Below are 144,179 nucleotides of genomic sequence, written 5' to 3' on the forward strand. Positions count from 1 at the left end.
TATTTTCAGAGAGAAAGAGAGAGAGAGTGAGCTTAAGTGGAGGAGGGGCAGAGAGGGAGAAATAGAGAAAGAGAATCCCAAGCAGGCTCCATGTTGTCAGCACAGAGTCCCACACAGGGCCCTAAGCCACCAACTGTGAGATCATGACCTGAGCTGAAATCATGAGTCGGACGCTGAACCACCTGAGCCACCCAGGTGCCCCATCCACTATCTATCACCTTAAGATGACAACCAAACTGCTGAGGATGTCTTAGGAGGACCCACAGTGTCTGGCTTACCCCTCGCTGCCCTTGCTCTGTTCTCCAGTCACCCATGGTGCTCCAGCCGTCTTCCAGGTTCCTAGAGCACACCATGTCCTTTCCTTTCTCAAAGCCTTTGTCCCTTGTTTCCTCAGCTCTTCCCCAACATGGCTTAGGTCTCAACCCCAATGTCACCTCTCCAGAGACAACTTCCTCGATCATTCATCCAGACTGGCTTGCCCACATGGCCCTCATATCATATTATCCTGTTTATTTCCTTCACAGTGCTTACTACAGTCTACAATACCTGGGCTTTTATGTAATTGTCTATTTCCTTTACATTTCTCTGTCCTACTAGAATGTAAGATCCGTGACAACAAGGATCCTGTCTGCCTTGTTCACCACTGTCTCCACAGATCAGTGCCTAGTATAAAGTACACACTCAGGAAATATTCAGGCCCTACTTACTCCACCCCCTTGCGCGTGGTAACACTATAAATCCACATGCAATAAGGCAATTGCAAATGAGACATACCTGGTGACAAGCCACAAAACAGCCAGATCCAAGCAAGGGCAAGGTCATCATCCTAAGTGGGGAGTGTTCCCACAGGCTGAGGGTGCCTCGTGGAGACCAGCAAGGTTGGAGCAGCTTGAAGAAGGGCTTGAAAGCAGTGGTAGGAGATGAGGTCGGAGGGGTCAGGAGTGGCAGAGTGGCCCGCTGGAGGAACTGTGGTTTTTACTCTAAGGGAAATGAGGAGTAACTGAAGGGCTACTTGCAGAGTGGTGGGACATGATCTGATCTTATTAAAACGATCTTGGCTGTTGTGTTGAAAGCAAGGCCAGAAGGCAGGAGGGCTGGTGGAGGCTGGTGTCATAATACAGGTGAGACACATGTAAGCACCTAATACATATCTGGAAAGACTTACAGCAAACTCATCATGCTTCCTATAGTTGTGGTAGGTATTGGGTGGGGCAGAGGGTCCTACGAGACTTTTACTTGCCCTGAATTTTTTGAATTGTTTGATGAAACACTATTTACCTGCTATTCAAGGAATTAAAATTTACTGTTATTATTTTTATTATAAATACTAATATTTTTTACCACCCCTTCCACGAAAATTCAGTCTCAAGCCAGTTAAATGTGTCCAAGGAAAGAAGGAATCTGCAAGGGCATGGGGGGAGGTAGCCTGGGGCATGGTGTCAGGGCCCAAGAGAGGTAAGATGGGCCACTCTTAAAGGGATTGGCAATGGTAACAGGTTGGTCACATACCAGGAGGACTTCTCCAATAAAAAAATATTTTGAGGACAGTGGCAGCAGGTTTTTACTGTTGGAGACTTGTACATATGGAAAGGGAGAAAACTAGAATGAGTCCCCAGTGTTGGGTTGGAATTGGAAGCTGTGAACTCTTGGTTCCAAATATATGCTGATATAGATAGATACAGAAATAAATGTGGATGTGTGTGTATGTGAATATATGTGTATATTCTCTAGCTCTGTCTGCTAATAGGGTCCAGGAGCAATAACTTATCAATGGCAACAAATATGCTAGCAGTCTTGTTTAGATTCCTAAATAGCACTAAAAGGAATCAGGATTTCTTAGAGAAATGACCAATTCCAGGTCTGAGGAAGGGAAGAGACTCAAGATGAGCCCGGAATAGTGTTGTACCAGAAAATGAAGATGTCCTCCAAGAATGATGGGAACATGTTAGAAGGACACAGAAGCCAGCTGGATAAAGGTCCTACTGGCCAAGTCTAGAACAATTTAGGTATCAAAATAAATAGTTATAGTAATGAATTATGACCCATTAAATAGGAATCCATGAGTCCAAACTACTATAAGTTAAAAAAACAAATAAATGCGAGGAGATGATGCTTCCCTTATGTTATATTGCCAACTAATAAATGTAAAGTGAATGATGGGATTAGAAACCCACCATTTGGCAACCCTCATAGTAATACTTAATTCAACCCAGAATGATCAATGGATATGAAAACTGAAGAGTGAAAGCTTAATGAGAAATGGGATATTTACAAAGCTTCAAAGTCCCTTGCCACAAAGCATGTTTAATTACTATAGTTAGCTGAATAGTAGCCCCCTAAATAATATGTCCATGTCTTAATCCCTGGAACCTGTGATTGTTACCTTACTGGGAAAAAGGGTCTTTGCAGATGTAATTTAAGTATCTTGAGCTGAGGAGACCACCCTGGCTTATCTAGGTGGGCCTTAACTCCAAAAACCAATGTCCTTTTGAGAGTAAGGTCAAGGGAGATTTGACAGACAGATGAAGAGGCAAGTGACCACGGAGGCAAAAATTAGACTGATGCAGGCAGCTACGTGTCAGGGAATGCCAACAGTCAGCAGAGGAAGAGGTAAAGAATGGATTCACCCCTAGAGCCTCCAGGGGGTGTAGCCCTACTGACACCTTGGTCTCACATTCCTGGCCTCCGGAAACGTGAGAAAATACGTGTCTGCTGGTATAAGCTACCCAGTTTGTGGTAACTTATTACAGCAGCTACAGTAAACTCACCCAATTCCAACGGGGAAAGGGCAATCTTACAGAGGAGAAATCTGGCAAATACTACCTTAATCACATGATCCAAGTGAATGTTACATCATCAGTAATGAGACAAATTGAAATTGTGGGTCACCCACTAGGATGGAATGAGAAGACCCCAGTATCCCTTCTACGACATTCCTGACAGAGATGCATCACCTGAATCTAATCATGAAGAAATGTCACACAAACCCAAAATGAGAGACAGTCTGCAATTGTAATCTTCAACAGGGTCAAGGTAATGGAAGTCTCCTCAGACTGAAGGAGACTAAAGAGACCTCACAACTGAATGCAACAGGTGCTCCAGGACTAGATATTTCTCTTAGAAATGGACACACTGAGTCAACTGGTGTAACTTAAATAGGTTATGAGGATCGGACTGAGATAATCTATGACTGCTAACTTCCCGATCTTGATAGTATTGTGGTTATGAGCAGATGGCCTTGTAGGACTTGCATACTAAGGGGAATGTCATTTCAGGAGGCTTGGGGGAATGTGTTTGGCCACTTACACTCAAGCGCTTTTTAAAACACGGCCTTTGTGTTATACTTGCAACTTTTTTATGAGTCTGACTTTTTTTTCTTAACAAAAGGAAACAAAATTGCAAATGTTGTAATTCTTAATCTAAGTAACAATAGCTAACGTTGATTGAATCAGATCATTTGCTGGATTCTCACAGCAAACCTATGAGCGAGGTACTACTACTGTCTCCAATTTGCAGATGAGGAAGTTGGGGCATTTTGATATTAATCATTTACCAGAGTTCACACAGCTAGGACGTGATAAGCCAGGAATTGAACCCAGATCTATTTGATGTTAGACCCTTTTCTTTTAACCAGTACACCATTCAATTTTATCATATTCAATTATTGAATGTTTTATGTGTATAGATATTAAGAAGGGTTCTGTGGAGAAACAGAACCAAAAGGGTGTGTGTGTGTGTGTGTGTGTGTGTGTGTGTGTGTGTTTATTATAAGGAATTGGTTTACAATAATTTGTTATTATGGAGGCTGGAAAGCCGCAAGATCAGCAGGGTCAGTCTGCAGGCTGGAGACTCAGGAGAGCCAGTAGTTTAATTCCAGTTTGAGTCGGAAGGTCCGTGAGAGCCAATGGTGTAGTTCTAGTCCAAAGGCCGATAGACCTGAGACCCAGGAAAAGTCAGTGTTTCAGCTTGAATCTAAAGGCAGGAACAAAGCCAACAACCCAGTTACAGAGTCATTGGGCAGGAAGAATTTTCTCATACTTGGTGAGGTGAGCAGGAGGGAGGTATTAGCTTTAATTGGTTTATTCAGGCTTTCAAAGGATTGGATAAGACCCCCTCAAATTAGGGAGGGCAGTTTGCTTTAGTCTACTGATTTAAACGTGACTCTCATCCAAAAACACCTCGAATCATGTTTGACTGAGTGGGCACTCTGTAACCCAGAGAAGTTGACATGCAAAATTAACCATCACTGTATATATACATATAATATATGAGAGACAGAGAAAGACAGAAAGAGAGAGAGAGAGGGAGAGAGAGAGAGAGAGAGAGAGAGAAAGACAGACACTAGGCTAAAAAGTGGACTTTGATAGCAAGAATTGATTAGCACCTATCCAGCCCCGCCTGAGGGAGAGAGCAAGGTGTGGTTTCTTGCACACGCTGGAAGACTGTACTCTCACATAGGATGGGATGGTGTTTCTAAACAACATGCACAGTCAGCATGAACTTTCTCTCAGATTACTCATTGGCTCAGGCTCTTGTGTGAGTTTGGTTAGGGTCAATCAGGCCCCTTGTTGTAGTCATTTCTTGTGGTCTCTGATCACTACTCCCCTCACCTCTCTGAATTCTTCATTGCCTGGCCCTGTTGACCCACATTCATGGACAAAGCAATCAGGTTTACACCAGGAGACCCTGCTTTCCAGGCCACAGTTGAGAGGGCACTTGGCCCATGTTAGGTTGTGATTGAGAGATACTGGTTAGTTATCTTAGCAAGTCCTTGGAAATGAGAACACCTTTTTGTGAGCTTTCCTTGAAAAGCTTACAGACAAGAGAAGGTAGTAGAAATGAACACACTGGCTGGGAGCCAGATGTTTTGGGTTCTGATGCTGTTTTGCCAGACTAGCTTTCTACACCTCAACTTTCCCATTTGTAAAATGTCAGGGTTGGAGAGGCCTTCTGAGATCCCGCCCTCTCTAACTTCCTGGGTGCTTATGTAAGACAATCCCAATCATGATGATAATAAAAATAGAAGTCACGTTAAGTGAGTGCTTACAAGTTCTCGGCACCGTGCTACATGTTTGATATTCACCATTTCACTCAAGTCTTGGGGTGGGGGGGGAGTTTACAAACCCCCATTTTATAGGTGAAGCTCTGAGAGTTTAAATCACTAGCCCAAAGCCACACAGGAAGTAGTCGAGTTGGACTTTGAAACCAGGTGGCTACAATCCCGAAATTTTCATCTCTTTTTTGTGTGCATTGCTTCTTTTTAAGGTGGGTCAAGGACGAGCCTTGGGTTCAGGCAGGGAGGTATTTTTGTTATGATTATTAATAACACAGAGTGTGTTGGGTTTTTTGTTTTTTATGCGTACTCTGACCGCTGTGTGTATACACTCAATTCTCCCAGCACCTGTACAAGGTGGTCGGTACTAGTGCCATCCTCACGCGGGCGGGGAAAGTAAGGCTCAGAGAGGCTCTGTAAATTGCTCAATATCACACAGCTAGCAAAAGATAAGGACTCAAATCCTGGGAACTGGCCAGGAGCACCCCGCCGCGACCACTCTAGCTGGAACAGGGGCGCGGCGGGCCATCACCAGGGGAGAGGCGGGGCGGCGGGCGCCTGCCGGGTCTATGGGACAGCCCTGGCGGCCCGCCTCCGCCGCGCACGCGCTCTCGGGCTCGGCTCGGGGCGCGCGGCGGGCGCGAGGACGGCGGCAGGGAGCGTGCGCGCGGTGACGTGCCGGGCGCCATGTTGGAGGGCTGGTGGTAGCGGCTCGGGGAGGTGTTCGCTCTCTCGGTCTCGCTCTCTCGCTCGCTTCCCCCGGCTCCCTTCGGTGCCCCCCCCGGTCGCCTGCGTGCCGGAGTGTGTGCGAGGGAGGGGGAGGGCGTCGGGGGGGTGGGGGGAGGCGTTCCGGTCCCCGGGAGACCCGCGGAGGGAGGCGGAGGCTGCGAGGGACTCCGGGAAGCCATGGACGTCGAGAGGCTGCAGGAGGCGCTGAAAGGTGGGGGTAGCTGCCCCCCTCCCTTCCTCTTTACCCTCCACAGCTCCTTCTCCTGTTTTTCTGGGCTGGGGGCTCCGAGGGGCCGGGCCGGGGGAGGGGGGGTTGCGCTTCCCCGGCTCCCATCCCCCTCCCACTTCCCCAGGGGCGGGGAGCCCTGTGGGCAGCTCCCTCCCACCCCGCTCTGGGCTTTGTGTCGGCCGCCGGCGTCTGGGCTGGGGGAGGGGAGCCGGGGAAGCTCTGGTAGGGGCCCCAGCCTCTCGCCGACCCCTCTGGGGTGAGGTCGTGGGCCCGCAGCCCCGTTCCAGGCAGGCTCCGTTCTCTGTCAGGCCCCCGTTCGCCAGGCGTCGGGCTAAGAGAAAAAGTAGAAGGTTTGGGGGGGGGGGGGGGTGGCGGGGAGAGGGCGGTAGAGCAACTTTAAAGAGTCTCAGGAAGTCTTTTTCAGAGCTTCTGAAGTCATTCCTCCACGCGCCCTGATTCTAAGGTGGTCTCCTTCCACGCAACAGGCTTGAGAACCGTGGTTCTCAAACTTCGAATACCGTGTGATTTCAGCATTTTCGGAATTATGAATTGACATCCAAAATCATTTGGGAACGGCTACGTTAGGTAGTTGCAGTTTCTTAAGACGCAGGTTTATGAACTTAACGTAGATAAACAGCTTGTGGAAGTTGGGGCCTGGGATTTGTATTTTAACTGGTTTCCCAGATAAATGTGATGTTGGTGTTCCTCCGGACCACACTTTGAGAAACACCACATTAAGGCTTTGTGGAGAGGTTGAGTGCCCCCTTTAGGGGGATTCTTGTTACGTGTGAGGAGACAAATGTTGGAACTAGAACTTTGGGAGTCAGAGGTAGCTAGTTGGTTGAGAGGCTGATTTTTTTTTTTTTTTTTAAATAATTCTTAATATTTGAGGAAGGACTGGGAGGAAAGTTTGTTTTTGTAGTGCTTTGGAAATGGTTGATGGCCTTTGAGAAACACTGATAACTTTTCTTTTTTCCCTTATCTAGATTTTGAGAAGAGGGGAAAAAAGGAAGTTTGTCCTGTCCTGGATCAGTTTCTTTGTCATGTAGCCAAGACTGGAGAAACAATGTGAGTTGAAAACACGTATTAGTTGTTATGGTCCTGTGTATCATTCAGAATTGCTTAGGAAAGGGAAAAAACGGTATTTCAGAAGAAGTGAATAATACGTGTGTCCAAACTGTACAAGCTGCAGTTTATTAAAGCATTTGCTAAATGCATATACTTTAGTTGCTTTATGTATACTCTGTAATGAGTTTTAAAAATATGTTAAAATTTTCTTTCTATCTATGCTTTTGTACATTTAGAATTTATTAGTCTGAAGAGCTAGAGAAAAGAATGCCTATCCCGTCTGTTATGACCTTTTTGGCTATAACAAACAGACTTATTTCCAAAATTTTGTGGCTTTGATTCTGTCTCAAATTTTTTTGTTGGTGGTGGTATTTTCCAATATTGTCCTGTATCCAACCTTTTGTTGTCATATTTATATATTTGAGTGTTTGAAGTGTCATTTCTATTTATTCTCTTGAGGACTTCTGGTGATTATCTGACAATTTCCAGATGCTACAGTTTTGACTGTCCTGTAAACTTTCTAGGATAGCTAACTTGTTACATATGCTCAGCATTTTATTAGGCTTGTTTCCAAATGTTGTGAATCTGAAACTTAAACTATGAAGTTTATTTTCAAAAGGATCCTTCCATCTCATTGTGTGTGTAGTTTATGTTGCAGGAGTTGTTTTCACCATCACCAAGTTAATTTGTAGAAAGTAGTGCAGATTTGTGACTTCCTTGTACTCTTCTCTTTGGGTAAGGGGTGGGGAGCAGGAAGGAGAGAGATTTCTTTGGGTGCAGTGTTAATAAGTGAGCGTTCTTTTGGCTCCCTTATGTCCTTTTTGTACAGTTTCTTTTGAGGCCTACTATAAGAGTGTAAGGTTTAGCAAGTGATAACTGCTTTCTTTGGCTTTATTAGCCAGTGTTCATTTCTCACAAGATTGGCTTGTGGCTCTAGTGTGTGTAGCCTTCTAATAACTAGCCTAATTTAGAAAGGAAAAAGATACTCTGATTGAGTGGTCATGTAGACAAACTGAATCTCTGTAGTGCTTTATTAAAATTATCATCAGCTTAAGAATCTGATGTATTCAATCTTACATTTTTATTTATTCCACTTAAAAAATGGAATCCTTTAGGGGAAAAATCATTTTTGCCTCTGAATTACTCTTAGAGCATCTTTTAAAAATTGATGGAACATAACTCACTGGTATTTATGTAGATAAGCTTAAAAATGACTAGATGCCAGGTCTCAAAAAGAAATTAATCCCTAAATGGTAAATACTCTGATTGCCACTGTCTTTTGAATTGTTAGTTGGTCCAAACTTATCTCTGTACAATATCAGGAGGAAAAGCTTTTTACTTTCAGAGTTTTGATACACAAGATTGTATCAAACTATTGGGAGATAAATACTTAAAACCTCTTCTCCTTATCAGGTCTGTACAAACTGTCTTCTCTTTTGATAACTTTCATTGGCTGTAAATGTGTAAATAGTTGAAAACTTCTGAAAGAAATGTTTTTTAATATCCTGTTTGGATCACCAGGTGGGTAGGAAAATTTAACCTGATTTTTGTGGATAACTATTTTGTCTTGATAGAGGTCTTAAGGTCCACCACCTTACTCCCTCTCCCCCCTCCAACCTTTTTACATTTACTAATAGTATTTTGTATTAAAATGGTGGTGTTAGATTTTTTATAGCATTTGGAAAATATTTTTAGAGTTACTAAAGCAGCTGGTGTTTACAAAGTTTTAGCCTTTGTTGCTTATCATGAGCATGCCTTAATTTTTTTTTTTTTTAATGTTTATTTTTGAGAGAGGGACAGACAGTGTGAGTGGGGGAAGGGCAGAGAGAGAGAGAGACACGGAATCTGAAGCAGGCTCCAGGCTCTGAGCTGTCAGCACAGAGCCGGATACTGGGTTCTAACAGGATCGGCAACGGCAAGATCGTGACCTGAGCTGAAGTCCGATGACACTTAACCCACTGAGCCACTCAGGTGCCTCTTAACTTTTGATTCTGAAGTTTGCAAAGTTTCTGTCATTCATTTATTGTTAAATTGAGCTTTATGTAACTTCTAAGATTTTAACAAGAAAATGTAAAGAACAGCAGATCAGGTCTCTTTAGTGTTTTAGGATAGATAGGTTGCTTAAGATAAAAATTCCATAGTTCTGTTTTTATCTTCATTGATACGTTATAGTAACAAATTATTAACAAAAAAAATATTTGAACTTTGTTTATGGATGAAAATTAGTGACAACTTAGGCTTTTTATTTTTCATACAAAAAGAAAACAATTGATTTGTTTTCTAAACAATTTGATTTCTAAACAATTTAGAATTCGAAGTATAGGTTTTTACTGAGCAGGAGGATGTAGGAAAATTAGAGAGCCCTGGAACAATTTTGCTTTCTGGTCTATTAAAAATTACCTATAAACATCTAATATAGGAAGTTGGGAAAGATGCCAAGACATGGTGTACTAAACTGTTATGAATACAGAGATTATCTAAAACAATCACCAAATTTGTTGGTTTTGGCTACTTGAAAAAATTGTATTTATGTTGAAAATGGGACATTACCTTGAACAAAACTTTTCTGAAGGTAACAGTTTGTAACTTAATGCCAAGTATATATTATGTGTTGGATAAACAAACATGTGGTGGGTTTCAATCATGAATTTAAACATTTGATGGGTTTCAGTTGTAGATTTAAACTTATTTGATAAACTTAGTTGCAGTTACTCTTTTTGGTGGGCATATTGTCCCATGTTCATCCTATGGGAGCTTCTTTAATTTGATTCCAGAGTCCTTTGACTTAATAGTATCCATAACTCCCTGGTATGATCTGAGCTCATTCCTGCCCAGACCTGGAATCAGCCATTTCTCAAGAAGCCATGCCTTCTTTTAGTGGGAAATGGTCTTTAAAGAGTACAAACTGGAGAGGAGAGCTGCTTATTATTACTGAGTTGGTCATTGTTTCAAGCCTCTTCAGTGGATAGAAGCTAATGAAATACTTAATGATTCATACTGATGGTTCCAATTCAAAATCAGGACTACAGTGTTTTATTTCTTCCACAGTTTTGGTTCCAAGGACACAGGGGAAAAGTCTAATAATAATATCACCAATGTAATTATTGAGGACATTAAAAATATTTCATATCTCTTCCAGTTTGTAGCCCCCATTTAAGAAATTAGTTGTATCTACATTATCTGAACATGTAACAATTACAGAAGTCTCTCTTAACCATCACTTAATCTTTTATAGTGGCTCTATTTCAGATGCTCACCCTAGTCCTTAGGTCAATATCTTTAGTCAGTTTGGTTGTCTGGGGTTCGTTCTGTACTAGATTCTTTAGGCAGAGCTCATGGGAGCATTCCTGAGTTCTTGTATATTTTTAAGAGTTTGTGCCCTTTGTTCTTGAAGGTCAGTTGGGTTGGAAATAAAATCATTGGTAGCGTAAATGTGTTAATTCCATTTTCCTGCAACTCAAAATTACTATCAAAAATCTGATGATAATCTAATTTTCTTTACCTTGTAAGTCATCTACACTTTTTGCCTAGATTCCCAAAGAATTTTTTTTCTGTTAGGTGCAGTAATTTTTTTGGACTTTGTTTTAGTATTGGGCATTTTTGGGTCCGTAAACTCAGGTATGTGGTGTGCTCCTTCAATCTGTATTTTCAGATTTTTCATATCTTTTTTTTTTAATTTCAGGAAATCAAATTATGTCCTTTGGTTTTTGTTGTCCTCCCCGCCCCCCCTTGTATTCTTATTTGTCAAATCATCTTGCATGTCTTCAGTATTTTGTCATTTTGTTGAATTCTTTTTCCTTATTCCTGTTTTTAAAAAAAACAGTTTTATTAAGGTATAATTTATATGCAGTAAACTTCATTTGTTGAAAATATGTAGTTTGCTAAATTTTGATACCCACATTCAAACAGTGACCACACTCAACATTGTGAACATATCCATTCATTACTCCTAGAAGTTGCCTCATGCCCCATTGTAATCTTTCTTCCCTGTGTATGCCTCCCCTGCCCTCAGGCAAGTAATGATTTACTTTCCATCACTTAAGATTAGTTTGCTTGTTCTAAATTGTATCTAAATGGAATCATACAGTTTGTATCCTTTGCCTTCTTTTACTCAACCGAGATCCAGGTTCGGATATTAGCAGCTCATTCCTTTTTGAGTAGTATTCATTATATTGATGCCCTACAGTTTTTTTTAATACAATCATTTGTGATGGACATTTGGATTATTTTCAGTTTTTTCTGTTACAAAAGCTGCTATGAACATTTGTGTACAAATCTGTATGTGGACATATGTGTTCTTTTGGATAAAAACCTAGGTGTGGAATGGCTGGATCATGTGGTGGATGTATGTTTAACTTCTTGAGAAATTGCCAAACTGTTTTCCAGAGTGATTGCACCAGTTTGTGTTCCCAGCAGTACTTTGGGAGTTGAGTTCCAGTTCTCCACGTCCTTTCCAACATTTAGTATGGCCATTCTTTTTTGTGTTAGTCATTCTAATAGGCACATATTGCATAGTGGTTTTAATTTGTACTTCCCTAATGACTAATGATGTTGCATATCTTTTCATGTGTTTGCTGTATGTATATCATCTTTGGTAAATTGGTTCTTCAAATCTTGCCCATTTAAAAATTGAGTTGTTTTCTTACTGGTTTTTGAGAGTTCTTTATATGTTACAGATAAAAGACCTTTATCTGATATGATATGCAAATACTTGCTATAACAGTGTGGCTTTTCATTCTCTTGATAGTGTTTTTCAAAGTGAAATTTCTAATTTTTTTTGTTTTAAAGAATGAACTTTATTTTTATTATTATTTTGAGAGAGCCAGAGTGTGTAAGGGAGGGTCAAGGGAGGAGCAGATAACAGGGAGGAGGAGGGAGAGAGAGAGAGAGAGAGAGAGAGAGAGAGACAGACAGACAGACAGACAGACACAGACAGACGGACTGACAAGCAGGCTGCAGGTTCAGCATGAAGCCTGATGTGAGGCTTGATCCCACAAACGTGAGATCATGACCTGAGCTGAAATCAAGAGTCGGATGCTTAACTGAATGAGCCACCCAAGTGCTCCTGAAATTTCTAATTTAATTCTATTTCGATTTTTAAAAATACCTTCCTTTGAAGAACTCTTACTGCGTTACTACCTCTTAGGTTCTTTTGTTCTCATGTACTTTCTAGTTTATTTCCTGAAGTAATTTTTAAGTTTCTACCTAATTGGTTTCCGAATTCTATTGCTTCATTTTCTGAGTTTCTCTAATTCTGACTTATATCATTTTGTAAGTGTCTTTAGCTCATTTATAAATATTATACAGAATTTGTTTGTTTTTGTATGAGTCTTTGTGGATTCCTCTCATTGTCTGTAGGGACGTTTGTTCTCCTTACTCTCTTTTTTTTTCCTTATAATCACCTTGTACAGGATTTAACCTTGATATTTTTCTCTTGTACTCTTTTACGTGAAATAAGTTTTCCTGACCCTTGAGAACGAGATAGGGCTCAGTAGCATTCCTAACTTGGAGCTCTCTTGTTGTTTGTAGTGTTTAAGAACATGGAGCTTGCTTTCTGAAATTTCCAGCTTCCCTTTTCCAATTTCTGCTTTATTTGGATCCTGTCTTTCCTTCATCTTTATTGTCGTCTTCTTATACTGGGGTCATCTCTGAATGGGAGCTCTGGTTGGTCATTTTTAAGAGCACATGGGAGCAAGACTGCTGCTGTCCTTCAGCTCTCATTGTGGGTCCCTTCCGTTTTCTCTGCGGTGGAGTGGGCAAAACCCTTTTCAGTTTCAGCTGCTGTTCTCAGATTGGCGTATCATGATTTCTAGTGAATGCTTGTTGGCTGTTTTGTGGTTCTGTTCCTAGGCCCTTCAGGTACACCATGACTTGTTTCTGCTTTCTCTTCCTCGGAACCTGATACGGTCATGTGACTGTCATTTTTCTCACCTGTTTTACTCTTTGGGGTTTGAGAAATTGACTACTTGGTCAGCTAGGTTTTTTTTGTTTTCCAGCTAGTTTTATTATAAGTTCATTTTTGTAACTTTATTTTTGTTAATTGGCTTTTCGCTTTGTGTCTAGTTAAGTCTGATAGAGTTTTGGAGACATGGAAAACTGTAGCAGCACTGTTACCCTCTCATAATTACACTTCCTCTGAAAACTGTTACTAGTATTGTCAAGTATAAAATGGGAATAATAGTAGCATCTCCTAGTATAAGTAGTTAATACAGGGAAAACTTAGCACACTGTGTGACTAAATGCTCAATAAATAGTCGTCATTCCTGTGTTGACACTGCTTATGTTGAGTCTGCTTTGTCCCCCTACCCCCTCCCTGAAATTTCAAGTTCTCTGTGTTGAGCGATTTTGACATATGATTAGGAAAATAAAAGTTAAGTTGCTTAAAAGTAGTTATCAACAACTAATTATTGAAAACAATTGAATTATAAAATCTTACATTGAAAATAAAATCTGCATTATTGAAAATCTCCTTATGAATGAGGCTGTTAGATCTTTCTTCTGTGAGTTTCTTAAAGGAGGAGATTTTGTTTTGTCAGCATAGTTTCTAAAATGTCATTCTCCTATACTGCCGCCTTGATTTTTGCCACATCTTTCTAACTTCTGTATAATTAACACTCTTCTCTATGTTGGCTTGCTTTTTTTCAGATTTAAGTTTTATTAAGTAATCATGACCCCAAGATCAAGAGTTGCATGTTCTTCCAAATGAGCCAGCCAGGCGCCTCTTTTCAGATTTTTTTGAAAATAGAAAAATATTACAGAAGTTAAGCACTCATTTTGCCCTTCCCCATAAATATATCACTATGTTAATTTTATTCCCCTTGTAAGAAACAAGATCTGAAACCACTGGTTTGTTGCATTAGTTCTGTCTTTTAAAGTTTCTTTAAAATCTGTAAGTACTAAAATACATACCTAATATGAGTTTTCCATGTGCCACCTAAAGTCCTCATGTACCACCGTCACAGTGGTACACAGGAGGCACAGTAGATTTTCAATAAATATTAGTTAAGTGAATGCTCTTTTTGTTTCAAATATTACAATAACTGCAGTGATTAAGGTATGAACATGAATAAAATTATAGTCATTTTCATTTCTTTCATCACATCATGCTGTAATCTGGATGTGTCTTCTACACTGCACAAAATTTATTGATTGGTGCATTGGAAGATAGACCTGTCACCTTTGTTTTTTGAGTAAAGTTAACTTCAAATCTTCAATCTCTTTGGTGTGCAAGTGAGCTCATATTTTCCATGTTAAGATTTTTATTAGTAGTTGGCCAGTCCCATAATTTCATGAGAGTTAGCATGTGGTAATATCATTCTTGGAAGAAACATGGCTTGAGTTCTGAATTCAGCTTGGCGATTTCTCTGTGTGAATTTGGGCACATTATTTGTGAGCTTGTTCCTCATTTGAAGAATGGAGCTTATACTCTATAGTTGTCTCAGCTCTTGTGAGGACTCAAATAAATGAAAGTATGTAGCTATAAATACTAACATTTGGGAGTAAAAATTAGAATTGTCTGTATGTTGGGCATAAATTCAATGATTTGGGCTTAAGAAACAAGCCTGAGGTACTTTATCCCGTGGAAGGAGCTCTGGTTTGAGTCAGGAGAACACCCAACACCTGGGTTTGAATTCCTGCCTCTACCCGTTAGTCTGTGGCTCAGGCTGACTTCTCTGTGCCCTAATTTCCTCATCTGTAAAATATGAGTAATAAAATCTATCTCAAGGTGTGTTGTGGGGATTCAGTGGCTTTATACATCTAAAGTTTTTGATACAATGACTGGCACACAATGACAGCCCCCTCCCACCGCCATCCTTTAAATGGAAGCTGCTGTAACTATTTTACTTACCATTATTTAAATCATCTAAGTTACTAAGGGACACAATTTGCTCTGATACAGACTGAGGGGCTTGTAATAGATGACCTCCAAGGTTCCTCCCAGCTTGAAAAGCTTATAGGAGCCTGTTGAGGCAGTAGTTATGTAGTTATCTGGGGGTGGTATTGCAGCAATAATGATTAAGGGTGGAAATAGGGCACAGTGATAGTCGTTGAAGTTAAAAATACCTGCTGATGGTGAAAGATGTTAACTGTTGGGAGTATGTTGCAGAGGTGAATGGTTTCCAGACCAAAAAAAAAAAAATGGAGAATTGGTTTTGTATACTTAGATGAGAAACATCAGTCATTGTTACCACTTAATTTATTAGAGCCACAAAGAGGTTCGTTCACAGAATGCCATTCATAGTGTACCCTGTATACATGTGTGGTTTTTATCTATATCCAGAGATCCTCTCTGCTTGCCAATTAATGCATGAGTTCAAAATGCTGATGGTCTATTACTGGAAGTTTGTGAAAAACTTCATGCTGCTTCAGAACATCTTATTAATAAGAAATTAAGGAATTTATGATCTGGAATTTACTGTGCTTTCCCTCTGTTTTGTGGACTTTAGATCTTTTACCTTAATGATATAGGAGTTTGTCATTGAGGTGAATGAGTGTGTCTGTCTGCCTCCCTCTGCTGTCTTTATCTTTTCTTTCTATACCAAAATCAAGTTTCAGTATCCGTAGCAAAAACAGACAAAAAACCAACCGATACATGTATTCAGTGACTAAAACAGTATAGACAGTTGAGGAGGAGAACGTTGGCTGTTATTTCATTTAATACATATGTGTGTGAAAGAATTTTACTTTAAAAATAACCAATGAGGGGCACCTGGGTGCCTCAGTCTGTTAAGCGTTCAATTTCGGTTCAGGTCATGATCTCACGGTTTGTGAGTTCAAGCCCCACACTGGGGCTCTGCGCTTAGAGTTCAGAGCCTGGTTGGGATTCTCTCTCCCTCTGTCTCTCTGCCCATTCCCCACTTGCGCTCTATCTCAGAATCAGTAAATAAAAATATTTTTTTTAAAAAGTACACTTAAGGGGCGCCTGGGTGGCTCAGTCGGTTGAGCGTCCGACTTCAGCTCAGGTCATGATCTCGCAGTCTGTGGGTTCGGGCCCCGCGTGGGGGCTCTGTGCTGACAGCTCAGAGCCTGGAGCCTGCTTCAAATTCTGTGTCTCCCTCTCTCTCTGCTCCTCCCCTGCTCATGCTCTGTCTGTCTCTCTCTCCCTCAAAAATAAACATTAAAAATTTTTTAATATTCATTTTTGAGGGAGAGAGAAAGAATGTGAGTGGGGGAGGGTGGAGCAGAGAGAGAGAAAGGGAGACAGAATCCTAAGCAGGCTCCAGGCTCTGAGCTGTAAGCATAGAGCCCGGTGTGGGGCTCCAATGAGCCGAAGTTGGATGCTTAACTGACTGAGCTACCCAGGTGCCCCTATTTTTGATCCTTCTAAAGTGTTATTCTCCTTTTGTTACTTGCATGTGGTGCTTCTCAGTACTCCTACATAGAATCTTTGATTTTAAAATCGTGAACCTGAAACTGGGATTTATAAGGGACTAGAATTTTCACTTCTGTTTTGGGTTAAAGTTCTTTTATCTGTTTAAAAGGCAAACTTGTAGTAAACATTTATTTTGTGCCAGACACTGTCAAATATTTCATATGTCTATCTTAATTTGATCTTTACAACTACTGTCTGAAGTAGGTATCTCTGCTTTTTAAAAGATGATACTGGGGTGCTCAGTTGAGCATCCAACTCTTGATTTCAGCTCAGGTCATGATTTTGAGGCCCTGAGATCCAAGGGCTGGGTGTGGAGCCTGCTTGAAATTCTCTCTGCCCCTCCCCTGCTTTCTGTCCTCTCTGTCTTTGGCTGTCTCTAAATAAATAAACATTTTTTGAAAAAAAGGGTACCGAGGGTGCCTGGATGGCTCAGTTGGTTGAGCATCTAAATATTTCAGCTTAGGTCACTATCCCGGGGATCAAGTTGAGCATAGAGCCTGCTTAACATATTTTATCTCTCTCCCTCCCTCCCTGCTCTCGAGAGGCTAGCTTGCTCTATCTCTGCCTCATATAAATTAAAAAATAAAAGAGGATTCTGAGGCTTAGAGAACTTGAAAGTTTTAAGGTTGTGCATCTGGTGAGTGACAGAATTGGAATTTAACTCAGGCATACCATACCGACTTTAGGTTCTCTCATAACTCTTACTTTTTTATACCCCTTGTCCCTTGTGCCTGGATGGCTCAGTTGGTTGAGCGTCTAAATCTTCATTGTTGTCTTCACATCTTTCCTCTTTACTGAAGAAATCTGAGAATCTTTTTAAAATCATTAGAATTTGAAACTATGCTTTTGATAGGAATCTGTTACTAATTATTTCTGACATTTTCTTGCTGCTTATCTAATCCTGATCTGAGGCACCTGTCCTGCTTTCCCTGCATTGTAGCATACTAGAGTGTGATCTTCTAAGCCCTGAGACCATGGATAGTTGCCTGGTAATTGTGGCAAGAATGGTGAGGTTGGGTGTGGTAGTTTGGGACTTAAGAAAATCAAAATCTATGTCAAGAGCGTCAGTAAGGTAAAGAAGTATATATTTGATATACCCTTAACATGTGTAAGTTAGACTATTTCCAGTAACTTCAAAAGTTGAAAACTTGTAGTAATTATAATTTTGCAGAGGTGTAAATTTGAAGCATATAGGTAATGTGATTGATGTATATTTAAATTGGAAGTATGAGCCTAATTTTCTTTTTAATGTATGCATTTTGGATTTGTTATTCTTAGTCAACCAAAAATATTAACCTTGCAGGTTAGGTGGTAATATTTTCATTTACTGGTGATGAAACTGGAAAAAAATATGCTGTAGAAGAATTTGAAATTTGAGAAGTATAAGAGCTGTTACAAGTGCATTTGTAGTGTGCGCTATTGGGTATCTCATAGAAGGAGGGTGAGAGCTTTTTTTTTTAACTGATGAAATATTTCTATTCAGAATTGTATGTTGTAAATTTTATATTTTGGAAGTTGTCTTATTTTGGTCTTATTTTAGGGATATTGTCCACGGTGACTGCAGGGTGACTTTTGAGATTATGGCTGTTCTGTCTCAAAGTGGTTCTTTAAAAAAAAAAAAAAATTATTTTTTAAACATTTATTCATTTTTGAGACATGGAGCATAATTTAGGGAGGGGCAGAGAGAGAAGGAGACAGAGAATCTGAAGCAGGCTCCAGGCTCTGAGCTGTTAGCACAGAGCCTAACATGGGGATTGAACTCACAGACTGCAAAGTCATGACCTGAGCTGAAGTCCAATGCTTACCTGACTGAGTCACCCAGGCGCCCCATCAAAGTGGTTCTTTATCTGGAGACAGGTCCAACTTTTCTAGGGATTTTGAACAATAGGATATTTCTGCAAGGAGTAATCTTAAATGGGGGTAGAATGTGGCCCAGTTTTCTTTTTTCCCCAATTAAGTATTGTTAGTGAATTCAGGGTTTTCCTGGGCATGAGCTGTTGTTGTAAGACAAGTAGTCTTTCTCTTCCTCCTATATAGATATTGATAACTCTCTTGTCTTGCCCTGTTTATATTAGAGGGTTCATGAGGACACCTGTCACTGTATCTGGTTTTTTTGTAAATATTGTCTGTGGTATTTGATTTTGCTTTCTTAGTTGTTAGAGGATATGACAGAAATCAATGCCACAGTCAGGATGTGGCCACTTTAAAAATTATTTTCTGGCAAAATTTAGATGAGTGAATAGGTGGTAAATTTTAAATACTTAAAACTTTCAGTCTTTCATATTTTAAGTATCTTAATATGGAGACTATCATCATGCTGTTCTGTTCCTGTTCCCGTTCCCATTTTAGTTAAGGAGAAAGTGAGAATAACTGCATATTGAGTTGAATGGATCACATGAATTAAATACTTATTGTCTCCATACTGTAAAAAAAAAAGTCAGGTACACAGATTATGGAAATCAGTACTGCTTTAGATAAGCCTGTCTCATTAAAAATTTTTTTATTCAAAGCACTAACAATAAGAAAAAAATCAAACTGTACCTTTAACCCGCTTCTTCTATATTAACAGAATTTTTCTATGTTATATAAATGTATGTGTTGATTCTTTAAAAAAAACCACCTAATATCAAACATCTGCAGTTTGCAGAATACTTGCTGTATTGGCTGTCTTTTCTTATCAAAACACTTAAGTCTACCTTATTGTTTTTATGGGTTGCATACTAGTACTTTGTTTGGGGTATACTGTAATTAATTCAACCTGCCCTTCTTTGATGATTCTTTAGGTTGTTTATATTTACAGACAATTCAAACAGTGTTTAAGTGAGCATATTTATGCTGGCACAGATGCAAGAATGGGATCTATAGGTTGAAGTCTGTATTATTATTTTGACAGGTATTGCCAGTTGGCCTTCCCAAAAATTTTTTCAACCTATGCTTATACCAACAGGGTGTGCAAATTATCTCTCTACCGCAGACAGCACTGAGCATTACTAGGCTTTTAAATATGAAAATCTGATAGATAAAAAATAGTATCTAACTTTAACTTGTTTTATTTTGTGTCTGCATCTTTCCATTTGTTATCATTTATAGTTTCTGTCCTCATTTATGAAGTTATGATTTGGTTTTCAGATTTTTATTGATAAAAATGGTAAGTATCCTGATAAAGTTGATTCTAAATAATGATACTTTTAAAGTTTATGTATTTTGAGAGAGAGAGAGAGAAAGTACACATGCTGGTTGGGGTAGAACAGAGAGAGTCCCAAGCAGGCTGTCTGCTGTCAGTGTGACGCCCAACACGGGGCTAGAACTCACACACTGGAACCACGAGATCATGACCTGAGCTGAAATCAAGAGTCAGATGCTTAACCGACTGAGCCACCCAGGTGACCCTAAATAATTATACATTTTATTGTGTTAGGAATAATTTGAGTTTAAGAGTCTCAAGCAGCAAGTTGTTTTAAAAAGATGGTCATGACTGTATAGCAAAGAATAGTCTTTGTTATGGTTGGTGGATTGAATTGTTATTTCTGGTGTTTGTCTTATTAGTTACACTCTCTAGACAAGTAGTCATATTTATCAGTAACAGTGACTTCAAATATATAGTCTGAGCAGTGTCTTCAATTTAAATGACTGTGTTTGAAATTTTGTCCTTATAAAAGAAATTTTTTTTCACAGTATGGTTCTCGCCTGTTTCTTTGTGAATTGGCCAAAACAAACCACTTAGCTTAAGGGAAAAAAAACTTATATTCTGCTCTTAGGTTGACTGAATACTGAGGGCATTCTGAGATCTCAAATGTCAGTCATACTCAAGCAGAAAGAATGAAATTATTTCTCACAAAAATGGACATGTCTTAAGATTGTTCCTACTACCTTAACTTTAGTTTTGAATGAATACATACTTTTTTTAAATGTAAGTAAAATATTTAATCTTACCTGTGGTGTTTAAGCTTATAGGATTTTGCAATAATTAGAAGTAAAAGTAATTGCAGATGTTTGAGATTTTGAGATGTGGGCTTTTTCTTTGAATTTGCATTTAATTCTATAATATATGTCTTCACTTACCTTTTTAAAAATATACATCAGTTGTTCTTAGCCTACCATGATAATGACTGGAGACATTTTTGGTTGTTACTAGTGGGGGAATGCTACTGGCACGGAATGAGTAGTGGCCAAGGTTGCTGCTGAAGATAACTCCCAACAACAAAGTATTATCAGATCCAAAATGTCAATGATGCTGAGATTGAAAGATTCTGCTTCATAGGAAATAGCATACATCAAACTTTAAAATGTGTCTTAGGGGCACCTGGGTGGCTCAGTCGTTTGAGCGTCCGACTTCAACACAGGTCATGATCTGGTGGTTCATGAGTTCGAGCCTCGCTTCGGGCCCTGTGCTGACAGCTCAGAGCCTGGGGTCTGTTTTGGATCTGTGTTTCCTTCTCTCTCTGCCCTTACCCTGCTCATACTCTGCTGTCTGTCTCTCTCTCAAAACTAAATAAATATTTTTAAAAAATTGTTTTTAATGTGTTTTATAGTTCTTTCACCTGTAAAATAAAAACAATGGTGGGTAGGATCAAGATGTTTAACCAAAGCTTCTAGCTTTACCTTTCAGAATTCTGTTTGAGAAACTTCATAAACTTTAATTTGAGAAGTAGATACTACTTGAGAAAGAGTTATAGTCTAATTATTAAAGTGTTATCTTTTTTGATGTTCAGTAGATGGAAATCTTAAAAGTTATGTCTTTAATCAAATGTTGCCTAGAAAATTCTGTTTCTCTTTTACTCTCAGCCTCAAAACACTTCTGACACTACGTGTGTGGGCTTTCTTCTCCACACCGAGCAATTCTGTGACACCGCGGAGTGTCCTACAATTCAATTCAGTTCAGACTCTCTCTCCCGTTTCAGATGGCAATCAACATTCAGCTTGTTACCCATGCTTCTGAGTAGCAGGCTAAACAGAGGTTTTCATGGCTTGCTCCTTGGGTTCCATTAATGCACTAGAGTGGCTGCTCACAGAATTCAAAAAAACTGTTTACTTAACTAGATGACCAGTTTATTACACTGGGTATTGAAGGATACAAATGAACAGTCAGATGAAGAGATACAGTGGGCGAAGTCCAGCAGGGTCCTGAACATAGAAGCTTCTGTCCCCATGGAGTGTGGGGTGCATCACCCTCCCAGCATGTGGATGCATTCTTGTTCATGATTCTGGAAGCTCTTTGAATCCATAGTTTGTAGGTTTTTATGGAGGCTCCATAATGTAGACCTGATTGATTATTCACTCCACTTCTAGCCCCTTTCCCCTCTCTGGATAATAGGGAGGGGGCGGTGCTGAAAGTTCCCAACTTCTTTTTTTTTTTTGAAAGTTCCCAACTTCTAATCCCAACTTGGTCTTTGTGATGACACACCCCCAACCAGGTGCCCACCAAGATTACCTTAGCTGTTTCAGGCGCCTGGGTGGCTCAGTTGGTTAAGTGTCCAATTTTGGCTCAGACCATGATCGTTAGTTGGTGAGTTCAAGCCCCACACTCAGCTTTATGCTTACTTACAGTTCAGAGCCTGGATCCTGCTTCAGATGCTGTGTCTCCCTCTCTCTTTCTCTGCCCTTCCCCTGCTCATGTTCTCTCTCCCTCAAGAATAAATAAATGTTAAAAATTTTTAACAGAACAAAAACGGTTTCTGTTATTCAGGAAATTCTGAAGATTTTAGGAGCTCTATATTGGGAACTGGGGCAAAAGACTAAATAGTAGAACAAAAGATTGTCCTAATACCCCTATTTTCAAGGGTTTTAGGAGCTCTGTTAGGAATTAGGGGCGGAGACCTATATAAATTTCACAAATACATCCATTAGCTTCATGGGACTCATATACATAGGGGAGAGAGAAGCTTTAATTCCTCACTTCATTAAAAGGGTACCGTACTGGCTTTGTGTGTGTGTGTGGTTTTTTTTTTATTAATTTTTTTTTTTTAATGTTTTTATTTAGTTTTGAGACAGAGAGAGACAGAGCATGAGCGGGGAAGGGGCAGAGAGAGAGGGAGACGAAGAATCTGAAGCAGGCTCCAGCTCTGAGCTGTCAGCACAGAGCCCGATGCGGGGCTCGAACTCACAGACTGTGAGATCGTGTGACCTGAGCTGAAGTCGGACGCTTAACCAACTGAGCCATCCAGGCGCCCCTGGCTTTGTGTGTTAACATTAGCTACTCTGTATATACCTTGAGAGGGTAGGGTTAGGTACATTGAATCAGAAAGGGGTAAGTGAAAGGTAAATTATTTGTCATCTTTCAAATTTAACTGCACATTAAAGTGAGGCCTATGTTCGTTATACATGCATTTCATAAACAAGCTGACAAGATCATAGCAGCAGCTGGAAGTACAAAGTGAAGAGGCCTACTAAACCTGCATATTTTAATGTAATTACTAATACTTCATTAAATACAGTACAAATGGTAAACTGGATGGAACACCGGATGAACAGATGTAGACCAGGACTCTTCTAACTAGGATGTATGGTCATTCTCCATTGTTCCCTTTGAAGTCACCCTTCTTAGCATTACTAGTTAATATCATTCCTTCTTTATCATTCTTTCATTGAGGCAAATCCTGTCTTATTCTTTAAAATTCTTTATTGATTTGGGTTCATCTTACCTTTTCAGTCTTTTGCCACCATTTGTAACTTCTCCAAATTATTTGCATTTCACTGAATATGCAGTGCTCTCTTTTGCCAGTAGTATTAAATTCTAATAGCATCTTTCTGTTGGTTGCCTCTGTTCTTCCTCGTGGCATGACCTCCACTTGTCTTTTAACATTGTTCAGATAGCTCAATTCAAATACATAGCAATCTGCTGAAAAGCTTTTCTCAGATTCCTTTTTCTTAATAGAAACTACCGTATTTCTGACATGCATTGATCACGTTTCTGTTGTAGCTGTTTGCTTACTAATCTGTTTATACTTGTGGTTCCCCAAGTGTTGAGGGGGCTGAAATTCCCTTTCTGAGAATGTGGCACGAAATAGGAGCTGGATTAAATATGTAAATGGAAGAAAAATCAAAATGGTGTCTTCTTCTGTTCAATATTTTAACTTGAGAAAATAATAGAAACTATTGTTTCCAAATCGTAAGGTTTGTGTATGTAAGAGAGAGAAGCTTGCTTTCTCTTTCCTTTTAATTTTCCCTATGTCTAGATTCTATTTATCCTTTGTCACCTTTGCTTGTGTCTAAGCCTTCCCAGGTTTTCAAAAAAGATAGTAACTTTGCTGTTATAAATTCTCCATTTACCATTTTCTGCTGTGTATTACGGATATATTAATACAGATATTATTTCTCCTGGCTAGCTAGGTAGGCTCTTTAGAGATCATAATTTGGTTTTTGATCTTTATATCCTTCTGTGTCATATGTCACTGTGTCTTCAGTAATAGACTTGCTGTCTTATTTTGGGTTACGAGAACAAAATATCATAGATCACATGGCTTCAATAACAAATTATTTTCTCATAGTTATGGAGTCTGGATATCTGAGATCAAGGTGCCAGCATATTTGGGCTTCGGTTGAGGGCTGTCTTCTGGCTTGCAGAAGGCCACCTTCTTGCTTTGTCCTCAGATGCACTGTGGGAAGAGAGGATAAGGGAGGCGTAATAGCTTGCTGTTCCCCCCTCCCGTCCCCTTCCCCATCATTAGGGTCGCATCCTCACGGTTTCATCTATACCTAATTGCCTCCCAAAGACCTTATCTCTAAATACCGTAAGTTTATATGTTAGGGTTTCAACATAAAAATTTTGGGTGAACACATTCAGTCCATAACATTTGCAACTGATTTGTGCAATTAGTGCATCTTTCTGTTTTTATATCTACTGATTGAATTCAGGTGTGGATTGTTTTATAGAGATACATTCTTGAAGTTTTTGAATTTTCTTTCAGTTTTGTGAAGTAAATGTTTTAGGTACATTCTCTTTAAAGGAAAATGGGAAAGAGAAGGGACTGGGATTTATTGAAAACATACTATGTGATAATCCATACTGTGTGACATTCTGTATAAGATATGCTGGTGTGAAATTCACTGAATGCAAAAGTTCTTTTGTTATTTTTTCACCACTTAGTTTTTGTGTAATTTCTGATTGTGCATTTTTTGTTTAGTGTTCCTTCATTCCTTAACATCTCTGTGAGATGTTACTTAAGTCAGCAAATACTCAACATATAATCTGTGCTAGGTACTGTGCTAGTTGCTGGGAATGCATTAGTGAGCAAACAAACCACAGTTGCTTATGTTTATTATTTTGGCAGTAAAGTATTATATTTATATGATACTTTGCTTGTTGCTTTTATCAGCATTCCCGTGTATCAAGTACGTTAACTTCATTTTTAAAGTTAGGACAGGTGGAAACTTTAAATGTAGTTACTTAAGTTAGTAATTTTTGTCATTTGATTCCTGAATTAACCTATGCTATGAGCCTAAGACTAATTAGGTATTGAAGAGGTTAATCCATAATAATTTTTGTCGTACATTTCTGTATTTAAATTTTGGGTAGGGAGGGAAAGGTTTTAGTTTCCAGAGATACTAGCCTCATAATGTATGAGGTGCAGTAGAACTTTGTTAGATTACATGGGAGTAAAATTGAAATTGCTTTAAATTTCTGCTTTTTTCTGCTACGTATATATCAATTCCATATATTTCTCAAAATTTTGACATAATTACAAATTTTATTAAAATAAAGGTTTAACCTTAGATTTTCTTTGCTACCCAAATAAACATTTTAAGAATAAAATTTCAATGAATTTTCTTCATTGATATGTTTTTTTCCATATTTTAATATCTCTGAAATTGAATGCCTTTCAAACACCAGTAGTGGTGTTGAATTCTTAAAATAATGGGGAATCTTACAGTTGATCCTGACTTAGATTTGGTGAATATAGTCCTGTTATTACCTTTTTGAAGTTTTAGGAAAAGCACATATTTAAGTATATTGGATAGCTCGTACAGTTTGGAAGAATCATTCATTCTTGAAAAGCAAAGTTGAGTCTGAGTATTCAGTATAAGATTGATTTAATTATTGGCATATTTCAAGTTATAAAAAGTTACAAGAAACATAAGTTTATATTGCTTTTATATTTAGTTGGTAGTTTTCAAAAGTTCTTTAAGTTATGAGGATTTGTGAATAAAATCATACCCTTATTTGTAAATGTTAAGAGATTTTACTTTCTAAAAATTTATAGTTGAACAGTACAAAACTTTACAGAATCATGTTGATGGGATGAAGTTTTCTAAATGGACTAATTTTTAAAATAACTGATTTTCTTACTGATGTTAGGCATGGAGTGTTAAGAAATGTGGCTGGGTATTTAAAATGTATTGTTTTTATTATAAAAGTAGGATACCCTTTTAAAGCAATTTGAACAGTGCAGTTATTCATAAAAGAAAGAAGTGACAGTTCCTTCCATTTCTGTGCCCCAAGATGTGTTGAATTTTTCTATTCATTTCAGTAAAATGCAAAACGGAAGTGAGAATTTAGTAGTAGCTTTAAAAGAGAAAATTCACCAGGAAAAACTGAAGCATACTTGAACGTAAACCTTTGTTTTCTAAGGAATTAAATTCATATTATTCATGAATAGCCCTTTAAAAATACTGCTAGGATCAACTTTGCTTTCTAATACTCAGTTTGAATATTTTTATTTCTCAGAAAGTTTCAGCTTAATTCAGTTGATAATTTTGTTGACTTTAAGCAATTAACCTTTTTATACTTCCCTTCAAAAGAAAAAAACATCATAGATACGATTGGCTGAAATGTACAACCTTCTTCATACTTAATAAATTCATAAATATGAATTCATTTATGAATTCAGCTATAATTTCTGATCTAGGAGAATCATGTTTTTAGGGCTGATGCAGGAACCTTACGTATTTTGAACACTGGATATTTATATTGGAAAAGATAAAATTCAAACCATAATCAAGGGATAAGGTGCAAATAAAGAAGCAAATAGCAATAAAGTTACTTTATTGGCAGTAATCTGTCATACAGAGGTGGTCAGTGTATATAAAAACATACAGGATCTTTGACATTCTGGAGGGTTACATGCAGAGAACAAAACTAAAACCCAAATTGCTTGAATACCATGGGTAGGCTGCTAGATTGAATGATCAAATGGTTCATTTGGGGACGTCCCCTTAGACTTGAATTAATTTTTTAGTGTCATAGCATTTTAAATATTACACCATAAGAAGTAAACTTTTAAGTTGTAGTTTGAAAATACCGAGGAGACTTTTTTCTCAGCTCAGATTTCTACTTAAAGATAGAGCATTAAGGATGTAGTCCTCAGAAGAAAAATAGCTGTTTGAAAGCATCAGATTCATTTAAAACTATCTTGCTTGCAAGCAGGACCAACTGATTTTGGTTCTCTTAAGCCCAAAATAAAGTGAGAAAGGAAGAGAAAGATTTTTTGGAAAGATACTGAGGTAGCTAGAATTTAGAATCACAGGGAGAGTTAAACTACCAAGCCAAGGATAGGACGATGGGGTACCTTGGGGGCCTCAACCATAGAAGTTGCTGGATCTCTCCTTCGGATTCCTGCCAAACGGGTGATTTAGTCCAATAACTTCCATTGTGTGTTCTCGCCATATTTCACATTTCTGGAGGAAAATGTCCAGTTGGTCTAACCCAGGATTAATCCATTTCTTTTTTAGAGGAGGAGGCAGGTAACATGGACAGGGAAACAGTTGGTTCTTGGAGGCCCATCTTTGTGTATTACATCCCTTTCCTAGAAAGTGGCTGGGGAACCAACTCAATTGGTGTATGCTATAATCAGCATATGTGCATATACAGTATCCCCAGTTCATTATACAGGTAAAGTATTAAAATTATTACCTTAAAACTGGTAGGAGATTATAACTGTGACTTGGGGGAAACAACTCCTGTTCTTTTATTATGAGAAATTCATTGTCCTTACCAGGATCTCTGAATTGTTGAAATGCTTACAATTTGAAGGATAGCTTTTGCTTAAGTTCTTATCAGAATGTTCTCATAACAAAAGACAGTTCCCTCCCCAAAGATAAATTCTCTTGCATGATGCTTAGCTTCTTAGTACCTCTTAAGGGGGAAAAATGGTCTGGGGCAGAACGTAAATAGTTGCTTTAAGGGAGTAATAAAAATGCTTTGAGAGAAGTAGAGTAACAAGTTGATTTCTGAGGATTAGGGAAAACTTTGATACCAGAGGCAGTTAAGCTCAATTCCGCTAGAGGGAACAATAAGCAAAGGGATAGGAAAAAGTGAATGGTTATGAAGGTATATTTGGGACAAATCAGAGTATCTTGCCGATACATAGAATTTTGCATTTAGAGAGACCTTAGAAATTATTGAAGGTTTTTTTTTTTTAGCAGAAGAGAGAGAAAGCAGAGCTTTGCCTTGGGGAAACTAGTGTCTAATTCAGGTGAGTTACTGGACTTTAAGATAGAGGAAACGAGAGCTTGAAATAGGGCAGTGTTAGTGGGAATGGACATGGGAGATTCTCAAACATTGGGTTATGGTTCTGTAGACATTATCCATCATTCTCATCTTGCCTGAGTTTCTGTATAGGCTTTTCTAAATGGTTTCTTAAAATGCAGTTTTGCTTGCCCTGTTTAGTGTCTAATCTATGCTACTAGCCATGGGCGTGCTACAATGTAAATAACATGTTATTTCCCTGCTTAAAATTTTTATGCACCCTCCTCCTTGCTTAAGTTAAAATTTAAGATCTTTATTATGTTTTAAGATGCATATGATTGTGTCTCTGCTTAGCGTGATATTCCCCAATTTGCTCCCTTTGTTTTTTTCTGCTTTGCTAAACTACTTACAGTTCTCTGGTGGATCATGCTGTCTCATCTCAGTGACTTTGCTTACTATTGCCTCTCCCTGGAACAGTCTCTTTTCCTTTGTGCTCATCTTTTTAAGATCTGTACTAAGTCTGGAAAACTTTACTCCAGGTAGATAAGTCTTTAGCCCACTTCCAGTACTTTGTGATTGCTTCCATCATTATTGCATGTAGATTTTGTTTTGCTGTCTTTTTTACACTTGATCTTAGCCAAAAGGCCGAGAAGCGATGTTTTGCTGTCTTTTTTGCTTAGATTGTGAATTCTATGAGGCATCTAGACTTTCTTTTTTGTATCTTTTCCTACTGCACAGTAGCATACAGGTGCATATTTGCATTGCCTTTCTTACGTTCTTTCTTTTCTTCTCTTTTTTCTTTTTTTCTTCTTTGCCTGTAACTAGATGTCCTGACTTTCTAGGAGTATGGATTTTGAAGCCAAATGCCTAGGTTAAAATCCTGGCTCTGTCACTTACTAGTTGTGCAACCATGGGCCGGTTATTAAACGTCTTTGTTTCTTAGTTGCCTGCTGATGATAAGATTGATGAAATAATACTGCCTAACTCATAGGGTGGTTGTAAGGATTGAATTAATATGTCCAAAGTGCTTAGACCAGTGTCTGACATTGGTGGTTGTGTGTTTTTATTATATATTGCAGTTCACATATGAATATGTACTCCTTTTGAAAAACAGTTGCACATATAGTGCTTCCAAATCTGTTTGGAAAGTGGTATTTTCCTGATTTTTTCCATACTGTAGTTGGGTTGCATTATTCCCACCAAAGCATGCTTCAGGATATTCACCAAATAATTACTGAGCACTGAACTATTTGTCAAACATATTTCTGGTAGTTGTGATATATATTTAGGTGAAGAAATATGTGGGCACATAGTACATGTAGTAAATTGCATGTTATGTGATTGTAAGGGCAATGGAAGAATAAGAAGAGTAAGGGAAATGAGGGTTAAGGGTCAAGAGGTACTTGTAATTTTATTTATTTTTTTAACGTTTATTTATTTTTGAGAGTAAGAGGCAGTGTGAGGGGGAGAGAGACAGACACAGAATTGGAAGCAGGCTCCAGGCTCTTGAGCTGTCAGCACAGAGCCTGATGTGGGGCTTGAACTCATAAAACAGTGAGATCATGACCTGAGCTGAAGTCGGACACTCAACCAACTGAGCCACCCAGGCGCCCCAAGAGGTACTTGTAATTTTAAATGCAGTGGTCAAAATAAGCCTCATAGAAGAAGAGCATTCCAGGGAGAGGAATCTTCCAGTGCACAAGTCCTTAAGAGTGTGTCCTGCCTTTTCACAGACTAATAAGGAGGCTACTGGAGTAGACTGACCAGAGAGAGGAGGTCAGAGACGTAAAGGGGATTGGAGTTAGCTTATGTAAGGCAGTGTGGACCATTGTAAGGACTTCGGCCATTACTGTGACTGAAATTGGAAGACATTGTGTAGTTTTGAACAGAGAAGTGACATTACCAGACTTAAGTGTTAGGATTGTTTTACAAACGGCTGTGCTGAAAATGCACTTTATGTAAAATAAGCTAGAAGCACAGGTTATTGAAGATTGATAGTAGCTTGGGTAGCAGGAGGTGGTGAGGATTAGTCACCTTCATTATATATATATCTGGAAGGTTTAACTGACAAGATTCCTTGTAGATAGGCTGTGGTGTATGAGAGAAAGAATGGAGTCAAGAATGACTCAAGGGTTTCCCCTAAGCATAGAAGATGGAATTTCGTTACACCTGAAATGGAAAAGGCTGTGGCAGGGGCAATATTTGGGAAAGATAAGCATGTTCAGTTTTGGACATGCTGAATGTTATGTTAATGTGGAGCAGGTGCTTGGATGGATGACTGTGGAGATCAGGAGGTATAGTTTTGGCATATAGATGGTATTTAAAATCTCCAGACTGGATCAGATCACCAAATGTAGATAGAAGAGATAGTCTGAGCTTTGGATCACTCCAGAATTAAGCAGTTTGGGAAACTTGCAAAGGAAAATGAGCAGCAAAGACCAGTGAGTTAAAAGAAAACCCAAGAAAATAATTAGGAAACAGTGATCAGCTGTGTGAAATACTCTTTTAGGGCAACTAAAGATGAAGTGTGAGAATTGAACTTCAGATTTAGCAATATGGAAGTCATTGATGACTTTGTTAAGATCAGATTAATTTTAGTGGTGCGGCTGAAAGCTTGATTGGAGTGAATTTGAGAGAGAGAGGGAGACAACTCTTAAGGAATTTTCCTGCCAAGGAAAACAAATAAATGATGTGGGGGATAGGTGGGTCAGTGGAGGAAAGAGGATATTTTTGAGATGGGAGAAATACTGATATATTTCCATGGTATAGTGGAAATTATTAGATATTAAAAAGTAGATATAAATGTAGTTAGGAGAAAGATGGAATTACATGAGTGATGCTTTTAGGTGCACACATGGAGAATCTGGTAAGTTAATAGATGAGAGAATGTATAGTTCATCTGTGATTACAGGAGGGAATTCAAGGTGTGTGTATATGATCCTGATAGTAGGTGGTTAAATGTGGTAGAACTTTGGAAATTTTGTTAACTGCTTCAGTTTTGTAAGTAAAACAGGAAGAGTCTGTGATGATGAAGAACTCGATGGGGATTTGAAGAGAGAAGATATAAAATAGTTATCTATAAGGGTCTGAGAGTGAATAAACTAGGGAAATATATTATCTGTCAGCGTTAATAGTGTACTTGAGTCTAACCAGCATGGTGGTGCATTTTTCTATAACTTTTGTCTTCCTCTTTCTGTGCACCGATGAACGGGCACACATGTGGTGGGGATTACCTTTAATCAGTGGAGTTGATTTTGTGAGTACAGTGAAGGCAAAGAGGAACTAGAGAGTCAACTGTATGTAAGGGGGTGATTATAATGAGTATTATAATTTAATCTGGGTAATGAAGAGAATATCAAAGGGGAGGATATCCAGGGGAGGATATCAAAGTGGTAGGATTGGTGGATTGGAGATCATGGTGGAATCAGAATTTTTGGAGCAAATGTAATATATGAAATATTTTCTAGTTCATCAAGAACTGTAAAAAATATAGCTAAGGTTTGACAATGCTAGGTGACATATAGATTATTTTTTCCTATTCTCTATTCTTATCTGTTAGCTGCAACACTTCATTTATTTAGTTTCTTTAAGGAAATAGTTTTGTTAATGGTGGAGGGAGGAATATTGGTTAAAAAATTTTTCCTGTCTCTGATGAAGGGAATAAAGACATATTCTTAGGCCAGAGAGATTGCCTGAAATTGTTATAATCTATTATGTGGTAGTACATAAGATTTAGCCCAGCCATTTTGTTATAGTCTAACAGAGGTCTTGCTCACTGTTCCAGTTCTTTCTTAGTAAATGCCACCTGGAAAGCTCTCTGCACGGCTCTGCTGTAATTCGCAGGTGCTCTCCCTGTTCAACTTTCTTGAGGAAAAACAATCATTGAGTGTTTCCTAGGTGTGCGTTACTTTGCTAACAAGCACTCTACTTACAGTAATGTTAATCCTTACAGCAGTTCTGTGAAGTAGGTACAGTAATTTCCATTTTACAGATGGGGAAACAAAGGAGGGATTATCTGTCTTAGATGAAGTGAAAAGTCTGAGCTGAAATTTGAACTCAGCCTAGCTTCCAGTTTATTTTCTTGGTTTCATTATATATAGGTTGACATTCTCAAGAAGGGTTGTCTATTTCAGTGTCATGTGTTTGTTTTCCACACGTTGAGACAGTTCTTGGACCAGAGTATACATTGTTCTTGCACTAGATGCTGTGCTTTTAATGATGTTTTTTCTTCCTTTGGGGAGTATGTAGAAAATAGAAAATAGAAAAATGCTAAGTAATTAGATTTTTATTTAATTAGTAATTTTAGAGTAGCACATAACTTTGGGGCATATTTCAAAACATGAGTAAAAATAATCTGTATGTGATACAGCACAAAAAAAGACACATATCAGACAATTAAAAGCCACTATTGCAAATACTGTTTAAGACTGTTTGAGCCTCATCTTCAAACTCAAGATTCTCCCAAGATGAGGGGCGCCTGGGTGGCTCAGTCGGTTAAGTGTCTGACTTCAGCTCAGTTCATGATCTCGCCATTTGTGAGTTTAAGCCCTGTGTCGGGCTCTGTGCTGACACCTCAGAGCCTGGAGCCTGCTTAGGGATTCTGTGTCTCCCTCTCTCTCTGCCCTCCCCTGTTCACGTGCTGTCTCTCTCTTTCAAAAATATATAAACATTAAAAAAATTTTTTAAAAGATTCTCCAAGATGAAACCTGTGTACTAAAATGTACAGTAATCTCCTGCCACCTGTGGATGTGTAACCTCATTTTTATATTTCAATAACAAATTGTAAAGCCTTAATCATTTACTGTATAGAATATATTGCAGTCTTCTTAGAAAAAACCCAAACAATTACTGATTCTTTGTTTTGCAGCACATGAGTTTGTCTCTGAGTCGGGGTAGAAAGATTTGTTGTTGGTTTTTTACCTCTACCTTTCTCAATATGCAGAAGACTACACCTGAGAAAAAAAATTAAGGTCAGATCTTCACAGCACATTTTCCTGTACAGTTGGAAGTGACTCATGAGGTAGATTTTAATGTTAAAGAACATTTTATTCATTTCTTAAATGAATCCTCTGCATTTTAGAAATTGTCTCTGCCATTGAAAAATATATATGCATATTATTTTATTCTTCAAATTTTGTGAGTCTTTGATCTTGCAGTTAACATTTTCCAGCCTTACTAAATTTCAGGAACCAATGTAGTCCTCAAAAAAAGGAATTGTGTATTGCATTAGTACTAAGTGTGTTTGTTGAGGGGGCAGGTCCCCCCCCCGGTTCATTTGGCATTGTCTGGGGACCTTTTTGGTTGTGATCACTCAGGGTGGGAGTGCTACAGGAAGTTCTGTTATAACTTGGAACTGTCTAGCCCAAAATGTCATTAATGGTAAGTTTGAGAAATTTGATCTCATTAAAGTGTCCTCTACTTTTAGGTCCTGTATCTTTCCACTTTGTTTTTCCATACTCCACTCATCCATCCTTCTAAGGTCTAGCTTACAGTCCCACTTTGTCCTGAAGCTTTTCCTAGATAGCTCTAAGCCTACATTTCATGTTTCCTTTCTTTAGATCCTGTTGTACCATCACTAAATCTCTACAACCAGTAGTTTCTGATGTCTTATTTGTTTATTGTCATTGTATCTTGTTTTCTAAAGTCATATTAGTGGAAGATCAGGTTGTATTTTTTCTGGGCTAACTGTTGTTGACTTAGATGTATAGTATGAGTTGGTAGAATGAAAAAAGGGCCCAGGGCCTACCTAGGCTCTGGCAAATGTAGCAGTGGAACAAAGGACCATTTCCTGTGGATGGGAATTTGGAGTTGTTAATTTATGAATTGTGGTGAAAGTGATAGCAATAGTGGTGAAAGTGGAGAGAAGAGTGACCACCCCCTCCTAGAAGGGGCAGAGTAGATCCACCTCAGCCATTAAGCTAGGGCTATTAGAAAACCTCAGTACCCTCTGAGTTCTGAATTGGCTTTCTTCAGCCTGAGCTGTGCTGTTAGAGATGTATTTTTGTTTGATTTAGCTGTTTTTATGGGAGAGTGAAGGGTTCATGTTTGTATAGTAATAAATTTTAGGAAGATTTTCAGTAAGGGGTTAAAGGTTAGCTCAGAGTTAAGCATAAATCAAGTTAATCAGAATACACTGTTTCTTCAGCTTTTTGTTTTAATTGGTAGGGAGAGATGGGTGAGTGGAGGAAAGTAACTTGACTCTTTAGACATGTTAGAATCCTTATCATTGAATGTAAAAGTTGCCAAAGAAGAAACCCAAGTTCATGCTGAGGTATTACCTGAACGTTTGTGTTACCTCTTGAAGCTTGCTTTTCCATCAGATTGGATCCTTGATGTGTACAACTATCATGAGATTTTTTTTTTCTTTTTTCTTTTTTTTTTTTTTAATTTTTTTTTATTTTTTAATATATGAAATTTACTGTCAAATTGGTTTCCATACAACACCCAGTGCTCATCCCAAAAGGTGCCCTCCTCAATACCCATCACCCACCCTGCCCTCCCTCCCACCCTGCCCTCCCTCCCACCCCCCATCAACCCTCAGTTTGTTCTCAGTTTTTAACAGTCTCTAATGCTTTGGCTCTCTCCCACTCTAACCTCTTATCATGAGATTTTTAGTACTCTTTTTTCTTAATGTTTATTTTGAGAGAAAGAGCACGTGCATGTAGGGGAGGGGCAGAGAGAGAGAGAGAGAGAGAGAATCCCAAGCAGGTTCAGCATAGGGCTTGATCTCACCGTGGTGAGATCATGATCAGAGCTGAAATCGAGAGTCAAGTCGGAAGCTTAAACATCTCAGCTGAGCCACCCAGGCGACCTGAGATATTTAGTACTCTTAATTTGAAAGATTCACTTTTCAGTGTTTGTGTTAGAAAGAAATGTATTGCTTTGGAACAGGTACATATCATGCCACCTTCAGATAAGTGTTTGTGCAACAAAATGTGTAACATTTGAAGGGTAATTTCAAAATAGGAACAATTAGATAAATATTTTAGTGTCACTTCAAAATTTATATAAAAACAGTTTTCATTATTTTAAGCAGTCAGTACAGAATGGGAATCTGAAAGTTATGTTCACACTTAGTGTCACATAGTAATTTCCTTTTTCTGTTAGTAAGAAAAATATATTTTAAAGGGATAGGGAGGGACAGTGGTTCTTGATTGGGAACAATTTTTGTCTTCTAGGTAACATTTGGTAATATTTTTAGACGTTTATGGTTGTCACAACTTCTGAGAGTGGGGATTGGGTACTACTGACTTCTAGCGGTAGAGGCCACGGATGCTGCTCAACATCCTATAGTACACAGGACATTCCCCTGTGACCAAGAATGATCAGGCTCACAGTGTCATTGAAGCCAAAGTTGAGAACCCCAGGATGAGAGGATTGCAGAGAACCTGTTCAAACACAAAAGAATGTTTTTGTGAACAGTGAACGTAGGTTAAAATACTCAGGTTTACTAGCAGTGAATGAAGTGCATATTAAAGTGTTTTTCTACTATTAAATTAACAGGAGTTTTGAAAGATTTTAATATTTGAGTGAAATAGGTGTTAATATACTGTTGGCCCTATACAGTAGTACAGCATTTCTGAGAGGCTCTTGAAAGTATGTATCAAAAGTTGCTATTTATATTTTAAAGTTTTGACTCCGTAATTCCACTTATGGTAATCTATCCTAAAGTAATAAAACAGATCCCTCCTTTAGGATGTTAATCACAATTACTTCTCATTGTAATGAGCTGGAAACAAACCTAACTCTTCTTAAAATGGTGGTGATTAAATAAATAATAGTGCAACTATATGTGATACAGATTAAAAATCCTTTCAAAGACTGTTGATCATGTGACAATACCTATATAGTGAATAAGGAGGGAAAGAAGGATATCAAACTAAGGATGCCAAATTTTAATAAATGAGTAGAACAAAGTTTAGTGAAAAATACACTAAAATGTACTTTAATAATGATTAATGAGCAGTTTATGGGCAGTTTTCATTTTATTTTCTATCTGTTTTCTAATTTTTTATGACTGTACCATTGATCAGAAAAAATTGTTTTTACACTCTAGTAAAATTTGATACTAGTCCTATAATTTCTTAGGGTATTTCCTGATTAATCTGTCCTTTCCCATATACCTAGTTTCCTTTTGTGTTGCGTCTATGTCTGGTCTTTCTTCTGTATTTTATTCGCTCAGTTAATTGATGAAGTATAATATATGGTATAATCATGATGAAAAGGGAAGGTTCTCTTGAACTAGTAATTTGTATTTTAAAGTTCTTAAAAATCTTGTCATTTTTTGTAAGCAGTTCACAATGTACTCTTATTTTTGCCATGTGTTTTTGCTCATGTGATTGAATATTCAGATTAAATTTACTTAGTTTTGCTCTCTCCTGTCATGCAAAAATTCTGACACTTTGTCACCTGACTTAAATAGCTGCCTTTTGAAGATTGTTTTAAAATTTTTTTTTCAACGTTTTTTATTTATTTTTGGGACAGAGAGAGACAGAGCATGAACGGGGGAGGGGCAGAGAGAGAGGGAGACACAGAATCAGAAGCAGGCTCCAGGCTCTGAGCCATCAGCCCAGAGCCCGACGCGGGGCTCGAACTCACGGACCGCGAGATCGCGACCTGGCTGAAGTCGGACGCTTAACCGACTGCGCCACCCAGGCGCCCCTGAAGATTGTTTTATAAGCCTGTCACCTTGTGTGATTGATCAGCCTCCTTAATTTTTTTGTTTTTATTCATTCTTCCCATATTCCCTTTTGATATTTCCAAATGGTGTAATATTTGGTATCCCTTGGAGGTAATAGGCCTCTCCTGTGCTGTCTTGTGTTAGCTTCCCACACATTGTGTGGCAACCAGTGAGGCTGAGTAGGAGTGATCTTAATAGAATTTGGAACTGTAAGAGGCAGCAAATTAAAAGATGGTGGTCACTGGTCACTAAAATGTTTTGGAACCAGCTGAGAAAATAAGAGATGGCTTTTCTGCCCTTGAGCCTCTAAAAAATACCTTTAACTCGAGAATTGTGAGGGAAACATGTTTGTTTTGGAATAGACTTGTAAGTTCCTATAGAGAAAAAAAGTGTGTGATGTTTTATTGAGGGATATCTTCATTAGTGATGTGAGTTGTGCCTTTCTAGAAGAGAAACTGCATAAAGAGAAAAATGGAAAGATAAGAAAAGAAAATGAAGGGAGATGAGGTTACTTTATTTTTTTTTTTTTATTTTTTTTTTTTTATTTTTTTTGTTTTTTTTTTGAGGTTACTTTAAAAAGAGTAATAAATTTCAGTAAATTCTTGAGTTAATCTTAGCAAAGTAGATTAAATTGTATTTTATTCTTTGGAAATTTTAATGTGGAGGAATTGATTCTAAAGTTGAAAATGTGTTTGTTTCGTGAGCATCTGTTTAGAACAATTTTATTTTCATTTGAAAAACAAGGTGTTTTTGTTGTTCATTTCTAGTTTCTACTCAACCAGTGAGTACATTCTGAATAAAAAAATTTTTTTTGTTGCCAGATTCTTAATTGATTTGATCATGGCCTGTTTTTTGTGGTCAAATTATATAATAATCAGGGAAGCATTTTCTGTTTTTGTTTTTTTAATTTTTTTTTAACGTTTATTTATTTTTGAGACAGAGACAGAGCATGAACGGGGGAGGGTCAGAGAGAGAGGGAGACACAGAATCTGAAACAGGCTCCAGGCTCTGAGCAGTCAGCACAGAGCCTGACGCGGGGCACGAACCCACATACCGCAAGATCATGACCTGAGCCGAAGTCAGCCGCTTAACCGACTGAGCCACCCAGGCGCCCCGTGTTTTTGTTTTTAATCATGTAGTTGTAGTGAAACAAAAAATTGCATCTTTCAACATTCTGCAGAAGTGGTTTTTCATCTTTATATGGTGTAGTAACTTCTGAATTGCATCTCTTGGATCTAATTCTTAAAATACAGTATTTACAAAATTTAGATTATGGGACTTATTCTTGGCTGGTAAGTTAATATACTTTTTGAAGGTCCCCATAGTTTGCTTGTGTGGGCTGTATCTTTTCCGTTAATGTGTGTGGCTGTTTTTTGGGGTTTGTGTTTGTGGGTTTTTGGGTTTTTTTGTTTTTGTTTTTTAAATCTTGGGTGGATTGACAAGTGGTTAATGGAAAGATGGGGGGAAAAAACTCTTGTGTGTATAGAAATCCTAATTCATAAAGTAGATTATTACTTAGTGGCTTTATTAAAACTATAAAAAAATTTTAATTTAAGAAATAAAAAGCATAAGTGTTCTCTTTCAGTAATCTTCCTTGGTGTGTTTTAGTTGAATGCCTCTGGGGAGCCTAGTGAAATTTAGAGATAAATTGTAGTAACCACTGGCAATTGTATGTTAATCAGAAATTAATATAAGGCCTGTCAAAAATTATAATATGCTGCCTCTGCTCGTTAAACCTTGATTTCCCCTTCCCAAAATAGACCAGGGAATGGAAGAAAGGTGATCGTGCAAATAGCTTTTGTTAATCATCCTCAACAAAATTTTTTAGTATCAATACCATTTATATACCATGTAATTTAACTCATTTAATAGAATGGAATTGTCAGGTCACGTGTTAACTCTGTGTTTAACTTTTTGAGGTACTGCCAAACTATTTTCCCACAGTGGCTATAGCATTTTGCATTCCCTCCAACAATGTATAGATTTCCAATTTCCTTACATCCTCCCCAACACTTGTTACTGTCCATCTGTTTTCATTATACACCCCTTAGTGGATGTGAAATAGTGTCTTGTGGTTTTGATTTGTGTTTCCCTAATGGATAATAATGTTAAACATCTTTTAACATGTTTTTTTGGCCATTTATCTTCTTTGGAGAAATGCCTATTTGGGTCTTTTGTTCATTTTCTAACACTTGGTGTAAAATATACATAAAAATTTTAGTATTTTAAGTGTATAATTTGGTGACTTTAAATACATTCAGAGCTTGTGCCACCATCTTCATTATCCATGTCCAAGCCTTTTTTGTCTTGCCAAACTGACACCCTGTTCCCATGTAACAGTAACACCTCACCCTTCCCTTCCCGAACCAGCTCTTGGCTAATGCCTTTCTGCTCCTTGCCTCTTTGAATTCATTTTAGATCCCTCATATAAGTGAAACCATAAAATTTGTTGTTTTGTGTCTGTCTTATTTCATGTAGCATATTATGTTCAAGATTAATCAAAGTTGTAGCATGTGCCAAAATTTCCTTCTAGTTTAAGTCCTAATAATATGCCATTGTTTGTATATATACCACATTTTGTTTATCCATTCTTCTGTTGACTGATGGTAGTTTCTATCTTTTGGCTATTGTGAGTATTACTGCTTTGTGAGTTGGTGTACAAACATCTTTTGGGTATCTACTCAGAAATGGAATAACTAATCATCCAATAACTCTTTGATTTTTTTTTTTTTTTTTTTTTTGAGAAATCACCGTCCTGTGCCACGGTGGCTGCATCATTTTGCATGCCCACCAGCCAGTGCACAAGGTTTCCAGTTTCTCTACATCTTCAGCAGAGATATTTGTTATTTTCTGTTTTTGTTTTTGTTTTTTTGGAATGCAGTCACCCTAATGGATGTGAAGTTCTGTCTCATGGTTTTGATGTATGTTATCGTAATGATTAGTGATGCTGAGCATCTTTCCATGTGCTTATGGGTCATTGGTATATTTTTGGAGAAATATCTACTCAAATACTTCACCCATTTTTTTCACTGGATTGTGGCCCTTTCCCTGCTGAGTTGTAGGAGTTGTTTTTACCTCCTGGATAGTAATAATACCTCATGGGGGAGATTATTTGCAAGTATTTTCTTCCATGTTGTGGGTTGCATTTTCACTTTTGTTGATAGTGTCCTTTGAGACACAAAAAGGTTTTGATTTTGATGTAGTGTAATTTTTTTTTTTTTTTTTTTTTGCTGTCACATAATATTGTTGACGTCAACAGTGACTGATTTTGAAATGTCTTGGGAACGTATACGAAACCTCAGCTCACACTGAAAAGCATTTTCTAGAATTTTCATTTTTTGTTTTGAAGTTCACATTTTATTGTTGACCACAAATATTTTAGTTCTTTCTCTTCAAGTCATTCATTTTTGAGAAAATGTCCACCACATTCTCTTGTTCTGAAATAGCCTTATTTGTTTGACAGTCCTTTCAAGCAAAAATGGCCTTCTATGATAGCAGCTAGTTCCACTGGCAACAGTATTCAGCTGTTGTTCCTTGACGTGTCTGTAGTATTTTCCTATGCAGCAGCAGTTTTTTTATGTATACTTTTCATTTTGTTACTCAGAATATTAGAAAGATGTGTATTCAAAGGTTGAGAATTAATAAAATGAGTAATTTTTTTGTTTTATTAAACATTAAGTGAAAGGGTTTTTGTTTTACTGTGAATTTGGTGGTGAAGAAGATGATGACTACTAGTAGATACAAGTTTTGTACTGTTACCTTGATTTGTGCTTAAGTATCTTCATTTTCCCACTGCTCTTTTTGCACCACCAAGACAAATATTAACACGGTAAAAACAAAAAAAAGTTTGGCCTCTTCGACTATACTTTGAGAATAGCTGTCCTGGTTTTTAGGATTGTGGATGGAAGGGAAAGGTGATCGCAGATTAGCATCCCCCTTATTTTGCTTAAGATTGATCTGCTGCCACTAATGGTTTTACTTTCTGTGTGGGGAATTGGTTCACATTCCTGATTTTTGGATCTCCTGGAATTTAGACTATTTAGGCAGGTAGCATCCCAATTTTTTTTTTTTTTTTATATTAGTGGGAAAATGTGAGAGGACAGGAATAAAAATATATTTATATTAGTAAATGAATAGATATTAAAAGCACATAAAGAAATTATGTATTTTTACTTTGTAGATACATATTGTATAGAACCTGTGATATATATACTTTGTTAAAAGACATAAGATTCTGAAAATACTAGCTGAAAGTTAAAGGAGAAATTGAAGTTTATTTTGCTGTTTAACATAGATAAAAGACAAGAAGCTTAGAGTGTAGTCATTTTGACTTCTTTATTTAAAATTACAAATGTGTGAGCTTTGCGCAGTGGCAGTATCGTAGCCAATGAGGTTTATCCGAGGCGCGATTATTGCTAATTGAAAAAAAAAAATAAATAAATAAAATTACAAATGTGAACTTGCTCTAATTTCTAATAACCTATTTAAGATGGGACAGTAACACCTCCCTGGTTAGGTTTGTTATGAGCAGTAGAGTCAAAACAAAACTGTTTTAAAATGCTAGTAATGAGACATAGCACACAGTAGCCTTTCAGCCTGAGGTAGTTCTTTTTAAAGCTTTTTATTAGAGATTTGGGTGTCGTTTGGGTCAGGAGTGGGGAGAATTGGACATAAATAGTTTGGAGCTTCTGAGTCAAATTCATCAGATGCAGTCCTGGTATATGTTACTGAAAAAGATACTCTCACTGCTACTTATTCAGATCTTCATTTTGTTACCATTCGTGTCATGATAAATTCTGTGTTTGTGGTTTGTGTTGAAGAGTTATAAAGCTACATGATACTGTTTGTTTTGTTTTTCTTTTTGTTGTTTTTTTTTTTTGCTTATAGGATTCAGTGGTCCCAATTTAAAGGCTATTTTATTTTCAAACTGGAGAAAGTGATGGATGATTTTCGAACTTCAGCTCCTGAACCAAGAGGTCCTCCCAACCCTAATGTCGAATATATTCCCTTTGATGAAATGAAGGAAAGAATACTGAAAATTGTCACTGGATTTAATGGGTATGCACTTAATACTATTTTAAAGGTTTACTTTTTAGCAGAACATTATGGATTTTTATTTACGCTTTGTTCATTGATTATCCATTAAATAAGTTCTGTGTCTTTGGTGACATTTAGTAGTTACTGATTTTTAGCTTACAAGTATTTAAAATAATTACAGCATTTTAATGTATTTAATTTGTTTAACTTGAACTACCTTTATGGGTATCATTGGCATTTGAACTTTAAATGGGTATGACAGTGAAAACATTGAGGAAATATGTTAGTTTTTGCTTTCCGTTTTATATGTGATACTATAAGTCATTAGACTTTATCTAGAACCTGTATATCATTGAGATAAATGACACCTTTTTGAAAATGAAAAATAACAATTTATGTACATATTCCCCTTGGAACTTTTTACTTAAAAAATTTTTTTTGGAGTTCCCCTTTTACTCCCAAGTAACAAATAACTGTTCTTAGCCCTTTGTAAAACATTGCATTGAAAAGATATACTGCACTAAAATAAAACTACTATTTTAAAAAATGTTGCTGCATGTCATATTCTGTGTCATTTTAATATTTTTCTTTTTAGGACTTTGTATTGGGGTTCCTTTTGAAGGGAAGAAGTATTTGTGAAGTTGAATTGTTCAGTATTTACATTGGCAATAGCAGTTTGGAGTGTGGGTTGGCAATACCAAATTTAATGAACTGTGGATATGTTAACTGAATTCATATTTGGGGTAGGGAGTTTGATTTGTAAGTATTTTTAGGTAGCATAAACAGTCTCATTTTTTCCCTTCAGATATTTAAACACATGGATTTGCACCAAGATAGTGTAATTCAGTTAATTCTTTATATGTTATGTTTTTGTGCCTTTGAGTTTTGCTTAAAATAACACATCCTTCGGCTTTGGTTTGAGATAAGTCACTAAAATGCTTCCTTGGGGGTAGAATTTACGGCTGTATGTTTGAACTGCCTTTGTGGGTTTGGGGTGGGAGGGAGACATATTTTGACTTTGTACCCTGTTGTACTTTTGTACCGTACTGAAAATTACTGATCTGTATTCATTAATTTCTTTTTTAATAATAGTATATTTTAAATGCTCATACCAAAGAAAGTCACATCCTATATATTAGAAGTATGTTGCATAAGATTTATTCTTGATCTGAGTTACGGTAAGAATGCTTTTTGGGGATATTTATAAATAGTGTATAGGTAGATAGTATTTACATGTTAGGGTAACTTTTATTTTAGTAAGTTATGGCTACCATTTAAAAATAAGAGTTGTGGGGCGCCTGGGTGGCTCAGTCGGTTAAGCGTCCGACTTCAGCTCAGGTCACGATCTCACGGTCCGTGAGTTCGAGCCCCGCGTCGGGCTCTGGGCTGATGGCTCAGATCCTGGAGCCTGCTTCCGATTCTGTGTCTCCCTCTCTCTCTGCCCCTCCCCCGTTCGTGCTGTCTCTCTCTGTCTCAAAAATAAATAAACGTTAAAAAAAAAAAATTAAAAAAAAAAATAAAAATAAGAGTTGAGGTAAAACAAGTGATACCACATATACTACTGCATTGTTAATGTTAAGCTAACTTACTTTTGATTCTCAGTTAGTAATACCATTTTTATTTCTTTCAAATTAAGATGGACTGGATAGGTAGGTTATTAAATAAATCTAAATATTTATAATCTCTTAGTCTATAAAATAGGTGATTGACTTACTTCTGAAAATGATTTGAGCAATCATTTAAATACCTAAGTATACTTAAGACATAATTGCTTTTAAAACATTTTTCATCCGTGAACTGTAAGTATTTTGAACTTACATTGTTTTTAATTTGATGTTTCAGAATAGTAGTTATGAATCCTTTTCCCTAATCAGGCAGGATCCAAGTCTTATTAATCAGTGGTAAATAATTTTCAGTTTTTACTTAAGCTTTTTTGTCTATATTATCATATATTGGCATATTGAAATGTGTTTATGGTTTTTCTCAATTTTATTTTCATGCTTTGAATACATACAAATGCTGTTTTAAAAATTTTGCTATGAATGGTGGCTAAAATTGCACTTTGGCCTTTTTCAGCCAGATTGAGGATTTGTCCTTTCTAGTATACCTTTTTGCTATTATAATAGGTCATCTTTTAAGTAACAAAAATGATACTTGGTCATGGTTTCAAAAAGATCCTCAGGTGTCATAGGAGTAGTCCATAAAAAAAAAAGTAGGATCATGTCATGCTATTTGTATTTTCCTTTCTAAGAGCTTTGATATCACTGTCTCAGTGCATTTATAGTTGTCTATGTATTTGAAATAACTGCATTATTTTTTATTATACAAGCGAGTTAAAATTCATTTGCCTTATTTCCATTGGTGGTGGGTGTTATTGACTTCTACAGGTAGTGCTTGTAGTGAGCATCTGTATACATACCTTCTTGTGTTGATGAATGTCACACATTGAATGTATATGTAGATTGTTGCTTTTTCTTTTGATTTATAGAAATGGAATTGATAGGTCAGAGTGTATGCATACCTAAATTTTTACTGATCCTGCCAAATTAACCTCACAAAATGTGTTAATTTGTCATTCCATGTGTGAGAAAGTGCAGATACTGTAATTATTCACTAGTTTGTGTGTATATATGCATAGGTTTGTGTGTCTTTGACTGCAAGTGAAATTGAACATTTTATTAAGTGTTTATTGGCTCTTATAAATTGTTGTTTCATACCCTTGTTTTTCTTACTTTGAGGTGGTTTTCTCACTGGTAAGTTTATTGTTTTGGTTTTGCTTTTAATTAGTAAAAGCTCTGTTGTAAATGGTTCATAGTATTTAGCTATATTTTAAAATAGAGTATCCGTTTTCCAAAATTATTTCACTATATTGTCAGCACTTAAATTTCCCCTCTTTGAAGTGGTTGTCGATTGACTTGTTGGCTTGATTTCTTGAACTGTAAGGGGTTACAGACACAGGGTTAAGTGTCTTCCAAACAAGGCCTAGAACAGTCAATGCCTGAACATAGTAGGTTTTCAAACAAGTACTGAATAAATGGATGAGAAGAACAAAAGCATGCTTCTGTATTTATATTTTGTTTCTGGTAGTTCATTCCTATAATAGTACACAGGGACTTCAAGGGGTAGAAAGAATGTAATTTACATTTCTGGTAGTTTTAAAAAAGATAGTTATATGTCCTCTAAATGACTGAAGTGGAAGAATAATGAATACAAATTAACTGTGTGTCTTTGCTTCTCCTTTGTCAATGGTGTTAGATCTAAGGCCTTTCTAAAATAAGCAGTGAGTTTCAGTTAATTGTGGGTAGTTGACTAATATAGTATGGCTATGTATTTATGAGCATGTCTGGAAAAAATACATAACCATTTGATGCCTAAAAAAAATCTTTTAATTGTCCTATCATCTGTAAGGCAGGTACAGTCAGTTACAACGGAGGAGTGCTTTTTAACTTTTGACATGATAGTCTTTCTGAATATTGAATTTGTTCTCTAAAGTTACTTTAACATACATGACTGACCAGATTTTTCTTAGTCCTAAAAACTTCACACTAATTGTTTTACGTGTAGGTTGCATACAAACAGATATCTCTTGTCAGTTTCTGCACTTGAGTGTGTGCCTCTTCATACCTTTTTTAAAGGTCGTATATGAGATTTTTACACTCTTCTATCTGCATCATAGATGTGAAACACACTCCTGTTTTGATTTTGTATTGTTGCTTTACAGTTAGCTTGAGATTACTCAGGGATGAGAACATGGGTTCTAGTCTTTTGTTACTTTGTTCTCTTACTTTGACCTGTTGGTTGCTGAATTTTCTTCTCTAGTTAGGGAAAAAAAGTTTTTGCATTTTTTTTGTGTTGAGCACATTAAATCTTGTAGCTGTGTTTATTTTCTTTGATCTCTTTCACTTAGCATAACTAGTTGAGAATTGAAATTATTTAGTAACCTACCCTCCTTGCTCTACCACCACTTTGTCTTGTCCTTTGGTAATAACGTTTGATTTGATGTCTAATAAAATGTTTTAAATCGAAAGGTAGGATATAGCAGAACTCTTCATTTTTTCTTGACATTTTCTATTTGATGAAAGTACAGTGACAAATCAGCCTGCTGTAGGCACTGTAAAAGATGGTTTAACTTGATTAAAAGTGTTGACAGTTGCTACGGACTTAGTTTGGGATGGGAATGGTGCAGATACTAGTTTAGGATTACTCAGCATTATTTTAAGAGGCTAATTCTTCGTTTTCTTAATTGTTTGTACTTACAATTTTACATTGATGTTTTCAGTATCAGGATTTCTAACGTTGGATTTGAGATAGAAAATATATACCTAAGAATGTTTATGTGTATATTTATACAAATATTAAAGCCTGAGTACAGGTAGAGCATCTTTCTGTAAAAAGGTAATGTCATGTGGTATTTCTGACTTTTGTAGGACCTAAGAGTAAACCAAACAATCCATTTAGCCTTTGATAAATTAAGATATATTTAAGTTAGTTTTTATCTAAATAGTTCAGGTCAGATTTAAGTAATTCTGTTAACTGAATGTAGCCATTAATAGAAAATAAAAGACAGTAAAAACCACATCTTTATGCATAAAATAAAAGCAAGCTGGCTCTTTTAGCATTTTTCATAATAGGGTGTCTGATTTTATGGTTATCGCTTAGTTTTTTTACTTGAATGGCCTGTGTTATATTTTATATTCCTTTATCTTCTTCATGAGGAAAGTTTATTGTATTACAAGAGTAAGATAATAAGTTACCTGATTCTTATCTTAGATCCTGAATAAAATGTGCATTTTCTTTTTCTGAATGCATTCTTTCCAACTGAATACCTTGGTATGCATTCAGAATATTTGTACATCTTAGTGATAAAAACATTTAAACATACTAAGTAAGATAAGTTTTAATCAAACTATAATCTCAGGTTAAAATATAAGGTAGGAAATTCTTCCTTTAGGTGTTGGCTTTATTTAAAATTTCTTTCTTTTAAAACTAACATTGAATTGCTAATTTTCGCTTAGATGTTTTTCTCATGTACAGCCCCTTTCCTGATACTTGAATTCTCACAGCTTTCAGGTCTGTAGGACTTGATACTTTTTTTTTTTTTTTTAATTCAGTGAATGGGAACAGATTGCAGTCAAATTAAGATATACTCTGTAGCTAATATAAAATGTGTGATCCTCTTTAATCAGGGTTAGTTGCTCTCCTTGGAATTAAAAGGAATATTTTTAAAGACAGATAAACTTTTGATTTTGTTCCTCTGTAGTTGGTCTTTGGAGTGTTTGTGCTTTCTAGTCTCTATTAATTATTGAAAGGGATCAGGATGATGATGGAACCTAAGATTTTATGAACACCTTATAAAATATTTCAGGCATTGTTAAGTGGTTTATATACATTATGTTATGTTATATTTTGTGTGTGTGTGTGTGTGTGTGTGTGTGTGTGTGTGTATACACACGCTTGGACATGGTCTCCCAGTGGGCTATCAAATATGCTTTTTTAACTACACTATATAATTTTGTACATCAAAAGTAGACTGGTTGACAATGTTCTCTAGTGTTTCTGAGTATTGCCATTTTGAAAGAACCTGTCACTTTTGCATCTTTAATGTGGTTTTTTAAGTTTTGCTGGATTTTGTAGACACCTTTTTTTTTCTTTTTACAGTGGAAAATGCTAGCTAATCATGTTCTTTTTAAAAGTCCCTCCCCCCCCCCCCCCCCCCCACAGTTCCTTATGTATTCTTTGTTTTTATCTTTGGTGGGCAGATAAGGTAATACATTGCAGAGTAAACTGAATACATTTTTATTTCAAATTTCCCCAAAGATTTTTTTTTTTTTTGAAAAATTTTTAATGTTTATTTTTGAGACAGGCAGAGTGAGCGGGAGAGGGGCAGAGAGAGGGAGGCAGAATCTGAAGTGGGCTCCAGGCTCTGAGCTGTCAGCACAGAGCCCTACGTGGGGCTTGAACTCAGGAACAGTGGGATCATGACCTGAGCTGAAGTCTGATGCCTATCCAGCTGAGCCACCCAGGCACTCCCTGCCTCACAAAGATTTTTCTGCTAAATTTTATATTTTACAGTATATTGTTCCATTGAATATCCTTACCCCATTTCCCCAAATTTAGGGATTCTGGTTTAGGTTTTTCATTGTGTGCATTTTTGCTTTTTTCTTCTTAGCACAGGGGTCTTAAGTTAGTGATTTTTATTGGTATATGTGCTGCCGAAGTGAGCATGTTTAGTGATTTTTATTGGAAAAAAACTTTACTTACAGGAGCTAGAATAAATGGTTTTGTTTGCTATGTCTCAAGAGTAACAGAAGAGGGATGCCAGGGTGGCTTAGTCAGTTAAGCATCTGGCTCTTGATTTCACCTCTGGTCTTGATGTCAGGGTCATGAGTTCAAGTCCCGCACTGGTCTCCATGTTGGGCCTGAACCCTACTTAAGAAAAGAAAACAAGTAACCGAAGGCAAGCTTTTTGTAACAGTTTTTGTAGCAAACATTCATTTTGGATTTGTCTGGTTTATTCTTAGGCCTCTTTTTTAAAGACCTAACTCAGATGAAGTGTTCCCAGGTTCATGCTTGCTTCCTTGGCATTCAGCTTATCCTGATAGCATTGTGTACAAAATTTTATTAGCATTTACTGTAATGACTTATATGCTCTGCTACTGAGTAAATATTTCTAGCTTATATTTACTTAAAAAGTACAACTGTGTGTAAAGAGACCTTCATTGGAGTTATCAAGATTATATTAATGTTTCCAGTGCATACTTTTATTTACAAGTAATATTTATATTTTAGCCTGTTCAGGTAAGGAGTATAGGGGTGTTATATGACATTTTAGTGCCATCTGTTGGACACTTGGTAAAATAACTCTTAAAGCTCCAGAAGGTGCCTAAGAAGTAAACTCATTTTATCACAGGCTATTATTGCAAACATTGCTATGCAGATATAATACACTCCCCCCCCCCCCCCCCCAAAGTAGTATTATTTACCAACATATGCAGTGTTGTTAATTGGCTACACTTTTACTTACCTTCCTAAAGAAAATAGGCAGAACATTTAGGGTAAACATTGTTAACAAACAGCTTAAAGATATTTATGTTTTAAAGCTATTTTTTTATTTTTTTTCCATTTAAAGAAAAAAGTTTATTTATGAGAGAGAGAGTGTGAGTGGGGGAGGGAGAGAGAGAGCATCCCAAGCAGGCTCAGTCTCAGGAATCCGAGATTATGACTTTAGCCAAAATCAAGAGTTGGATGCTTAACCAACTGAGCCACCCAGGTGCCCATAAAGCTATTTTTAATTTAAGAGAATATACTGGTTTTGGTTCTTGAAAGAAATGTAGTCTGAGGAAAAGATAGCTAGATATAACATCTATTTAAGTAGTTGTCAGTTAAGTATTGTTTGTTCTTAACTTTGGGTGCTATTTTGCTTCTTTTTATTTTTTTTATTTTATTTATTTATTTATTTTTTTTAATTTTTTTTTTTCAACGTTTATTTATTTTTGGGACAGAGAGAGACAGAGCATGAACGGGGGAGGGACAGAGAGAGAGGGAGACACAGAATCGGAAACAGGCTCCAGGCTCTGAGCCATCAGCCCAGAGCCTGACGCGGGGCTCGAACTCACGGACCGTGAGATCGTGACCTGGCTGAAGTCGGACGCTTAACCGACTGCGCCACCCAGGCGCCCCTTGCTTCTTTTTAATAACTTACCCACTCAGTTGTAGTGTCACTATTACTTAATTAGGGAATAGCATAGGTGGACTGTGTTCAAGGTTTGGGAAGTAATGAACTTGAAGAGGGGCTGACGTACAGAGATACTATTAATATTCAGAAATCCCTGATGGTAATGCATTTCAGATATATATGTGTACAAATAACTTACATATTGAACCTAATATGTAGGAGGAGATCCTGCCCTTACACTTTCAGTTAAATCTGAGGAAAGACAAATTGTAAATTTATGTTGTTTATTATATATGTAGCTTGGGAGATGTTTTTTTTTTTTTAATTTTTTAAATGTAGTTAACAGTTTTGTGTATTAGCTATATGTAGGTTTTCAGTTGTGTTTTCTTTATAGAAATGAATAAAACACATGTGTAAGCTTACTGTCTTGTTTCTAGTAATGTTGTTGATGTGCCTTTTTTCCTTTTTCCATTTTAAAGATTCTTAATTTGGACTGTATACTCCACTCTGACTGTATTTTCAAAAGGAAGAAATGGTCTTTCTCAGAAATCAAAGGCATTTCCTTTAGCATTCATGATGACATCAGAGAAGTTCTGTAATTTCTAGCTCCTTCTGAGTATTTGCGACATCAGCCACACACATCTTTTAGTTCGTGCTCAGTCTTTTGTTGGCAGAATGATAGCTTTCTCAGTTTTAGGTTTTGATGCTACTTGAGAGAAGATTGAGTCTTGGCTTCTTATATGTAAAATGTTTTCATATGAATAAATGTATATTTTTTCAAAATAGGTTCTAAGTCTTATATTGACTTTTTATAAGAACATAAGGGTAGTATTAATGCTAAAAATAAGAGAACCAAATATAGTTTGTCCATTTAGACAATTAACAAAATTTTAAGTATGTTTGGAATAGTGGAAAGGGAAGACAAGGGATTTCAAGTTAGAGATACTGGGTTTGAGTCCTGGCACTGTTACTCACTCACTGCTTTCCCTTGTTGGGGAGAGTACTGTGTCAAAATGCCTCTACTCAGTAAAGAACTTTGTGAATGTTAAGTCTTAATTCGAGGTTTTGTAATTCTGTTTTTAAGGAGAATAAGTAGGTTTGAATGGCAAATACTGAAGTCTGAAATTTATGTTTGTACTTTTTAGCTGTTTATCCTAATGCTTTTATGTTTGCTGTTCACACTGTAATTCTAAGGAATGCTAATAGTATGTGAGATGAATTTTTTTACATTTATATAATGATACTAGTCCAACGTATATCAGTTTTGTATTTGGTATGATCAAGTGAAAATGTGATTGTGGTTGAAGTATTTGGTAAAGTTAATAGGGCACTTATCAAAATAATGATGGTATTTGTATTTTATGTCTGATGAAACACAAATTGTATATAAAACTGTAATTATGGAGCGGGACCTTATTTATAATACTTTTTTATTGAATCGTTTGCTTTGTTCCATCCGATAAGAAAACATTTACATTTTGGGGGGGGAGGGGACACTGTACAGAAATCTTTGTGTGCAAAGGAATGCTTGAGGAAAAGTTTCTGTATTTAATAAACTAACTTGATTATTACTTGTGTTGCCTCTCTTGTAAACTTAAAATTCAATTATATTCAGAATGTTAAAATTTTTTTCTCAATTAGTTTTGAAACTTTCAAAAATTTCTTTCTTTTTTTAATTACTTTTAAGGCAAGCGATTTTCTTATTAAAAAGACAGGTGTACTTATTGTCTTGCTTATTTTTAAGTCACTCATCTATTCATCTTCCTATTGTAACATTTTCTTTTGTCACTTAATACCAGATGACTAGATAAATCTTTAAATAGCAAGATTAATGATGTTCCTGATTCTCTTAATAATTAATGATCTCAAACTATAAAATCATATTCTTTTGCAGTATCCCTTTTACTATTCAGCGACTATGTGAGTTGCTAACAGATCCAAGGAGAAACTATACAGGAACAGACAAATTTCTCAGAGGAGTAGAAAAGGTATTTATTTTATTTTTGGAATTATATTAAACTTAGCCTAATGTATTTCAGAAGAGAGTATTGAGTAAGTGCTGTTTTAGGCATCTTTTCTTCGGATAGGCTTCCTGAAACCTACCTAAAGTTTTTCCAAGTTGTTTTCCTAATTTGGGAAAAACTAAGTTTTGGAGAGAGATTTAATAGGAGGGGCATAGAGGGAGGGCTTGTAATCACTTAAGTTTGGGGAAAGCACCTTACTGTCTTTTCAGAGTTCATGGTATGCATTCACATTAAAGGCTCTGCAAAATTCTAGCATTGATATTTTAACTTCAGTTGTGTTTTGCACACTTGTTTACCCATGGAATTCATTTCTTTATTTCTGGCTTTCAGAGGTGCACAACTTTGGAAAATCTGATGCAAAAATTTAAGTTAGATATTGAGAAAGATGTAGATCAGACTTAAGAATGAGGAAAGCATTGGGTTTTTTTGTGGGTAGGGGATGTTAGTTATAAGAGAAGGGTATTTTGGACAAAGGAAGCAGTGTGATGAACAAAGACATCAAGGTGTTTGAGGAAATGAAAGGTAGGAAATTGACTTGTCTGGAGTAAAGAACCAGTGAAGAAACCCTATGAGAACCAAGATTGGACCAGTGGGTTTATAATTCCCTGTGATTGATCCTAAAACATAGTTCAGTGTTCATAGTTAATTCAGATTCAATTTATTTTACCCTTGGAGCAGGAATCCAAAACCATTTCTTAGTGATTTACAATAGATCTTAGGGCCTTACTGGATTAATGTATTTTGTTGCAGTTTCCATGCCCTCAATTTAATAAGCTTCCTGAAGGGCAGGAAACTGAGATGATTCGTCAGTACTTACTTTCAGCCTATGGACTTTTAGCAATTAGATTTTGGCTATCTTTGGGTGAAGAGGCAGTTGTAGCAGTTGTACCAGGGGTAGCCCTCTCACCAAATCAGGGCTACAGTGTTTGATTTGGGTGACCATAGACTAGTTATATAACCCAAGTCTCAGTTTCTCATCTGTAAAGTATGGATAATAACAGGGTTCTGGAGGGGATCAAATGTAAAGTGCTTACTCTGGCTCAGTACACATTTAATGAATATTGACTATTAATAAGGTTCGTATTACCAGGAAGATTATACTCTTAAAAAGTTCTTAGGCTCTTTTTTGGTATATGATGCTACTACACGTCAGGCTTCTGATTGGGTACTGCTCTATAAGGAAATTCATTATACTTGGCCTAAGTATTTGAATCTCTAAATATCTTGGAGTGATTTCAGTGTAATGTAAGAGTGTGGCTCCACTGTATGATTGGTATATATACTGTCAGGACTCCAAAGTAGCTAGAGTAGAGTTAAAATAATACTGGCAGAAAAAGCAAATGGTTTAGTAGGTTATATTAGATTTAGTCTGGGGATGCCTGGGTGGGTCAGTTGATTAAGCGCCCAGCTCTTGATTTTGGCTCAGGTTATGATCTCATGGTTTGTGGATTCATGGGATCCAGCTTTGCATCAGGCTCTGTGCTGGCAGCATGGAGGCTACTTGAGATTTTCTCCATCTCTCTCTGCCCCTCTCCTGCTCACATGCACATACGTGCTCTCTCACAATAAATAAATATTAAAAAAATAGTCTGTTATTGTTTCAGTTTCTCTAGTTTGATTAATCCTTTCTAACCATTTATTTCCTTGTATTAGTAAAATTGGAATAGATAGGAACTTAATCTGTCAGGGGGATTCTGAGAAATTAAAAACAAATGATTAAACTTTATGTTGTAGTGCTTTCCCTCACATTAAAGCAAGAACTTTTGTTATTACAGAATGTGATGGTTGTTAGCTGTGTATACCCTTCTTCAGAGTAAGTATATATAGATTTTTGCATTTCTGTATATTCTAATAATTGTATCATTTCTATTAGTCTTTAAAATAGGTTATATTTACTTTAGATGGAATGAAGCTTGATAACATTTATAAATACTTGTGAACCTACTACCCAGTCCCCCAAGTAGAATATTACCAATGACATTACCTCTATGTTTTTCTGATAAAGAGATGTGGATTAAAGTGATTTGATAATTTACTGTAATCTTTACATTTGTGGATTTGTCTACTGTCAGGGTGCTCAGAACCCTGAGATCCCATTCTAGGTACCCTACCATGGTGTTTGTAGGGCAAAACTCCTAGGTTTGGGATAGCTACTTGTTGAGTTTCCTCTTCATAATGGAAAAGTATTTCCAGTTGTCAAGATTTATATAACAAATTAACGTATCAGTTTAAGACATAGTCTTTGGCACTATTGATCCTTTGTTTTGAGTGGATGTCCTGGGAATTACAGCAGTTAAGCCCTGTCCTTGGCTTCTACCCACTGGATGCCTGTAGGGTCCTTCTCCTTCCTCAAAGAATGTCTTCAGACGTTGTCAGAAGTCTCCTGGGGCTGTGGGCTGGAGGAAGGAGAGCTGCGAGAATGATGTTGCCTCCTGTTGAGAAACACTGGGTTTATAAAACGTCTGTGATTCCATAGGCAGTAACAGTGAGTTTGTTTTTAGAACTCTCACAAGAATGAACCTGTGGGAAATGAGATATTAAGGTAATCCCATAATTAGGTTGTTTCTCACAGAAGTCTTTTTGTTTGGTTCTGTGACCGTGAGATCTTACTTAAAAGATGTTTTAGGTCCATGGCTCTTACCAAAATTAAAGAACTAAATGATCTGTAACAGTGTTTTTTTTAATTTTCTCCTAGGAAAAACAATTCCAATAGTTTAAATCGAATGAATGGTGTTATGTTTCCTGGAAATTCACCAAGTTACACTGAACGGTGAGGTTATTGATTTTAATATCCAGAGAGATTGCATTTTCCTAATTTTGAGCAGCAGGTTCAGTATACTTTGTTACAAATTGGGCATTTTGTGGAAGATACAGGATAAATTAATTTGGTTACCCAAAATCTAAAAGTCAAAGTTAAATACTTCTGTGATATGTGTATATAAGCAAACTTTGGGAGGGCGACCTTTTACAAAAATGAGAAAATGATGTTCATTTATCTTACCGTAGGTCTAATATAAATGGGCCTGGAACACCCAGGCCGCTTAATCGACCAAAGGTTTCTTTGTCAGTCCCCATGACAACAAATGGCTTGCCTGAGAGCGCAGACAGCAAAGAGTCAAACTTACAGCAAAATGAGGACAAAAATCACAGGTTTGTATGTGATTTATATTTTAAAACAAACATGTTTTCAAAAAAGGTTGACGTTTATTGATTGTTTTCAGCACTCATTATTTACTATTGTTTTGAGGAACACAGAAAGGTTTTAGTGTGTTTTACAGGAGCAGTCTGTGGCTTCTGGAAGTTTCCAGTATTAGTATATGATGAAGATGATCATAGAAAAGGCTGAAAACTGCTAATTTGGGGAGATCCTATTTATAGTAGGGTCTTAAGAAAGTAAAGTGGTCATGATATTTTTTATTTCTTGTTTTTGCAAGTAACCTGAAATGTTGAAATTTAGTGAGTTATTTCTCATTATAGATTATTAAAGGAAACCTTTTGTTTATATCCCATTTCACATTTTCTGTAACACATTAAGGGAAAGCAGACAAAACAAGTGAGCGATCTTAGTATATCCGTCTGGAGGACTTGTAGTTATGTTACGGGAAGCCATTTACTGCAGAATTGAACAGAAAAGTCATGCAGCTTGTTGACTGGTTCTAGTGGGAAATACTCATTAAACAGTTGAGGTTCCCTCGAAATTATTGTGTTAGGTTTCTCTTTGCCCAGATGGTACAGTTTAACTTTGACAGTGAAATACAGTTTTAAAAATTACTAGACCTTAAAAATGAGATGAGAATGTGGAAGATGAAGAAAATCTTACTAATGGCATTTTAAAAAAAAACATTTACAGTGACTCTGTGACTGCTGAATCCGAAGGTTCCTCAGTGAGCCCTATAAAAAATAAACACCCAGATGAAGATTCTGTGGAGGCTGAGGGGCATGAGGTAAAAAGACTCAGGTTTGACAAAGAAAGTGAAGTCAGAGAGACAGCCAGCCAAACATCTTCCAGTGAAATTTCTTCGGTTATGGTAGAAGAAACAGAAACATCGTCATCATCTCAGGATAAAGACAAGGAAAGTAGTTGTACCAGACAGCACTGTACAGAAGAGGATGAAGAAGAGGATGAAGAAGAAGAAGAAGGTATTTAGAGACCATCTGTAAAAGGGTGGAGTAAGGAGATCCTCAAATTCTTGTACTTCATTTTTGCGTGAAAGAATTTAACGTAATGGAACTCCTTATAATGCTGATGTTGGGCTTTTCTGCCACCTGTATGTAGTTGCTGCTGAGTTTCAGGGGATAGGATTTGAACTGTAGAATATCAGAATTCATGAAACTTAACTGTGGAGGTATTTTGAAAATAAAATTTAACTACAACAACATTTGCTTATTTTTAGAGTCTTTTATGACATCAAGAGAAATGATTCCAGAAAGAAAAAATCAAGAAAAAGAATCTGATGATGCCTTAACTGTGAATGAAGAGACTTCTGAGGAAAATAATCAAATGGAGGAATCTGATCTGACTCAAGCTGAGAAAGATTTACATTCTGAAGGTAGTGAAAATACAGGCCCTGTAAGTAGTGGTTCTGATTGCCATGAGACAGAAGAATTAGGAGGATCCAATTCCAGTAAAACTGGAGAGATTCTCTCAGAATCATCTATGGAAAACGACGAAGAAGCCACAGAAGTCACAGATGAACCAATGGAACAAGACTAACTATTTAGAAACATGTAGATGCAGTATTTTACATACAGTTCTGGTTTTACACTGTATAAAACTTTTATGTAATAAAATGGACCTCTAGTTTTTACAAGAGAAGCAGGTTGTAAAATAAAGTACTTTATGGGATAAATCCTGAAAGAGTTGTACATGTAAGAACTGTGAATATCAGCTCCTCTGGGTCCTGCTTACCGCTGACTTTTTTTTTCAGTCTGGTCAAATCAGTGGTTTGTGTATAGATTTTTTTTTTTTTTTTGAATTAAAGTTTTTAAACTGGAAGGTAATAATTATAATTTTGAAAACCTTTTGGAGATGATCACATTTAGTTTATACATATGCAAGAAGTCTTTTTGTCTTGTCTCTTTCTGACAGCTCTAGCAGTTTTGATATTTTGGTCATAGTTTCAACATTTTAACATGTGAATTATAGGGTTTCATTCTGGTTTCCAGATTTTGTTTGACTATGTACAATGGAACTTTAAGTCATATATACATATATATATATATATACATATATATATATACACATATATATATATTATTCTAAGGGGGGAAATGTTATATTTTTCTGTTTCTATAAGAGATGAATACAGTGGATACTTTTTCTATTGGTAATGATTGAGTTCACCTCTTTCAGAAGACAGTTTCAGTTTCTCTTCTGAGTAATTCAAATAAAATCTGGCCCTTGTGAAACCCTGGAAATAAGTCTGTTGAAATACCAGGTTAAACACATTCCAAGAGATCTGTTCAAACTAAAATTCTTTTGTATACTTCTGAGGTGCCTGAGAAAAAGACTTCACTATTTATGAGAAAATATGCTTTATCTTGGAAACTGTGTTCAAACATTAGCTTACTATTTTGTAGAATGAATGCTGACATGAGACCATCTCAAAAGAACCCGGCAGGTTCCTTGACCTTTTGCTTGCTTTTCTCAACATTGTGAATATTACACATTTCTTTCTAAATTATTCTAGAGTATGCAAATGTCATTGGTGTGAAACCCCACTGTACTGGAAGAATTAATATATTACTATAGTAATGTACTGGAGCTAAATGGCTGAAGCTTTAGGGGTGCATAGAAACCACCATAATTTGTATGACATTTTGAAGTGAATTAAATATTTTTGAACATGCTTCTTCGACAGCCAGTGTTATATTTTTCAGATTAACACAAAGCACAATGATTACTCTAAACTCAATATTTTCAAATTCACATATTTAAAGTCATGCAAGCTGCAACTTCCCTGTCAAAATTACTGGCTGCCAAATTTATACCTGTTTCTTCAGCTGTACCTTTTGATATTTAGAATTTTTAAATTTCTGTAAAGTAGATTTTGTAGAATGTAATGTGTTCACTGCCTTTGTGAAGCGGTATATAATTGTATAATTTCTGTGTGTAAACTGAATGCTTGGGCTTTCAATACAGTATTCATATAAAGCAATAAATATTAATGTTATGAAATATTCGAGTACATTTTTATCAAAATACAAAAGAATCCCTTTTTTAGTTTCAGATATCTGAATTACACAAATGAACTTAGAAAACTGATGCAAACAGTTTCTGACACTGTATCATAATCCTTGGGGTGATGTGGGTGGCAATTACAACTTTTGCATTTTGACTACTTAAATTGCTATAATTACCAAATTGGGCTCCGTTTATGTTTATAGGGTAATATACTACTGACTGACTTGACTGTCAGGTTCACAGCAGCTAGATGATATATTTATGAATATGTCTAATAGTTGACATAAAAACTACATACTGATTTACTGTGTCCAGGAGGGGAGAAAAAAATCACACATTGTAAATTTTTAGAAAATTTTTTGCAAAAATGTTAAAATGAAGCAAATTTTAAATGTGACATTCATTTGTAGTGACTTATTTTGTTGAGGGATATTTTGCCAATGAGAACAGATTTTAAACATTTTAAGTTTAGAAATTTTAAACTTTTCTTTAGAATATTTATGAAATTATTGTCAATAAACCTATTCTTTAAGATCCTGTGACCTTTGATATTTTTTGTTTTAATTGTGCCATGGACCATTTGTAAACAAATCAGTTTACTTTTGTTGGTTATAAGTTGAAGATTTAGCAACATGATTTTAAGGTCTGTGGTTTTATTTGTAAACTTGCAATTGCTATTTTTGCAAGGGCAAATGTATTTCTTTATTAAATAAAGTACAATAATGGTGAATGTACCAAAATGCCATCATTTAACTCTATGAGAGATCTGCATTTTAATCTATAGTTTAATAGTTTTAATATTTATTAGATATTCATGTTGATCATAGATCAAACTTGTTGCTGTTTATACAGATAATTGTAGAATGCTCATGGGATATATTCTTTAGGATAGGTGGAATACTTCTGTAGTTAAACTGGGAAACCTTGTTCAGCTGGTTTAAGATATTGATGCCCATTTGGAAGTAGATTTCCGCAAGTATGCATAGGTGCACTTACACAGACTTTGCTTAATGAAAATACGAGTTTTAATAATAACTGATTGAGATGTGAATCTTTTAAAGGCTAATTTTAGGCACATTTTCTTAACACACATCAGCAAAGTCATTAAAAGATCTAAATGAAGCATCAAGACCTCAGTGATTAAAAATAATTATTTTCTTTTTTTGGCCTTGAGCAGATTGTTTACCTGTTAGAATCTAGACTCTGAACCCAACATGTGAAAAGGACTTTCAGTGCTGATGAGGATACAGAGTGTATATGTACGATGTTTTTAGCACTTTCCCGTTTTAAAAAAGTGAAAACATTATCCTAGTACATTTTTCAAAATACATCTTTTCAGGTCTGAAAATGTAGCAGAACAGAGACGAGTAGTGGAAAATGTCCTATTTTAAATGTTGATTATTAAATAAGTTTAATCCAGTTAGGGTTTATTGTAACTACACCTTTCACACGTGTGGACAGAGAGCAGTGGGATTCCCCATCAGGGGGCTGTCACCCTTTGGCTTGGGAAGGCGTCCCAGAAATCCTGCGCCAGAAGGTATAGCCCGTGAAAGCATGGAGGTTCAGAGTACTTTGTCTTGGTGGTGTAGATAGGCATGTATTTATGCATTTTTGCATTTGTAAAATCAGTAATTTTTCAAATAATGTAAATGTAATATACTAGATTGCTTATAAAGGTACTGGGCAGAATCTATAGCTGCTACAATGTTTGATTATGAGAAATGTAACGTGATAAGAATGAAATGCAACTTGTAGAACCAAAGGAAATACACATTTTGGGTAGTGTTTCAAATTGTCTTCTGAACAGGAGTTTAATTACATTGGTTTTGATCAAACGAAGCTCACTTCTCTCGAGATTTGTGCTAATAAAATGGATGAATGCAAAAACACCTTGTAATTTTATGTGGAATTATTATAATTAGGTTTATTGGATTATTGGCCTAATAAGGATGCTAGTATGTATTGGTTAGAATACATCAAATAGTTCACATTTAAAAAATCAGTACACTTCCTTCGGAATTTTATTTTATTTCAATTTGGAGCCTAGATTACTTTGCCAAATGTATTATTTTCATAATGCAATAAAATATAAATTAGAAGAGTATCTTTGTGTGGAATTCCTTTATTTGCCATAATAGTTCACACTTCCTCTCTCCCAACTCCTCCTCCCCTAGTCACTTCAGATGGTGTAGGATCCATAAGCATTTATTTCCTGGTCTATAGGGGGAAAAGCCTAATGTGTGACTTTATTGCAGCTCTGTTTCTTGAGTGATAATGGTATTTCTGTGTGGAGGGTGCAACTGTGTCAAATAGACAGTTCAAACCTGGTATCTGATAAAATCCTGATTTACCTTATAAAAATTTCTCTTTGGGAATAATATGGCACTAATTTGCATGCACAGATCTATAACATTTGTGTTAGAATTTTTTTAGAACTGCCTCTTTCAGACAACTACCGTGGCTAGAAATGTAGAATTGCCCTGAAAGAAGAGGATCGGTTCTGTTTTCTATTCGGGTTCTTGTTTCTTAATATGTACTGCACAGTAGGTGATAGTAAATAGTAACACTTGGGACTTTGGATTCAGAAGATAGTACTAATTAACTAGCATGTGTCTGATTTTAAAAATTTTTGAGTTTCCGCTTCTTTATAGGATACCTAATTTGCCCCCAGGCAACTTTATTATTTAGTAAACGGAATTGGTAGTACGAGTTTTGTTTGGGTAAGGAAGACTGATTCTTGCCCTAACTAGGAAGAAGCCCAATGGTGGGCCCTTACCCTAATCTAGAACGAAGAGTATACTATTTTCTGTTGTCACAGTTTAAGAGCAACAGACATTTTTTTCTTGTTTAAAATTGAGCAGTAGAGTTTGTGGTCTGGGATTTATAAACTTCCAGACTTTTTCTTCCAAAGGCAATGGATTTTTTAGCTAAAAAAAAAAAGAAAAAGAAATGTCAGCAATCCTGTGTTATCCAGTCTGCACACTCTGCTCTTCTCACTTTTATACTTGGACAAGCTAGCCCTGTGCTTGCCGAGTGGCGGACAGTTGAAAGCAACTGGGCTTGTGGATACTGTCTACACAGTCCACTGTGAGATTCCTAAATTTTACTAATCTTTTGATTACTCTCTGCCCACTTGAAGGGTTCTGTGTTCATCCCTGAAGCCTGTTTTTGCAGTGAGGCTTATGGTATTGGGAGCAGTACACACAGTTGGACGCTCTTGACTGGAGCTCCACGAGCAGTTTGTATCACCAGGAGATAAGCATGCTGATGACACAAGACCTGGTGTCTGCAAGACCTGGCCTAGAGCAAGGAACAACACACCCTCACCTGAATAGGGGACAGTGTTCCTCTGACCCGGACGTTGAGTAGTCAAACAGGCCCAGTCCTGCTTTAATGTGGTATAAGGGGACTTGATATTTGGTTACTACTGGTATTAGTAATAAATAATATTAAATGTAACTAATAGTTCTATCAAGAAATGTTTGCAGTTGGATAGGCTTGCAAGTGTTAATGCTGCTTATATTTGCTGAGAATTTGAGGGTGAGATATGTGGTATTGGGCTATCTTCGGATGTTTTTCTTTGCCTGGCTTGCAGTGCTACAGCATGGAAGGGTCAGGTTAGGTGATGACCCAACAATTGCCATCTGCATTTAGGAATGCACACAACCTTCCACTTTTCAACTTGACTAGGTACCTAAAATTAAGTTGGGTGGCAACTTGTATGAGCTGTGTATTTGCGGGGAGAGGGGGAGGCTCAACAGAGTAGACTCAGCCCTTTTGTGACCTTTGAGGGATTTAGTCACTTTTGGAGAAGAAGTTTTTAATTCAAGGTGGTCTGAGAATTGAGATGTACAGGAGAGATACCTGAGTGCACTTGTGGCTGTGTGGGAAGGCTTCTCAGATTTGGCCTCGAAAGATGGAACAGGACAGGGAGGTAGCAAGGTGTAATGGTCAGAATAGAAGGGCATAGGGGTTGGCAGTGATAAGCGTTAAGCCCAGCTGAGGCACTGTGGGTAGGTAACAGTATTTCTTTGAGCCGTAGTGTCCTCATTGTTGAAATGGGGAAATAGTATCTGCCTGGCAGTACTCTTTGGGCATTCAGTGCAATTAGGGGTATAAAACTAGATCTGGTTCAGGATCTGACATTTCTTTTAAGGAGAAACATGGAGGGGAAGCTCTGTATTGTTCCTGGGGATGACAACCGTTTTACCAGAATCGAAGTTGAGGTTTCAATCCTGGTCAATAACAGGATAATAATCGCAAGCACTAATTGAGCACTTACTTTATGTCCCTCCTTATCCTCAGCACATGTCACCTGTTTTAACATTCCCATCAACCCTATGAGGTGTGGAATAATATCCTCATTTTATAGACCCAAGAGTCCCAGGGACCCTTTGAAAGTAGAAAGTCAGAATGAGAATTAGGGGCTCTGACTCTAAAAAAAAAACAGTGGTTTTTGTTGTTGTTGTTGTTTGTTTGCTTGTTTACCATTATGCTCAGATCCCTTCCAGTCTTGGAAGGCCAGGAAGGGAGCTGTTCCAGGTGTCCAAGGATTCTCAGATCCACCTATACTGTCACATTCAGGTGCATCAAAGGGCTTTGCCAGTCAACAGACCCAAAGCTCTTGGTTTCACACTCCATGTACTTCACTGTTTTCTGTTCATTTTATTTTTTTCTGTCACCCATGATTTTCCATGAGACGTTTTGAGTACACACTCTATTTTAAAAGTTAATGCACACCTGGCAAAAATTCAAACAAAATAGCATATACTGAATTGTTTTAGTCCTACCACCCTTGCTCCCATACCCCTCAATTATATCCTCCCGCCTCAACTCTGAGGTAAGTGCTCTCACTAGGTGGGCCATAGTGCTTGACAGCAAAGATCCCGGAGCCAGATTGCCTGGATTTGAATCCCAGCTCTGCCATATGTTGTCTGTGTGATCGCACATCTCATCTCTAAGACGAGAATGAGGTCCCAACCTCAGGGTGTGACCACTACAAGAGATCCTCACTCTCCAGTGGTCTCCCCTGACTTCCTGTCCACAGTGAGAGGCACTTTCCTGCCCTGTTTAATACGGTTTTGTAATATGTCTGCATCAGTACCTAGAAAGCCACCCCAGTCATTTTAACAGCCGCATTAGTACGTGAGCCTATAGATGAACCATGCTTGGTTTAACCAGCTTCCCTTTAAGAGACCTCACGAAGCTTTGACTTGTGGCCACTGTTCACCCAGTTTGAGCGGTTTGACATGGGGACGTATGAAGTCAGCTTCTCTCCTTACCCCCCACCCTGGGAAGAAATAGCCAACCAGCCACTGAACTTGAAGTATTCCTTAAAAGAATCATTAAGTAATGTGTGAAACAGATGCCCTCGTCCCTGGGATGTGGTGGAAGAGAGGATGGGGGATTACCTGTTAGGCAAGCCACATGCTGTAATTGCCAGCCATCGAAAATAGTAAGAGACACTGTTACGTGAAGTAAGACATTAGCTGCCCACTGAAATATGACACATGCTTCGTGATATTCCTGCACAGGGCATGGGTCAGTCACAACGGTCTCTCCTGGCTTGACATTTTCATCTCTTTTGATGAATTTTGTAATTTCTCCATTGTTTGTACTGCTTTGGCTTGTGATGGGCAATCCTGTAATGAAGCAAAACATAGCTCCACCTCTTTGTGGGTATTTTCATTTTGTAAGCTCTTGGTTGTCACTTGGCAACAAAGTAGGGAATTAGTCTCCCACAATGACAAATACTCGCTTTAGTAATTGCTGTCGTTTACTAATTACTTGCTCTTTTATTGTGACTTTCATGACATTTTTTTTCCCCTGAAGGGACATGATAACTTTTTGTCTCATTGCAGAATCACAGTGTCAGTTAAAGATATTTTCAGCAGCAATTAATTTCAACCCATGTCGTGTACCAGAAATGCACAGAGCTCAGTTGGAGTGACAACAGTATGAAATGGTGATGGCCACTTTGCATATGCTGTCTCGTGACCACTGCCACCACCACACTGGCCCAGGGCTCTTGAGAGATGGATGCACTCAGAGCTCTGAGCGGACGAGAGCAGGCCAGCATCAAACATCGCAGAAACAGCCATCAATCAATCCAGACGGCGATCTGTTGCTTCTTTGGTCATCCATACGCGTTTATTAAGAGACTGCTTATGAGCCTGGGCCTGGGAGTACAGCAATCAAGACAGAGAAACAAGGTAAGTGGAAATATATGTAAGACTGTGATGAAGGCTATGGAGCTGAGGAGTATGGGGAATAAAGGAGGGTAGTTCTATTTTAAATCAGGTGTCTCTGTAATGACATTTGTGTTAAATATGTCAGTTGTGCCATTTTCTTTTTTTATGTTGAGAACATCTAATACCTATTCCTTAACCACTTTCAAGTATATAATACAGAGTTGTTAGCTGTATCATGTGAACTTTAAAATCAGCTGGTGTGATTCCAGAAAAATGATCTGTCGGTACTTTAATTTGATCATACTACGTTTTAAAATTAAGTGTGGAATGAAGGGCATCTTTATGATGTTGAATCTTCCCAATTAAGAACATGGTGTAGAGCTGATAAATCAATTCAGTAAATTCACAGGATACAAAATCACTGTACAGAAATCTGTTGGTTTCCTATACACTAATAATGAAACAATGGAAAGTGACATTAAGAAAATAGTCCCTTTACAATTGCACTGTAAGCAATAAAATGTCTAGAAATAAACTTAACCAAAGAGGTGAAAGACCTGTACTCTAAACTATAAAACACTGATGAAAGAAGTTCAAGATGATGCAAAGAACTGGAGAGACATGCCATGGTCATGGATTGGAAGAACAAATATTGTTAAGATGTCTATATGACCCAAAGCAATCTACAGATTCAGTGCAATCCCTACCAAAATACCACCAGCATTTTTCACAGAGCTAGAACAAACAATCCTAACATTTGTATGGAACCACAAAAGACCTTGAATAGCCAAAACAATCTTGAAAAAGAAAAACAAAATTGGAGGTATCACAATCCCAGATTTCAAGTTATATTACAAAGTGGTAGTAATTAAAACAGCATGGTACTGACAGACACTAGAAACAGACACATAGATCAGTGGAATAGAACAGAAAACCCTGAACTAAACCCACACTTATATGGTCAATTAATCTCTGACAAAGGAGGAATGAATACACAATGGGAAAAAGACTGTCTCTTCCCCAGAAAACTGGACAGCCAGCCACATGCAAAAAATGAAACTGGACCACTTTCTTTCACCATACACAAAAACTCATAATGGGTTAAAGGTCTAAATGTGAGACCTGAAACTATAAAAATCTTTTTGAAAAGAGCACATTTTTTCTAGATATGTCTCCTGGGGCAATGGAAATAAAAGCAAAAATAAACTTTTGGGACTACATCAAAATAAAAAATTTCTGCACAGCAAAGGAAATTAACAATAAAACTAAAATCAGACTGTTGAAGGGGAGAAGATACTTGCAAATGGCACAGGCGAAGAGTTAATATCGAAAGTATATAAAGAACTGATACAACTCAACACACAAAAACCAAATAATCCATGTAAAAATGAGCAGAAGACATGAATAGACATTTCTCCAAAGAAGACATCCAGATGGCCAACAGACACATGAAAAGATGCTCAATATCACTCCTCATCTGGGAAATGCAAATAAAAACTACAATGAGATACCACCTCGCCCTGGTCAGAATGGCTAAAACAAAAAATACAAGAGACAAGTGTTGGCAAGACTGTGGAGAAAAATGAACCCTCTTGTACTGTTGATGGGAATGTCAATTGGTGCAGCCACTATGGAAAACACTGCGGAGTTTCCTCAAAAAGTTAAAAATAGGACTACCCTGCCATCCAAATATTGCACTATTTACCCCGTAAGTACAAAAACACTATTTCAAAGGGATACATGCACTCTTAGGTTTATTGCAGCCTTACAGTAGCAAACTATGGAAGCAGCCCAAGTGTCCATCGATAGATGAATGGATAAAGAAGATGTGGTGTATACACACACACACACACACACACACACACTGAAAAATTACTCAGCCATAAAAAAGAATGAGATCTTGCCATTTGCAACAACACAGAGCTAAAATGTATTATGCTTAGCAAAATAAGTCAGATAAAGACAAATGCCATATGATCTCACTCATATGTAGAATTCAAGAAACAAAACAAAAACAAGCAAAGGGAAAAAAAGAGCAAGAGAGGCAAACAAGAAACAGATTCTTAACTATAGAGAACAAACTCCTGGTCGCCGGAGGGGAGGTGGGAGGTGGGTTGGGGGGGATGAGTGAAACATGATGGGGATCAAAGAGTACACTTACGATGAAAGATAAAATAAAGAACATGGTTTATCTTTCTGTTTAAGTTTACTTTTGTGACTTAAAATTTTTTTAAAATTTCTTCATACAGGTTTATGTGTTTTTCTTGTTAAGTTTGCTCCTGAGTGCATTATCTATTTTATTTTTCTAACTCAAGGGTGGGTCCACTTCAGGTCCACTGCGTGTTTCTGTACGGCCCACGAGGTAAAAACAGTTTTTACATTTTTAAAAGGGTTGAAAAAAATTAAAGAGAAACATAATATTTTGTATCATGTGAAAAATTATTTGAAATGCAAGTTTCAGCGTCTGTAATAAAGTTTTATTAGAATACAGCCACACCCATTCATTTTACGTATTGTCTCCGGCTCCTTCCTCACCATGAAGGCAGAGTGCAGTAGTAACAACAAAGACTGTATGGCCCACAAAGCCTGAAATATTTACAATTTGACCCATTGCCGAATGTCTGCTGACTTCTGTCCTTTGTGGTTGTTGTTTTCACGCATACTTGCATCCTTCGGGTTTGTGATCACTCATGACTAACCTGGTCCTCCATTTAAGACAATTAAGAGCTTGACTGAGGTTGAGGGAACATTAGCAGGAAGACTGCCATGAAAGGTTGCTACCAATAACTGAAATGCCCAGGATATATCCAGTGGAGAAATAACCTATAATACTGTTGACAAAATATTTAAAGTCTGGAGGCCCCTGAGTGTCTCAGTGGGTTAAGCGTCTGACTTCGGCTTAGGTCATGATCTCATGGTTAATGGGTTCGAGCCCCAACGTCTGGCTCTATGCTGATAGCTTGGAGCCCAGAGCCTGCTTTGGATCCTCTGTCTCCCTCCCCTGTTCGCTGTCTCTCTCTCTCTCAAAAATAAATAAACATTAAAAAAAAATGTTTTTAATGTTTTTTTAAAAAAGAGTTAAAGTCTGTTTCCTCTTGCAGGCGAGTTTGCTTTCTTTCCATCAAATGGGATTATTTCTTTTGAAAGGTACAAAATCTTTGGGGAAAGTCAGGAAAGAGACCATCTAACCAGGTGACCTGCTTCACAAAAGAGAAATGACAACCATCCCCCACCCGACCTCGTTTTTCGTGCCCCCCCTTCAGTTGTGGCCCCCGCAGAGGCAGAGCCATTAGCCAAGAGCCTCAAGTCAGGGGTTCCCCAGCGCTGAGGACCAGCTCTGTGTCTACTTTCTGTCACGACTCCACACAATCTCCTCTTTTCTCATGGAGGCTTTCGGATGACTGACGGCGGGCGGCTGTGTCCTTCCTGGAAACATCTCTCCTCATCCCACCTCAGCTCCTACTTCTCATTCAGGAGTTGAATCTAGGTCCCAGCCTGGTTTCTATGAATAGAATGTTAATCACGATCTGAAGCAGAAACAGATGTGTTATTTGGCCTAATAATATACACCTGCATTTATGACAGCTTGTAAAAGTTTGCGACAAGACTGAATTCCAGTAGAATGTGTTCCACGGTCGTGTATCTGAATCCATCAGAAAAAAAGGGTCTGCGTTGAGGTTTCAAAAGCCATAGCGAGGCTCTTCAGTGCTGTGGTGTACATGTATCACCACACACGTGCTGGGTAAACCCTCCTCACGTGGTTCCCAGGACTGGGTTGTGAAGGACAAAGCGGAGAATTTTACATGCAACTAAATGGATGCAATGAATAGAACACATCGTTGTGCTGAGGTCGGTCTTCCTCGTTTTGCAGTGTTAAAAATCTCCTTTCTTTTATGAAACGTTGGCGGAGGTGAGCCTTGGTGGTGTGTGTGTGTGTGTGTTTGGTAAAATAAAACATTGACAACTCTTGGCTGGGCCCCTGGGCAGGCAGTGGATCAGTATTCCAAAACTATTACTGTTTACTTTCCTCTTGCCTGCCTGTACCATACAGGCTGGAAGGTGACTGCCGGCCCCTAGCCACCAAGAAGCAGTCATGTCATGCAGCTCAGGCCCCTGAGACAGAGGCGGAAATCCACAGCTAGTGTTCCTTGCTAGAGAAAAGTGCTTTGTTCTTTGCCTCTGGACCCTTTGTCTTCTCCCTTTTGCTTTCTCATCCGTCCCCTGACCTCCTGGTCTACACATGACTCAGACCCCAGTCTTGAAGCCACCTACCTCCTAGGAGGAGACCAACATGAGAATGAAAACCAGTGCGTAAGGCTTGGCAGAGCAGAAACCAGAAATAAAATCCAGAAGTTTGGGATCCACACCTTGGTGTATCAATGATTACCTTTGCCAAGTAGCATCTTGTAAGCCTTGGCCACACATCTCGTGATCGCTAGAAACCTGAAACGAAATTTTGCAGATGTGATCTTCCGGTGAAGTTTTGAGTATCTGTTGGTTAAAAATCCTGGCTTGTTTGATCTAGAGAGACTCCTTTAGGTCAGAGGGTGGGACTTTTGCAACTCCTCCTACCCCCCACTCCCCGCCTGTCCCCAGACATGGTACTAAGCAGCCTCATGATCTGTGACACCTGTGTCATTCAAATTGTTTTCTAAAGTATTTCAGCCATTGGCCTGTTGCTGATAGCAACACCGTCTAAAAGAAGATCCTTAAACACGTCTTGATCCACTGTGACAGGAATGTCTGAAGCAAATGGCAAGGGGTTATAATTGTCATGAATTTATTTGAATTAAAAACTACTGAAATATTTCCTGGCATTTCTTGAGGGATTTCAAAAGGGACCCAATTATTAATAGCAACAGAGACATTTCTCTTTAAACTGATACTCAGAAGTGGCATTTCTCCAGTCATGCCACCTGTCCAGCCTGGGCACGTGAAACAAATGGTCATTAGTGTGGTCATTTTGGCATCTGTTATGCATCAGGTGATTTCAATGTACTTTTCCTGTTCTTCACACCTGGAAGTAAGTACCGTTATTATTCTTCTTGTAGAGATTAAAAACAAAACAAAAAAAAGTTTCTCAGAAAGGTAAATTAATCTCTCCAATGACACACAGCTAGTTAAGTTTTGAAAGGGATTCTCTGAGATGTCAGAACCTTAGTTTTCCTCTGTCTCACCTCTATGTAAAGGCTACTCATAACATTTACCTGCGTGTTTAAAACCTTTTCCTATCCCCCGCCCCTCGGCCCCTGCCTCTTCCAAATCCAACTATCCCGTTTACAGGATTACACAATGTCAGAAGTTTCCCCTGAGGTTGCCGCTCTCTAAGATGGCAATAGAGTTTGAATGATTCTATGGTAAGAGTCTCTAAGTGTTTATTCTTTTCAACTACTCTATCTGCCTTGTCTGGAGATTCTATTTCAGAGGAAATTTTTCTGAAGGCTATAATTTACAGAAGTCTCAGATCTCTTCTGTTTATGCTTATAGGTGTTGATCTGTACACTTTCAACGCTGATAAAGGAACTGAAAAAGAAACGTATTTGAATAAATACGTTACTTTTAATTTTCTATTAACTAGAAGTTCTGCAGCTTGTTAGTATTACTGTTACCAACATTGTACCAATATTTAGTTTTCCAAGCCTGTTCCAGAAGGGCGAAGGGCAGCGGGTGTATTAGCAGTAGGAGATGCAGATCTCGAAAGAGATAAAGTATATCCAACGTTTTCCACTATTTCCCTCCCGGGAAGTCTAAATTTCTGTCCACGCTGCACGGAGCAGAAGTGTGGCCTCATGGTGCCCTCTTGTGGTTGCGTGTTTAGTTGCAAGACGGTGGTGGCGTTGTTCTTTGCAAATATGAATAAAGAAAAAGAGAAGGAAAAAAGGTCTTGCATATGTTTTTAGTCAGCAACAAGTTTTGAGATGTGACAGTCCTGTCAAAACATAACAATTCAACAAACTTCAAAGTAACCACAACAGAAGACGTGTAGACACATTTTGGAGCCTCGTGACAGAGCCGTGCTGAACAATGTGCCAAAACCATTTTGAAGGACAAACAATAAGATCTGAAAGAGAAGTGGGGTAAGTTACACTCAGGTGTGTGGCAGTTCGGACGGGGACCCAAAAGAAAAGCAGCTGAGAGAGAGAGAGGCAGAGCATTCGTGAAAAGGCCGAACAGGGCTTCAATTTTCAATTCTCTGCTGCGGGAACCTCCTTTTGCTGCCCATGTTGTAAGAATGCGGGAAGTTCCATCACGTTAACTCATCCATCCAGGCACGAACAACAGTGTCTCTGTCTTCGTGGACCTGACATTTTGGTCAGGGGGCACAGAACAGACAAGGAGAGAAATGCACAAGGCACGAAAGTCCCGTGGAGGAAACAAACCACAAAAGGGGGCGGGGACAGAAACTGAGACATGGGAGGGGGAGAGGGAGAGACGTCTGGATGAAAGAAGTGGTTAAACTGTGGATTCACCTTGAAGTCGGACCTGATTTGTGGACAGATCGCGTACGGACCCTGCCCGGAAAAGGAGCGAGGGTGACGTCAAGGGTTCTGAGATGGGGAGCCTCCCAAGGGGGCCACAATTGGCAGTCGGGTCTTACAGACAAGGAGCTGGCAGCTCTGAGCGGCCAGCAAGTGGATGCGGGATGCCCGGGCCTGACCGAGGGGCCTCCCGACCGCCGCGCCCACCTGAGCTGACCCCCTGCACCCTGGCGCTGGGTAAACTGTCTTCTCCCAGGCAGGAGGGGTTGAAGGCTCAGGTTATGATTTCCATTCAAAAGTTAAGAAAGAAAAATAATTTACACACTTGATCATAAACGTGTGTGATTCTCTTATTTATTTTTGAGAGTGAGAGAGCGTGCGTGCACAAGTCGGGGAGGGGCAGAGAGGTTGAGAGAGAATCTGAAGCAGACTCCGGATTCTCAGCCATCAGCACAGAGCACGATGCAGGGCTCGAACCCATGAACCGTGAAATCATGACCTGAGCCCAAGTCAGAGGCTTAACCGGCTGAGCCACCCAGGCGCCCCTCAACCTGTGTGATTCTTAACATTTACAAGTTTGTATGGCTCTGAGAGGGAGTGCCTCTCTTGCCTCACCAGAGCCACAGCCCTTTTGGGGGCCCTGGGGAACAGAGTGCATATGGCAGTTATCCTCACAAAGGGGGGTGTTTATCCACCAGCCTATGGTGAAGAGCTGCTGGCACAGGGCCTCTGGGTCACCTGTGGGCGGCAGAGCCAGTAGGGGAGCTCAGGTGTCACAGAGGAGACTGGGGGTGCCCTGAAGTGGTGGGGCAGGCTGGAGGCCCTGAGGACATGCCACACCCCAGTGCTGCCATCCTGCTCCAGGGCTGCTTGTCCCTGGGAGCTCCTTTCAGTCCCAGCCTCCAGTCACCGTCCTTCCTGGACCTTGTCACTCTCCAAAGGAGACCGGGATCCTCTCCCGAAGCCCACCACATATTTGATGGTGACATTCACCTTCACTCCACCTGTTTCCTCAGGATCAGTTCCTGCCGTTTCTTTAACGTGCCTCCCATCCTGCTTGCACTCCGATAGCTGGTTAAAATTTCTCAACCTGCTTCCCGCAGCTGGACGCAACAGCCCAGCAGAGTGAAATCACCACAGAAGTCGAGAGACAGACACCACTTCCCGACTTTGGAGCAGGATCAGCAAGTTACAGCTTGTGTTTTTTTTTTGGGTCTTTTTTTGTTTTTTTGGGTCTTTTTTTGTTTTCTTTTAAAATTTTATTTATGTTTATTTTTTTGCTTCTAGGCTCCCCTCCCCCCTTTTTTTTTGAGAGAGAGAGAGAGAGAGAGAGAGAGAGAAAACCTTAAGCAGACTCCAGGCTCAGTGCAAAGCCCGTCTAGGGGCTCTATCCCACAACTCTGGGATCATGGCTTGAGCCTAAATCAAGAGTTGGCCACTCAACTGACTGAGCCACCCAGGCAGCCCTGCATTTTTAAATAATTGAAAAAAAAATCAAGAGGAAATTGTTTCATATCGTGTGAAAATTGTATGAAGTTAATGTCCACAGATAGAGTTTTATTAGAACACAGCCATGCCTGTTGTATCACCCAGTGGTGCTTTTGCACTTTGGAGACAGTGTGAAGGGACTGGGTCAGAAGCCACAAGGCCAGTAGAACCCACAGTATTCACTACCTTGGTTCTTTAAGAATGTTTCCAACTCCTGCCACAGAGTAATCCTGAATTTCTTTTGCCTTGACAATTTTAAAAATTTATCTTAATCTTTATATTGGAAGGCTAATACAATCACAGGATTTAAGATTTTCAAGACACGAAAACAATCCCTATTCCTGAGCCACTCTGTGAACACTACCAGTGGCTTCTATGTCCTTCCAGATAAATTGGATGGAGATATAATCAAATACCCAGAGCCCATAGCTTTCTGCTTCATTCTTTTAAAAAAGTTTTTAAAAAATATTTATTTATTATTATTTTTTAATGTTTATTTATTTTTGAGGCAGAGGGAGACAGGGCATGAGCATGGGAGGGGCAGAGAGAGAGGGAGACACAGAATCAGAAGCAGGCTCCAGGCTCTGAGTTGTCAGCACAGAGCCTGATGTGGGGCTTGAACCCACAAGCTGTGAGATCATGACCTGAGCAGAAGTTGGATGCTTAACTGACTGAGTCACCCAGGCGCCCCCCAAAATATTTATTTTTGAGAGAGAGTAAGCAGGGGAGGGGCAGAAAGAGAGTGGGGGCAGGGCAGAGGATTCAAAGCAGTCTCCATGCTGACAACAGAGAGCCTGATGTGGGGGTCACAGTCACAAACTATGAGACCCAAAATCCACCGCTCAACCGACTGAGCCACTCCGGCGCCCTCTACTTATACATACAAATGAAAGTATTTGATAGAATTGTTCTGGACTGTGATTTTTTAAAAATTACATCCAAGAGTATATCTTGGTTTTCCCACAATAGGTGCTAAAGATCTTTTTTCTTTTTACAACTGCGGAGTCATTCCATCATGCGAGTTTACCTATAATATTATGAACTTAATCCACAATATGTATAATTCATCTCCTTTCAATGGGCTTTTAGGCTCCTAATATTTTTGTCCTGTGCTAATGCAGAGAGTCCTTCAATTAATAACCTTGCATATGTACCATTTCCCAAGTAGGTAACCGTATTTGTAAGATAAAGTCCTAGAAGTAGGAATTCTGGCTCAACGTGTATGTATTTGCTTTTGAGATAACCATTTCCTTCTCCTCCTCCCCTTCCCTCTCCCCTCACCTTTGTCTCTTTGTCTCTTTCTTTCTCTTGTGTCTCCCTTTTCCTCTCTTTCTCCCTTCCTTCCTCCTTCCTGCCAGTGGGCACTGGGATCCTGTGCTAGAACATTTGGGGTGCACGTGTAAGGAGTATGGAGAACATTTAAGATTTAGGTTCTCTGTCAAATCACGATTCAAAGGGTGGCTGGCTTCTGTCTGCTTTTAGAGAAGACAAGTCAAGGATGCTGAATTCTAAGTCAAGGCCCTGTGGGATCCTGAAAGCTGTTTTTCCAAATGTTTCTATCAGGACCATTATTCGCCTACTCCTTCTCCCCTTGGGCAAACCGTGCATTTGCAACACGCAGTGTGGGGACTCCATCTCTGAGTGAACTGAACACACCATAGGATATCACCATAAAACAAAAACAGCTTATGAAGATCCTCAAAGAAATAAAAATAGAACGACCCTACCATCCAGCAATTTCACTTCTGGGTATTTACCCGAAGCAAAGGAAAAATACTAAGTCCTGTTGGATTTCCCTGCCTGGCAAAAAAAATGGCACCTTCACAGAGGTAAATCCTTACTGTGGACCCTGAGACTCTGCCGTGACAGACAACAGCCGCTTAACAAGCTTGTGGAAAGCACCACATGGGTTGAGACCAAGTCCCTTCAGGGTACAGAGCTTTGAGTCTGAAGAATACCTAGCCAGAAGCCAGCTTCCTGCCTCTGGCTTGGCAGGAGGGAGGGTCGGAAGCTCCCGGGGTTGCTGGCTCTGGGGAGGGAGCCGGTAGTGCGTGGGAGGGTGACCCTGGGGGGATGCAAGCCACCACCTCCCCCATTTCAAAATAACGTGCCTGTTCTCGCTCTGCTTTCCCCAAGGGCCCCGTGCCTGCTGGGGCTTGCCGTGTAGCTAACCGTGTAGCTAACGTAGAGGTGTCTCTGCAGATCCTCTCTAAGGACACACCGGAGACGAGAGCACCTTCTCTTGGAAGCCACCGTCATGTTCACTGGCTACCTCCTTATTCCTACCAGGTGCCAGGCCCTGGGTGCCTCCCCAGGGAGGTGTGGATGGCAGGTACTATTGGTTTCCAGGAGAGGTTTATCATTTCAGTGTTTGTCCCATTGCATTAGATTTAATGGCACCGAATCGGATGAATTGAAGACCTATTGCATGCTTTCCACTGTGCATGGTTCTGAGGAAAACTGGACGGCAGAACCATGGCTTCAGGGAGTTAACATTTTCTAGATGCAGAGCATCAAAGCGTAGGCCACTGTGCCCCATAGCGGCTTTGCAAACATGAGTAGGCTCTTCAGTTTTCCAGACCTCAGTTTCCTGATAATTAAAATGGGTAGAGAAACAGGACTTACTGTTGAAAGAATTAAATCACCAGGCATTGGGCACCTGGCAAGCCACCTGCTGGGTAATAGGCCGAAACACATGTGCTTGTTTAGCAAATCGCCAGTTACACAGGAGTTACAACAGCTCCCACCTCCCAGGGTTGATCTGACGCTTAAATGCTTTTGTCCCTGTAAAGGGCTATAACCAGTGGTTCAGCAGCTGGTGGGCTTAGCTATCAGTGCCCTCACTGGAGGCTGCAGCTCTGTGGTGCCTTAGTTCTGTGTGAGCCAAACCACGTGTCCTCTCACAGTCTCTTTTTCCCAGTCTGTGAAATGGGCACGATGGTAATTTTGCTTTTTGGCCTCATTGTAAGGATTGAACATGGGTTCTTGGGACAGTTCGTCCTGCCCCAAGATCTGGCGGCCTTTATGATTCCAACCCGGCAGTTTGTCGTTGCTGTTCATTTAGTTCAAACAGCTCAGCCTGAGAAACCGACTTGTCAGAGGACAAGCAGACAGAAGGCACTTTCAAAATATCCTAGGGGGGCTGCTGGGTGAATGGCTCCATCCTTGAGTTTCAGCTCCAACCCTGTCACTACCCAGCTTGGTCACTGTGTGCAGATCGCTTGCTCCCCCTGGGTCTCTGTTTCCCAGCTGTATGATGTGGGGTTAGATAAAGCAGAGATTTTTACCCAGGGTTGGGCCTCAGGCCCACTTAGAGAGCTCTGAATATACATGCCCAGTCCCTAGCCAGGGGTTCTGATGCCCACAACAGCCAGAGCACCACTAGATCAGGGTGTCTCTGGGGTGCCCCCTGCCTTTCCTATCCAGCAATTGAGGAGATTCTTGGAAATGAGCTGTGCTTGTGCTCCAGAAAGAGCTTGGTGATGTGACTTCCTGTGCTTGGGGTTCTCACCACATGCGGATGGGGAGGGGTTATTTCTGTTCCTCAGGTTGGGGGAGGGGAAGAGCAGAAGGGTAGGCGCCCCTGGCTTGTCTGGGATCTGAGTCCGTGACCTCTGGGTAGTTTCCACACCAAAAGGCTGGGTGGGAGTTGTAGCCTGCAGTCCTCAGGGCAGCAATCTGGGCTGAGCAGGCAGCAGAAGGGAGAGCTTCCATCTCCCACCCCCACGACAGTCCAAACCAATATGGGAGGAACCAAAGGGACCCTGGAAAGCTGATTGATTCCTGTTTAACAGTTCATTTCTTTCTAATGACTTCATTAGAAGTCATTTCCTCCATGGGAAATGAAATTGAAGAGTGTCTCTTTTTCAGCTTCCTAAAATACTAGTAGCGGATGAACGAGTTATGCGAATTGTTTCCTAAATATGAAATGTTATGATTTTGTATTTTCTTTTTTTTTTAAGTCTATTTATTTGTTTTGAGAGAGAGAGAGAGAGAGAGATAGAGAGGGAGAGAGAGAATCCCAAGCAGGCACCGAGCTGTCAGCACAGAGCCCAATGCGGGGCTCTATCTCATGAACCGTGAGATCATGACCTGAACCAAAATCAAGAGCCAGATGATCAACCGACTGAGCCACCCAGGCGCCCCTATGATTTTGTATCTATCTACCTTAAATTATTATTTTTTTAATGTTTATTTATTTTTGAGACAGAGAGAGACATAGCATGAACAGGGGAGGGGCAGAGAGAGAGGGAGACAGAGAATCTGGAACGGGCTCCAGGCTCTGAGCTGTCAGCACAGAGCCTGACACGGGGCTCAAACTCACGGGTTGTGAGATCATGACCTGAGCCGAAGTCGGACGCTTCACTGACTGAGCCACCCAGGCGCCCCACCTTAAATTATTTTTAACAATAAGCCTGAGTATAAATGAACATCCATCAATTTTTCATGTAACTAAGGTCTGACAGACCTTAGACTAAGTCTTCACCTTGCCACTGAGTAGCTGAGTGACACCGTACAGGTTATTTCACTTCCCTGTGTCTTAGTTCTCCTTATTTTATTTTATTTTATTTTATTATTAAAACTTTTTTTACTGTTTATTTATTTTTGAGAGGGAGAGACAAAATGAGAGCAGGGGTGGGGCAGAGAGAGAGGGAGACACAGAATCTGAAGCAGGCTCCAGGCTCTGAGCTGTCAGTATAGAGCCTTACATAGGGCTCACGCTCACGAACTGTGAGATCATGACCTGAGCCGAAGTTGGACGTTTAACCGACTGAGCCACCCAGGCGCCCCAGTTCTCCTAATTTTAAAATGGAGAAAAATAAAATCTACTTCTGGGGGTTGCTGTGATGGGTTGTGTTTTCCAAACATTGCAGCAGTGTGATCTCTTGTCACACGTGCTTTTTATTTAATGTGAGCGGAATAGTCCTTCCAGCAAGAGATGGGGCCCAGGCCCGGCCACCTTGAATCTGGCCTGGACTGTGGTGTGACAGATCATGCTCTGGGACCTCTGAGGCTAGATTATAAATGTACCATCCACTTCTGTCTTTTCTCCTGAGATACCTCCTCTCGGAGTTCAGCCACAATGCTGTGAGGAAGCCTGGCCCAGCATATATGCAAAGGGCTACATGATGGCCACATGCAGGTGTTCTCAGTGATATCCCCATGCCAACAGGCAGCTCCAACCACCAGACTTGTGAATAAAGATGCCTCCAGATGATCCCACTGCCTAGCCCTCAATCAACCCAAGCCTCAGCCCAGACACTAGAACAGACACAACCTGTCCCCACCCTGCCCGACAGGGGCCACAAAAACTTATGAGCATAACAAAATGGTTGATTTTCTTTGGCCATAAATTTTGATTTTTTTTAAGTTTATGTATTTATTCTGACAGAGAGAGAGAGAGACAGAGAGAGAGAGAGAGAGAGAGAGAGACAGAGAGAGAGAGAGAGAGAAACAGTGAGCAGGGGAGGGGCAGAAAGAGAAGAAGAGAGAGAATCCCAAGCAGGCTCTGCATTGTCAGCACAGAGCCCAATGTGGGGCTTGAACTAATGAACTGTGAGATCATGACCTGAGCCAAAACCAAGAGTCAGATGCTTAACTGACTGAGCTTAAGGCACCCCTCTTTTGGCATGAATTTTGGGTGGGGATTTCCTACGTAGCCATAATACCTGGAATGGTTGCTATGAAAATCAAATAAGATAATGTATGTCATGTGCCTAATTGTTACATCAGCCATCATAGTGGGAGATTTTTGATCTGAACAAGCTTAAAAGATGTAGTAGGAATGTAAGGGGCTTTTGTAAAATTCTGTTCTCAATTAGAGAAGACACATCCTTACCAATACTCAGGAAGCAGTTATAAAAATTGACCATTACCACGCCATGAAACAAGTCTCAACACATCTAAAATTACTGCTCTCATAGCTCATCTGCCATTGGACACATATTGAGTATTGCTGTAAGCCAGGCACCAAGATACAGCAGTGAACCAAGGAGAGAGAGAGAGAGGGAGAGACAGACAATAAGCAAAAAATGTGGCAAATACCTACTATGCCCAGAGGTGGTAACTTTTTTATGGAGACAAAAATGCACTGGAACAGAGAAGGCAGGAAGTGCTGAGCCGAGGCTGTCATTCTATATAGGGTGGTCCGGGCAGGCCTCTCAGGGGGACATTTGAGTAGACAGAAGAAGGAAGTGAAGGAGTGAGCCTTGCAGGTATCTGCGGGAAGAGCATCCTAGGAAGAGGACACAGTAAGTTCAAAGGCCCTGAAATGGGAGGCGCTAGATGTCAGAGGGTGGGGATGCCGGTGTAGCTGGAGTGGAGGGGGTGTACGTTCTCCACCATACAGTTAAGTCAGCAATTAATGATTAAAAAAAAAAAGGAAATGCCCTCACGTGTTTAGAAATGTAAAACTATTTCTAAGGAACTTAAGGGTCAAGAAACAAATCATAATGGGAATTTGAGTGCTTAGTGCATTGCTTGGCCTGTTCTAGAGCAAATCTGCATACAAATGGAGGGGCTGAGTGGGTGGCTGCCTTTGGAGGCTAAGGGGTGCCCAGCAGCCATCTACGAGATCCTTGAGTCCCAGGCCCCTTGACAGTTAAGGAGGCAGGTAAATAGGGCTGTCAGGTAAAACACAGGATGCCCAGTTCAATTTGAATATCAGATACACAATACATAACCTTTTAGGATACTTGTGTCCCAGGCACTTATAGGGGCTAAGGGTAGGCCGCCTCAAAATGTGCCTCTTTGGTCTATTGATTATAAAGCTGGCATCCATCTTGCCAGCTCAGATGGCAGCATGAACACCAGAGGTCACCTCAACCCCAGGCACGACTAGACCAGCCAAGGAACATGCAGGCCCAGGATCCAGGGACAGGAATACTTTCTTATCATTTAAAGGAGCCTGTAGGACAAGTACTTAACTGGCACTACCTTAGAGATAGAATCACCAGATGTACCTAATGAATCCTCTAATAAAAAGAAGAAGGGCATTTCCCCCCCAGAATCCAAGTCTCTTGAGGTGGAGAAGACTGTGGGGGTGGCGGGGGAGGAGGGCAGACAGATCCACTTCAGAACACCTGCCAGCATGGCCCAATGGGCCTCTGGTCAACAGCCTCCACCTTCTCAGGAGAGCCAGCCCCAGATTTTTCCCTTAAAAATCCTCACTGGCAAGTCATTGGGGATTTCGGGACTTTTTTGAGCGTTAGTTCCCCATTGTCTTGGGTGGCACTACCCCAATAAATAGCCCATCTTTCTTCACTGCAAAAGTTCCGTATTCGTGTTTACTGATTCACTGTGCACCAGGTGGACAAACTCTTCTTGGGTTCAGTTACAATTACTTTACACAAAAGTTACTTAAGAGACAGCTGTGCAAGAAGGACACTCAGACCCCCTCCTCTGTCACCCTGAAAGCCGGAAATAAATCTCCCATGTGAAAGGTGCTCTCCCTGCACCAGGAGGTAGAGAGGCATCCTTACCGCCAGAGATGGGACATTTAGAGCCCAGAAGGTTGTATCAATAACTCTTGTGACTTTTTACTAATTCACTGCCCTGGCCCAAATTCTACTTAGAATCCCTTACTAATGGAAGCTCTCGAAGTTAACTTCTCTTGTTCTCTCCATTCCTCATGGAGTTACTGTTTACTGTCTAACATGTATAAAAGGTGCCTACCTTGGTCATTTGTTTATGTCTCAGTTTCATTACTGGGCCTCCATGTTTGTGTCCGAAAACTTGGGTTTTCTTGTGTGTTAATCTGTCTCCTGCCTATTTAATTCATAGTCAACTGGAAGACCTTGATGGGTAGAGGAAGATTTTTTCCTTCCCTATGCAATATCTGTGATATGCTAAAAAAAAATCCATCGTGTGTTCGAAATTCAAACTGAACCTGTGTGTGTGCGTCTGCAATTTCAATCTGGTCATTCTAGCAGGACACTGCACGGGTGTGAGGCAAAGATCTGAAGGAAGGATCTGAAGGAGTCACACCTGCTCTGGGCAGCCTTGAGGATCTGTGGCTGGTGTGGGCTGTTCTCTGGGGTCTTCCTTCTGCTTCCACTCAGCTCTGGCTTACATCTCTCAAGGAGGTGCACCTGGGCAGCAGCGGGAACTCCTCTTCCCAGCGGTCTGAGCGGCTGACCTTCCCGGCATGCTCCACGCCAGGGCTGCGCACACGTGCGCGGGGCAGCCTCCCGCCCAGCCCCGCCCCCCAAGCCCAGGTAAGCTTGTGGCTGTGCCCGCTGGGTGCACTTGGAGGCCAGACAGTGCGGGCGGCCCGGGACGTTGTCACTCAAGCATGGTGAAGCGGGGAGGACCCTAGATCTGGGACTGCGTTCACCTGGGTCTGAAATCCCACCTTTTCTTTCGGAAAACAAATGAAAATGCCACCTAGAATCTCCAGGTGGAGAAAAGCCAAGCCCGTCCACTGTGACTTGAGGTAAACTGCATTACTTTTCTGACCGTACTTTCCTGGTGTGCAAAATGGGGATGCCTATACCCTCTCTCGGATGCAGTACGACAATGAGGGGAGAAGCTGTGTGTGGAAAGTGAGACCATGCCTGGGGCCCAACAGATGGTATCTTTTTGGGGTCTTAGAGGGGCTGTCTGGAGGGTGGGTCTGGAAGCCCACCCGCGTTGCACTTCACGTAGGTTAGAAGGTATCATTCTTGAGGGATGGCAGTGGGATGAGTTGCTAATGAAGATTTCTGGATCCCCAGACTTTGGCTTGGCTACCCTTCTTAGCATTGAAAGCTTTCTGGGCCTTTGTTTTTGCATGTAAAGCGAAAAAAACAAAAAACCAAAAAACAAACAAAAAAAAAAAAACAACAAAAAGGCACCTCCCTCCCGGAGCTAAGAGTGCACCCAGGGGTCGCTTCTGGTACATCCTGACTGAAAGCAGGAAGCTGCTGAAGAAGCTGTTCCTGATGGTGTCAGGATCACTGCTGCCATGGACGTCTCTTGGAGTCTTTAGGTGCCCCTTGGAGTCCTGCGGGACTTCTAGAAATGCAGAGATAGGGCATATGGAAACGAGCGTGGAGGGCCTTTTTCTTCTAAAAGCTTCCCTCGAGGGCAAGAAGTCCGTAGAGGGAGCTCGAGGAATTATTTGATCAGAGAAATCCCCAAAGTGTTCTAGAAAGTTCCATAGGGGACTGGTGGGTAATTGCTCTGGTGGCTCCCGGTGGTCTTTTTAAGTCTTTTTCTATTTAAGAACTGGGGATTTGGAATTTTTCTTCAACATTTGAACAAGCTCTTTACACAGTGCCTCAGCCTCTCACCACGTTTCATGTTCTAGTGTTACTTTTTGTCCTGTCAGTTTCTAAATTATGTATAAGTAAATCCAGTAGTCTCCCAAACTGGCTGTGTCTTAGATTCACCTGGAAGGATTTGTCTCAAAAAATACAGACTCTTGGGCTTTTCTGTCAACTTCAGATGGTGATGGGCCTGTGTAGTTCAACAAACTGAAGAAGGTGGAGGCGTAATGGTGATGGGTAAAACCAGCCTCTGACCCGCTGGTCCGACTCCGCTTTGCTGTTGGTAATTTCTTTGCCTAAAAGGGAGTAATTCACCGTAAGATCAGAGACCAGCTGTTCTCAGTGTTTGGTTGTGTGGTTTTGGGACCATCAGCAGCACCTGGTACCGTGTTAGAATCGCAAATGCTCAGGTCTCACCGCAGATCTACCGAATGGGAGATTCTGGGGCTGGGACCCACATCCGTGTTTGAACAAGAACTTCGGGAGATTCTGATGCTCCCTGAAGGCTGAGAACCACTGTGGTGGACTAAATATTTGCCTCTTTCAGTTGAGTTTTTTTTTTTTTTTTTTTTAACTCATCTGGAGTTGGACTTGGGGTATGGTTCTATAAACCCTGCATTTCACCCTAGTTGTTAGGAATCTATCCCCAAATCATTAAATGATTCTTCCATTTATGAGATTTGAAAACATTTATTGAGCACCCATTGCATGCTAGGCCTATGTACAGGAGCGTCATAGATACTCCTTCCTGGTCTTGTAAATGCTCAAACTCTTGGGGCAGATAAGACCCTTCTCTGAGTGTTAACATACACACCATTTCCTATGGGAAATAGGGAAAAGCTTGTGGAGGGGCCTTTGGGGTCACCTGGCATGGGGACAGTTGGATTTTCTTTTCCTGAGAATGATATCTAGGGTAGAAAGAAAATGTCTCCTCCCTGCCTCCCCTTTCCCCTTTCAGAAAGCCTGTGTCAGCTTTTTGGAGTGTATCCTTCTCTTGCGTATACAGATACATTACAGACACAGATGCCCACTTAGATCTTACCACATACTTACTAAAGGGTGCCCTGCGCAGAAAGGCACAGCTTTTCTCAACAGTGTAGGCACCATCCCTGCAGGTCAGTGGGCGTGGTTTACTCTTGTTCTAATAGCATATAGTATTCCATAGTGGGCAACACCAGATTTATTCACCTGTTCTCTTTCTCATGGGCTTTGGCATAGTGTCTGGGGTCTCTTACGATGAACAAGAGGTCATTCTGATAGGTCGGGATGGTGGGGAGGTGGGACAAGCCCAGTTGTTCAGAGAGGGTAAGAAAGTCTCAACTTTGGGCACTTTTCAAATGAAGAAGAAAACACTTGTTTCAAGGAAGTGGGGGAAGATACCGGTTTTTCTTTGGGAAATGCCTACGAATTAAAAAAAAAAAAAAGAGGAATGAACTTGATAGGGTTTCTCCAGTGATTTGATTTCCAGCAGTGCTGGCACCCACTCCACAGTGCCCCCCATATTCAGATGATCTGGGATCTGTTCTTGGAGCCCAGGCAAACATCTTGCGTTTCCCATCTGTCTTAGGCTTGACAGAATCCAGCCCCAAACCTTGATTTCTCTTCTCCCTTCTCTCCCCTCATGGGTGGATTTCCCGGGAAATCACCTCCACATATTTTTATAAATTTGCACCAGAGTCATCAAAGGGGATTGCATAAGAAATGTTGGCAGCCCAGTGAGGCTTTGAGCGCTTCAGATCCGGTCTTCTTGGCAATGGGAAGCTCTTTCTTGCTCAGCATAAACAAACCCAAGCACTCCCCCCACATCCCCTTCCCCTCAAGGTTCAAGTTTGCTTTGAAATCCACAGTAAAGGATTTGAGGTGTGGCCTCCTTTTGGCAAAAGCCTTAATTCCCATTATCTTAAGACACTGTACCCATGATCCTCTCCCTCCCACATATAATTTAATAAAAGTCATGTGTGAGAGGGGATTATCCTTCATTCATCTGGAGTAAAAGGTCATCTTCAAGGCCCAAAGGCCACTTCCCATTGTGCCTGGGAGCAGGCCAGTATGAATGCTGGTACTGCAGTTTGACTAATGGCCACCAGAGGGAGCACTATACTTGAAAACCACCTGGTTCCTCCTCTCCATTCTAGAAAAAGAGGCCTGTTAGTCATATAGGAGAACCAAACTCTGTGTCATATAGGAGTCGTCATCTCCCCTCCACATGTGGAACAGCTAATGAGGTAAAGCAAGAGGTTTCTTGCTGGGAATTTGAGAATTCAAGGAGAGACATGTCCAGTAATGCAAGTAGTAAATTCTGTCAATAATTAATACCACTGTTATCTCATGAGTGTGGACCAGGTTGGCTGTAATCATTAGTATTTACAACTCTAAGTGGAGACTGCATACAGGCTTATTTCCTGCCTTAATGAGTAAGTCAGAACCTGCCTCGGAGGCCCTGTTAATTGTTAAAAACGGATCTTTGAGCAAGGTTGTAAACAAGGGACAATAACATTTTGGTCCCCCTGAACCTGTTTGATAATTATCTTCAGCTGTCTAGTGCAGCCGTAGAGACCTGTGCTGTACCTGTTCCACGTAAAATTATGGGTTTAAAAGCCCAAGGAAGAACTGAAGGTGGTAACAACAGTGCCCGACATAGCTGGGTTTCCTCTAGAAAGACTTGCCTTGTCCACCTCCCCTGCCCCCTATGCTTGCTGTGGTATGGGCACTGGCATCATGGGTATTACTGTGCTCATTTCATGATCGTCTGGTGAGGTGCGAGCGTTGATCACACCCACTGGAAAAATAAGGAACTGGTTCAGAGTAGTTAAATATTTACCCAGGGTCGTACAGTGCCTGAACTGGAATCTGGACCCAGGTCTGTATGCCTCCATTCACTCACTCACTCACTCACTCACCCACTCACCAGACATAGTTTTGTGTCCTTTGCGTTAGGCTCTGTGCTAGGTGACCAGGATACAGTAAAGAATAAGGAAGATGAGATCCCTGCCCTTACACAGCTTACACTTTAGGAAGGAATGGCAGACTCTAAGTAAACTGATGAAAAATATACTTCTGATGGGTACTCTAAAGAAAAGGAGATTTGATGGTGATAGGGTGCAGGAAGGAGTGTTTGGAGAAGGCTTCAAGGAGAGGGGCCACAGGAGTGAGTGATGAGAAGTTTCCATCCGTGGCAAGATCTGGGGAGGAACATTCTAGGAGGAAGGCTCAGCCAAGACAGAATATGTGAGAGGGGACAGGTTCAGCACGGTAAGCGACTGCAGGCCAATGAGGCTGGAGCTCAGAGAGGATGAGGGACACAGGGGACATGGGAGGCGAATGGGCTGGGCATGCACCCTTAGCTCTTCACCACACACCATGGCTCCCCTCAACAGTCTCCACGTGAGAGTCCAGCTCCTAGACATATGTGCTGCTGTCAGATGCAAGATGAGCCTGTGGCTGGATTCCAGCTCATTTCACCTTTTTTTTTTTTTTTTTTAAACACTTAATTCATCCTTTCTGGCCTCTCTGATTCCCAAAGGAAGACCCAGCTGCCAATTCCCTCTTTATTTTAATATCTCTCTGGGTTCCTCCATCTGCTTTGGATCAGGGTAGAAACTGTCATCGTCACCCCCTGCCAAGTCAAGCCCTACATCTTTGTTAACGTAACTGACACTCACACACCAAATCTTCAGATCAGGGGCAAGCCAGGCCTTTGGGATGACCAGAGGGAAAAGAGAACTCGGCAGAGTTTGAAGGAAACATCCAGGGTGATGCACGTGTTAGGATGGTCTTTGTGGTTCATCCACAAATGTAGGAAAATGGAAGCAACCTGGCCGTCCATGCCCAGAAACTGGTTAACTAAAATTTGATCTCTTAATATGATGGACTATCAGGCGGATGTTAAAATAAAGACCCAGGGCCATACTCATGACCTAAAATGATGACCACCGTGTATTAAGAGAAAAAAGACTGGAAAATAGACTGTAGTATGGTTCCATATTTGAAGAGGTTGTAGCTCCGTGCTTGTGATTATGGGTGCCAAGAACAAGTTTTGAAGGATTCACAGCAAAATACTAACTGTTCTTCTGTCTGGGTGGTGGGATTTGGGTGATTTTTGGGTGATTAAACAACTCTCTTGCTCACTGTTCTAAGATGAAGCTTTCCACACTTCTCACAGGACATGCTTACGAGGCTGTCTGCTGTCCGATTTGTCTCCACTTGTCTCCCCCAGCAACCTGATCTTATTGCTCCTTCGTGGAGCCCATGGGCCATCTTCTTTTAAAAATTTTTTTAATCTTTATTTTTGAGACAGAGAGAGACAGAGACAGAGTGTGAGTGGGGGGAGGAACAGAGAGAGAGGGAGACACAGAATCTGAAGCAGGCTCCAGACTCTGAGCTGTCAGCACAGAACCTGACACAGGGCTTGAACTCATGAACTATGAGATCATAATCTGAGCCAAAGTCAGACGCTTAACTGACTGAGCCACCCACGTGCCCCGGGCCACCTCCTTTTCTTCATCCAGTCATGCATCTTCCTTTCTCAAGGACTGTGAACAGGCTCTTCCCTTTGTCAGGAATCTTCCTCCCTGGTGGCCTACCTCAGCTACTTTACCTTTGCTGCCTCCCCTGCCTCTATGGGCTCAGTCTTCACTTCCTCAGGGAGCCCCGTGGCCCTCCCCCGGTGGCTGCCAGGCTTCTCTGCTCTTGAATGGCTCTGCTCGGGCCCTCCCGCACCTGTACCTCAATTGAGAGAAGTGCCCAGTCATTCCCCTGCCTAAACTACCAGTTCCAAGAACATGGGAGCCGTGTCAACCTCATTCCTGTGTCTGCTGTGTGTCCCATGCTCCCAACAGCTGCTCAGAGCTGTGTTGAATGAATGACACAAATACCTTCCACTCCTGCCTGCATTCTTATAACTAGCAGTTCCTTCCTTGGAGGAAAAAATAACAAAACATTCTTCCTGCCAATACTTGATTGTCGCGAGAATGTAAAATAATTCAGAGAATGTTAAATTACCTCTGTTACATCATTTTTGGGTTCAGAGCGCTAGAGCTATTTTCATCTGGCAGGGAAGGGCGAGGAAAGAAGCAGAGGTAAGACATTACCGTATCGCTTCCTTTCTCGAAGGCTGTGGTGTGGCTGAGTGTAGACTTTAGAGTCAGACTGCCTAAAATTTGCCCTGCCCGCCCCCAGTTTTGACCAGCTGTGTGACCTTGGGCCCTTCTCAGAGTCTTGATTCACATTTACTGAATGGAGAGAGTCATAACTCCTGCCTAATTGTGAAGGCTCTGGAGGAGGTGATCATTTGAAAGCTCTAGGAAAACGGACATTGTCTGTTTTGTTCCCTGCCATGATCCGAATCATAACAACTAGTAATGATTCAGTATATCCTAGGTAAATGTTCAGAAGTTCATGTGCCTCCTGAGATGCTTTGTCAGCATTACTCCATTCTCTCAGGCTCTAGAACTGGGGAAGATGCTTATTGTTGCTTGTCTCTACTTATTTTAGAAGCAGCAATCCTCTGAGGTCAAAACCTGTGGGAGTAGTAAAGGAAATTTTGGCCTTTGGGTTTGGGGAGCAGCAGCCCTCAGTGAAGAGACTGTGAGTGGCACTGGGTTGGTTGCCCGAAATGATGGGTTTCCGTCTGGCCCCTTGAGATGGAGCCTCATTTGACTGGAGCCTTTCTTCTTAGCCTCCTGTCGCTCCAGGCCAGTGGGCCAAACTTTGCTGCCGTGTTGTGGCCAGATCTCTGGGCATTCCTTTGATCATGTTGGCTGGAGGCAAACTCCTCGTCTCCTTCTTTGGCCAGATCAATTAGATTCAGACCCTTCAATGAGAGTCTTTGCTCTGAATTTCCTATGTTTTTGCCTCTGTGCAGTTGGGGGCCATTCTAAATAGAGTCTGTGTCCAGAGGATTATTATGGAAAATAGGGAGAACGGACACATCGATGAAGGGCTCCCAGCAAAACTACAAACCTAGTTTCAAAATGAAGTACTTTTGGTTTCATATCTAACAGCTTTTGTTAGTAAATTCACTGGGTTTGCTTCTCTGGTCCTGAGAAAGGAACGGATTTGGAACTCCTTGGAGCCTGCGGATATTCACAAGAATTAGTTCGGGCACGCCACAAGAATGTCCTCTATTTTTTTCTTGGAGAACCGTTTGCCAGTTGGGTCTCAGCTGGTCTGCTGAGCACATGCCCCAGCCCACCCCGGGCCTCCTGACAGGCAGCTGAGGATGAACGTGCCAGGCCAGCTGAGGCCACCTCGCTGCCAGGGCCACAGTGCCCAGCTCTGGTTTGTGCTCTGGGTAGTGTCCACACACTTTGAAGGAAAGGACACTCTGACCGCAACTTGGCTAGTAAACAGTGGTTGCACGTGACAACTTAGGTACATTCAAACCCACCTGCACAAGCCCTGGAAATCCTAATTTCAATTTGTCTAGCTCATACTTCGTTTTCATGTTCAGACTGATATCAGCTCAGTGTGGCTAAGAATAAGACTTGTTTTAAATTCTGGGCATAAACTGCTGGTCCTCAAACTGCACCACATCTTTTTTTTTTTTTTTTTTTTTTAATGTGTATTTATTTTGCGAGAGAGAGAGAGCATACATGCGTGAGCGGGGGAGGGGCAGAGAGAGAGAGATTGAGAGAGAGAATGAATATCCCAAGCAGGCTCCACACTGTCAGCACAGAGTTGGATGTGGGGCTAGAACTCACAAACCTAGAGATCAGACCTGCACTGACCAAGAGTCCGTTGCCCAACTGACTGAGCCACCCAGGCACCCCGTGCACCATGTCTGAATCACCTGGAGGGCTTCTGAAAACTCAGATTGCTGAGCCTGCCCCAAGAGCTTCTGCTTCAGGGGCTCCGGGGTAGGGCCTGGGAATGTGCATTTGTAACCACAAATGTGTAATGCCACCGATGGTCCCTGGACCATGCTGTGAGAATGACTAATGTAAGACCTTCTCGGTTTGAGTTCTCTGGTTTAAACTCCCAGCTGCACTGTTAAAAAAAAAAATACTAATGAGAAACTCGCATAGTATAAAATGAACCATCTGAAAGTGAACAATTCAGTGGTGTTTGGTTTATTCCCAGTGGTTTGTGTCTGTCTCTAGTTTCATAGCATTTCCATCACTCTGAAGCAAAACCTCACATCCACTGAGAAGTTTCTCTCCACTCCCTCCCTCTCCCTGGCCCCTGGCCCCTGGCCCTTACCTATTTGAGTTCTGGATTTATGGATTTATCTATTCTGCATATTTCCTATGAATGGAATCATACTACTTGTGACTTTTCGTTTGGTGTTTTCACTTAGCATGATGTTTTTGAGGTTCACCCGTGTTATCAACTGTATCAGTCCTCAATCCTTTTTATGGCTGAATGTTCCATTGTATGTAAGGTCTCCAATTTGTTTCTCCATTTATCTGCTTCTTTAGCTGTGTGTTGTTCCTCAAGTTACTTAACCTCTCTGAGCCTCTGCTTTTTGATCTGACTATACCAGCAGTAGTTTCTTAATTGTAGACTTGTTGTGAAAATGAGAGTGGTCACGCATGTAAGCTTCCTGGCACAATTCCAGGCACATATTGAATGCCTCAGTGAATGGAAGCTATTATAAATACTCTTTATCCTAATTTAGTATTTCTCAGGAGTAGATCCTGTGGTAAGGATTTGGGTCCAAGTAGCTGATTTGGGAGGTAGTCCTAAGAAACACTTTTAGGGGAGTTGAGAAGTGGGACAGGGCAGGGCAAGAGCTGGTCTGGACTATGTTATCAGGCCAGCCATCACAGCTCGCACCTTTTTATGTTTTTAAATCTCTTTGACCCATCCCCCCACCCACCTCCCACATGGTTCATGGAGCTAAATCTTGCTGGAAAGTCTGGGAAATGGTGTGGAGCACATATCCCAGAGTTGTCTTTCTCGAGGGTGATGGGTCTGGGGTATTGTTACGCCTGCTCCTGAGGGCCGTGCACGGAAGGTTGGTCCAGGTGTGAATTCTGTGGCATCCCTGCCAGAGAAAGGTGTGGCAGAGAAGGCCCCAGGTAAGGAGACGCAGGTGCTGCAGGTGGTAGTCCCACGGTGTCCTCTGAGGTGTCAGGCCAAGAGGAGGTGGGTTGGGACTGCCAGCGTCCAACTGTGCCCTTCTTCCTGGACAGTTCTGTTTTTCTGAAGCACTTGAACACTTCTGTTGTTCAAGCCCATCCATGTTTGCTCCATCTTTGTCATGACATAGATGGGCTTGAATGATAGATAGCTTGCTCTTGGGAGGCTCTAAATTTTTAATTGAATTTCTCCCGAAGCGGAGCATGATGCTTGTTCAGTAGTTCTCCCCATGGACCCCCAGGGCAGCTGATGATGTACATCCCCTCGGTGAAGCCGGCTAGGTGAGGTTGTTGGCTTGCCTACCCCCCCACCACCACTCAGGGACTCCTCTTCTGCTGACATCTGAATGCGCACCAGGCAGACTGAGTTTGCTCCCAAACTTGTTTATGTGAGTTGTGTTGTAATTAAGAATAAAATTCAATTATGTGAATTAAATAATAAATAGAATATCATGTAATCCAATTAGGTAAAAGTGCAACATTTAACATTTCTATGGAAACTAAGATGAATGCTTTGGAAGCATAATTTGCTGAAAAAATTGCTGTTGAATTAGGGGCAAGAAGGATTGAAAAAAACATTTGTTAAAATTTGGAAGAATTTTTCATTCATATGGCTTTGGAATGGTTCTAGGTTCTCTCTCCTTTTGGCAGATACTGTTGACCGGCTAACTCAGTGCCTGTTTATATCCTCTTTCTTCCCAGTCTGCTTCTTTTACAGAGGCTGGAAAGCAAAGCACGTGAATATCCAACTTTCTTTAGAGCTAGATGTGTTAGTGACCCAGTTTGGACTAAAGAATACATGAAAGTGTGCTGGGGGAAGGGTTGGTTCTGAGAACAATTGTTTTCCTGATACATTAAACAAATGTGTGAGGCCCTATGGTTTCCTCATTTTTCTGCATTAAATGTAGATAATCTGGAGGTGCAGCAACTGTTTTGTGATCATGAGGCTGTAAGCCAACACTGAAAACTAGTCAAGTGGAAAGTCCTTTATGACATTTTGGAGTCACAGCACCAGTGCAGGGATGTCTATCTTCAGACTGTTTCATATATTAGATAATTAAATGTTTGTACTAATTAAGCCATTGTTACTTGTAGCCCAGAGCATTCCTAATTGATAGAGCTTTTTCAAAGAACTAGAAACCAAAACTGGCGGATGGTGCATTCTGGGTGTGGTTTATGCAAGAAAGATAGTATGGAACCCCAGTGAGGGAGCACATCCTCACAGGGATTGATGGATCAATCATCAAAATACTGGCTGGTGATGATGTATCCATGTTTTTAGTTAAAATGTTATGGAGGTAACCCTAACCTAATGATGAGAAAAACAGTCAAGCATCCCAATGGGAGATGTTCTATAGGACCTTTTCCTCAAGATGGCCATGGTCATGAAAGGACACTGAGAAACTCACAGCCTAAGGAAGTCTGGGGGAGATAGGACTCTAAATGCAATGTTCTGGCCACATTGGGTCCTGTTACAGATGGGGGACTTGATGGAGAAAGTGGTGATCACCAAATCCAGTCTGAATAATAGTTCACAGTAACGTGCCAATATGAGTTTAGTTTTGAAGAGTGTGTCCTGATAGTATCGGATGTTAATAATGGAGAAGCTGAGTGGAGGAAACTCTGTGTTCTGTTGGTGGCTCCTTTTTCTGTAAATCTGAAGTCATTCCAAAACAGTTGAGGGGTGCCTGGGTGGCTCATTTGGTTACGTACCTGACTCTTGATTTTGGCTCAGGTCAGGATCCCAGCATCCTGGGATTGAGCCCCATGTAGGGCTCTGCACTGGGCATTGAGCCTGCTTAAGATTGTCCGTCTGTCTGTCTGTCTGTCTGTCTCTCTTTCTCTCTGCCCCTCTGTTCCTCCCCCACTCACTTGAACACTCTCTCTCTCTCTCTAAAAAAATAAGAAATTTTATTAAAAATCATATGTAGGCACTATCAGATTTTTGTTTTTTGGTATCCTCACTTGGACAGACCCTTGATGAACTCACCAGCTGCCAGCCTTCTAAGACTTGGGAGCTTTGAGTGCATGTGGGGTGCTCACTCATGCTGTTTGCCTTGGTGATGTGGAAAAAGACATACTTTGCAAACAACTTTCTCTCCATTTTCAGTCTACATCCATCATCACCCTACTGGAGAGCTGCTCCTGGTTTTAAATGTTTATTTTTTAAAAAATTATTGATTTAAAATTTAAATTTGCATTTACTTACTTTTGAATTTAAATAATCTATTTTCACACTTTAATTTGTAGTCTGTTTTTCAGTAAGCTGATTTAATATTCAATTCAACTTTTATATTATATCTTACTATTTTATTGTATCATGCTGGGCAAGCAGGTAAACCAGTATGGTGGTGTGTGAGCAGTGCTGTCTGCGGACGTGCGGTGATTGGTTTAGGGATAAGCATTGGGCTTTGCTTGAGCGCTCCTGGGTGTGCTGCCCTGTCTTTTGGCTGAGAGTGCTTAGCTGGTGGATGTTCACCTGAGCTGGTGACATCTGTGCTGTCGTCCTCACAGAAGACTGCCTGGCAGTGAACCTGTAGGCAGGAGGAGCCCACACTTAGTGACCAGTCTTCCTGACATTGTTTGATCTACTGAGATCCAGCTGTGTTCTTATCCCTAGACTTTTCCATTTAAGAGCCAGTAAATTTCCTTGTTCTCCTTTTAAAGCCACATGGAGTTGCATATCTATTTCTGTTGCTTAGAACCATAACATTTTTGTTGAAACAGTAGATGTCTTTGCTATTCTGATTTACAGCCCCTCCTTTTTCCCTGCCTCCCCATGAGCCTTAGCATGAAACTATACACTGTCCAGTCTTGTCCACAATTCTGGACTACACTGGGTTAGCTTCCTTGCTCTGTCCACTCTTAAGTATGAGTAAATTATAACCAGGGCAAATTCCTTGACTTCTTAGAGCCTCAGTTTCCTTGTTTGTAAAGTGAGAATGAAAACCCTGCCCTTAAGGCTTGTTTGAATAATGAAATGAGGAAATTCTTGTGAAGCATTAACATGGTTCCATTTTAAATCATCAAATGTTAGCCCTTTTTATCACTTTTATGAATAAGTAGCAAGGTCATTGTGAGGCAGCACTTCTTTTTTATTTTTGTTTATTTGTCTTAACAGAGAGAGAGAGAGAGCGAGAGAGAGAGAGAGAAAGAGAATATGAGTGGGGGAGGGGCAGAAAGAGAGGGAGAGAGAGAATCCCAAGCAGGCTCTGCATTGTCAGCCTGAGCCCTATTCAGGGTTAGATCCTATGAATCATGAGATTGTGACTTGAGCCAAACCCAAAAATCGGACTCTCACCCACCTGAGCCATCCAGGTGTCCCCTATCTCATTTATTTTGGAATCTCTGACAATGCCTAGAGTATATAGTTGGAAGTTAAAATTTTTTAAGAAGTGTTAAAGACCTCTGTGCTGGTTTCTAAGAATAGAAAGATGAGTAAGACACAGTCTGTCCTCTTAAGTTCTTCAGGGCAATTGAGAGCATTGCCTGATTGAATGCCAGTCAAGAGCAAAAAGAGAACGTACCTAATATAATGAAAAATCAGTTGATGAATGCAATATGTATTTACTGAGCACCTATATCATGGAAGGCGCTGTGTTAGAGAGGCTGTGAATAGTCAGGTGAACTGTGACCCTATCAAGAGGTAATGAGAGGGATAAACAACTTGCCCATAAGATTTTAAGAATAGGTGAAGGGCTAGTATATACATGGATTCCACCCTGTGTTTGAAGGGCATTTGTCCAGAAAGGATTTAAGTTTTACAGGTATTGGATGGATAGTGCAAAGGAAAAGGTTTCCCAAAGAACCTCTCAAACAGGTAGCTGCTACTTTTCAATAAAAAAAAAAAAGACTTTTAATTAATTTAAAAAAAAAGGGTAAGACTTAAAAAAAAAAAAAAGGCAAGAGACCAGTATGAACACTGAATGTGTTAGTATTAAGATAAATGTGTATTTCAGAACCACACACACACACACACACACACACACAGTGGTATCAAAATGGTCATTTAAAAATAATTATTTTCATGCTACACGGTTTTGTAAAAAAACAAAAAACAAACAAAAACAAAACAAAAAAAACCCCAGGGATATGTCTCTCTTGCTACTAATTGTAGAACTTGCCTAAAAAAATGTAGATTTTCTCGTTTCTATTTTTTTATAAAACAAAATGACTTAAGCTGAATTCAAGCTATTTCAAAATTGCAGACATGCTAAATCTTTATGAGGAACATTTGACCTGATTTGTTTTACTAATTAACAAAACACCCTCCCCTGAATGGCATGTTTCACCCGACAGCACATTTTTAATCAAGGCATAAATTGTAGCAAAAAAAGGTTTCTAAGAAAACCATGAAGTGCCACCTCAACAGAAAGGATGCGTTCTTTGTCACAGCAGTAACCCAGCGGGGACCTGGATGAAGAGAGCGGGGAGTGACTCCGTGGGGGGAATGAAGAGTCAGAAGAAATCACAACTTCCTGCCCCAGGACAAAGGGCCACGAGCAGATTGCAATGGGGTGTCTCCTGTGGCAGTTCACAGGGAGGTGCTGTTGCCACGCCGGGCTGATGGCATCCAGTGGCACATAGGGCAATTAAAGGAGAAACCATTTGGAGGAGAAAAATGTCAAGAAGTACATTCCCATGTGAGCAATGACGTTTGGGCCAAATAGCCTGCCTGTCTCTTTTAAGACTGAGCATTTTGATGCGCTAGGGTCGTAGGGGGAAGACTGTCTGTGGTCCCCATACCATCTCCCTCCCTCCATTCCCTCCCCATAGCGCCCTCCCCACCCCTTGGGAACTGAAGTACTAAGGTCTGAGCTTTGAGGCACCTGGTTCCAAACCGTGGTTCTGAAAGTGGATGGTGATATTTCCTGGCAGTGAAGCCAAGTCTCGGGATGGAGAAATGAAATCCTGCAGGAACAGGATTCCCCTGGGTGTTTAGGGAGACAGATTCAGCATCTGCTGTTAGGGCTGTTTGTATTTGGGGGCATTACTTTGTTTTATTTCCAACTTTAAAAAGTTAGCTTTTGGTAGCTGTAATTTATGCAGGTAGTTGCAAATAGTCTTTTAGGGTTCAAAGTGGTTAGCATTCTGCCTTTAAAGGGAGCTTTGTTTCTCTCTGTTTCAATCTCCATCCCCCTTTCTCCCTGTCTTTCTGAGAGGAGTCTTCAGTGGAATTCTTAAATCTAAATGACAGCTACAATTTTTTGAAGTAGACTAAAAAAATCTTAACACATCCCGTTAATAACGTAGTCATTAGGGAACCATAAAACCCCTAAAATCATGTCTCTCCTGGTCCCATTTCCTGAGGGTGATGACTTTGTACGATTGGGTGTATATTCTTCCCAATTTATTTTATGTACAAACTAACATAGTATTGTTTTAACAGACTTGGAGCTGTTCATATGTCTTTGTGTTGGTGGGTATTTGTATTTGTTGTTGTCTAATATCTATGGACACTCTCGTTACATTGTGACAGTTTCGCATCTGCTTTGCTTAATAATCTGTCATGGAGATTTCTCCATATTGGATCTTAGAGACTCTCTGCTTCCCTGCTTTCTTTGTTTAATGACTGTGGCTCTGTGGTATCCCATTATATGAATGTATCACCATTTCCCCCATCTCTATTTCTTATTGATGGACTGGAGCAGAATATAGAAATTTGGAAACTCTCTCAATCTCGCTCTCTCTGCTTCTCTCTCTACCCTCCTCCACACACAAAAGACACACACACACATATATACATATGTTTATGGCACTTCTCTGTAAGGTTAAGGAAGAGAAAACTGAGGTCATGTGCGTGTGTATACACACACACACACACACACACACACACACACACCAGATCTTTCTAGCCGTGCATGTATTCAGGGGCAGTGGAATTGCTTCTCGTATGCATTACTTATATATGATTTTTTGTATTGCATGGGCTATGGGAAAGCTGTGTTGGTGAGGATGGTGAAGATCCTATTCTTTCTAGAAAGCCTTGATAAATAAGAAAGGGACTGTGGGCAGCAGAGCCACGCTTTGAGCTTTGCAGGTGCTAGATGTGCACAGAATAATGGAACAGCCCTGCTTGTGTAAGGAAACAGTGACCACAAGTCCCTGGTACTGGAGTCAGATGTGTAGTGAGTGACAAGGGGATGCTAACAAATGATGTTTCACCCAAGATAGTGTCGCAGGAACTTGAGGTCTTGGGAAGAAGCATGCTAGGAGAGAAAGCACTGCCAGTCCAAAGTATGTTTGAGGGGAAACTGGATAGAGATAGAAAATAAAAAATAGGCTGGAAGTCAAAAGCATCAGGGTTGGGGCACACAGCTGGCTCGGAGGAACACAGAACTCTTGATTTCGGGGTTATGAGTTCGAGACCCACATTGAGTGTAGAGATGACTTAAAAATAAATAAAACTTTTAAAAAAGCATCAGAGTTGATGCATTCTTCTTGCCTAGGAATTTTGGGGTCACATGAGCAAGCACGTAGACACTTAGGGTGAATTTCCTGTCTGTTGCCAATGGCTGAAATTGCTAATCACAGCATCCTTTTCCCTTTGAACCTGAGGCATCTTCTCAATCTTTGGTCAGTATTGTTTTAGTTCAGTCTGAATCAGTCAGGGCTGATGAGCAAGACGAAATCTGTTTGCTGTTGCGAGTCTCTAGGGACTGGGAGTCTCTGGGCGGTGGAGCCTCACAGTGCCCTTGGTGGCTTCCCCTGCACTTTGCAAACCTTTGCCATCCCAGCATGAAAAACAAATACACATTCAAAACAAAAAATGGACAAACAAAACAAAAAACCCGGTATGGAATGGTGGGACAAGCAAGGACTTTTGAATTATCCAGAGTGGAAGTAAAGCCACTTGTTAATTTGGGAACCCTGGATAAGTTAACTAATTTGTTGGATTTAATTTCCTTATTTGTATAGTGAGGAAAAGAATACCCCATGGGAGTGCAAGAAATGTTACAAAGTGACATGCTATTGGAAACATGAGCACAGGAGGGGCAGAGAAAGGGGGAGAGAGAATCCCAAGCAGTCTCTGCACTGCCAGTGCGGAGCCCAATGCGGGGCTTGGACCCATGAACCGTGAGATCATGACCTCGGCCAAAATCAAAAGTCTGACCCTTAACCCACTGACCCAACCAGGCGCCCCAATCTAACACACTTTTTATATGCCTGTTGGAGTAGCTCCCTATGCTCAGTCAGCTTCTCCTCCTTCATCACCTAAACTTGTAAGTGACCTTGGCCTCTCCTTCCTTCACAGGCAGCACTCATAGCTCACTACCTCAGTTTCCCTGTGCTTCCCAAATCAAATGTGGGCACATGAAAGCCTGGTTTGCCTCTGCTCAGTTTCAGGTGCTAGGCCATGGCACTGGTCACCGGACACCTCTTGGGCTGATTGGCTGTCCTTGGGTCCAGCTCCCCTTCTTCACCCAGTCAGCTTGGCCCAAGAAAGGTGGGGGTGGGGAGGGGAACAGTTGTAGAGGACACAGTGTGGCTGCCCAGGCTCCAGTGGCTGGGCTGGGGGATTATGCAGGAAGGTCTGAACGTGATAGACAGTCACTGATTGTAGCATATTTTACATTTGTGACTCAGCCTAAACGTAGCTTACACTGTGCTGTCACCTTGAACGCTGTAGTTGACATGGGTGGTCTCTTTCCCTGACTCCTGAGTGTCACACTGCAGTGTCCATAGCGTTGGGTTTGTCCCTCTCCTGGGGACCTCTGTTTTGTGTCACGTGTCTCCCCTCCATCCCTCTCTGTCCCGTGGGTTTTGATTTTCTTTGTAGCTCTTATGATTATGCGTCTGTCTACCTCCCACTAAAATGTCAGCTCCACAGGGATTTTCTTTTCTGTTGTATTCTCTGGACCTAAAATTGTGCTTGGCATATATTTGTGATTTGGTTGAATGTTCGCTGTTCTTGAGGGCAGAAGGTATAAGCAGCATAGCCTGGACAGGTGACATGCCGGCACTGTGGCCTGGTGGTTAAGAGTAGGCACTTGAAATGTGGAAGAAGTGGCCTAAAGTCACATTCCCATGAAATTGTAGCCATGCCCCTGGGGGCTAGTTATTATCTCTCTGAGTCTCCGTGGTCTCACCTGTAAAATGGGGGCAAAGAGTGACTTGAGATGTCTCTGACATGGCAAGAGCTATCCCTCAGATGTGGAGAGGGCCCCCTGGGGGCAGAGGAGCTTGATGAACAGGACAGTACATGCCCTGCTTAAAGCAGCAGCCACTGGTCGATTCCTGTAGAGTGTGAGAGCAATGGCCTTTTATGGCCCATCCTTCAGTATTTCTGGAGATGATTGAAATCCAGAGTTTTGCATGTTAGCTTCATGAAAACAGAACTACTCTGTGGGCCAACTAAAAGATAAGCATAGCTCAGAATGATGGTCTAGTGGGCTGGAGAATTTGTGACCTTTGACAAAAGCAAGAGAGATCCAGAAGCCTCCTGTTTTCTTGTGTTCTCTGTAGCTTTTCCTCTTTAAAGGAATCACCAGCCAAAAGCATAAGCAACAGAAGAAAGATGGAATAAATTGAACATCATGAAAACTAAACAATTTATAGGTCAAAGGACACCAGCAAGAAAATAGAAGGCAGCTCACAGAAGGGGAGAAAATATTTGCAAATCCTATCTTATAAGGGACTGGTATCCAGAATGTATAAAAAACTCTTATAATTCAACCATACAAAGACAACCCAATTAATCAATGAGCAAAAGATCTGAGTAAACATTTCTCCAAAAGGCATATAAATGGCCAAGATGCTTAAGAAATCAAAATCACAATAATTATCACTTCACACCTGCTAGGAATAAAAAAGACAATAACAAGTATTGGTGAGAATGTGGAGAAATTTGAACTCCCACCCACTGCTAGTGGCAATGTAAAATGGTGCAGACACATTGGCAAACAGCCTGCCAGGACCTCCAAAAGTTAAACGGAGAGTTATCATAGACCCAGAATTCTACTCCTAGGTAAATACTCAAGAGAACTGAAAACACACAGGCACACAAAGCTTGTACGTGAATTTTTGACAGTAGTATTATTCATAGTAGCCAAAACATGGAAACAACCCAAATGTCCATCAACTGATGAACTGAATGACATGTGCTATATCCACAGTGGAATATTATTTCCCCATAAAAAAAGAACAGAGTACTTGATACATGCTGCAACATGGTTACACCTTAAAATCATTATGTAATTGAAAGAAGCCAGATAAAAAAGTCACATGTCGAATGATTTGATTTATGTGAAATGTCTGAAACACACCAGTTCCTAGAGACAGAATGTAGATGGTTGGTTGTCAGGGGCTAGAGGTGGAGGGCGTGGGGACTGTCTCTGCCTTTACCTCTGAGCCCATGTCCTGGTGGAGTTCTTTTTTTTTTATTTTTTTATTTTTTAAAAATGTTTATTTTTGAGAGAGAGACTGACAGTGTGAGTTGGGGGGGGGGGTGGGGGTGCGCAGAGAAAGCGAGAGACAGACACAGAATTCAAAGCAGGCTCCAGACTCTGAGCTGTCAGCATAGAGACTGACGCGGGGCTTGAACCCACTAACCGTGAGATCATGACCCGAGCCAAAGTCGGATGCTTAAGTTTTTTTGTTTTTTGTTTGTTTTTTTTTGGTCCTGGTGAAGTTCTTAAAGGAAGCCATTTTCTTTTTTTTTTAATCTTTTGTTTAATGTTTTATTTATTTTTAAGACAGAGAGAGACAGAGCATGAGTGGGGCTGGGGCAGAGAGAGAGGGAGACACAGAATGTGAAGCAGGCTCCAGGCTCTGAGCCATCAGCACAGAGCCCGACACGGGGCTCGAACTCACGAACTGTGAGATCATGACCTGGGCCGAAGTTGGACGCTCAACCGACTCAGCCACCCGGGCGCCCCAACCATTTTCTTTTTTAAAATTCTGTTTATTTATTTATGAAATCATTTCTAACAACGCTGAAGAGGTCAACTGCAGGTCCACACGCCATCAAATCCTTCGTTATGATGATTCTGCTCCTTTTGATGAATGGACTTCAAGAAGCATTTTACTCCTGCTGGATGTTGACAAATTGTGGGATGGACTGGAGCCACAAAACTTGTTATCTCTTGTGGCTTCGGTGAGGTTAGAACCTCGATCTCCAGAGATGAAAAATTGCTCCTTTAACCCATTGCACAAGGAGCCTTCCCTTAATCTAATTCCAACGCGGCCTGACGCAAGCTGACCAAACAGCCACTGAGGCATCCATCCCAGTGCCTGCCAATGCGGTGGCGTGGCTCTGTGCTGTCGCCAATCCTCAGCTGGCCAAGCTGTGGCGTGTTAGTGAGCCATGTGATCAATGAGGGAATGGCCCTGAAGCGTCCCTTTGAAGCCTTGAATGGAATAGGACATTTACAATAGTGAAGTGGGATGTTGGGTATCAAAGGATCGGTCACTGAAGCCTTGAAAATCAAGGTTTAGGGATTTATGAGAGCTCTTTAGCCATTTCCTTTCATTGTTAAGGGATGAAATTTGCCATATGGCCTTTCCGGTTGTTAAAACCCGCAGGTCAAATGTTATAAATTCTGTCATCTTCTATTAGGAGGAAGGACAAAGCGAGGGGCTCCCTTATTCCAGCAAAGAATTGAAGAATTAATAACAGGCAGTATGTACTGAGAAGTCATGTTTTAAATTAACACTGTTAATTAATTAATTAAGAGAAATAGAGCAAGTGGGGGAGGGACAGAGAGAAAGGGAGAGAGAGAATCCCAAGCAGGTTCCCCACTGTCAGTGCAGAGCCCGATGCAGGGCTCGAACTCACAAACTGCGAGGTCATGACCTGAGCCGAAACCAAGAATCAGAAGCTTAACCGACTGAGCCACCCAGGTGCCCCAACGCCGTAGTTTGGAACAGGCACTGTTCTAAATGCTTTACTGACACATTCATTAAGTCTGTGCAACACCCCAGGGTGCCTGGGTGGCTCAGTCAGTTGAACGTCCGACTCCAGTTTTGGCTCCGGTCATGATGCCAGGGTTGTGAGATCAAGCCCCACGTCACGCTCTGCACTGATTATGGTGACTGCTTGAGATTCTCATCGTCTCTCTCTGTCTCTTTCTCTCTCTCTCTCCCCTTCCCCCCCTTTTCTCTTCCTTCCCCCTTCTCCCTTTGCCCCTCTCCCCCACTCCTGTTCGCTCCCTCTGTCTAAAAAATAAAAGTCTACACCAACCATTATATAAGTGCTATTATCATCCCCATCTTACACATGAGAGCAATGTGGCACAGAGAGGTTAAGTGACCTACCCAAGGTCACACAGGCGGTGGTAGAGCCAGGATACCAACTGAACCAGCCCTTTAACTCTGCTGTACTGACTGACCCATCCGCTGGGTTAATCCCACTTCAACAGTGCTCTGTACTTCAGAGCTCCTAGATCTTTTACTCTGGTAATCGGCCTTGTAAATCTGTAGTATCTGGATATAGGATATGACATTTTTCAAGTTGATTGCCCCCAGTTAGGACGTGTAATTTTGAGAAGAGCTGAATTCACATCCACACAATCTGCATCCAGGGTCCACGTATTAACCATTCCGTCACACTCCCTCTCACTGTGGCCTACTTGTGCAAAGCTGTTTTTCCCTGAAATGATCAAAACGGGAATTGTGGATTTTAAATCTATTTTAGAAGCTGATCGGAACCACGATGTAAGTAAATACAACCTGTTTGTCTTGGCACAGGACATCGGTCGTTTTTGCTGGGCTAACGTAGCGTCTGTTCTCCCTTCTTTTTATTGTATCCCAGTGTTTTTTTGGGGTCCCACACTCTGTCATTGCATGCAGTCAAGGTGTCCAAGCTAAGCCAAGCAGACAGTCCCTGGGGAATCTGAATGTTTTGTGTTTGGGCCAAAAAACTCAGGCACAAAAAATGGTGAGAGCTGCTGAAGTTTTCTGTGGGAACCCGGATGTAGCTGGGCTTCCTCCATCTCTGGAGCTCCCTTGGTTGTGTCTTTCCTGAGGCTTGGCTGCTGTATCAGTTACCTACTGCTGTGGTAATGCTGCATGACAAACAGCCACAGAATCTTCAGTGGCATTCAAAAATAAACCTCAGTTGCCTGTTTGGGGTCAGCTGGCATTTGGTTCTGCTGTAATGGGTTGTTCACATGGCTGGGCAATGGCTGGCTGTCGGCACATCTTGGGTGGCTTTTGCTGGGGTGCTAGCTCTGCTCCCCTTATCTTTTACCTCCCATCAGGCTAATTCTGGCATGTTTTCATGACAGTGGCAGAGGCACAAGAAAGCTCAAATACACAAGCCCATTAAAAAAGTGAAATTCCAACCTTCCCCTTTAAAAAAATTTATTTTGACACAATTATAGATTCCCCTGAGGTTGTAAGGAATACAGTAAGACCCTCTGTATCCTTTTTATAATTTCCATCATTGATGCTATCTTGTAAAACTATATGGTACAGTACTACAACCAGGATATTGACACTGATACAGCCTACTGATCTTGTTTAGATTTTCTCAGTTACTTGTACTCACTTGGGTGATTGTATGTTCTTAGTTCTGTGCAATTTTATCCAAAGTGTAGATTTGTGTATCTATTACAGTCAAGATATGGTACCGTTCCACCACCGCAGAGATAACTTTGTATAACCATGTCTACCTTTCTCTAGACCCCTACCCCAGGAAATCACTAATCTTTTCTCCATTTCTATAATTTTCTCATTTCAAGAAGGTTATATAACTGCAATCCTACAGCAAGTATATAACATTTGGGGATTGGCTTTTTCATGGCTTAATTCTCTTTGGACATTCATGCAAATTGTTGAGCATATCCTTGGTGTGTTTCTTCTTGCAGGATAGTATTCCATAGTATGGATGTACCACAGTTTGTTTATCCATTCACTGATTAAAAAAATACCTGGGTTGTTTCCTTTTGGGGGCTGCTATAAATAAAGCCTTGTAAATAGCTGCCTCTTATTGTATTAAGTTTTTGTGTGCATATAAACTGCCATTTCCCAGGGATGAATGCTTAAGAGGGCAATTTCTGGGTCACATGATGACTGTATGTTTAGTTGTGTAAGACACTGCCAGACTCTGTGGTTTTACTATGTCACATTGTCATGAGAAATGTGTGAGTGATCTAGTTTTCTCTACACTTGTGATAGGTGTGCAGTGGTACCTCATTGTGGTGTTAATTTTCATTTTTTAATGGCTAAAATCTTTAATGTCCTTATTTGCCACTTGTATATTATCTTTGCAATGTTTCTTCATATCTTTTGCCCATTTTTCAATTGAATTCTTTGCCTTTATACTGTTGAATTTTGAGAGTTCTGTGTATCTTTTGTTGGACACACTGCTAGTCTTGACACACTCTTTTTTTTTTTTGAAAAATTTTTTAATGTTTTTATTTATTTTTGAGACAGAGAGAGACACAACATGAGCAGGGGAGGGGAAGAGAGAGAGGGAGGCACAGAATCTGAAGCAGGCTCCAGGCTCTGAGCTGTCAGCACAGAGCCCAACGCGGGGCTCGAACTCACAGACTGCGAGATCATGACCTGAGCTGTAGTCGAACACTCAACCGACTGAGCCACCCAGGTGCCCCAGTCTTGACACACTCTTAACAGAAGATAGGAAGTTTTTAATTTTGATGAGGTCCATTTTGTCAATTTTTCATTGTAAGAATCTTAGTCTTGGTGTTAAGTGGAAGAACACTTTGCCTGGTCCTAGATCCCAAGCATTTTCTCCTATGTGTGTTCTAAATATTAAATGTTTTATAGTTATTCTACATTTGTGTCCATGATCCGTTTTGAGTTGATTGTTGTGTATAAGGCCATGATTCGTTTATAGCCTATGGATGACTATTCGCTCCACTAGCATTTGTTGAAAAGGCCATCCCTCATCCATCAAAACACTTTTGCACCTTTTAGAAAAATAAGTTAGGTCTATTTGTGTGGGTTTATTTTGGGCTTCTTTATTCTCTTGTATTGTCAAATGTCTTTGTCTTTCCACCAATACCATGTTGTCTAGGTTACTCTAGCTATATAATACACCTTAATGTCAGGTAGGGCGAATTCTACCACTTGACTCTTCTTTTTCAAGATTACTTTAGCGATTTTCGGGCTTAATCCTTTATATATAAATTTTAAAATAAACTTATCTATGCCTACAAAAAATCCTGTTGGGATTTTGATAGAAATGACATGAAACCTGTAGGTTAATTTGAGGAGAATTGACATCATTGATATGTAGAGTCATCAGACTCAGATGGTCCATGAACATGATCTTTCTATTTAGGTAGGTCTGTTTTGATTTCTTTAATCAGAATTTTATGATTTTTCAGCTTACAGATCCTATTCGTATTTCATTACATTTATATCTAATCATTTTATATTCTTTGGTGCAATTGTAAATACTATTATGTCTTTAATTTGTTATCACAAGTTCATTTTTATTTTGCATATTTATTTTATTTTAGAGACAGCTCAAGTTGGGGAGAGGAACAGAGAAAGAGAGAGAATCTTAAGCAGGGAGCCTGAATTGGGGTTTGATCCCATGACCTGGGATCATGACCTGAGCTGAAATCAAGAGTCAGATGCTTAACAGACTGAGCCACCCAGGTGCCCCCATTTTTAATCTACATAAATGTTACTGATTTTTGTGTGTCTATTCTGTATCCTGATACCTTGCCAAACTCGCTTATTAGATCTAAGAGTTATTTTTTTTGTAGATACCTCAAGATTTTCTATGAAGTCAGTTTTATCATCTGCAAATGGGACAGTTTTAGTCCTTCCTTTACAATCTGTTTGTCTTTTATTTCTTTTTCTTGCTTTATCGCATTGACTTACAGTAATGTATTACATAAAAATTGTGAGAGAGGACTTGTCTTGTTTCCAGTGTTAGGGGTGATGCATTCAACCTTTTACCATTATGTATGACATTAGCTGTAGAGTATTTTTTTTTTTAGAAGTTCCTAAGCAAGTTGAGATATTTCCCCTGTATTCCTAGCTTGCTGAGAGTTTTTTACATAAACAAATGTTGGATTTGGTCAAATGGTTTTACTGCACCAATTCCTATGATCATGTCATTTTTTTCCTTTAGCCTTTTGATAGCATAGATTGCATTGACTGATTTTCAAGTGTGGAAGTAGCCTTTCATACCTGGAGTAAATTCCACTTGATTATAGTGTGTAATTATTTTGGAAAATTATTAGGATTCTGTTTGTAATATTTTGTTAAAGAATTTTACATCCAGGTAGCATGAGTTTATGGTTTGTAGTTTCTCTCTCTGTTTTCTTCTTTTCTTTTCTTTCTTTTTGTACAGTCTTTCTGTTTTTGGTTTCAAGGTAATACTGGCCTCATAAAATGAGGTGAGAAGCATTCCTCCCATCTTCTGTTTCCTGGAAGAAGAGATTTTGTGGAGTTGGTGTTAATTATTCTTTAAATTTTGGTTAAAGTCTTTAGTCAAGCCATCTGGTCCGTAGAATTTCTTTTGTAGGTGTGATTTAAATTAAATATTCAGTTTTTTTAATGATTATAGAATTCAGGTTATCCAGTATATCTTAGTTTTGGTAGTTTGTGACCTGCAAGAATTTTTCCATTTCCTTTAAAGGGTTGGATTAATTAGTGTAAAGTTGTTTTTAGTACATACTCCCTTACGATGCTCCTTTTTATGACTTAAGGATCTGTAGTGATACCTCCTGTTCCATTCCTGACATTGGTGATTTGTGTCCTCTCTCTTGATTTTTGTCAGTCTTTCTAAAAGTTTATTAATGTTACTTTTCCTACCAAATAACTAGTTTTGGTTTCATTAATTTGCTCCGTTTTCAATTTCAGTGATTTCTTTGGTTATCATTACTGCTGTTATTGCTCTTAACATTATTTACTTTTTTTCTGTTTTATATTTTTCTTTTTGTGGTTTTTTGATGTAGAAACTTAGGTTATTGATTTGAGATCTCTTTTCTAATGTGAGCTATTAGTGTTATAAACTTTGGTCTCAGTATTTTGCTTTAGCTGTGTCACATAGTCACATATTTTAAACACTACATTTTCATTCTCATTCAGTTGTATGTACTTTAAAAATTTCCTTTGAGGCTTTCCCTTTGTGAATTGTTGAAAAGTGTGTCCTTGGTTTTCTACATGTGGTGAGATTTTCATTTTGTCTTTCTGTTACTGATTTCTAGTTTGATTCCTTTTTGGTTCAAAGACAAATTCTGAAATTTTAATTTTTAAAAATGTATTGGGGTTTAAGATACTAGATATGGTTCCTCTTGGTGAAAGTTCTACAGACATTGGAAAATAATGTGTATTCTGCTTGTTGTTCAGTATTCTGTGAATGTCACTTACTTCTGGTTGATGGGATTGTTCAGCTGTGGTATATTTTGGGCTGTTTTCTTTCTAGTAGTTGTTGCTCAGAGTCCCCAATGATGATTTTAAACTTATCCCTTCTTCCTTTCAGCTTTATCAATTTTTGTTTCATTGGTCTTAAAGCTCTCTAGTTTGGTACATATACGTACCGGGTCACTATGATGTCTTGGTGAATAGTTTTATCATTATGCAATGTTTTTCTTATGTCCCTTGTAATTTTTATTGCTCTGAAGTCTACTTGATTAGAAGTTAATACAGTCACTCATGCTTTTGAAAATTATTACTGTTACTTTTTAAAGTTTATTTGTTTTGAGAGAGACCAAGACAATGCAAGTGGGGGAAGGGCAGGGAGAGAGAGGGAGAGAATCCCCAGCAGGCTCTGCTGTGTCAGCACAGGGCCCAATGCAAGGCTTGATCTTAAGAAACCGTGAGATCATGACTTGAGCCAAGAGCAAGAGTCAGATGCTTAACTGACTGAGCCATCCAGGTGCCTCTTAAAAGTTATTATTGCTTTTAGCGTGGTACATCCTTTCCCATTCTTTTACTTTCAAACATTGCCATTGTGTTTGAAGTGAGTTTCTTGTGGACATTGTATTTGTGAGTCCTGTGTCTATCCACTCTGCTTCCCTGTCCTTCACTTGCTATGTTTAGACTACTTAAATTTACCGTGGCTACTGATGGGTTAGGGCTGATGTCTACCATTTTATTATTTAGTTTGCTTCCTCTCTTTCTCACTTCTCTGCTCCTCTTTTCTTGACTTCCTGTGGTTATTTGAACACATTAAAGGAATCTTTTATTTGTGCTATTTTTAGTGTATTTTTGTTTGTATTGTTTGTATTATTTCTCTTTTTAATTTAAATTTTTAAAATTAAATATTTGAGAGAGACAGAGACCTGGGAAGAGGGGGAGAGTGGGGAGAGAGAGAGAATCCCAAGCAGGCTCCACACTCAGCATGGAGCCCCATGCAGGGCTGGATCCCACAACCCTGAGATCATGACCTGAGCAGAAATCAAGAGCCAGCCACTCAACTGACTGAGCCACCCAGGCGCCCCTGTATTATTTCTCGAATTATATTTATATCGTTGTTTCTTTTCCTTTTAGTCATTGCCCTAGGTTTTGGAATATATGTACATAATTTCTCACAGCCTACTCATATTGATGCTTTAGTACATTGAGTGGAATAGTAAAATGTTATTTCTTTTTGGATGCCTTTACTCTCGCTACTTTCTAAATGTAATTGTCTTGAGTGTTTCCTCTGTATACATTAAGCAGCAGAACAGACGATGTTAGAAGTGTGGCTTCAACCATAAAACGTGATTTAAACGACTCAGGATGATAAGGATAGTCTATTTTTTAACACGTGTTGTCTTTTTGTGACGAAGCTATGCCACTTCTGTTGCCATTCTCCTCCTCATCTGAGAGCTTCCTTGAGCCGTTCTTTAAAGGTATGTCTACTGGCAGCACATCCTCATATAGTTTGCTTTCATCTGGAAATGTCTTTATTTTCCCTTCATTTTTGAATAACAGCTTGATCAGATCCAGAACTCCTGGTTGACAGTTTTTTTCATCATTTGAAAAATACTATGCCCCTTCTTTCTGGCCTCCATAGTTTGAGATGAGAAATAAATCATTTGAATTGGTGTTCCCTTATAAGTAATAGTAAGTAATCAGTTTCTCTCTGGTTGTTTCTAAGATTTTTCTTGGCCTTCACTTTTCAGGAGTTTGGTTATGATGTGTCTTTGCATTGATTACTTTTGGTTTATCCTATTTGGGGTTCACACAGCTTCTTGAATCTGTAAGTTTACGGGTTTTTGTTTTTTTGTGTTTTTTTTTTTGTATTTATCAGATTTAGGAAATTTTCAGCCATTATTTCTTTGAATATCTTTTTCAGCTCCACATTCTTTTTTTCTTCAGGGACTCCAAAGATACAAATGTTTACCATGCCCGTAGGTCCCTGACTGGCAGTTCATTTTTTCAGTCTGTTTTTCTCTTCTGTTCTAATTGAGAAAATTCTACTGATCTGTCCTCACATTTACTAACTCTCTTTCTGTCATTTCCACTCTACTCTGGAGCTTTTCCACTGAATTTTTTTCAGTTACTTTATTTTCACTTCTTTTTTTAAAAAAAATCTTTGTTTATTGAGAGAGATAGAGTGTGTGTGCAAGCAAGGGAGGGGCAGAGAGCAAGGGAGAGAGAGAATCCCAAGCAGGCTCCACACTGTCAGCATAGAGCCCAATGCGGGGCTCAAACTCATGAACCGTGAGATTGTGACCTGAGCTGAAATCATGAGTTGGACATTGAAATGACTGAGCTACTCAGGTGCTCTTGTATTTTCACTTTTATAATTTCCAGTTTTTAATATGTTTTATTTATTTGCTGAAGTTCTGTGTTTTTTAATTTGTTCAAGAGAATAATTGTTGAAGCAATTTGACAGCTGTTTTAAAATTTTTGTCAGATATTTCAGTATCTGATTTGTGTCAGTATTGGTATCAATTGATTGTCTTTTCTTGTTCAAGTTGAGATTTTCCTAGTTCTCAATCCTGTTTGATCTTTGGAGTTTTAGCAGTAAGTCACCGTGTTTTACTTAGTGTGTGGGTTCTGGCCTACTTGAGTGGGCTGTGATTCCAATGACAGTTGAGTTTTTTGAACCCTTGCAATGTTAATCCACTCTTTGTCCTTCTTGCTCCCTGGAGCCCCTGCCAGATCCCTCCCTGTGCTGCCCAGGGTGTGGGGGATTTGTGAGTGGGCACTTTACTGTGCACCTGGTGTTGTTAGGTGAGACCCGAGCATTTCTGGACCTAGAGGACAGACAGTGTTTCTTCTGGTCTGTTTTTCAGCCAGCTGGTGCAGGTGAGCTTCTCTGTCTGTCTCTGTCTGTCTGTCTGTCTGTCTCTCTCTCTCTCTCTCTCTCTGCTAGTGCCTCTGGGGAAGGAAAGTGCTTGCCTATACCACTTTCTGTAGCTGGGCACAGGACCAAGAGTCATAAGTTCTGGTGGTTCTCTGCCACTGGGTAGGGAATCAGGAGACCCCAGGCCTCATTCCCCTTCTGTAGCTGGGTAGTGAGCTGGGGTTGCCAGACCTTGGTTGCCTTTTGGGTGGAGGATCCAGAGATGCAGATTCCACTGGTGCAACCAGGTGTGGAATGTGGGGTGATCTCACCTGCCCAGGTTTCTCTATTGTTGATGCTGTGGGGAGATGAGAATGGGTTGTTCCCTGGAGCTCTGGTGCCAGTGCTGTAGGTAGATCAGGCTGCTACTGATACTGGTTCTGGGTCTCCCTGCTGTGTCCCTGTGGGGGACATTTTCTGTTCGTTAGCTTGTTTTTGTTTTTTCGGTTTATGCCTCTTGACAGTCCTGGGTTGCAGGCTCTCTGGTATCCAGCTGGGATATATGTGAGAGAAAAACAAAACCTGGGGAATTTACTGTCGTTTGGTTCTTCAAGTCCTGAGGTCCCTAGCCAGCCCAACTTCCTCTCTCCACCTTTTATGGTTGTTGGATTATTGCCCAGGTTATTTCATTGTATTTAGAGGGCAGATGCAGAGAAAAGTGAGTCTATGCCCCCTTGTTACCCCCAAGTCCATTTGTAGCCTCTGGTCCATGGAATGTTAGCAGGAGCAACATAAGCAAAGCAGATCACACAGTTGAGCCTAGTGTTGGAAGGAGTGGTGAGTCAGTCCAACCGTGGTAGGTGGGCACTGGCTGGTTACATGGGAAGGGCATGGAGATGGGGAGGAGTGAGAAATAAAGGTCATCTTTGCACATAACCACAGTTGTTCTCCTAATTACATCCTCTTTTCCCTTAATTGGAATTGCTGTCTCTTGCTTGTAAGCAAAGAGCCTGGATGAAGCAGTTGTGTATCCCATACTTAGGTAAAAACTTGATCAGTCTGTGGGTTTTGCATCTTAGGGGGGTTGGGGTCATGTATTCCAGTTAACTGCTATATCTTCAGTGTCCATGGGAGACAATTCAGGAAAATATGTTGAACTGAACAGCACTGGCCTGGGGCATCTATCATCTCTTTAAGGACACATAGTCACCATGATGTGGATTTGGTCGTCTTCACCCTAGCGTTCTGGTTGGGGACCTCCAAGCCCTGACTTGGAGCCAGATCTCCCGTGCACCCATATTTCAATAACCATACAGTAACTGTGATCCGGATTTAGGTTTTTATCTTCATAATACGGTTGATTGAGTTGCAAGTAACCCTTGAACTCTGTTAAGATGGCTACCCCAGACCCCAAACCCCAGTGCTGAGAAGACTGGGGAGAACTTGTGAGTCTGAGAAGCTAGGCTGGCATCCATGGAGTTCTCTGTTTCTGAGGTCATTTGGACCCAGACCAAAGAAGATTATGAGATGTTACTCTGTGCCATGTCCCCAGTACCTTAGAGTTGGCTTTTATAGCTCTCTAGGCAGCAACATAGAAGGAAGACAGAATAAGTCTGTGACAGTCTTCCAACACGCAGTGACCCTCGTAAAGTGGGTTGTGTCTGGAAAGAGAATGTGACGGAGGGCATTATGCCATGTTATTGGACCAGGCACACAGAAGCACAGTGTGTGTTAGCTTCTTTTATGGTTTTATTCTCTGCATGTTAAATTTTTCTAGTAATGAAGATAATATTGATATGAGTAATAATAATGTCAACTAACATTTATTTGTTTATGCAACAAATACTTACATAACCTTATTAGGTCCTAATAACCACCCTAAGGAGGGCTCTAGGATGATTGCCACTTCACAGTTGAGGCACAGAGAATTGATGTAACCTGAAAACTGGCTAGTGAAAAGCAGAGCCTGAAAAATGCCCTCCTCATTCCCTGCTGCTCTGCAGGTCCCCAGTCTTTGGAGAGGATAATGGAAGTGGCATCTGAATTCTCAAAGAAGCGATTGCTTCTTTGGCACTGGGGACTCAGGCTGATCCTATACTCAGCATTTTGTCTTCTCTAGCAGTTGGGCCCTATCAGAGCATGGCCTTGCATTTATCCGATATATTTAAATGTCAATTTAGTGCTGCATATTAATTTCCTCATAATTTTTGCTTTTATCATCTATTGTGAAAGCACAGGCTGTCCCCTATAAGTCACTGTCAGCCACCTGTCCCTTCAGTCAGATCCCTCCTCAGTCCTAATGGGGTAGTGGAAAGAGTCATGGAGCAGCTGTACTGTCACTGTTGGGAGTGCAGAAGAAATTAATTGAGAATCAAATATTTGCCTACTTCAGAGTGATTTATCACAATTAAAAGGAATAATTATTTGCCCTTTGGGTCGCGTCAGAGATTTCGAGGGTTTGACTGCTATAACATGTATATAAATCAAGTTACAGAAGAGTTTCTTAGATTTCAGTTTGGCACAGCAGAATTTTCCAGTTGGGATGCCGATAGATGCTCAGAGGAGTTGACTCCTATACCAGGCTATGTTTTAAAGGCACTGTAATCAGGAGCACGTTGAGGGCAGCCACATTTTCCTTGAGCATCTCTTATAAAGGCCCCTTTCTGGAAGCCAAGACCCCATTTGTCAGTAAGTCCAACATAATTAACTCCCTCCTGCCCACCCCCATCCCCGCCCAAGCTGGAATTCATCAGGGTTTCTTCAGTTGAACACAGATGTGGTTCTGACTTCGTTCAGGGTTAGAGTGACTGCGGAGACAGCTGAGTCATCCTTCCGATCTCAGTTCTCTGTAGAACACATGCTCATCAAGTGGATGGAGGGCAAAGTCATTTGTACTATTTCAGTTATTTCCCTTTGAACTGTTTGTCTCTTTTTTTTGGCATGGGATTGAATTTGCAGAAATCAAACGCACTATGATATAGCCGTCCTCTGGTGAGATACCAAGAAGCTGTGACTTTTCAAAGTTAGAAAGTGCTTAGAAGGCAGTTCTGGAAAATTCTGTCCTATAAACCAAAATGACAGCTGGAATTGATTAACTTTCACTAATGATTCCAATCAAGCCCAGGGCTGGACCATGTGATGCAAGCAGATGTAGGAGTTAAAATGTAACACTGTCTTAGCTGTATAGGCATTAATTGGTCTTTGGTAAGGCTCCTACAGATCTACTTTTAGGGACATTATCTTTTAGAAACATCGTCTTGTGTTCAAGCTTTTCCATCGAGACAGGCCAGGGGGGTGGTGGGTTTCCTCGTGTTTGCCAATTAGACATAAAGGTGCTCAAAGAAGCTGTTCAGAGATAAGCGTTTGCAGCTCCTGGAGATCATAGGCTTTTGGAGAGTGGAGAGGGTTTTTGTGATTCCAAAGAAAGTGGGTGGTGTAGGCAGCAGTCTGCATGTCTGACTCCACGCAGGCTTGCCTGAGCTGCTGTGGAGTCTCCTAATTAACTCCACACAAACAACCCTCACCTGCCTTCAGGCTCTCAAGGCCTTTGCCATCCCAGTGACTGGAACCCTGCCACTTGTCCTCCCCAGGGACAACTGGAGAGCCACTTTGCATTCAGATAGGAGAAAGGGACGTGCCCGCAGCTGCCCTGGATGCCCTAACCCACGGAGGGTCACTGTTCTGTCATTTTCCTCTGGACTTGTTCCGTTTTCTGCTTTAATGACCAAAGCTTTACCTTGTGGCTAGCTCTTTCCTGGTAGCTCCTGTAATTGAGACTCAAACACTAAAATATACATAACCGGCCGTTTTACCAAGTCATCATTTATGAATACAGCTCGATTAATTTGTTTAGTCAGATGTAGAGGGGCGATAAAAAGTGATTGACGAAAAACAATTAAAACAGTAAAAGTAAATTGTTTGTGTCCATTAAAACCTGCTGAGGCCGTCAGTTGAAAATTGTAGGCCTCCATGTGAAAATTAAAACTATTGATTTCCCCCGTATGCATGTGAATATCAGAGTCCTAATTTGTTTTGTTTTTACTGGCTGAAAGTCCCTGAGGTCAAAATGAAGGTACGCCTTCGATAAGCTCTTTTGGTGGAGTTAATAAAGATTTGGAAAGACAAATGTGGATAAGAAATGGCCGAGATGTTTTAGGGGAGAATTATGTGTCTGAAGAGTGCCTAAGCCCCCTGCTGCATGCTAATACTTTGTAATTTATTGCATTTTGGGGGTGAAAATGGAAAATCAACTGCAGAATATATGATATTCATAGGTTGAGTTTTTAGGGCTTTGTGTTAATTTATGTCAGTAAGATAGATATTTTTTTATTATTGTCATTTTATTTTTTTATGCGCCACACTAAATCTTGTATTCCACGAACTATTATTTTTTAGTGTTCAATTAAAATCCCGACATAGAAGGAATTTTACATGGACAGATCTCGACGTCTAAGAAGAAAACTTGGGGGGAAAACCCTCTGGATCAGAGGGGGAGGTTTTCAATCAGGAGATGTGATGGCGTTAAACCTTAGAAGGCTGTAAAAACAGTGTAGCATGTTTGGAATTCCAAGTATTAGGCTATCTGTCATTGCATCAGGTTGGGCATGAGTTAATATTAGGCTTACATACTTAATAAATCATCCAGTGAGAATGCAAAGTGTTATATTTGGTGATGAAGTGAATGATCAATAAACAAGTCAGACTTTCTTGTAATCTTTAAGTCAGGCGTGTTTTTTGAAGAAGTTTTAATCAAGTTAGAGAGTCAGCCTTTTGAATACAGCATTTAAAAAGCTATTACAATTGGGGTGTTACCTGAAGTTGACTCTTATACCCTGATTTTCCAGGGAATAAAGATTCAAACAAATAGCTAATATTTCCTTTTGGGGGAATTTTTGTTTCATTCATTCCCACCCCATCCTGGAGAATTTTCTGAAGAGAATATAAATTATTTGCCTACAGGAAATGCTGTGGTTTCCCCCCCCCCCCACTTAACTCTATTTTTTAATAGCATTATTGAGATATACTTGACAAATGAAATGTGTCTGTATTTGAGGTGTGCGATGTGATGAGCTGATGGCCATTGTGGAATGATTACCACAATCAAACTAATTAACACAGCTGTCACTCACATAGTTACTATTTTTATGTGTGTGGTGATAACAGTTAAGATTTATTATCTTAGCAAATTTAAAACATAACAGTATTTAGTTATCGTGCTGTATATTAGATTTCTAGAACTTAACCATCCTGCGTAATGGAACCTTTGTGTATTTTGATCCACATTTCTCCATCTACTGCCATCCCCCTTCCCCCCCCCCTTCTCCCCCCATCCTAGGGCTCAGCCCCTGGAGTAGGGTTCTCCTCTGTGCTTCTATGAGTTGGACTTTTTTCATAATCCACATATAAATAAAATCATAATTTTTTAAGTTTATTTTTTTAACTTTATTTTAAAGTTTACTTATTTTAAAGTTTAAATTTTGAGAGACCATGTGCGAGCAAGGGAGGGGCAGAGAAAGAGGGGACAGAGAATCCCAAGCAGGCTTTTCATTGTCTGCGCTGTCAGCGCAGAGCCTGACGTGGGTCTTGATCCCATGAACTGTGGGATCCTGACCTGAGCCGAAATCAAGAGTCACGCGCTCAACCAACTGAGCCACCCAGGTGGCCTCAGTGTTTATCTTTCTGTGTCTGTCTTATTTCACTTAACATAATGTCCTCAAGCTTCATCCATGTTGTCTCAAGTGTTGGAATCTCCTCCTTTTACAAAATCGAACAGTATTCCATTGTATGTATATACCGCATTCTGTTTATCCATTCATCTGGTGACAAACACTTCAGGCTATTTGCCTCCCAAGTTCATTGCAGCCTTATTCACACTAGCTAAGATATGCAAACGACTTGAATATTTCTTATATTATTGACTCTTAAATGTGAGCAAGCTAGAGACACATTTGTTCTAGAGGTAGATTTCTAGGCACTGCCTGCAGATGTTCTGATGCAAGGGAGTGGTTGACTTTAGAAACAGGCATTTTAAAAAAGTGTTCTGGGTGGCCCTGATATGGGAAGCCTTAGGACCACACAGTGAAATACATGCTCCAGAATACTGATGCCTAAATTTTGGGGGTTCAGAATGTCCTTGGGAATCTTCTTAGAACAATATATTTTTGTTTTGGCTAAAAGTGTCTGGATTTGATGGCCTGACATTAAGAACTTGTGCTACTCTGTATCTGTATGTATCCATCCATCCATCTATGCATCCATCCACTCATCCATCTATGTATTTATAAGATATCTAGATCTATGTAGATATATTTCTTATATGGAGGTGGGTAAGCAATTTCACCTGAAGGAAGAATTAAGTAGAGAAATACCCAGGTTTCATTTGGTTCCTATGCAAGAACTTTTTATGGTCCTCCAGGGTTTACAGAGCCTCTGAGCTGAGGGTTTTTGTGATGATTAAGTGGCTTTTGGCTGGTAACTGGATGTGGGAGATGGCAGGTGCCAGGTATGCAGGCTCTGGTTTTCTGATGAGCCCTTTTCCCTTATTCGGCATTTTTTTTTTTTTTTTTATGGCTATAATTCTGCAGGTATTTAGGAACATGAAATCCTATACAGTTCAAGCTGGTAAATGGTGAATAGGGGCGGGGGCATGGTTTGGATGGAGGGTTATTTATTCCATGCCCAGTGGGGAGATCGTATCACATGACCCACCCCAGCTCTTTCATGGTGCCTTCCAGGGTGACACACAAGAGGGTTGGGCTGGTCTTGTGGAGTCACAGGGTCCCACTGGACTAAGACCAGCTTTTGCTGTTGACTAACTGCAAACTTTGCAACACTTCATGCAGTGTTTTCTTAAAAACAAAAGTAAAAGTGAATTTAGTATTTTAGGTGGGCAATACCATTCTATAGCTTGCAACTGGAAAAGTTTAAAAGACTCCAGTGAAAAAGCCCTCTCCCCTCCCACCTCTAGTTACTTGTCTCACTGTGGAGAAATCTGATGTAAACGAAAGCAGATCTGTATGGATATGTAATTATCCTTTTAATTTTAACACAGTTTGTAGTGTATGAAACACATTGTTTTTTGTAAGTTTTAACGTTTATGTTTGCTTTTTTCTCTGGAGCAGAATTTAGAAAGGGAATGTGATACTGCCTGTGTAAATTTTATTGCTGCTTCTCTCCTGTTAAACGTCATGTGTAATCCTAAACAGTTCCAGAGTGGGTACAAACATCAGCTCATTTCCCAAGGGCTGAGTCGCAATGATTTGGAGCCTCGCTCTAGGGTGAGGCCAGAGACATTGATTGGACTGTCCAGGCATGCCTCAGAGATGCTGTGGGTTCGGTTCCAGACCACTGCCATAAAGTGACTATTGTAATAAAGTGAGTCAAATGAATTTTTTGGTTTCACGGTGCATGTAAAACTTACATTTACACTACAGGGTAGTCTATTAAGTGTGCAATAATATTATGTCCAAAAGGACAATGTGCATACCTTAATTAAAAAATACTTGATTAGTAAATAAATAAACATTTAAAAAAACCATCTTCAACATGTCCTAATCTTTTTGTGAGTGGAGGGTCTTCCCTTATTGATGGCACTGATCAGGGTGGTGATTGGGGAAAGTTAGGGTGATTGGCAATTAAAAAAATTGGACAACAATGAAATGTACCTCATTGATTGATTCTTCTTTTCATTTGAACACTTAGAGGCCAGTGTAGGGTTATTAAGTGGCCTAATTTCGGTATTGTTGTGTCTCAGGGAGTAGGGAGGCCTGAGGAGAGGGAGAAAGATGGGGGGAGGGCTGGTTGGTGGAGCAGTCAGAACACACACACACACACACACACACACACTGTCCTGTCTTATATGGGCACGGTTTGTGGTGCCCCGAAACAATTACAGTAGTAACATCAAAGGTGAGAGATCACAAGAACAAATACAATAATGAAAAAGTTTGACATGTGAGAATTACCAAAATGTGACACAGAGACACAATGGAAGCATATGTTGTTAGAAAAATGACACCAGTAGACTTGTTCGATGCAGGGTTGCCACAAACCTTCAGTTTATAGAACACACAGCTGCATTTTGAGTATCCAACAACCCAGTACGAGGTTATAAAGAATAAAAATAAGGAGCGGGATCCGACTTAGGATTGACACAGAGTCCCCTCAAGCTGATGTTTTCCTGGTTTTCAGGAAGGGGGTTTTCTGGGTGGTTAACTCATCCCCCAGTAGAGCATTCATCTGAGAATCTTGGCTGGGGACTGTGCACATGTCTCTTTTTCTCATCTGGGAGATGAAACTTCGTGGTTCTCAAATCTGATGTTGACCAGAACTACATGGGGCATCTAAAAAGCCATGAACTCCAGTAGTCTTGCTGTGGGGGTCTGGGAAAATGCATGATTAACTAGTCCCCAGGTGATTCTGATGCTGGTGGCTCATGTATGGGCCCAGAGGCTTTCTACTGTCTTGCCAACTGGAAATGGAAATTATTTCATCAGTGTCTCTAAGAGCTGTCTTAACTTGACCACTGGGAGTTACCATAGATTTGACTACCCACCTTCAGGCTGAATCTACAACAGGTAAAATGTTGTCATCTTTGACAAAACAGAATTTTTTAAGCCATGAACCACAGAGCCCTAAACTTTCCCACCGATTAAATGCACAAGCTGTTGTTCAGATAGATACCCCACCTGTCCTCAGTAGGAACAGGTCTATTCCAAACAAGGCAACTTTTTAACCCCCTCCCTAACCTGGGAATCCCACATTAAAATTTTTTAAAAAATATTTATTTATTTTTGAGAGAAAAGAGAGAGGGAGGGAGGGAGAGAGAGAGAGAGAGAGAGAGAGAGAAAGTAGGGGAGGGGCAGAGAGAAAGAGAGAGGGAGACACAGAATCCAAAGCAGGCTCCAGGCTCTTAGCGATGCGGGGCTTGAACTCACAAACTGTGAGATCCTGACCTGATCTAAAGTCAGACGCTTAACCAACTGATCCACACTGTCACACTTGGGAATCCCACATTGCTTGCAGCTTGCTGTTGAACTCAACACATACATAGATGTGCATGTGTGTGTGCAATTTACAATGTTTACTTCTTGTCCAGTTGCATCCTGATAGACCTGGTGTTCGTTCTTCCAGCTGACAGGGACCAGCGTTTCTAATGTCAACATCCCATTTTCCTTGATATCATGGCGTGATGGTTGAACTGTGCCTGTTTATTATAGTGTGTTTTGGGACCGTGTGCATCAGAATCACCTGGAGAGCTTGTTAAAACATGCAGGTTTCTGGGTCTTACCACAGCCCATTGAATCACAGAGTCTGGTCCCAAGGCTATAGAATCAGACTTTTAACCTATTCCCCAAGGTGATAATCAGTTGCCAATGCCAACATCTCACTGATGGCTGATACACGTATGATCCTGTTTAACTGTGATAAGCCAGTGAATGGAGGCAAATTCCTATTTTATTTATTTTTATTTATTTTTTTTCACATCTAAGTTAGTTAGCAAGTTCCTATTTTAATTATGGGCTTCTTCTACAGCAGATCAATACCCATGTCTAACAATGGAGTTTGTTGCTGCTGAAACTTTTTCTTGTTGGCCCATCTTCTAGCACAATATTCCTTACACTTCATTGTGCCTGTGGATCCCTTGGGGATCTTTTTTTTTTTTTTTAATTTTTTTTTAACGTTTATTTATTTTTGAGACACAGAGAGAGACAGAGCATGAACGGGGGAAGGTCATAGAGAGAGGGAGACACAGAATCTGAAACAGGCTCCAGGCTCTGAGCTGTCAGCACAGAGCCCGACGCGGGGCTCGAACCCATGGACCGTGAGATCATGACCTGAGCCGAAGTCAGATGTTTAACCGACCGAGCCACCCAGGTGTCCCTGGGGATCTTGATAAAATGCAGATTCTGACTCACTGGGTCTGGGGTGGGGTCTGGGACTCTGCAATTCAAACGGGCTGCCACCTGCTGCCTGCCACTGCTGGCTGTGTTGAGCAGGTTGCTCTCTCCCTCTATCTGTCAGATAGATCTAAGGCCGGTCACGTGGATCTGCCTGCTCGAGGCTGAGTGTCATAGTACTGACTCAGGCTTCCTCTAATTTTATTTAATTTTTGTAGGTGAAGGAAGCCTGAGACCCCTGGGAGAGAGGCCAGAGTCTTTGGTGAAGGAAGGCAGCCAATTACATCACTACCAAAGGACCCATGGATCTGGTGCAGTGGGGAGAGTATTGAGTGGGAAACAGCCAGCCTTCCACAGTTCTGGGGGAGCCTCGGGAGAGCAGAGACCATCTATGCTTTATTTTGTAATTAAGGGGAGAAGAGTTCAACCTAAAATGTTGCTTAAGGGTCCTGGCTTTTAAATTTATGTCACTGAGTAGCCTATGAATCAAGCCATCCACTATGAAGATATCATTTCTGATAGAGATTTTCTTTCTCTGTGGCTTTATGCAAATGTTTTAACTTATCCCACTATTAAGCTTTATGGGGACTTCAGGTCCATTCGACCTGAAGCGGGGACGTGCTTTCTGGGTTTATGCACTCATGTTTGATTACGGAACTCTTCTTCCCTCATCTCCTCAGGCTGGGAAATGGAGGTGACATCTGGTTTTCTCAGGCATCTTTTGAGGGGAGTGGACTACAAAGCTCTTAGAAGTGTGAAGACTGTCAGTGGAGAGAGAAGTGCTTTGTTGCATTTTGAGAGGACTTTTCAGTGAATTTGCTTGGTGACTCTGGGTCCAGTGAAGCCCCCTGATCATCCAGAGCTTGACGTGAATACCTCGCCTCAGGGAATCCCTCTCAGACCACTCCTGAGGTGTGAATCTGGGCCGCTCATCTGTTTTCTTAGGGGCCCTGTGCTGTCCTTCGTAGCATGTTCATCACTGTGTAATGTTGAGACCGAGGCTTGGGGAGGGGCAGACCTGAGTCTTTTGAGGTTCCTAGGAGTGGCCAGTGCCAGGCCTGTGCCTGGTACATTATGGCTGCTCAGTACATACTTGGATGCATGTGAATGCTATAGCAAACACATGATTTTTATATGATTTAATGGGCCTTACTCCAAAGATAAAGGAAGACCAAACTTTAAAAAAATCTATTGATTGGACTCACAAAGAACTTTGTGCTTTTACCAGTAGAATAAGCTATCAAGACCAAAATGACAGTCATGCATGTTTATTTCAATTCAGTTGGTGGATGGAGTACCAAGTTAGTAGCCTCATTGTCCTCACATCTACTAAGTTAATCGTATATCTGTGGCCAAAAAATGCTAGATATCCTCTGAAGTGTTTCTTCCCTTATCCCTTAGCAATACAATAGAGTCTCTAGTTTTTAGATGGACACATGGCAACCTATAATAAAGGGTACATTTTCCAGTCTCCTTTGTACCTAGGTATGGTCATATGATGAATGTAAATGAGGCACATGTGATTTTCAGAAACTGTCATATTACTGTCTTCCTGCTTCCTGCTGATGGACTGTGGATGTGATGACTGGACTTGGGCAGCCGTAGTAGGCTGTGGAGACAGTAGAGCAGCAAGATGAGGGTCCCTAAGTACTTTTCTAAAGCTGCCCTACCAGCCCTGCCCACCTCTGGATTTCATTTGTGTGAATCAAGTCACTGTTAGTTTGGATTTGATATCTCTGCTAAACTGAATCCTACCTAATAAAAGATTAAGAGAATTATAATTCTCAGGACCTTTTTAAGGCCAGTTTTGGAAAACCTGCTGTGGTTCAAGTAATAAATGAGGGTTTGCTTGTGACAAGGTTTTGGGTAATGTAGTATGAGTGTTGAAAGCATGGGCGTGGAAGTGTGTTGGGTCTTAGTTGCCGGGAGTTCTTGGACAATCTCCTTGGGCTTCCATCTTTCTGTCTGTAAAATGGGGATAATGACACAGTGCCTGAGTCCTGCTGTTCGTCCTCTTGTGGAACCTCCATATAACCAGTTCTCTCAGGGCCAAAGCAATTTCAGTTGAAGAAGATAGCTCTTGTGCAGCTTGTCTTTTTTTTTTTCTTTTTAAATCAACAAAATGAAATAACCTTAGAAATATAACTCGTTAAAGCATATAAAATTGTTGGTTCTTTTATGTGATTTTAAGTTCAATTATAGACCATGGGCTTTTACCATCTTAATGACAATTCATTTAGCCTTTCTTAATTTGATGCCTACCAAGTGCCAGGCATTTCTTCTTAAGCCTTGGGAACAAAAACCAAAAACCAAAACAAACAAAAAATGGTCAAGACATAACTGTACCACTACAGACTGTAAAGCGATGGTGGGCATGCCCTTCTCTTTACAAAGCAGTTGTATGCTTTGCAGATAGATGTTCTTAGGGGGATAGAAGGCGGAGATTTTGACGATGTGATTCTTTTGTTTCTACAAGTATAGATAAACCGATTGCTGGTTACTGGGGCCATAGTATGTGCAAACCAGATGTTGACTGCATGTTCATTGGTGCTCAGAGCTTGACCTGGACTTAATTTTTCAGTCTTCTGAGAGTCCAGAGACAGAGTCCCTCTTCCCTGGAGTTCTGCACCTTCTTGGCTTTCTTACTGCTTTCCTCTGTCCTGCACTCCTGTTTCCGAGACTGCCTCTTTGGTCTACATGTGCATTTATTTAGTCTTTCCACTTGATTGTAAGGAATTTGAGATCAGGGACTATGGCTATTTAGGTGATTTGTACACAGATCTTAGGGCCAGTGTTTCATATGCAATCTCTTCAAAGCTTGACTGATTCATGGGGCAGCGAGGATTCTCAGAGCACATGACTTCTTCCATCCCTCCTTGCTAAGGCAGAACCTGGAAATGGGCTGCCTCAGAGTTGGTCAGCTGCACCAAGGGTGCCTCGTTCTACTCAGCTACCCCAGTGGTGTGGATTTCCTATAGCAGAGAACTTGTCCCTGTTTCTAAAGGTCAGCACCTTTATTGGCTTCCTCTCCTTTGCCTTCTCTGTTTTATTGTGCCTAATAAAATGCAGTGGTTATTTTACTATTTAATAATTTCTAAGATCAAAGGAAGTTAAGTAGTCATTTCTGCTTTTATTAATTAGTCTTTTCTTTTTCAAATTAGTTTTCTGTTGATGTTCTCAACAGATAAATGCAATGTCATTTATTCCTCTCTGTGAAGGCCATTTAAAGTCTTAGTGGATTTAGCTTTTTAATTTATTCTTGAATTTTGAATAGGAAAAAAAATGAGAGTGTGAGTTAGAACAGATATGTTTAAAAAGACATATAAGCTGCTTTTCGCCCTGTGCGTCTCATCTCTGTGAAGGAAGCATACCATACGTGCACCCAAGAATCGTGCATTCCTGCACTTCTCCATGCAATCTATGGCAGTGAAATAATTAAATCGAATGGTTTTCTAGTCTCTTGTGACAGATGTTCTAGTGGTGTTTTTATTCTAGTAAATAGAACTTTATTCCAGAATTCTTTTTGGCACTCTTAAATTTTGGAACTTTAGGTGTTTTCATTATTACAGGAGACACCTATTCCTGTGCCATAAAGGTCCTTGGACTATCATGTAAATGCTCCTGAGTGGGGACCGGGGCACTGAGCAATCCTTCTCCTGGTGGGAATCATGGAATGACCCCATCTGGCAAAGCACCTGAGTTGTGTTATGTCTGAGTATAGTTATGTTCCTAAGTATGTTTACGGGCACTGCCACGCTGGGTCCCTTCATCAAAGCAGGAGGAAATGTTATCTCTGCTTTAGGAAAAAAGTTGCTTTGTTTTCCTATAAACTAAATTGGTGGGGAAGACCCATCTATCAAAGGGAAGATGGTTCACATTGCTTTTTAATCTTATAAGATTGCTTGCTAATTAGAAATTAAAAGACCTGGAATTACCTTGAACATGAATAAATAAACCTCTTAGGTCAGGGTGGAAAAGTTGATACACTGTATATTACATGAAAGTCTTCTTGGGCTGTTTGGAGTTTGATGTTTCTGGAGTTAAAACAGCCCTTGAAAAAAACAGACAACATTCAATGATATCAACTTGCAAATATTTGTAGGAAAACAGCAACAGACCATATCTTCAAGGACTTGAAAGGATGCTTGGCTGGTGTTGTCTTCCCAGAAGCTAAAGGCTGAGAGCCAGCCGAGGCAGAACCTTCCAGTCTGAGACACTAACTCCTGTTGGAAAAGGCACACAGCAACAAATATAGCCGACCTTTATTTTCCCTTTGATTTTTTTGTTTAACTGCAGTTTTGATTAATGACAAACATATCGATGTTTGGCTTGTGAGGCGTGGATGCATCCCTGCTCTTTCTCAGTGGAGGCTGGACTGAGGTAGCAAACAAAATCTAATTAGTTCTTTTGAAGTACCCCCTCCCTGCCCTATTTGTTACTAAGCTCTACCTTTGATAGTCTAATACTGTGTGGTCTGTGGACTCTGCTGCCATGTAAATTTTTAAAAATATATTTATGTATTTGTGTAGCTAAAAGCAGTCTGTGTGCTATGCATATGGAAATATTTAAGGGAAAGTGTACTCATATCTGCAACTTACTTTGAATACGTATAAAATAAGATAGATTGATGGATGAGTAGAGCAGTGATGAATAGGTATGTGATAAAGCAACACAGTAAAATATTCTAGAATCTTCATGACGGGCACATAGAAATTCCTTGTAAAATTCAACTTTTGTGCAGGTATGAACACTTTTATAATAAAATATTGGGAGGAAAAATGGAAGGGGAGGAGTCTGTCATGTAGGATTCTCACTCAGATGAAGCCAAATCTCTAGGAATAAAATAGTTTTTAGCATGACAGAAGTCTTGACTGACAGGCAGACTTGGGGTGGTTATTGCCTGGCGCGGAAAGAGTGCATCTGCTTCTGTGTCTTCGTAAAGGCTCTGTAGTACCCCGTTTCAGTGAATGTGCTGTAATGTATGAGCCAGTTTCTGATTGGTGTTTCAGTGGCCAGGCACCAGCCTGGTGGGACTTCCACGACAACATACCACAGACTTAAGGGTGGCTTAAACAACAGACATTTATTTTCTCACAGTTTGGGAGGTCCAAGATCAAGGTGCTCAAAGGTTGAGTTTCTGGGGAGGATTCGTCTCCTGGCTTGTGAAGGGCTGCCTTCTTGGTGTCCTCGTGTGGTCCTCTGTGCTTCTGCAGAGGGAGAAATCTCTGGGGTCTCTTTATAAGGACCCAGCCCGTAGGGCTGACCTCTCATGACCACTCTCATGACCTCACTTAACAAATTCATTACCTTTTCGTGAATAAACGGAACTTTATTCCTTTGTCCTGCCGGTTGTAATCCCCTTTGGTTGTATGACTTTTCTCCTTTTTCAAAGAACACCTGGGAACAGTGCCTCCTTCAGGTCTGGCGGGGAGCTTGGTTCATCCACTTCTTGGGGTGCCCGCCTCTCTTTTTTCCGTGTGCTTGCTGTTCAGCGGTGTCTATTTGTTCTCCTAAATATGGGGCGCCTGCCCCAAGGGACATGGTCTTCGACGGAGTCATAACTCCTGGGGCTCTGTGTATGGAGCTGGGGGAAGGAGGAGGCATAGGAAATGGGAACCTAGCTGAAACAGGGGTTGAGTCTGGCACTGGATGAGGGTGCTTCTGGCTGCCCAGGCTCCTGCCAAGAACCATTCCTGAGATGAGAGCTGCTGTTCCCATGGAAACGAGTGGCCTCCTCCACCCCTCCCTGGGCCCCCTGGTGTGATGCTGTGTCTGTGTATTCTGTACAAAGGTACTTGTCCTTTCCCTTTGTAAACTACATTTGACATGGATTAAATCAATATAGACAAACAAAAAAACCCTAACACAGACTCTGTCTCTAAGTAGTCACATTGGGGGTTCGGCTTCAGCATGTTAATTTGGCGGGGGACACAACTGAGTCCATAACAATAAATATTTAAATTGTTTCAAATTTGGGATTACTATAAGCAATTCTGCAGTGAATTTACAATTTAAACAATGGAGGTTTATAGATGGTTTATAGATTATACACATTTAACACAGGATAGTGATGTTTTATCTATTTGAACCAATTTGTGTGATCATCTCTGTATTTTCTGCATACTGTCCATAGTCCCACCACACAGATAAGTCTTTTAAATATGTGTTTTATTAATTGGATAATTTTTTTTTTTGAGAAAAAAGCATGAGAGGGAGAGAGAATCTTAAGCAGACTCCACGCCAAGTACAGAGTCCCATGTGGGGCTCTTATCTCTCGACTGTGAGATCATGACTGGAGCTGAGATCAAGAGTCAGATGCTTAACCAACTGAGTCACCCAGGTGCCCCCAGATCGGTCTCTTTAATACACTTCAGTGTGATAAAGAATGTATTTTGTATGAATTCGTTTTTCTTTGATAATCACTGATGATGTGTGTGTGTGTGTAATATATATATATATATATATATATATATATATATATATATGTAATATATATATATATATATGTATGTATGTATGTATTCTTCTGGATTTGCCTTTTCACATCTTTTAGCATTTTCTTATAAGGTCATTTGTCATTTTAATTGATTTCAAAGGCTCTCACGACATTAAAGAATTAAGACTTTGTTGGTAACAGAGACAGAGCACGAGCAGGGGAAGAGCAGAGAGAGGAAGACAGAATCCAAAGCAGGCTCTAGTCCCTGAGTTTTCAGCACAGAGCCTGATGTGGGGCTTGAACCCACAAACTGTGAGATCATGTCTTGAGCAGAAGTTGGATGCTCAACCAGTTGAGCCACCCAGGTGCCCCAGCTTGTCTCTATTTTCAGTCAGCACTGTTCTTTTGTCTAACTGCTCCTCCCCTTTGTTCTGTTATGGGCTAAATTGTGTGCACTTCTGACTCCTGTGTTGAAGCCCTGACTCTCAGTGTCTCAGAATGTGACTGTATTTGGAGAGAGTGCCTTTAAAGAGATCAGTGAAGTAAAATGAGGTCATCAGGGTGGGTCTTCATCCCCTGGGAGTGGGACCTTTACAAGGGGAAGATTAGACACAGCACAGACCCAGGGTGGCAGGGGGAGGACACAGTGGGAAGGTGGCAGTCTGCAAACCAAGGAGAAAGACTTCAGAAGAAATCAATGTGGCTGACACTTTGATCTTGAATTCCAGCCTTTAGAACTATGGGGGACATTAAAAAAAATATATATTTAATGGGGCGCCTGGGTGGCTCAGTCGGTTGAGCGACTGACTTCGGTTCAGGTCATGATCTCACGGTTTGTGATTTCGAGCCCTGCATCGGGCTCTGGGCTGACAGCTCAGAGCCTGGAGCCTGCTTCTGATTCTGTCTCCCTCTCTCTCTGCCCCTCCCCCACTCATGCTGTGTGTCTCTCTCTGCCTCAGAAATAAATAAACATTAAAAAAATTAAAAAAATATATATTTATTTTTGAGAGAGAGAGAGAACACGCACTTGAGTGAGGGAGGGACAATGAGAGAGGGGGACAGAGGATCCAAAGCAGGCTCTGTGCTGACAGCAGAGAGCCTCATCATGCGGGGCTTGAACTCCCTGTGAAATGATGACCTGAGCCAAAGTCTGATGCTTAATCAACTTAGCTAGTCAGGCACCCCTGGGGGACTTTTTTGTTGTTGTTTAAGCCACCCAGTCTGTGGTGTTTGTTATGGCAGCCTCAGCTTACTTATGCCCACTCCAACCCAGGAAATTGTCTCCTACAGTGGGGCAAGGATTCCTATTGTCTCCTTCTCCCCACTGCCCCCTGCCTCTTTCTCTTTGTCTCATCCCATCAACCTAGAACAAGGTTTGACCCATAGTAGCCACCTAGATACCTGCTAAATGAATGAAGAGGATCTGAGCGGTTTTATTTTGGTTTTAATTTGAGAATGTCTGCTAAGGTATGCCTAAGTTATTGCATCAAAGAAGCCTAAATAGGATAAAGTTTGTCTTTCGAACAGATCTCTGTCTCTGGTTGTCTCAGGGCATGTGGGTAGGCTCCATTATACTTAATGTACTAATATACTCTTCCATTTATGATTCAGAATGGCTGTTCTTGTTCCTACCGTCTCATCTGTATCCTAACCAACAGGAAGAAGGAAATGACTATTAATGTTGCATTCATATATCTTAAAAATCTGACGTGTGTTGGCATGCAAAGTTTCCCTTCATATTTCATAGGTCAGAAAGTCACATGACTTATGAAACTGCAAGAAGAGCTGGGAAATACAGTCTTGGGTCAGGTGGCCATATGCTGAGCTAAAACTATTAAAGGAAGGAGGGGAGAATGAATATTGGAATGTAGTTACTCTGCCACAGTCAGTATAGGAAAATGTATTTTGAGTTCCTAAATGCTGCCTTTTAAATATTTTACTTTAAAAATCAAAAGAAAGGATAACTAAAGTTACTTTCTTGTGTGCCTTAAATTTTGAGTGATGAGAGAATTTGACTCATAGTCCAGAAATCGTATTCTTGAAACATTTAAGCCATATTCTATTTGTACGTGTGGATTTCTTTTTATGCCTCAAGATGAGAAAAGGATGGCTATATAAAGGGAATGAGGAAAAATTAGCAAATTATGTGGTAGTAATCACTAGAAGAACTAGAAATAAAATAGTTTCAAATGGTTGCCTTTGGAAGTAAAGGAGATGTGACATAAAAGTATTCCTTTTATTATATGTCCTTCTGTACTATGGCTTCTTAAAGATCATGTGCCTGAACTGTTTTAATGCAAATTAGACTGTTTAAAGAATAGGATTTTATAAAAATGAAGATAGAAAGTATAAACTAAAATAGGCAATGAGAAGAATACTTAAAATCAATAAAATGGCAAGTTCAGAAAGTATGTTTTACACTTTATCTGTCTTTATCTTGAGGATGAAACCCAAGAGTGTACAGGAAGCTTGATGATCCAGGGCTTTTTAATGAACGATGTGCTATAGGGACTAAGAATGTAATGTCACCTGATTGATCCCTGTGGTGGTTACGTGAAGATGGGTCCCTCAGGGAGCTAGGATCTATTTTTGTTCACAGCAACTTTCAAGACTTTTCTGTCCACCCCATTCTTCCATTTTAGGAGTGTGATACCCTCTTTTTTGACAAAGCATTTAGATTTAAGGAAGGTAATCCAAATATGAGCCCTGGGTCTTGGTCATATGTAAACACTAAATTGCAAGTAGTGAGTGGTAGAAAGACTAAGGTCTGTGTGAGGCTGTCATTCCTGAGCTGTCTTCTGCAGCAGGGTGGCTGAGAGGCTTCTTGGAGGCATTCATAGAGACATCCTTTCTTCCTGACCAAAGTGAGTTCCTCCCACCTCCACATTAATTGCTCTCATATTATAGTGAGCCCTGCCACAAGACAGGTATCGCTGTGCTGGTGAGTGTTAAGGTGCTAGCCCATGGTCACCTGGTTGTCTTCAGACCCATGGAAGGCTTTTCTTTTTGGGCCAGTCAAACCTGGTGTGAATCCAGTAGTTCCATTTTACCTGCTAAGCCAACTTGGGCAGCTTCTAACCCCTCCGGCTCTGGGTTCATGTCTGTGCAACGTGGACTCTCCTAGGATGGCTAGAAGCTCAGGTGAGAAAATGCATACTCTGGCTGTGTCATCGAGGGGTCATATTAAATGTAAATTTTCCGGGCGCCTGGGTGGCTCAGTCCGTTAAGTGTCTGACTCTTGATTTCAGCTCAGGTCGTGATCTCGCGGTTTGTAAGCTCGAGCCCCACGTCGGGCTCTGCACTGACAGGAACCTGCTTGGGATTTGCTCTCTGCCTCTCCCCTTCTTTCTCTCTCTGTCTCTCAAAATAAATAAGTAAACTTAAAAAAAAATGTAAGTTTTCATCCTGGCTGCATGGTACCTGGAGATCTTTGAAGAAAACTACATGCCTGACTTCAGATTGACCAAACAGAAAACTTTGGAGGTGGGGGAAGTTGACGGACAGTAGTATTAAAAACAAGAAGAAAACACACCCATACAGCTTTTCCCAGGAGCTGGCTGGAGAAACACTGCCATAGAAGATAAAATGCACCTGCGCCTGTGGGGCCTGGATGGATCAGGAGGCACAAATCAACCAGAATTCAAAAGTCGTCAACTATTCGCCTATGCTTCAAACTGAAGGGGTCTCAGTAGGCTCCTGTTTATTTCACCACATGATTGAGTGTCTGTGACTGAGTTCCACTGAGAAAATCGCTGTTTGCTGTTACATCTTCTCTCCTGAAGGCCCCGCAAAAAATGTCTCCATGCCTGTGTAGCTACTGCATGAACATACCGGTTCTGTTTTCAGGGGTTCGTTAGTCTCCAGGAAGAAAAACCCAGACTTGTGATCTGACCTAAGTCAGCTTGACCGATGAGGGCTCTTTTGACAAATACTCTAGCTCCCAGTGATCATAGATAGGTAGGTGTTACAGATCTCTTCCTCCAAACCCCATCCAAGATGATAGGTTACAAGGCAGTCAAACACATAATAGTAAGAAGGCACAAAAGTGGGGGCTACCCAATCCATTCCTATACACTGAGTGAAGCCTGCCACCTACACTTGGGCATTTTAATGCACCCTTTGCTTTACTGGTTCACTGTGAAGTCAGTGTGGGGATAATCCAAGGGCAAAGCCAGCCGAATTTACAGTTTGGTCAGGCAACAGAACACCCATTAAGTGTGTACTGGGGGAGGCACAGGAACGTGTGGTTTTAGACCCTAAGAATTACTGCAAGTTACTAGGCTGCTGAACCTATCATGTTTTTCTTCTCATGCCCATCATAGTTGAGACTCCATGAAATTATTTCTAGCCAACCACCTAACTGACCTCTAACTGATTGCTCCATTGATAAATTATTTCCAATAGTGTGTATTTTTCGTTGGTGAAATGAGTCATGTTTGAGAAATACAGGTGGGTTAGAAATACTACATAGGCACTCCTGCCTTGCACGCAAAGGGTTATGACAGGGGTCACCAACTTTTTACGAAAAGGGTCAGATAAAAAATATTTCAGGCTTTGAGGGCCATCTAGTTGATATTCCAACTATTCAGCTTGGCTATGGTGGCATGAAAGTCACCACAGTCAATATGTAAATAGTTCTCTTGTAATAAGATTATAGTTACGTTAGGTTGTTCACTCATGGTATAGAAGAATCTGGCAAGTTCAGGATCTTGTTTACTTTGGAACAGTGGAAGCACCTGATTCTTCTATCCCTGAGTGTTGCCTTACGTAGGGGATTCTGTTCTGTGATATCAGACATCCGGAAGGCTAGCTGCGAGAACATGTTTGTATTTTCCTTGTGTGTGACTTCTTTGTGAGGACAGAGAGCTGAGACCTCAGTAGGCAAACAAGAGCTGGCTGTGGGACTTGATGGGGGCTGTTGTTCCTTGTCAAACTCCATGTAACGGCAGGGGAATGGAGAGGACACCTGTGGCCTTCTCTCCCTTTGAATCAGAGGAGGCCACCATTTGCCAACAAGAATGCAGTGATTGTCAATGACCCAATTGGCTTAAGTCTGTGTGTAACTGTCACTCAGGCAAAATTTCAGAAGTGAACTGACCTGGCCTACTACATGGCTTTCGTTCATCTTGATCCTGGAAGCTGGCCTCTCTGCGTTGATCGTAATTACATGGATTAAAACACTTAAAACATTTTCTTCTCTTTGTATATAAAATTGATTATGTGTGTGTGTGTGTGTGTGTGTGTGTGTGTGTATGCACATAGCATAAAAGTAACCATTTTAACCACTGTTTATTTTTTTTTAAGTTTATTTGGAGAGAGAGAGAGAGATAGAACATAAGTGGGGGAGGGGCAGAGAGGAAGAGAGAGTATTCCAAGCAGGCACCACACTTTTAGTGCAGAGCCCCATGTGGAGCTCAAACCCACAAACTGTGAAGTCATGACCTGAGCTGAAACTAAGAGGTGCTTAACTGACTGAGCCACCCAGGCTTTTGTCTTTTTGTGACTGGCTTATTTTACTTGGCATAATGTCTTCAGGTTGATGCAAATTGTAGCATGTATCAGAATTTCTTTCTTTTTTAAGGCTGAAGAATATTCTAGTGTATGTGCAGACCACATTTTGTTTATCCATTCATGCGTCAGTGGTCGTTTGGATGGTTTCTAGTTTTTGACTGTTGTGAACAGTGCTGCTATGAATATTGCTGTACACATAACTCTGTGAGCTCCTGCTTTCAATACTTTGGGGTACATACCCAGAAGTGGAATTGTGGGACCATACTATGATTCTATGTTGAAAGTTTTTTTTCTTTAATTTTTTTTCACATTTATTTATTTTTGAGAGAGCAAGACAGAACATGATCAGGGGAGGGGCAGAGAGAGAGAGAGAGAAAGAGCAGGGACATAGATTCTGAAGCAGGCCCCAGGCTCCGAGCTGTCAGCACAGAGCCTGACGTGTGGCTTAAACTTACAGACTGTGAGATCATGACCCGAGCTGAAGTCGGATGCTTAACCGACTGAGCCATCCATGTACCCCTCTGTGCTGAAAGTTTTGAGCCATCATACTGTTTCCCCAATGTCTGCATCATTTTACATTCCTACCTGCAATGTATAAGGCTGCTAATTACTCCACATCCTCTCCAACATTTGTTATGGTCTGTTTTTTTTTTTTTTTTTTAATAATAGCCCCACTAATGCACATGAAGTATAATATCATGTGGTTTTGATTTCCATTTCCCTAATGACTAGTGATGTTGGGCATCTTTTCATGTGCTTATTGGACATTTGGAGAAATAACTATTTTTTTGAGACATAACTATTTAAATACATTGCCTAATTTTTAAAGTTTATTTAATTATTTTGAGAGGGAAAGAGTGAGCGAGCGAGAGCTTGAGCAGGGGAGGGGCAGAGAGAGAGGGAAAGAGAGAATCCCAAGCAGGCTCTGTGCTGTCAGTGTAGAGCCTGATATAGGTCTCAGTCTCACAAACCCTGAGATCATGACCTGAGCTGAAATCAAGAGTCGGACATTTAACCAACAGAGCTAATAAAGCACTCTGAAAAGTTTTTATTTATTCCAGTTAGTTAACATACAGTTAATATTAGTTTCAGGTATACAATATAGATATTCAACACTTCCATATACCACCCAGTGGTCATCACAAGAAGTGCGTTCTCTTAATCCCCATCACCTATGTCACCCACCCCTCTACCTACCTCCCTTCTGGTAACCATCAGTTTGTTCTCTATAGTTAAGAGTCTGTTTCTTGGTTTGCTTTTCTCTCTTTTTTTCCCTTTGCATATTTGTTTTGTTTCTTAAATTCCACATGTGAATGAAATCATATGGTATTTGTCTTTCTCTGAGCATAATGCTCTCTGGCTCCATCCATGTCCTTGGAAATGGCAAGATTTCATTCTTTTTTTTGGATGAGTAATAATTCCATTTTTCCACCTATCTATCATCTATCTATGTATCTATCACATCTTCTTTATATATTCATCAGTCAGTGGACCCTTGGGCTATTTCCATAATTGAGCTTTTGTGGATAATGCTCCTATAAACATTGGGGTGCACGTATCCCTTCAAATTAGTATTTTTGTATTCTTTGGGTAAATACCAAGTAGTGTGCTTCCTGGATCCTATCTCCTACATGATTTTTAAACTGTGTTTCCCAAAGTGGTTCCTTGGAACACTGGTTTTGCAGCATCTTAAATGGGCTTTTTGAGTAAAAAGGGTTCTGAGACCAAATACTAATGGTATGCTTTGGGTTCAATAAAGCCTAAACTTTTTTTTTTGCTTGTGAAATGCTTGGAACATTAATGCACTAATACATACATAGTAAACCTCTGAGTCAGAGAGTATGAAATATATTTCTCAAGTTTAACTGACCACAGAGCTCTTTTTATGTAGAAAAATTTGCAGGACTAGTCTTTGCTGAAGAGGATGTAGGGAATGCTGTACTAGCTTATTTGCTTTGTCACTGGTTGTCAATTTTTTTGTTTTACTACATGCCTATGCTCTGTTCTTAGCATCAGCATACTCATGGCTGATGGCTTCCCTCACTGTTTTCTCCCTTTTGCTCACCTGTTCTAGTCAATGGGCAAATCTTGATTCTTCCTCCCTAAAGAGAACTTGAACCCATCCCCTTTACTTTATTTTCCCAGTCCTTAGTATGGTTGCTTGTACTTCTACAAACTGTCTGAATGGGTCTTGCTCTATACCAAGCTACCAGAATGGTCTTTTGAAAACATAAATTAGGGGCGCCTGGGCGGCTCAGTCGGTTAAGCGTCCGACTTCGGCTCAGGTCATGATCTCGCGGTCTGTGAGTTCGAGCCCCACGTCGGGCTCTGTGCTGACGGCTCAGAGCCTGGAGCCTGTTTCAGATTCTGTGTCTCCCTCTCTCTGACCCTTCCCCATTCATGCTCTGTCTCTCTCTGTCTCATAAATAAATAAACAACAACAAAAAAAAGAAAACGTAAATTAGATAAAGTCATGCCCTTACTTAAATTCTGTATTATTAGTCAGCCCTGGTGTGTAGGTCATTTTGAGCTGTACTGGAAAATGATATTCAAGTACCAAACTTAGTGATGTCTTCTTTTTAATAAAATTCAAGTATAATTAACATACAATGTTAAATTAGCTTCAGGTGTACAATATGATTCAACAATTCTATACATTCCTCAGGGCTCATTATAAGCGTAGTCTTAATCCCCTTCATCTAACCCTCCGTGCCCCCCCCCCCCCCCACCGCATAGCACCCTTCTGGCACCCACTAGATTGTTCTCTGTAGTCGAGTCTTGCTTTTTTGTTTGTCTCTTTTTTTCTTTGTTCATTTGTTTCTGAAATTCCACATATGTGTGAAATCATATGGTATCTGTTTTTCTCTGATGAATTCATTTCACTTAGCATTATACCTTCTAGATCCATCTATGTTATTGAAAATGGCAAGATTTCATTCTTTTTATGGCTGAGTAATATTTTCTTTGTGTGTGTGTGTATATATATATATATATATATATATATGTATTACATTAAAAAATTTTAATGTTTATTTTTGATAGAGAAACAGAGCATGAGTGGGGGGAGGGCAGAGAGAGTGAGAAGGAGACACAGAATCTGAAGCAGGCTCCATGCTCTGAGCTGTCAGCACAGAGCATGATGTGGGGCTCGGAACCACTGACAGTGAGATCCTGACCTCAGCCAAAGTTGGACACTTAACTGACTGAGCTACCCAGGCGCCCCACTACTATGTGTATATGTATGTGTGTGTGTGTGTGTGTGTGTGTGTGTGTATATGTATATATATATATATATATTTTTTTTTTTTTTTTTTTTTTTTTAGAGAGAGAGTGAGCGAGTGCGGGTGCACGTGCGTATGAGTGGGAGAGGGGCAGAGGGAGAGTAGGGAGATAATCCCAAGCAGGCTCCACACCCAGCAGGGAGCTGGACATAGGGCTTGATCTCACAACTGTGAGATCATGATATGAGCCAAAATCAAGAGTTGGATACTTAACCAAATGAGCCACTCAGGCATCCCTATACCACTTCTTCTTTATTTACTCATCTATGCATGGACGCTTGGGTTACTTCCATAATTTGACTGTAATAAATAATACTGCTATAGACATAGGGGTGTGTATAGCCTCTTGAATTAGTGTTTTCATTTTCTTTGGGTAAATACCCAGTAGTAGAATTACTCGATCCTATGCTAGTTCTGTTTATAATTTTGTGAGGAACTTCCTTATTGTTATCCACAGCAGCTACATCGGCTTTCATTTCCACCAGCAGTGCACGGTTTCCTTTTTCTCCATGTCCTCACCAACACTTGTTATTTCTTGTGTTTTTAATATTAGCCATTCTGACAGGTGTGAGGTGGTATCTTACGGTGGTTTGGATGCATATTTGCCTGATGATGAGTGATGCTGAGCATCTTTTCATGTGTCTGTTGGCCATCTGGATGTCGTCTTTGGAGAGATGTCTGTTCATGTCTTCTACCCATTTTTTAATTTGCTTATTTGTTAGTGATGTCTCCTTTAAAAAAGTAAATTAGAGCAGATTCACAGTTATTTCTGGTCTTTTCTTGCAATAGCTTGCATTCTTCTTGAAGGAGAGAAAACAGTACTTTCCTCAGAGGTGGTTAGAGGGGTATGATACCAGTTTCCTGTAATCCACAGTCTAATGTCTCGGTACCACAGGAACCAACTGCTACTGTTGAACAGTTTAAGTTACGTGGCAATTGTTGTTTATTGCAATGATTTCTTCGTGGTGTTTCTTGAGTACTGTTAAAATCTGATGAGACTTTTGAGTGCTATAGAAGAAAAACAGATTATCCTGCTTACCAGTGGTTCTCAACAGGGCTCAGTATTCCCTGCAGCCCTGAAGGCATTTGGAATGAAAATGAGAGTTGGGAATGTCCTCACTTCTCTGGGTGCTACTGGCATTGAGTGCTCTGCTGTCCACGATGAAAGCTGTCCTGCCCTGCATAGGACAGTTCCGCACATAGAGAATTGTCCAGTGTCAAATGTCCTCATTAAACTATTGGTCGTCAAAATGCAAACTTTAGCACTGTGTGTGGTACCTCGTCAAACCTATCTCCTGACTGTGTTCTCAGCGTAACACACACACCCTCCATTTATGCTCCCTGCTCTTCTCCAACATGTGATACCTTCCTGAGCAAGTGAAACTTAATGTGTTCTTTCCTCCATCTGGAATGCTGTTCTATCTTTGACTAGTTAATAAACTCTTCCTTCTGAGCCTCTTTCCATCTCTGACCCTTTCTGCTCAGAGGGAGAGTTAGTTGCTATTGCCCTATGTTCCGCAGCACCCAGAGTGCCTCAGGTAGTCACCGGGGATGGCACAAGTATGTTATTTCTTCTCTGGGAATACGGTAGGATGATATTTCCCTGCCCCTCCTTAAATTAAGCACAGTCAAATGACTTGCTTTGGCCAGTGAAGTATAAGCAGAATGGCTTTGTGTAACTTCCATGTGGACACTTCAAGAGGAAGTCATATTCTGCCATTTTCTCTTTCTGTCTGCTCTGGCAGCCAGGAGCAGGGTGGACAGTGGCTGTTCTGACCCTAGACCTTGGAATAAGGAGGATGAGAAGCAGAGCTCTCTACCAGTCCCAGTTGACATGTAACATGAACAAGAAATAAGCTGTGGGGTTGTAAGTCTCTGAAATGCTGAAGTTGCTGGTTACCACAGCATGACCATGCTCAGACTGCCTGAATGACCCATCTATTCTAACACTTATCACATGGTATTGTTACTGTGTTTTTTGTTTGTTTGTTTGTTTTTGTTTTTAACCAAATAAATATCCCCAGTAGGCTGTGGGCTTCTTTCTGGTAGCGACTGTGTTGTTTTGTTCCGGTGTTGTTACCTTTGCAAAGTAACAAGTTATAGTAAGTATTCCTGTGTAATAAATTAAGTCACCACTTAGTAGCTTAGAACAATAAGATTTTTTGACCCTCATGGCTCCATGGGTCAGGAATTTGGGAGCCGTTTGGCTGGGTAGTTCTGGCTCAGAGTCACTTATGGGGTCACAATCAAGATGTCAGTTGAAGGCTTGCCTGGGCCTGAAGGATCCACATCCAAGGTTGCTCACACATATGGCTCGCAAGATGGTGGGAGGCCTTTGTGAGAGGCCTCGATTCTTTCCCACGTGGCCTTACAACATGGTAGTGATGCCAGTGATCTAAGAGGGAGGAAGATTGAAGCAACAGTGTCCTTAATGAGTTAGCCTCAAAAGTCACTTCTGCTCGGGGTACTTGGGTGGCTTAGTCAGCTAAGCATCTGATTTTCGCTCAGGTCATGATATAGTGGTTCGTGAATTCAAGCCCCGCATTGAGCTCTGTGCTGACAGTGCAGAGCCTGGAGCCTGCTTCGGATTCTGTGTCTCCTTCTCTCTCTGCCCCTCCCCCACTTGCAATCTGTCTCTCTCTCTCTCTCTCTCTCTCAAGAATAAATAAATGTTAATGAAATTAAAAAAATCTTCTGCTGAATTTATGTGTTCCAAGTTATTCACCAAGTGTGGCCCACATTCCGGAGGAGAATTAGCTTTCACCTCCTTTTGAAGAAAAGGATATTGCTGTGTTCTGAACATTTGTGTAAACCTGAATTCAGGGTTGAAATCCTCACCCCCAGAGATGATGGTATTAGAAGGTGGGGCCTCTGGAAGTGCTTAGGTCATGAAGTGGGGGAGCTCTAGTGGATGGGATTAGTACTCTTATAAAAGAGACCCACAGAGATCCCTTCCCCCTTTCACCACGTGGGGACACAGTGAGATGTGTCAGCTCTGAACCAGGAAGCAGGCTATCACCAGAATGTGTGCGACCATGACATCACTTTGATCTTGGACTTCCAGCCTCCTGAACTAGGAGAAATAATTTTATAAGCTGTGCAGTTTTGTGGCATTTTGTTCTTGTAACTTGAACAGACTAAGACAAATGGCAAGAATATCTGTGGCCATGCTTGAAAACTACCTCAGTGCACATAGTGGGCCCTCAGTAACCACATCCTGAAGGAAGGACCCACTATTTTCATTCATTCTGCTGGGAAAGGCCTCAGCTACTTTCCTCATGTCCTTTAAGTTCAAGTTTTCTCCCCTTCAATTAGCCTTTATTTCAAACTCCATCCCATAGTTTCTTCAGTTAATTTCTGCCCTAGAGAATGAATTATGTATAACCAGTATCTGACAATTTTTTTTTCAGTGTGCCTGAGGATCTTAAAATAGTAAGAGAGCTAAGTCTCACCAGCCTTGTAAATTAGACGCCTCAAAAATTGTCATAGGAAAGTAACTTGAAATTTTGTCCTTTCCACAGGTTGCCAAAACCACCTTTATCTTGTTATTAGAGGATTCTTCCAAACTGGCAATTAGATTTGGGATTCCATCAGACCCACTTGTAACTCTGAAGAGTATCCTTTTCCTCATCTGTGGTGTTTTTGGACAAAGCCCTGGCTGGTCTCCTTAGCCAGGTCAGCCCTGTCAGTGTTAGGCTTACTTGTGATTCTGGGTAGCAATTCTTTTAGCTGCACAGATGTATTGACCAGAGCTAATGGAATGTAACCTTGTATTTCTCATAGGAGCAGTGGTTCACTATTCACCAACTCCACCTTATGTTTATAGAATTTAACTGCCACAAAGAATCAGAAATGACTGTGTCTACTCCTCAAGGCCCCCTTTTAACAGTGTTCCTTTGCAATTATTCAAGAACTTCGGGGCCAGGACCAGTTGCCTAATGTGTGGGGCTCAGTGCAAAATGAAAATAGAGAAATTTAAGAATATAAGAATTCTAAAATGAGCATCAAAATCAGGCAAAGAGGGCCCTCTGTGACTGCATGCATCACATGCCCACCAAGCTGGCTCTACTCATGGATTTATTCAAGCCAAAAGATACCTCTAACCACCAGGCTGGGATGAAAGAATCTGATGGGCTCACCACAGTAGTTGATTTGGGTGGCCAGTGGTGTCATAGTTGAAGGTGAAGGCTGCATGGTTCAAAGGACCCTGCTTGTCCCCTACTGTATGATGGCCTTGTTGGTTGAGACCCTGCCCAGGATGCCATGTTCCTTTTCGTAGAGCTCCTATTCCATGATTTGTTACCAAATCACAAACCCTGTGAGAGGGCAGCCAGCTCTTACAGTGTGGCATGCCAGCCCAGATTTCTCCTTTTTGAAGCTCCCTTTGAGGCCTTAGTTGGGAGAACTCAGCCGTCCCTGTCCACCCTGATGGGTTTCTACAGCTTTAATTTTTGGGAGAGTAGAAGCTCCTAATATTTTCATCCTGGAAGTTCCTAGCTCTTGATGTCGATTTGCCTTTTCTCATCCCAGGGGTTTACGTAGCGAGAGGGTGGGACAACTTTGCTAACCTAAAGGACCAATAAATTCATCTCTTCAAAGTGTGAAAGCACAGCAATGTTGGCTGCATATGAAGAGGCTACTTAAGTGTCCTTACATAGAGCAAGGACACTTGCTCTAAGGGTCTTTCTAGCTTTCTGGGCCAGCCTTTAGAGTAGCTGTGAAGAATTCAAGTAAAAAGGTCACATAGAGTTATATCTTTATTTGGTTTGGCCTGCCAAGATTTTTTTTTTTTAAGTTTGTTCATATATTAGAGACAGAGAGAGAGAGACAGAGAGAGAAGAAGTGGAGGAGGGGCAGAGAGAGGAGATAGAGAATCCTAAGCAGCCTCTGCACTGCCAGCGCAGAGCCCAACACAGAGCTTGAACCCATGAACCATGCAACCAAGAGTTGGACGTTTAACTGGTTGAGCCACCCAGGCGCCCCCAATTTTTTTTTTTTTTTTTTTTTTGGTAAAATTTCAAACTAGTTGCCAACATTTAAGTTGGGAAATTTCCAAACAAGTCCAATTTCAGTCTCTTTGGGAAAACCTGTATATTTGAAAACACTAGGCTTACATTCTCATATCTGCCATTGGCAGAGCAGATAGCAGCTTCTCCTATACACGAAGAACAACTGTCTTTCCTCTTCCACAGCCCTGTGTGCCCGGTCCTTCCCCTCACCTGCCTGATCTGTGTGGGGACGACTGGCAGGGACTGCTCAGAGCCTACTGGAGCCCAGCTGGTACCAGTTGTTAAATATTTCGAATATCACCCTTGCCTGGAGCCATTTGAGTTGCTAACCCTGCTTGGCAGAGAAGCAGCTGTCAGCTTCTTGCTAAAAAACAAATTTAAATTCTGACTCCAGGGTCACTCTGTTACACTGATTAATCTGTTAGATTGTCAGTATTCTCCACTATTTCATTTATTCGGAGCAGAGCTTCGAGATGAAATCTAAGAGGAATTCAGAAAGTCTGGCCATGTCTGTGCTGATGGAGTGGGTGCCCTGGGAAGCCAATTTGCATGAGGGCTGAGGCCCCTCCTGGAAGACAATTCATCCTGATGAAATGAGGATCCAGGTACTAGAACCTGACCTTGTTAGAGGAACTCACTTGTCAGATAATGGCATGAAGTCTGACATCCTGATTTCTCTGCATCTAGCCTTCACTGGCTCCTCTCTGCAGCCTTACAGAGCAGAGCAACAAGTTAAAAGGGGAGCAGTGTTTCTCTACAAACTCTGGGGTATTCCCCTAACAGAATTGAGTCAAAGGGGGTAAAGAGACATTTCCTATCCCTTCCCCAGGGCCCTTGCCACTCTATGAACACACCTGTACTTTATTGGCAGGGCCCTGCGGATCTTCAGTGCTCTGTGGGAGGAGAAGTGTGGGCCAGTCTTGGTGGTTTGGGGTCCTACCAATCACCCCGACACCCTTCCAGATCCTTAAACTTTTGCACACAGACGTGATGAGCCAAAGGGGTTCAAGTCCAGAAACTGAGAGGATGGCAGCATGGTTATGTTGCCTGTAATTTTCTCAAAATATTTTAATGGAGATGGTGGTATGTGTGCATGTGTAAGTTAAATTTGATGTATACCCTAGGGGCTGTTGGTTAACGTTTCACGTTTTCTTAATCTGGTTACTTATTTCTGCATAACCCGCCTCCAAATTTAGTGGGTTAGGATGCAGTATATTAATATTTCTCTTGGTTCTGTGTCTGGATAGCTCAGCTGGTAGTTCTCAACGGGAATCTTTCATGTGGTTGCGGCCTGATGGTGGCTGGGGCTGCTGGCATCCGAAGCCTCATCTGGGCTGGATGTCCAAAGTAGTTTCTTTTCCTCATGTGCCTGACCCTGGGGCAGGGATGGCTGTCACAGCTGGGGGCTAGCTGGGCATCTCCTGTCTGTGATCTCTCCACCTGGCTCGCGGGGGCTTCCTCACAGCATGGCAATGTTGGGGTAGCCAGACTTCCCAGAGAGTGTCCCAAGAGACTGATGAATCTGTGACGGTTCTTACCATACCACTTACTCTTGGAAGCCATGTTACATCATTTCTCCTGTCACCAAGGCTGACTGGGATGGTTAGTTTCATGCGTCCACGTGGCTGGGCCTTGGTAACCAGATATTTGCTCTGATATTATTCTAGATGTTTCATGAAGGTATTGTTTAGATGATTTAAACATTTAAATCAATAGACTGAGTGAAACAGATTGCCCTTCCTAATGTGGGTGGGCCTCATGAAATGACTTGAAGGTCTTACTAGAAAAACACAGACCTCGGGGCGCCTGGGTGGCGCAGTCGGTTAAGCGTCCGACTTCAGCCAGGTCACGATCTCACGGTCTGTGAGTTCGAGCCCCGCGTCAGGCTCTGGGCTGATGGCTCAGAGCCTGGAGCCTGTTTCCGATTCTGTGTCTCCCTCTCTCTCTGTCCCTCCCCCGTTCATGCTCTGTCTCTCTCTGTCCCAAAAATAAATAAACGTTGAAAAAAAAAAAAAAAAAAAAAAAAAAAAAAAAAAAAAGAAAAACACAGACCTCTCCTGAAGAAGAGGGAATTCTGCTAGCAGATGGTTTTTGGATGTATGCACTATCATCTCTTCCGTGGGTATCCAGCCTGATGGCTTCCCCTGCAAATTTTGGGTTGGCCAGGCATGACAGAGAGAAAGAATGACAAATTGTGAGGCAGTTCCCTAAAATCTCTCTACTTCTGTTTCCTGTTACTTCTTTTTTTCGCCCTTGACTAACAGTGCCCTAGTTTTAGAGGGAGGAGCATCCAAGAAAATGTTCAGTCACCCTTACTTTATTACAGTTCTGATCTGAAATTCCCACTCTGGGGTTGGTTACTTGTATAGAAGTCATAATTTATCAATGGTCGAATGAGTGGTGTTAAAGATGTTTGGTTGGCTAGAAACACTCCATAGGCACCACAGTGTTTCAGCCAAGAAGATTAAAAAAATGACAAGCCTAATATGGCAGCACCTGCTCTTGGTCTAGGAAGCTATTTAGCTCTGTGTCCCCCACTTATCAGAGGCACCTGCTGCTTGATCTGATGAAAGAGATTATAAGTGAATGAAATTCTTTGATAAGCTTCTTGTTGAAAAGCCCAAGGGTAGAGCACCAAATGTCCCTGAGCTCACAGGATAAATTGTATGATTATTTTGAGCCAGCCTGCTTCGAGAAATGATTATACAAATGGAAACATTTGGTCCAAGGTTTGCTTTTGTTATAACATGGCCCACAGCAGTGAACCATGGAGGAGCTGTATAGCTCCCACCTACCTCCAACTGTTGGGTGTGACCACCACTGGCTCCCCCAAATCTGTCAGTGTTGACTGGCCAAATGGGCTTAGGTCATTTTGCACCATGGACTATTCTCTCCCTCTCTAAACAAGGACTTTGGGATTCATATGACTTGGATTTGCATATTGAGTTGCAGGCTGAAGAACTGAGAAAGTGCAGTCTTGACCAAACTGGCCAGCATCCGACTCTGCTTCATCTGCATACTGGAAGGAACATGTGTCATGCTTTCAAAGGGCGGGTGGCTGTTGCTGTCCTTGTTCAGTGTAGTGCACTGCCCTAGGCAAAGGTGGTCCACTGGGTGTCAGCTGACCCCATCTCACCAATCATATTCATTACTCCTCGTTCCATGACCAGTAGCTAGAGAGGACTTACAGAGCTTACTCTACTGCTGTGCCTTTCAGGGAAGGAGGGAGAAATCTTCTTGTGGAAATAGGAAGATGGAGAAAGGGATATTCCAACCAAGGGATTAAAGATTCCTCCTGCTAATTCCAGATGCAACTACAGAGAGATGGTGGGGTTCTGTATGAACAATGTGGACATGAGGCATTGACATCAATGTTATTATTGTGACACGGTCCTCAGGCTGGTGATGGCTGGCAAGAGCCTTCTTTTATCCATAGGTATTATTTGTCTCCCTAAGTCGACATTTCTCACGAACTGCCCTTTCTGTAGCCACTTAACACCAGTTTGGTGCTCTGTACTGTATTTGTGGCCAACCACAGTATTTTCTTGAGTTAAAGAGTTCAGCAATAGGAACTCAGGGCTGACTATGGGTAGGTCTGGCAAGAACATTTGGAAGGTTCCAGGCATCACTTGCAAACTTTAATAATGTCCAGATAGGCACAGGCCTTACATTTTTAATTACTTATTTATAAAATAAAATTAAGTGTATTTAAAGTATATAACATAATGATTTGATACATAGACACACATAGTAAAATGACTCCTTTAGTCAAGCCAATTAGTAACCTCTCACATACTTTTTCGTGCATGATGAGAACACCTAAAATGTGTTTTAGCAAATGTCTCGTATTCAGTACAGTGTTACTAATTGTGCTCATCATGCTGTACATTGTATGTCTAGATGTATTTATCCAACATAACTCCAACTTGGTACCCTTTGGCCAACATCTCTCCATTGGCCCCCCAGCCGTCAGCCCCTGGTTGCTACCATTCTATTCCCTGCTTCTATGGATTGGGCTTCTGTAGATTCCACCTGTAAGAGATGATGCAGGCTTTGTTCTTTCTATGTCTGGCTCCTTTTGCTCAGCATTATGTCGTGCAGGTTCATCCATGTCACGTGCAACAATGTGAAGGACTCTCCTTTCAAATGAAAGGCAACTTGCCAGCTTGGAGGGTGGCTTTAACATTTTTATTATGTTTTTGAGTTCTTGGAGTTAGAGAATGAGGCATGGTGGATCTTTCCTGTTTGCATACATTGCATTCCTTCTCTGCACTCTGTGGTCTAGGGGGCCGGCCCATCTGAACCACACCAGTGGTGTCCCTTGCTTATGGCACCTGGCTGGGAGCAGCTGTGGGGAGCTCCTGCAGTGAAGTCAGGCTATTTCTTTCTTTTTTTATTTTTTATTGTTAAATTTTTATTAAAAAATGTTTTTAAATGTTTATTCATCATAGAGCGTGAGTGGGAGAAGGGCAGAGAGAGACAGAGACACAGAATCCCAGGTAGGCTCTAGGCTCTGAGCTGTCAGCACAGAGCTCAGTTCGGGGCTCAAACCCATGAGCCATGAGATCATGACCTAAAGTTGGATGCCGACTGAGCCACCCAGGCACCCCCAGACTATTTACTTCTCACGGCATCTTGTACCTGCAGCTCTTAGCTGTGTATGGGGCACCCTCGCTTCAGGCTTTGTGTGCCTCCATGTCTCTCTCCCGCTCCCTGCCTCTCCCCTGCTGATCCCACAGTGTGCTGCTCCCTATTTTGCCCCTTCACGCCTTCGGTAATAGCCTTTCTCTACCCCCTCCCCACATCTTTGTAAATAGTTTGCATGTTAAACTCCCCTTGCATTAATTACTTGAACTGAGTGTATCATCTATTTCCTGCCTGGATGCTGACTCATACTCTATCTAGGTCAGTGGTTCTCATCTGGGGGCTATTTTTGTCCAGGGGATATTTGGGAATGTGTGGAGACATTTTTTGGTCGTCACAAACTGGGGGAGGGGGTGCCGTTGGCATCTAGCTGGTAGAGGCCAGGAATGCTGCCAAATGGCCCACAGTGCCCAGGCCAGCCTTGTGACAGACGTACCAGTCCCAACATGTCAGCAGTGATGTGCTGGGAGACACTGCTCTGCGGGTTAACTCTCGTGTCTGCTCTACACCTATGAACTCAACACACGTTTACAAACCACATATGAAAACTATAAAACGAATGAAATTTTAATTAACAATGTTAACTGAAAGTTAAGGATGCAGTTGTTTCCCTGACATGAAACTGGCACTCACAACAGGATGTGGTCCCGATCGCTTTGGTCCTCGTTGTGTGTGCGTCTGGTGTGTCTGGACGCCCGAGCTGGGGTAACTCCCTCCCCGCGGCACGTCTCTCTGCTCCCGCTACTAGGAGACCTTTGCTCCTAGGGTGCACAGTGGGGTTTATTGGCTTTTATTTGGCAGCAATATAATTTTCATCTCAAGTCTACCGTTACCATTACTATCATAAAACCTGTGTCAATTGTTGCTTTGCTAGTTGCTGCCGACATACTCCTAAATGTAATTTGCAAAGGAGAACTGTATAGCGATCCTCTGTCCTTCAGATAGTTGTAGGGATTTCATAGAAATTAAGGCAGGAGGCTCATATAACATGTTTCCCAGGGAACTCATGGGTCTCTGACAGTCTATCTTTGTGTTCCTGTGAGAGGACGCTGTTCTAGTACTGGATGGAAAATGTGAACAGACCCCTTTTCCTTCCTTGGTGATGGAGATGCAGGAAGCTTCTGCTGTGGGCAGAAGGTTTTGCAAACAGATGCGCAGCTTTCTCCTTGGCTCTTTCTGTGATGGCTCAAAGATAGAGAAAGGCCTTGCTAGTAAAACCTTATCCCCAAGCTGCACAGTGGGGGGGGAGGGGGGTTCTCACACATTCCAATCAACATGTTTTGCTTTCTCAGCACCTGCTTTCTAAATGGGA

General features: G+C 40.5%; 1 protein-coding gene and 1 non-coding gene across 2 annotated transcripts; both read left to right on the top strand.

Moving 5' to 3' along the window:
* Nucleotides 1–5,727: 5,727 nt before the first annotated feature.
* Nucleotides 5,728–59,560, top strand: PPP4R2 (protein phosphatase 4 regulatory subunit 2). Its single transcript, XM_060631565.3, has 9 exons — nucleotides 5,728–5,993; nucleotides 6,998–7,079; nucleotides 41,424–41,594; nucleotides 51,143–51,236; nucleotides 53,048–53,085; nucleotides 53,968–54,042; nucleotides 54,279–54,422; nucleotides 55,123–55,412; nucleotides 55,667–59,560. The coding sequence occupies exons 1-9, from the start codon at nucleotides 5,960–5,962 to the stop codon at nucleotides 55,984–55,986; spliced, it is 1,248 nt and encodes a 415-aa protein (XP_060487548.1). The 5' UTR covers nucleotides 5,728–5,959; the 3' UTR covers nucleotides 55,987–59,560.
* LOC132680021 (U4 spliceosomal RNA) lies at nucleotides 40,895–41,030 on the top strand. Its single transcript, XR_013554402.1, has one exon. It is a non-coding gene; the product is annotated as a U4 spliceosomal RNA (small nuclear RNA).
* Nucleotides 59,561–144,179: the final 84,619 nt, after the last annotated feature.

The sequence above is a fragment of the Panthera onca genome, chromosome A2 (assembly GCF_046562875.1).
Source record: "Panthera onca isolate mPanOnc1 chromosome A2, mPanOnc1 haplotype 2, whole genome shotgun sequence".
Classification (NCBI taxonomy): Eukaryota; Metazoa; Chordata; class Mammalia; order Carnivora; family Felidae; genus Panthera; species Panthera onca.

Coding starts and splice junctions, on each gene's coding strand:
- PPP4R2 (XM_060631565.3), top strand. CDS start 5,960: ATGGACGTCGAGAGGCTGCAGGAGGCGCTGAAAG. Junction 5,994..6,997: donor GCTGCAGGAGGCGCTGAAAG/GTGGGGGTAGCT, acceptor TCCCTTATCTAG/ATTTTGAGAAGAGGGGAAAA. Junction 54,423..55,122: donor AATGAGGACAAAAATCACAG/GTTTGTATGTGA, acceptor AAACATTTACAG/TGACTCTGTGACTGCTGAAT.